This window comes from Lagopus leucura, unplaced genomic scaffold (genome assembly GCF_019238085.1).
Source record: "Lagopus leucura isolate 7727_CA_CO unplaced genomic scaffold, USGS_WTPT01 Super-Scaffold_54, whole genome shotgun sequence".
NCBI lineage: Eukaryota > Metazoa > Chordata > Aves > Galliformes > Phasianidae > Lagopus > Lagopus leucura.
In genome coordinates, this window is record NW_024962251.1 from 1,387,296 (window position 1) to 1,521,507 (window position 134,212).

At 38.1% G+C, this 134,212-nt stretch overlaps 2 protein-coding genes across 3 annotated transcripts in view; one reads left to right on the forward strand and one right to left on the reverse strand.

Moving 5' to 3' along the window:
• Positions 1-62,187: 62,187 nt before the first annotated feature.
• On the forward strand, positions 62,188-121,677 carry SRFBP1 (serum response factor binding protein 1). Of its 2 annotated transcripts, XM_042873768.1 has the most exons (8): positions 62,188-62,352; positions 84,761-84,849; positions 85,787-85,859; positions 100,953-101,024; positions 117,974-118,055; positions 118,881-119,592; positions 120,022-120,059; positions 120,954-121,677. In XM_042873768.1, the coding sequence occupies exons 1-8, from the start codon at positions 62,323-62,325 to the stop codon at positions 121,139-121,141; spliced, it is 1,284 nt and encodes a 427-aa protein (XP_042729702.1). In that variant the 5' UTR covers positions 62,188-62,322; the 3' UTR covers positions 121,142-121,677. The 2 variants fall into 2 exon arrangements, with proteins under 2 accessions (XP_042729702.1, XP_042729709.1); XM_042873775.1 differs by lacking the exons at positions 84,761-84,849; positions 85,787-85,859.
• A 9,338-nt stretch (positions 121,678-131,015) lies between these two features.
• The window catches only part of LOX (lysyl oxidase), a 7,237-nt gene continuing 4,040 nt past the window's right edge, over positions 131,016-134,212 (reverse strand). The window contains 3 exon segments of the mRNA XM_042873788.1: positions 131,016-131,135; positions 131,302-131,397; positions 133,744-133,900. Of these exon segments, the coding sequence (XP_042729722.1) occupies positions 131,016-131,135; positions 131,302-131,397; positions 133,744-133,900 (373 nt within the window).

The window sequence follows — 134,212 nt, forward strand, 5'->3', positions numbered from 1 at the left end:
ATCAAGGGGAAAAAATTCTCCAGGAAAGGGCATTTCTCTCTCCCGAAGTATACGTCCTGTGTCAGCAAAGAACAAATACTGTAATGTCCTTTGTCCTGCCATTTCTCCTGCTATGATCAGCAGGCTTGCCTCAAGTTCCACTGCTCCAGGCTCAAGCCTGATCTGTTCAGCCCATAAGCTTATGTATTGCTTTGAGCTGTAAACACTATTTAAAAAAAGATTTGAATATTTAACAGAATCCAGAAATAAAGTAATTCTGAAAGACCAAAACAAACAAAACAAAACAAAAAATTTAAAAAAAATGTTTTTTGTCATATACAATTACAAGCTTTTTTGTTTGTTTTTTGTAGGTTTTGTTGTTGTTGTTGCTGTTGTTGTTGTTTTGTGTTTTTTTTTTTTTTATAAAGAACCCTTTAGCTTAAGAGAAACATGAAACAGAGCAATTCTCTGTGGATGAGAGCTCATATATGTTTCCTTCTGGAACAGATGACAATGAGAGAACATGGTTTTTCCATACAGCCACGAGATGAGTCCATCTGGTGAATGCTAATCTCTGTGTAATTTATGTCACCTATTAGCTGATATCTCTCAGGAGCTCAAGGCGACTGAAGCAGCTTGGCTTTCACTCACATCTTTGTAAAACAAAGCAGTGTTGGTAAGCTTACTGAACAGCAGATCAGGTTTTCTCTGTTCCTGTCCCTGAACAATTTACTACAGCGTTGACACAGGTAAATCTGGGCCGAAATCTGTGTTTGCACTCTCACCCACAGCTTATCCCAGCAGCTAGAGCCATCGTCCGGGGACTTGCACATCTCCTTGCACTATCCCAGAATCCCTCTTTCGGGGGCAGGAGTGGACAGCAAAACAGGGCAAGAGAGGCTGAGCACTCAGGAGATACAGATAGGTTTAGAGAGAAATCAAAGAGGTTAGCTCAAGTCACCAGGGGAGCAGAGCAGTGTGGAGAAGAAAGATGAGCGCCTCAGCTGCCTCCTTCAAGCTAAGAACAAAGTCCTAATTTTGAACACAACTGTGATGTCTCAGAGGACTTGCTGGGTTAAAAGCTTAGGGCTCTAGTCTTGATTACATTTTCAGATGTAGACGTGGTCTTGTCACAGTTCTTCTCTGGGGAGGTGGTTGGACTTCTATGATTGACGCCAAATATACACAACCAATCTATCCAACCTAAAGTAATTACTGAGATTTCCAGTACTCATACTGCATTAAAACATGTTCACTGAATCATTTACAACACTTTGGTGATCTCTTATTGAGGAAAAAAAATAAATTGAAAATACAAATCCTCAGTGAAGTTTGCTTACCAACATTTCTCTGCACAGTTTTAAAAATACTGTTTTCTGAAAATCAGCTAAGCTGTATCTTTCATAAAAAGAAAAGGAAAGCCTCACCCCCCTGAATTCACATTGTGTAAGATGTAAAGACCATAATGCTGCATGCACGTAAGAAACATTAGTGACAGTAGAAGGCTTACACAAGGATAAATTATTTAGTATCTGCATACGGAAAGGCAGCAGAGAAAGAGGCAGAAAGGTCTTTTTAAGCAATATTATCTTCTTATTACAGGCACAGACTGAAATTAATTATGTAGTTTCAACCAGCCTGTGAATATTTTGGACTCTGAAAGTAAAGTACAGGGAGGAAATTACTATGTGTTGATAGTGATTTCCTGAATGTCTTTTTTAGCCTTCCCCACCATGAATGCAACTGTCACAGCTTATTAGAGATACTGAATAAGTGCAATTAAGAAATAATTTCATCTAGTTTCTCCTTTCTTGGAGAGAGTTGCAAAGCAGAGAGAGAACAGAGCCCTTGTTGTTAGTTTTAGCATTTTTAATGAATACTTCAGTATCTGTCTGCACTCAATCTGAAAGCAAAAGTTTTCACTTATTATAAAGGCAGAATAAGTGTAAGTCTCATCTCATTAACTGTCATATTACCAGACTGTATGCTACACCATTCAGATTTCACTGAGCATTCAGAATTGCTTATGTACGATGAAAACAGTCTGCTGAGACTTTCCCTTTCAGATAAATATGGTGGCATAAAGACAGAGGTCATCTTTATTACTCACTCTTGCTTGGCAGTGCATTAACTCAAAATGACAAATGCCTTTTGTTAATAATAAAAGAAAATTAAAAAAAAAAAATCAACTGAAGGAGCATTTGAAAAATAAAATATTCACATCTAAGAATCACTTCTGATTTTGTAGACTAACAATACTTTCTCTCCTCCTGTTCTTTCTGTTTTGGTGTTAAATGGCACAGTACATTCTTTGTGTATTACACCACCTCATGATAATTATGGTGTGCTGACACTACTTGTCATTCCTAAACCTGCAACATTATTTGTGGGATGAGATTTCAATAGCTGATTGTTCCACAGAATATGGAAATTTGCACAAGTCAGCAAGACTGGTTATAGCTCACATCATTCTTTAAGCCTTCACATTTTGGCTGTGCTTAAACCAAATACTCATACAAATCTCAGACAATCAGCCTACATTCTGAACATGTCACCACATGTAGTAAAAACAGATAATCCTCATCGAAAGTCTATCACACATTTGTATCAGGATATGCTGAACTCAATTCCTAAACAATCTTTTAAAGATTTTAGACATCAAATACACACATTTAGACACAACACTAAATGTCATATACAGAGATGCCGACACACAAGACTGTACTATTTTTGTTGCTAGAGCTAGCCATTATGTCCCAACTAAAAGTGCTGTCTCTCTCTCTTTCCAGAGCTATATCCTACAAATGGAAGAAAAATGAGAAAAAAAGATTGCTCTATGTTCCAGTCAGCCTCATCCTCACCCCTGGAAAGGTGATGGAACAACTTGCTCTGGATGCCATCTCCAAGTAATTGATGAGAAGAAGGTAATCATGAGTAGTGAATATGGATTCACAAAGAGGAAATGGTGAATGTCTTGACAAACCTGATAGCCTTCTATGATGTCATCACTGTCTGGATAGATAGAGGGAGACCAGTGGATGTTGTGTACCTTGACTTCAGCAAGACTGATACTGTCTACTACATCTTTGTTATGAAACTTAAAAAGTGTGGAATAGATGAGTGGTTGGTGAGGTGGGTTGAGAACAGGCTGACTGACTGAGCTCAGAGGGTTCTCATCAGAGTCCGGTTGAAGGCCTGTGACTAGCAATGCTCCTCAGGGGTTGGTACTGAGTCCATTCTTGTTCAACATCTTCATTAATAACCTCAGTGAAGGGATAGATTGCACCCTCACAAAGTTTGCTGATGATACAAAAGTGGGAGGAGTGGACTCACCAGAAGGCTGTGCTACCATTCAACAAGACCTGGACAGGCTGGAGAGTTGAGCAGGAAGGAAGCTGATGAAGTTTAACAAGAGCAAAGATAGAGTCTTGCACCTGGGGAGGAATATCTGCAGGCATTTGTGCCCATCTCCCTCAATTTTTTTAATAGGAGATACGCTCCAGCCCTCCAACCATCTTAGTGGCCCTTCTTTGGGCCCATTCCAAACATTCTACATACTTCTTCTCATGGGGGACCCAGACCAAGATGCAGTACTCTAGATAGAGCCTCACAAGGCAGAGCAAAGGGGGACAATCCTCTTCCTGCCCTGCTGTCACCCTGTTTTGATGCAGACCAGGATACAGTTGGTTTTCCAGACTCCAAGCACTCACTGTTGGCTTACACCCAGCTTTTTGACCACCAGGACCACCAAGACTAACCTCCACCTGGAATACAGCCATAGACAGCACTTCTCTCGCTGGCACCATCCAAACAATTCTTTATCCACCAAACAGTCCACCGTTTGAGTTCATAGCTCTCCAGTGCAGAAATAAGGAGGTGGCGCAGGCCCATGTTCTGCACAAATCTAAGTAGATCACATGAGCTGCCCTTTATTTGTTGATGCCATCATTCTATCCTAGAAGGCCATCAGATTGATCAGGCACAATCTGCTTTTGATGAAGCCATGCAGACTGTCTCGGGTCACCTGCTCATCTTGCATGTGCCCTAACACTTCTTCCAAAAGGATCTGTTCTATGATCTCTACAGGCAGTCATGAGGCTCACCAGCTGTCATTCGCCAGGTCTTTCTTTTTCCCTTTCTTAAAATTAGGAGTGATGTTTCCCTTTCTCCAGTCACTGGGGACTTCATCTCGCAGCCACGACTTTTCAAATGTGTGTAGAGTGCATCACACATTTCCTTCAGAATCCTAGGCTGTACGTAGTTCAGCCCATAGACTTGTACACATTCAATTTCATGAGGTTGTCTCCAACTCGCTCTTCTTGTACAATGGGATGGGTTTTACTTCCCCAGCCCCTGCCTTGTAGTTCAGACACAAAAGGCATGTGAAGCCTGACCAGCATGAAGGATGAGGCAAAGAACTCACTGAGTACCTCAGACTTCTCCATGTCTGTCGTAGGCAATTCTCCTTTCCCATTTATCAGAAGCGGTACACCCTCCTTGGCTTTTCTCTCCTGAGAATGTATCTGTAGATTTTTTTTTTTTTTGTATCCCTTTTTATTTTTTGTATCCCTTGCCAAGTTCAGCTCCACCTCAGTTTTCTTAGCCTCATCTGCTTTTGCATTCTTGTATTCTTCCCACACCACATACATCTGCTTCCATCACATGTACGTTTCCTTCTCCTTCAGCTTGACCAGGAGGTTCTTATTCAGCCATGCCAGTTTTTCTGCCTCTTCTTCATTTCTTGTGCTAATGGAAAGCTCTTGGGCTCTCAGTAGAGTGTCCTTAGAGAGCTGCCAGCACTGCTCTATGCCTTTGTCCCTAAGGACAGTTTCCCAGGGTATTTCATCCTTTGTTTGGGATTAGCCCAATTTAGCTAAGAATATGACTTAGTAGTCTACATGGTAGACTACTCAGTAGACTACATAGTCTACTTACAGATTTGGCTCATTATCTACATGCTTATTTGACTTACAGCACATGATATTTCCCCTATTTATTATTTCTATTAAAAATGACAGGAATTTTAAGGTTTACGCGAGGAAAAAGTGCAAGTGGGCAGTAAAAATAGAAAGAGAAAATTCCAGAAAACTGACAGAAAGATTTCACAGCTTTCAACAGATTTCCTAGCTTAGTAGGTTCAGACTAAGGGGACAAGAGAATTTCTCTTAGACATAAGTTTAAGACAGTTAAAAACTAAGGAAATATAAAGAAAGAATGAATATTATTGGTCTGTAAAGTACAAAAAGAAGACTGTTAATCTAGCAGCACTATTTTACTATAGTAGCACCGTTTTATTACAACTGCACATGAAGCGGTAGCATGCCCACTGATTCATTTTTTGGATTGCATGAAAAGGCATCCAGGAGCTCTCCTCATGGCTAGACTCCTTCACTATTTACTCTGTCCCATCCTGTGAACTCTGCATGTTCCCTAGTCTTCTTTAGATCAAGATGGAACACTTCCTAATGGCTGAATAGACATTTTCTAACAAGGACCTGCCTGGACATGTGGAGTCTGGAGACAGGGTTCACTTAACAGATAAAGGAATATAAGCAGTTGCCATTTAAAATCATCAGCGTATAACAAGGCCTCTGGACGTATTTTATCTGAATACTTTGAAAGATGCAGTTATCATCCAACTGCTTTTATAGAAGAATTTGTGAAGAAATCCGGAGTTGGCAGCCAGAAAGGACACATGCATAAAGAAAAAAGAGACCACGAGTGTCTACAGCTTAAGAAAGTTAAGTAAGTGTAAGAGGAAATTCCCTCTGAAACAAGAGATGCAAATAAGACATTTTTGAATCAAGATCTGAGCAATTAGAGCAAACTGTGTGAATTGAACTTTTTACAATTTCCATGCAACTGAAAGTCTTTTTGTTCCATACTGGAAAGAATGAACTTTGAGGGTTTATGGAAACAAATGGACTGGTTCTGACTTTCTTTTAAAACAAACACAAAAAGAATGTTTGTTCAGATCATAGAAACAGCAAAACAAGAAGATTGTCATGCTGCAAAGAAGAACATTTAACTGCTCTTGGAAGTAAACAGGAGGATTTCAAATGCAACCCTGGAAGTAACAGCTACATTTGACACATAAATATAAGAGCTGCTCTGAAAGTAATGGCTCCTGCTTCATTATGTTGGCCCATGACATCAGAGGCAGATGTTGGTTGTATGGCAGCAGAGGCTGAACCGTCACAACAGTATTTCATTACATGTTGTTGTGTGACAGATGGCAGCAGAGGGGCAGTCTGATGAAACTGTGTCTGACATGGAAGTGCAGATGAAGCGGAAGTGTGAAACTGAACTCCTCCATGGGGAAAAAATTGGCACCCATTCATTGACACTTGCTGAACATTTATGGAGACAAAACAGTAGATGTGAGCACATAGAGGCAGTGGGTGCTGCATTTCAGCACTGGTGATGGCAACAGTGGTCACCTGTCTGCTGCAGATTTTTACAAGCGAGCCATGCAAGCTCTTGTTCATCACCAGCAAAAGTGCATAGCTATTGATGGTTACTGTGCTGAAAAATGGTGTTTCATAACTGCAAATTTGCTCTATCAATTAATGTTATTGTGCTCTTTGTATCTATGGCATTTTCCACAAAAATAAATATAAGGCTCTCCTGACTTAGGGGTTTTAGTTGATGAAAAACTGAACATCAACCACTAGTGTGCACTTGCACCCTGGAAAGCCAATGGCATCCTGTTTTGTTGTTTGTTTTTTTTTTTTTTTGCATGAATAGATAGTTACAGTACAAGGGGCAATGATTTTAATCTAAAGGAAGGGAGATTTAGAATAGAGATCAGGGGGAAGTTCTTTACTGAGCAAGTGATGAGGTGCTGGAACAGGCTGCAGAGGGAGATTGTGGATGTCCCATCCCTGGAGGTGTTTAAAGGCCAGGTTGGATGGGGACCTGTGCAATCTGATCTTAACACTTGACCTAGTGGCTGGTGGGCCTGCCAGTGGAAGAGGGGTTGGAAATGGTGATCACTGAAGTCTCTTCCAACCCAAAACATTCTGTGATTTAATTCTGTCACTCTATAAAAGCATACAAACAAGATTAATATCAGGAAAGAGCCTGTAATTAATGGACATTAGATCTTGATTTCAGCAGTTTAAAATTTCTAACTTTTTTTTCACATGTACATTTTTCATATTAATAAGAAAGCCAGCTGATGAATTTCAAAATAAGCTTTCATTTATACTCAGGCTTATTTCTAACACAAAACAATAATAAGTGCAGAAACGTGAGTAATTTTTATTTACTCTGAGATTATTTTTCTTTCCTGTAATTTTTTTTTAATTTCTACTGTATTTGTAGTGTTTTATTCTTATAATTCTTTAATTTTCTTTAATTTTCTTCTTAATCTAATCTGTCAAAAATTGATGTGTGCTTTAATAAATATACTCTGTCCTGATAAACATCTCAGCATCAACATTTCAAACCCCATCTCATAGAAATAACTTGATGAACAGAGATAATCCAATTCAATTACATGCAGTAAGATTTAAATAAAAAAAATAATGTCTGAAAATTATACTGTGTAACATAAACTAAATAAATATAATAATCTAAATAAATAATAAAGAAAGAAATAGTCTTTTTAAAAAACAATCAGGATTTTTCTCATATTAAAAGAAAATAAAAAGAATCTCGTCATAAAAATGAATTAACTAAACTGTCTGTTCCTTGAGGAAGGTCATTATATCACTTTTATTGCCTGGGAGAATACAGATGGTAATGTGAGGATGAAAGGCCAACGTATGAAAGTGGCAAGTTTCAGCTAACCCAAATGTTTTCATTCAGAATGAAGATACTGAGGGTGGGCAAGGTTAGGGCCATCTCAATAGCTGACTCACTCTTTTGTGCTAACAGAAGCTGGACAAATGGATGGCTGCAGGAAAACAAAGGTTGTCTGCATTCTTCAATCTATGCTGTGATGGTCTAGGATGTAAGTAATAAAAAAAGTTCACACATTAGAAATTTCTTTAGTGTTACCCTAAGTTGATTTGTACTTGCTCGTTGCTAATAAACTCCAATTTAACTTCCAGAATTTCTATTCATTTTTTATATAATGCTCTGTCAGTACTCTAGTAACGTACTGCTACTGTGCTTCCCATTCTATTTGAAGTATGATGCCAGTTTGAGAATTAAAGACTGCTAATATATGCATTCAAGTTGGACCATGCCATTTTAGGACCAGACAGACAGTACAGCATCCTTGTAGGTAAGTTTAGGGAGTGTGGGATAGTTGAGCAGACAGTGAGGTAGATTGAGAACTGGCTGACTGGCAGAGCTCAGAGGGTTGTCATCAGTGCTTGCAGTCTAGCAGAGCATGGTGAGCAGGTCAAGGGAGGTGATCCTTCCACAGGAACAGGCTGCTCACAGAGATTATGAAATCTCCTTCTCTGGAGATACATCCTGCCTGGACACTTTTCTGTACAACCTACTGCAGAGAACCTGCTTTAGCAGCAGGTCAGACTAGATGATCTCCAGAGGTCCCTTCCAACCTCTGTGATTCTGTGTGATTTTGTGATGCCTTTAGATTTAAGGATGAAGAAGGCAGTAGACTACTTAATATATTTCACAAATCTAAACAAGGTGCACCTCAGTATAGCCAAGCACATATATTAAAAATTAAATACATCAACATTTCACACCTTTGCCTTGGGCGTTTATAATAATAGCAAAAAGCTAAAATCTGAAATGAACCAAAAACTATAAGAAATTTCAGGCAATATCCTTTCTGATATCCACATTCTCAGAGATATTTAGGAATATATACTTTTTTCAATTTCTCTTTAAATTTTTTTTATTTCCTCTAGAATTGTGATTTCTACATAGTCTCTTTCCACCATACCTAATATGAAAAGAATTTTCAGATCAATTGTACTCTATTAGTGACCATATGAAATATTCTTATATTAATTGAGAAAATAAAGAAAAATAGTATGCCTTCAAAAAATATGTACAGCTACATTTTTTGTAGGGAAAGAGAAAAGACAACTATAAAAATTAATATTTCTTTGAAGCTACATACCCTTGTTTAAAGTGGGGGGATATAAATCATTTTGACAGCAGACATCCTGATTCTATATTTTTTATAATGACTATTTAGTAGAAAGATGTGATTTAGAAAAAGAAGATAAGATAAAACTTGAGATTCATCAATTTTTTTTCCCACTCAGAGCCTCCTGGCCCTGCCTTCCCATTCTGTAACTTCAGTACAAGTGAGAATTTAAACAGTGGATTCACTGTGATTCTGCAGAGCAGGTGTGGAGACAGAAAGAGAAGCCACAAGCTTTCACTGCCCTATCAGCATGTCATTTGAGTGCTGTCCCATAATTCAAAGTAATTGCTTAACAAACATGTTCTTCAGACGAGGCACTGTCCTTTAATAAAAACAAATATGATAATAGGGTCTTCATTCTCTCAGATGCATTTTATTTACAAAAGACAGGATGCCTGTAATGGAGAGGAAGCATCATGACTCTCAGTTCAGTACTAATGAGCAGAATAACAGAAGAATGAGGAGTAGAGCCACAAAAAAAATCTGGAGAATAACAATATGTAATATTCAATTTCTTTGACAGTATGAAATTTTAGGCTTCCAGCTTATTGATATTACAATGATAGTCAAAAAGATGCAAAATATTGTCCAGCAGTGTTTTCCTACTGTCACTGATTGGCATTGCATAAATGGATGTCTCTAGGAATACATTTGAAAATTCAAGTTCTGCAAAGTTTCTCAAAAAATGATTAATAATTTAATCTGAACACCATTTGCAGCTTAATGAAGACACAGTCAGAAGACATTCTCTGCAACTTCTTAGTAAATGCAAGTGTTTAATATGCATTAACTGCATCTTTTACAGAGCTCCAATTTTTGTGCATTAAATGTCAGATTACAGATACAGAATGGTTGAGGTTAAAGAATCTCTGGAGATTATCCTGTCCTCTGGCACTTCCTTACTCAGGGTTACCTTGAACATGTTGCACAGAATTTCATAGAGGTGAGTTTTGAATATCTCCAAGGATGGACACTCCACAACTTCTCCACACAACATATTTATTTGCCCTTTTACCTCACAGTAAAGTAGTTTTTCCTTGTATTCAGACGGAACTTCCAGCATTTCAGTTGTGTCTGTTGCCTCTCATCCTGTCAGTGGACACTGCTGAAGAGTCTGGCACATCCTCTTGATGTCCCTTCTTAAGACACATGATCTCTCTCAGACTTCTCCAGTCTGAAAGAGGACCCTCAGCCTTTCCTCACTAGGGAAATGCTCCAGGCCTCTGACCATCTTTGTGGCTCTCAACTGGACTACCTCTAGAAGATCCCTGTCTTTCGTGGACTGAGGAGCCCAGCAGCACTGGACACAGTATTCCAGATGTGGCCTCGCCAGAATGGAACAGAAAGGGAGGATCACCTCCCTTGACGTGATGGCCATGTTCTTCCTAATGCACTCCAGGCTTTATGATATGCAGTTTAATTCTTCTGTGAAATATCATAAACAATTGTAGAAGGCACATATATTTTAAGAAAGAATTATAGAGGCTGGGTCATTAACTGGAATAATTTGGATGTGAATTCTATATTGATTTTTACCGAGTAAAAATCCCAAAGCAAAAAGGAGAAGATGAGACAGAAAATGACTTATGTCCATTATTTTAGCTGAGGAAGAATAATTCAATAAATTTTTCTGGAAGCACTTTTCCATTAATAGCTCATCAGTTTGGTTTGCATGCATTTTCAGAACTGTACCAACAGAGATTATGAGCTCAAGTTAGAGCCCAGTTGCATAGAATCATTGAATCATTAAGGTTGGAAAAGACCTCTAAAATTGTTTAGTCCAACCATCCATCTACTGTACCTTCATGAGCTAATAGTGCCATCTTTAGTCAGTTTTCTTCATCAGATGTGTTAAACTGCATAAGTTATTAAATGTGTTTGGGAAGGCTTTCACTCACTTTCACAAAGGAAGTAGCCAAGACAGCTTAGGTACTCACACGTTCATACTGTATCCAACTACTGCCTTTTCGACAGAAGGTCTTGTTCTGCTTCTGTTCTGGGAATGTTAAATATGTGCAGTCACTCCAGCACAAATTGCAGCACACCAACACAAACTTTTCTTCAGTGCAGGTATAAACACTGGTTTCTTTTCGAATCTGCCACCAGTAATATCTAACAAAAAGACTTTTTTTTTAATGAATTAAACTACTCCTACAGGTTTCACATATCTGTAAAGTTTTATATTTCTTAAAATTCCCTCACTCCAACCCCCGTTACATTTTCATAACCCTATTGTGAAGGCATTCAAAGCATTTCAGGTCCTCTGGAATGGGCTCCAACACTGAAAAGGCTGAATGGTATGTGGCTGGCCAAGAGCAGTGCACCTGGCTTTGTTTCTATACGCTGCTAATTCCACTTATTGAATTTACCTTCAAAGTCTTCATGTTTCAGAGTGTTTGGATTCCCACAGAGGTTGTCACTAGGCCAGGAACTACTTATTTTCTAGCACTCATTCACATAATGCAACTTAACAACTGTTGTTTCCACCCTGACCCAACATCATGCTGACACAATTGCCAAATTTCTACAATTATCATAACAAACAAAGTAGTTTAACAAAGTAGTTTAGACTAGGATCAAACCAGTTTCAGATCTTTTAGATCTTATAAAATCATAGAGTCATAGAATCCTTAGAGTTGGAAGGGATCTTTAAAGCTCGTCTAGTCCAACTCCCCTGCAATGAACAGGAACGCCTACAGCAACTACTTAAAAATTCATTTTGGAAAATTTCCTATCAGATTTAAGATCTCTAGTAGGACCCATTAAAAATTCTCACAAAAATAAAACAAAGCACACACCTTGAAATCATTGCACTATGACCTAACAATGCATTTTCGCCCTGATCATTGATTCATTCCTTAACCTCCAGTAATGGTTGGCAAGGATCTGGCTTGTTAATATCCTAATTTTATTTCGATACTGAAAGTGAGTTTTGTCAGATTTGCTTTTGCTTAAGAATTATAAAATATAAATTAAGAGATAATAAAACACCTAGGAAAGAAAATTAAGCTCACCCACTGTCAGAAATAGCAACTGCCATTCTTTTTAGGTACAGTATTCATGTTCTACAGTATAACTCTACACACAATTACAGAACCACTAAAATACAGTGTTAGGTACAAGGTATCATGGGACATGGTATTTTTCTCCACACCACTGTTCAGAAATGTCTCTCCTTGCCTTGCAAGAGTTACTACCTGCCAGTGCCTATCTGAAAGCAAAGGTAGAATTTTACTTATATTTTTATTTCACTAATCATATAACTAGCTTGAACATGTTTTGTCACAATTCCTGATAAAGACAGAGTAGTTTAAGATACACTGTGAATACAAAACATAAGCTGAAGTCCTAGCACTGTAAGAAGGTATGGTATATAAACAGATAAGAGTATTAGTAAAGGTAAGTAAATCAACCTATCCTCCCCACTAAGAAGCATTATTAAAATAAACATGGTTATTCACGTATCTAAAACACTGTGGGTGTATTAAGCTGAGAAAGCAGGCTGAGTGATTCAATTCACTGGAAGGCAGTAAGAGTCCTCCTCCTCTTTCTGCCCACAGCTGTTCATGATATTCAGCCATCTCTGCTTATTAATATTAACATTAAATATATTCCTGTCCAATTAGGTTCACTCATGTTTCCAGTTTTTGAATCTGTTCTTTTCCCCTACGTTAAACAAATCTAATGATTTCTATCCATAGCAAATGTGGAGCTGATGAGCAAATGGATGATAAAAATTCCTTTGTGCTCATCTCTTGCACTTAAGATTCTTGTCATGCCCTGGGCATTCTAGCTGTCTGATACTGTTTTTCTATTTCCAATTCTAATGCTTCCTTTGCTGTCCAGAACATTTGGTACACTGCCTAGTACCAAGTAAAATCTGCTTGCAATGGAAGAACATGTGGAGAAATTATGTGTTTTTGTCACACCCTATTAAATGGTATTCAAAACACAATGCCCCAGAAACTAAATTGATTGTAGTTTTTATAACCCTTTTCAGGCTAAGGGAAACAATTTAGTACCATGAACAAAAACATAGCTAGTGCAGCTGTGAGTATCTTAAATTGCTCAGCTCAGCAGTTCTGTTCTGGCTTAAGTAGGATAAAGTAGTTAAAGTTCAGTTAGATTCCATTCTTCTAGATCTCTGACAGATCATTTCAGATTAAAGTCTTCAAAGATTTCAACATTCCTTGTAAAAGACTTACTGAGGAATTCATGATTTGTACTTTTAACCCGCAGGCAGCGGGAGGGAGGTGCAGGAGCTGGGAAGATAAGGGGAGTAGAGGCAGGAATAATGTAGGGAAGTTTTCAGTTGCATTGTAAAACATCTTCAACATCTTTCTCTTCGGCTTCTTTTTATTATTAACATATCAAGTGGGAAAAGAAGAAAATAGAAAAAACCTACTTCAAAACAGTATAAAGACTAGTAGCATTTCTACAGCATTAATGATTTAGCTAAAACCACAAATCCTAGAAACCCCAAACCAAGACTAAAGTCAGCCCTTAAGTCCATGTTAGGATCCTGACTTTTGCAGCCCCTTAAGGACTCCAAAAGAGATTTTCTTTCTTGTACCAAATCACATTTTTGTATTTAAATCTGAATACCATGATCAAAAGCTTGACAGGCAAGAGTGAACCTTGGCTGCTGAGGTCTGCACTGTACTTCTCAGAACAAATCCTTCACCAAGCCACATATGAGAGGGAATCGTCCACCATTCACATGGGTATTACTTACACTGTACTACCAGGAAAAAAAAAAAAAAAAAAAAGGGAAAAAAAAAAAAAAGAAAGAAAAAAAAATTATTTGACAAATTTCTCACTAAATTAGCTCACAGGGTTTTTGGATTGCCTTTAGGAAAGATGAGCGCTGTGTGGCACAAAGGCTTACAGATGCAATATACTGATTGGCCAAAAAAAAAAAATGTTCAAGAAGCAATGTAGTAATAAAACAAGCCCAGCATAAAAATGTACCCTCTCTAAAAAGTAAGCCATTTATGAGAAGCAATAGTAAAGCTGTTTAATTCTTCTGCGCCTCTAGGGAGAAATATAAGCCTTTTGAGAAGGGTTGGGGAGAAAAATGAAGCCAATGGTGTTTGTCGGTAAGAGAATGCTGTAGAAACAAAGTTGGTAATTTTACTATTTCTGCTTGCCAAGAGTTGACAGGTGTGCAGTTTCTTATTGTTCTGAAAGGCAGCCAGAAACCACAGCTTAATATGCATCCATGTCTTCATAGTAGGGAGAAAACAGCTGTCTCTCTGGCTCGTGATACTTGTACCACAATGATAGAAATATTGACACACACTCCTGTATAGTGCATTACCATCATTAGTATGGCTTTGTTTGATCTTCTAACAAAATACACAGCTGGAAGGAAAAAAAATTTTGCAGCCCTGATCAGATCAGACGTATCATGGCAACCTCTATTCCCACAGTTATTATTTCACAGGGCTTAATCACCTCAACAAATATTTTTCACATGAACAAGGGTGGAAATACTAGACCTATATTTTCAGCACAGCTGATTCAACGACTTCCTGCAAACAAGTCCACTAAATTTCTAAAGAAACAAGGGCAGGGAAAAACCAGGGCCAGGTTATTTCAGATAAACATGCGGTAATCATTTGCAACCGTTCCAAAAGAATGACTCCCATATATCCTTCAGTTTTCATACTGCTCAGAGATGTCTGTGACTAATAAAGCATTTGAACACAAAAGGTTCCCTTACACAAGAATGATGTGTGTTTTCCTTTAATACGTGGCAAAGCGATCTTTTAAATCCTAATTCCCAAGGGAAGATAAAAATACATACACACACACAGCGTACCAGATGCAATAAGTTGTAAGAAATGTCAGGCTCTGTGTATTAAATTTCCTTCCTGTGTATAAGTACACTGCAGTGTTAAAAGCTCATGATAACTGGCTGGCAGACTGTCAGCTGTTCACGCGTGAGATGTCTGTACTGCGTCCAGGTTTCTACGAACTGACAGTTTGACAAACATAATTTAAGCAATAAGATCTGCAAATTTTATATTTACTGGAGCATGAGAAGAGGTCATCTCATATAATTTTGGAAATTCTGAAATTCTCACAATAATACTGATCTCCAGAAAAAAAGAAAAGAAAGAAAGAAAGAAAGAGAGAGAGAGCGAAAGAGCGAAAGAGTGAAAGAGCGAGAAAGAGAGAAAGAGAGAAAGAGAGAAAGAGAGAAAGAAAGAGAGAAAGAAAGAGAGAAAGAGAGAAAGAAAGAGAGAAAGAAAGAGAGAAAGAAAGAAAGAAAGAAAGAAAGAAAGAAAGAAAGAAAGAAAGAAACCTAGACTTGAAAAGCAAGCTTTAAAAAGCTCTAAGCAATTCCTCCATATTACAGAAAGGGTGATAGCCAAAACAAATACTTAATTACATATTAAATGTTAACAAAGTAAGTCTCCACTGCCAGAAAAATTAGGCGATTAAGTGGTAAGCACAAAACAATGTCTAGACTTAGATAAAAGGAATAATTTTTTTCCACTTTGTTTTCTGTAGCTTTTGATTAAAAAGGAAATTATTTTGTTATAAGAAAATATATTTTTACACTAAGTTTTAATAGGAGCTAGAAATACAAAACTTTATATTGTTGAATAAAGAACATCACTGAATTAAGACTTAAAGGACACCACATGATGGAAACTTTCTATTCAGTTCTATCCAATAATAACTTACTACATTTCTGATAGTCATCAGTAAACCTCAGCATGCATGGTCATGTCCAAACTAAACAGATACCTGATCCTCTCCAGCTTGCAAAATCATCCCATTCACACTGTACCAAGAGGCCAATTAAACTGCAGTGACAGCATCTCAACTAATAGACTAAGGGCACCCTCAGAATTATTTTTCTTGCTGCAGTTTTATCTCTACTCCATTCTAAGGTCCCTGAGAATGCAGATACATATAAGACCAGACCTTTGTTATTTATGTTAATTAACTGACTGGAAGAAAAATTATGCTTCCAAAACACACATGTTAAAAAAAAGATGGTAAGACTTGTATCAAGCACCCTGCACAATGCACATTCCACTTTTCAGATATTTTTCCAAATTTAATGAGCTAATGAAAAAAAAGGGAGAAACTGCTTCTTCCAGTTTTCATTCTTGTGTTCCTCAGCACCTGTCAGCACAGCAGAACTGATAAAAATGCACCAGGCATAGTCATAGTCAGCTGTATCTTAGTGTGGTTTTGCAACGTGGTCAACATCAACACACGACCTAATGGTGTAACAGGATGTCTGATATATTTCTGTAATTGTATTTTGTAGTCTGGAAAACAAGCATAAGAAACAGAGAAGCACACATGCTCCTGACTTAGCCAACCAAGCCAACTGAAGATATAGTGTCTGAGTGCAACCCAAGGCACTACTTATCAAGTTACAACCAGCACTCCTTCAATTTTAGAAGAACAAGATCTTGGTTGTATTTTTAAGTTCCTTACCATTGTATTTAAGAATACATAATAAATAAGAGTCTCTGTTCCAATACACTGAGTAATGAGCACACTTTGGTACCCAGAGAAATGGAATGTAATCCATACTGCTCAGTTCCCTGAACTGTGAAGTAGCTGGTAATAGCTGGTAGCTTTTAGTAAAGGCACAACAGTGACTGATCAGACTGGTTCAGAATGAGGATGGTAAAAGCTATTAATAAGTTAATAGATGATTGGTGTTGAGAGGGACTAAATGTAGTCTTTGGAAGAATGCAACTCCCACAGAGACCTTCCAGACTCAAAGTCTGCTTCAGGAAAAATGATGTTGGAAAGACACTGAAGGTACAGAACTCTTCATTCATCCAGATCTACAGTATATTACACTCGATCAAATAAGTGTATTTTCTATAAATTATAATTCTCATTCTACCATTCCTGCTACAACAGATATCTTCTTATATAAGAAGTCCTCAAATCTGATTCTGCATTTGAAGGCAAACTTCCGTTTCAAGAAAAAAATCAGTCTTACTTGCAGTCAGAATTTTACATGTGATCTCTTCTTGACATGAAACCTATCAGTACAAAGATGAACATTCTGTGTTTGCATTTATAAGAACATGAGAACACATTCACAAACTGCTGAAGGGAAGGGTAAGGGGCAGGGAAGAGGAAGGAGAAAGGGAAGAAAGGAAGAGATGGTATTTCTTTAAAAGTAACTCTTTAAACTCTTTAAAAGTGCTATGTAAAATGAAAGTCTCCCATGGGCACATTTGTTTTTATAAAGTACTTTGCACTCTGAAAATTAGATGATGTAATGACTATTCCATGTTCTTAGTCTGGGGAAACATCAATCATTTCTTCCATAATTTAGAAAATGATAGAATGACCTGAGAATACATACACATACAATGGAGTAAATTCTGAATTCAGTATTCAGCAACTACTACCACCTGGCACATTCTCACTTGCACCTTTCCTGAGTCACTGCAGAACACATTATCATTCCAAAGAGGGTGCTTTTTTTTTAAAGTGTTGACTTACAGAGTTTCCAGTTTTATGATGAACAGAGAAAATACAGATACACACCATTCCCTCATTTTTGAATAGCCTCCTTAGACTTCAGTTTGTGACTGCTCATACTGTTTCTGAAAATGAGGGTAAATGTTTACTAGTAAATAAGTTTCTGAAATGAAATGAGATTATTCCTTATGGTAGACAAGCAGGAATTTATCCAGAGCAGTTAGATGCTAAATAGATATTAAAGGCATTTTTAGGCTTCAATTTCAGGCAAAAGAATTACAAAAAAATAGATCTGTTTTGGATGGCAGTTTAGTGATTGGAGATAGATAAAAATGGACTTGCTCCACTTCTGAGTCTAAACATTCACCTTATATTTAGGAATCAGAAAAAGAATCAGCAGGCAGGAAGAGTATAATGCACCTGAATCAGGAGTACCACAGTGAGCAGGGCTAAGGACTAAGCCCTAGATCATATGCAGAGTTTTCAAAGGTGCATCTCCACACAAGCAGATCCTGGGCAGATTCTACAGATCAGTCAGGCCAGAACTGCCTAGGTGACTTCACCAGAATGCTGTAGTGAAAAGAGGTACAGCACTGATGGCTTAACACTGATGGCACATACCTGCAGTGCACAGTTTACTGGTTAACTAAAAGAGCATTACCTTTAGGCAATGGTCCCCTATTGCTGTCCTAAAATCACTCCCACACTGAAGACAGAAACATGAATCAAGGCTGCTGAAAAAACAGAATAGCTCGGAGTATGTTATTGGACAGGTTTTTGGATATTTTTAATCAATGTATCAGCTTAATTTGCCACTACTACTGGGTCCATTCCCTTTCAGCGCTTCAGAGAAAATCTTTTCCAAGACGGACAATGACAGAGCATTTATTGTTATTATTTCTGGCTGTCTTGTTTTCTGTAATACAAAAACAGAAAATGATAATTACGGATAGCTAAATTTGTACTTCCCCATCACATTAGGAATGTAGTTTTGATTTTGCCTGCCAGAGTTCCCCCAGGAATTCCACTGGACACAATCACAAATAAAGGGTTGATGATTTATTGAAGCAACAGATATAAGAGGCTAAGATAGTCATTGATAAATGTAGTAATTGCAGTAACGTTAACATATGATAATAATGCCAGCAAAACACTTGTATCCTTGGTCTTTTTCACCAAGAGGTGAGGTGCAATGCTTGCCAAGAAAGGTGAAGGAAGAGGAGCATAACTTCTCATCTCATTTCTCTTCTCTCCTTCAGTCTCCTTTCCATGCTCCTCCCCATGTCTCTCTTGTCTCTGCTTTCCTCCCATCTTCTCCTCAAGATATTTCCCTTTGTACTCTAAACTTTGTTTCCCTGACTGGGGTGATGTTTAACATGGTTTGGATGGAGAGTTGAGTACTACAGTAATAAATGTTCAAGTTTTTTTTAAGAGTAAATTAGCACACTCAGCGGTGTTAACTATTACATTGTTTTCACAGTTAATAAAGCCAAAGGTATCACTCTGGTCCCTGCAGTTGACAAAATACTGTGCTGAAATGTTACCTGCTTGCTCATGCAACCTTAAAGCAAAACTGGACTGACGACTGGATGAAGAACATCCTACTTTCACTTTTTCAATAATGAAAATACACAGCTCTATATATTTGCCTGTCAGAAACTATGGCATCCCCGGCTACTAATCAGTGAAAAGAGAGATTGTTTCTATTGTTGGCTTTTTCAGACAAGTCTGAAAAGGTCACAGACCGTGCACTGTGGCCTTACCACAAGGAAGCCACTATGACTGCAAACATTCCAGTCTGGCACGTACACTGGATAATCAGAGATTCTCTTCCAGGCCTCTCGTAGAAAGTGGGCCACCTCAGCCAAGCAGATTTCACTGACTAATGGCTAAGCAGAAAATCAGGATAACTAAACATGTTTAGAAATTTAGAGGTGTTGACATGGAACATGTCACGAGTCACCTTTTCTGACTACTGAGAAGAAAATCTGGTTAGGAATGAGAACAACAACTATAATATTCAGATAACCACCAAATTTCAAACTAGGACTTTTTTCGTTTCCTTTCCCTTCCTTCACTTCAAGGATGAAGAGTTATGATGCAACTATACACAATGGCAGTCACTGTTTTCTTTCCATTTAGTGTAACTTGAGGAATTTATGACACATTCTGTCTGGGTCATTGTTCCAATACTAGCTGTAGTATCACAGCTGTAAACACTGTAGACTTCATATATTTATTTAGGTAATCCCAGCTATAAGTACGTTTGTTAGGAGCAACCATCTAAATCTTTTCTAGTATTACTAGTTGCCTATTTATATATTTTTACTATTTCACAAAAATTTTCCCTACACACATTACTCAGAAGGCTGTAAATTTGATTAAGTACTAGCAGTCCAAGAGTAGAAAAAGTACTCCAAAAGTAAAACTGCATTAGTCATAAATCTGTGAAACCCTATGGTCCATCTGTCCCAAATTTTTAACTCTGCTGTTACCCAACAACCACATTACTTCATTCAATCACTGCAAATCAACCTAATGTCACTTAAATGTTCATCACATTATTTGTTACAGGTCATTCATACTGTTTGCTCTTCTGGTTTCATTTAAAAATGAATGATAGCAAAAGATTTCATTTTTTTTGAAATAAACAAAGATTCTGTATCACTAACCAGTTAGTTGAGGAGTTCAGCTCTAGTTTAAAGTCCCAACCGCAAGCCAATAGAAAAGTAGCACTGTGTTGTCAGTGTGCTTTCCTTTCATCTGAGTCTCATTTCTTAGACTCCCAAGAGTCCCAGACAGACAACCAAGGCGTTCACAATGCTGAAGGACTAGGCAGCTTTCTGGAGGTCATTTATTTCATCTCCCTAACCAAGGAACAACCATACATTTTCTGTACAAGCTCAACTAGACTGTGCAGAGCAGAAACACAGCATGTGACACACAGACACAGTCTCTGTGAACTGACAGATCTCTGAGATATGGGAGGTAAGCAGAGAACTGGGGGCTGCTATTCTACTGCCCTGCTAAATTCTGAAATGAATGCATGACACAATAGCACAACAGATAAATACAACAGGCAGATGAGAGCTGATTTCAGTTGGACTGTCAATGGTTTAAGAACAGTACAGGAAAACAGACACAGTTTCTACCCGGTGAGCAACAGATTCTATTTTCTGCTTTGTGTAAAAGACTACAACTGCAGAGTTATCTCTGGCAAAATAGATGAGCTTCTGTGAACTGAAGAAACAGAAGATACACAAAACTTTCCATTAAACAAATAATTTCTATTATGCACAATTTAGCTCTGCACTACACAGAGATAAATATGAAGTGTGAATGTGCAGCTCTAGCACCACAGAGATGTATGTAAGTCCTCTAACGCTGAGCAAAGCAGAGAATGAAATGTCTTCTCTCACCCAGAATGGGTTTCTATCTACCCTGCCGACTGCTTTGGTTCCTGTCCACCAAAAACTTCCTACACTCAACCATACCAGCCCTCAGCCCCTTCCTCTGATTTTGAAATATATGGATATGTTCAAGAGAACCTAAAACAAGGCAAAACTGAGTTACAACTCTGAAGCCAGCTGGCTGAATTTAAATAAATACAAATTCCGAGCACTTTAAAGTCATTTCTCCTTCACATTCCTTTGTTCTTCTTCAGTACAGTGCAGAATACTTGAAGTAGCCTTCACATAATCCAGCTTCATAAACCAAGAATAAACATTTACTTTAAATCCAGATTGAAAGAACAAGTGAAAGAGAAAGAAAACATCAAACCACTACAGCAACATTCAACAAATGGAATAAAGGATAACTTCTCATTCCTTCATAGAAGTGTAATTTAAATGTCAATGTGTCATATTAAGGAACATATAATCATAAATGTAGAAGTACAAGTTTTTACCAAAAAAATAGGAAAAGCAGCAAGTCCTTAAAGCTTCAGCTGAGGTATCCACATTCCATGACTTCTTGTCATGCTCCCCAAACAGACCAAGATTCTGATACTGAAAATGGCACACAATGCAACAATCTACTTACCTAGCCATGTTTTCTGCTGAGAGTAAATTACACTTATCACTGCCAATGTGTCTGCAGGTTAATTTTGAGTGCTGCTTTAACTATGCAGTCTGGAATGCTAATCAGCATCTCAGCACAAAATTCCTTCATGATTGCATTTTGCTATGGCTGAGAAATCTGGAGATTTATAATTCTTCATAAGAGCATTTGGTACAACTTCTTCTGGTTTTCTTTCTCTTTATAAAATCCTGTTGATTAACTTTCCAAAGGTAATTCAGGTCTGGTGTTTTCAACAAGTGCCAGTTTGTAAGTATGTTTGAAATAAATCTTGCTTCCCCTACCAAGAAGAAAATGGGATAAGACATCAAGTCACTGATGTACTTAAAAGGTAAAAAGGTACTTAGAAGGTCACTTTTTAGACCTTCAAGAAAACAAGTGACAATAAAATCATTATAAACCTCAACTTAGAAGTTTCCCATACATGAAGTGCTGAGATAATGCCATTTGTAAAAATTAAAAATAATAAAAAAGTTGTCTTAATAAGGTCTTCAAAAAAAAAAGTTGCATGCTCATTAAGGATATATACACAGGATATGGTGACCACAGGCTACTAATTCATATACCATCACAAGATCTTTCACATAATCAGAAGGACTTTTCTATGGAAATAAAATATCTACATTCAAGGCTCTCTGCCTCTGAGAAAAAAAATGCTCTGTAAGGAAAAATATTTATATCTGCAATCTTCCTCTTTTTTCCTCCCACAAATAGAAGGCCACCTGAAACAATCTGTCCAGTATTAAAAAAAAAAAAAAACAGTGAATCATATCCTAGGTTTCAGTCAAATGCATTTTTAAGTGGCTGAGTCATAAACCCCCAGAAATCAAGTTTTATAAATGGAAATGCTGATAGACTCTTAACTTTAATGGCTCTTCCAAGTACTCCTAGAGTAGGCATTACCTCCAATGTCAAAAATGACATTTAAAACACTATAGAATTTTCTCAAGACAGATAAGCAGGAGTTCAAGAGGGCAGTACTATTTAAACCTTGCTGATTTATACGACATGCTGCATGAAAGGTCAATGAGCTTTGTAGGAGCTCACAGCAGAAACTCTCATAGACAGTATCACCATTGTTTGAAGATCACCAATGCATATTAAATTCTGTGTGGTAATACCTGAACTCTTGCATTTTGAATTAACTTCACCTCATGGAGTAAAGCTCTTTTTTATTGATATATGTTTCACAATGTATTGCATGAAATAAAATCCATTGTGCAGTTACTTCATCACATGCTGTAATGAGTTACCTGGTACGTAAGATTTTTACTGCTATTTTTGAAACACTGTACTTCTGACCCTTTCCAACAAGTAGGAAAAGGACCCCTTCCCTCAGACTTCGAGCTGAACTATAAGTAAAAGATATGAAGCTTTAACTTCACCTACCATATCATCCAGTGATCAAAATCATTCTCCTGAAGGTAATTTCACTATCAGAAAAGCAACAACGAATCATCAGACCATGTTATAAAATCAGTTAGTGTTTTTTCCTTGTTAACACAGAGTCAATAATACGATGGCTACGGGATGTAGCCTTAATGATTTAGTGAGACTGCAATTTACTCTAGGCAAAAACAAATACAAAACAAAACAAAACAAAACAAACCCGAAATCTATAAAGTCTGAATAGCAAACTCCATTAAAGTGTAGCAAGAAAAGATTCTATCTGTTGAAGCTGAAGTTTGTGCTAAAGATCTAGATAATGTGTATAATTACTTCTCATTTCTCTCAAGCAACTGTTGCATTCTCCCCTTATTGTTACAGGTACAGAGTAAGGAAGAACAACATTGATTCCATGCTTTGCATAGAACTTTAAAGTTCAGAGGAAAAAAATAAAAAAGGTAGATTAAGGCCTTATACATATTCCTCTCAAAATAAATACAAGGATTTTTTAAAACCAATTTACCTCTGCACTTGTATAACTCCAAGAAACCTAGACAAAGTCATGGGAGAATGTAAAGGTTTGTGCATCAATATATTTCATATTTATACTACAAAGGAGTTACAATGAAGATTCCCAACCATTCTTCACTCCCTTTTGTCCGGTTACAGACTGACATTCTACACTAAACCAAACAAGTGGTTGTTCACACAGCAGTAATAACAGGAAAAAGTGAACAGTACATGCAGATGCAACAACTAAATCCTTCTTAATACTGTACCCAAGCCATTTTTTGCAGTTAAGGGACAGCAAATGAAAGTCCAGTCATCTGTCATATGCCTAATATTTTTCACTGAGCAATATTTAATGTAAACATGGAAGTAGGAAACATAGAAAATTGGAACACTTACTCAACCAAGTACTATTTAATCAACTGCTGTATAACAAAGATGGAAGTGTATCAGAAAACTCTGATTATGGCCTCGGCATTGCTTATTTTTTCCTATGCTAAAGCATAAATCTAAGATCATTACTTTACTATATACAATGAAAGCAAAAAGGCAGTGTTGAGAATAATTATCATAAGATACTGGGCTGAACCTTTTTTCCCATAGAATTGATCTCCTTCCTTGTCTCCTGCATCAACTCAGTAGCCATAAAGAAAGATGTGAAATTCCTCTGTTCTCCAAGAACCATCTGCTGCTCCTGAAGATTATAAGGAGAAATATTTTCATTTTCTGTGCAAGGATGAGTCCTAAGGATATAAAAGATCAAGCCAAATAAATTGGCAAGAGTTAAGAAGTGAGACTGTTGCCACAATGTTGTTTCTCTTCATGGCCCATTCTGGGGCTCATTCATGTGAATAAAACATTGTTTTGTTATTGTTTTTCTTTTTAACACGTGAAGAAATAAATGACAAGTCTAAAGTAGGGATTTAAAGGAGACTGGGTTAACAAAAACTGAGTTTAATACACTTTACTATAAGGAATAATTTGAGGCAAAACTGTTGTAACACTACAATCAAATCCATGTTTTTTGTTATGCCTCATCTTGTCTAGCTGAATGGTTAGATTACAAGCCAATCTTTTATCAAACGTGATATAAGATTTGACAGTCTGTAACATAATAGCAAGAAGCTATTTTAGATTTCACTGTAGAGTGAAATCTATATAGATATATAGATATAGATGATGATATAGATGATGATATAGATAGAGATATAGATAGAGATAGAATCACAGAATCACAGAATCACAGAATGATATACATATAGATAGATACAGATAGCTGATTTATTTTCTACTGAAGTTTTCATTATGTTTTTCCCTTTTATACCTCATTACCATCAGACCTGAAAGAAAAAAAAAAAAAGCATCACCTAATGATGGAAGGATATAGGAACAAGGTCAAAAGAGATTTTCAGCTGTTCTAGAAAATGGTCAAAAAGATTTTAAAGTTGTAGATCTCTGCAAAGGGCTCAAACAGTCCAGAAGTTTGATACTGTCCTGGCATATTGTACTGCTACTCTGCTTTTCTGTCCTATTCATGTCAGGAAATAGAATTCAGACAACAGTAGACCTCTGAAGACATCAGTAAGATATAGCTTTGTCCTCCTCAGCCTCCAGTTGATTCAAACAGTAGGAGACAACAGAGAGGACTGTTCAAAAATCTTATCAACAAATCCAGAATCCTTGAGGTGATTTTTATGTCACCTGCGCCGACAAGCTTAGTATAGTCTCATGGTCCTTCAGATTTTTCACATTCTCAGTAGAATTTAAGAAGAAGCTTTCTTTGTTTTCTCTCTGGCTGCAGCAGTGAAGGCAGAGAGAAGAGGAGAGTGTGGATAATCATAGAATCATAAAATGGCTTGGGTTGGAAGGGACATCAAGGATCAACAACTCCAACATCCCCACTGCTGGCAGGGCCACCAACCTCCATATCTAATACTAGCCTGGGCTGCCCAGGGCCCCATCCAGCCTGGTCTTGAACACCTCCAGGGACAGAGATATTTCTGGGTAGAGATAATCTTAGGGGTGTGTGAATCCATCTTTCTCTTTACTACTTGCTCCTCCTAAACTCTCATGACAACTTTACACAATGGGATTTATGAACAAAATCAGCCCCTACATTCAAGAGAAAATAATTTTGTCTACTTTATTGCTCCAAAAACAAACAAACAACAACAAAAAAAGCAGAAAGTATCGTTCCATCAACAAAGGCACAGCTACTCAGGACAACCTTCAATATCTCTTCTAACCCTTGATCTCTTTCTTAAGTCCTTATCGTCTACATTTATTAAACATTAATAATGAATGAACACATATTATTTCTCTGCAGACAAGCAAAGTCCTTAGCCCTCCCATCATCCCACTTCATTCACTTTACCAGTAACTCAGCTGCAGTATTTTGTTTATATCAGTTTTGTTAAGCCAACATGAGGGTGCATGAATTGCGTAGTATTTGGAAGAAACTGCATTAAGAACTCACTGGATAGATTTTCATCACAGTATTATTCTGCAAATGTGAGAATGTTCTGCCAATTTTCACAGTAGAACAGCACGAACCTCTTGAGGACAGGTGTTTCCAGAACTGGCTCTCATTAGGAAAAGATAGTGTTTAGCATCTTACGGCACATTTAAAGCCAAAAATATATCAAATTAATTAACTTTAATTAATTGAAAATGTTAATTTTATGAGGTTGAAAATATCTGCGTGTTTCTGGCACAGGTGCTTTGCAATAGATATGATAATTTGAAAATCAATGCAAATAATATTATGTAATCCTTTAACCTCCAAGGCATACTTGGTCTTGTTGATTCTTATTTATGGTACTCATATATTCAATTAGCTTTGTCTTTAAGCATGCCTTCTAATAATAATAATAATAATAATAAATTGAAATGTAAGGTGTGGAGCCATACTACAGTGGTAGGAAGTTACTTCTTGAAAAGCAGTATTTTAGAATTTCTTCTTATAGAATAGAAAAAGAATCTACCAGTTTTATTTAAGTCAGTTTAACAGATCATTTCCACTGACTTACTGCCAGTCCTAAAAGTAACCACAGCATTGCCTAATAACAGTGTTTGGCTTCTGGCATTTATTTATAGTATATTAAAACCAAAATCAGGCTGGGTGGCAAGAAGTTTAGACCACCTGAGACATCTTTAAATCTTCAGCACATGTGTAACTGCAGCAAGACTAGCAATAATCCCAAATAGGCAGTCATCACACTATTGGCTGATTCACTCTTTAAAGTTATAGATTCATTTCAGGGAATTACTTTTCCCAAAAGTACTTTAGAAGAATGAAAATGCCTTGTTGTAAATCTTTTTATCAGCAAAGTGGCAGAGAAATACCTGGAAGGACAAGTGATCTTTTTTTTATTTTAAAACAAGGCCACGTGTGTACAGTAAATTGATGGATTATTCTGGATTTAATATTCCTCCCCCATCTTTGCCTTATAAAGTAAGGACTCCATGTTTAGTGTGAGAAAGCATCAATCACTCATTTAGTTTAAAAAAAATGTTAGTTGTAAACTAAAGATATATGTTATGCAGCAACTGTTTTAGAAAAAAATATATATATGTTTTATGTTAGATTTAAAGGAGTACTTCCTAAGTTTCTGAATGGTATTTGGCACCTGGTAATAAGGTGACAGCAGAAGCAACACCATTTCCAGTAACCAACCACGAAACAGGTCAGTCCCATCTTCTTCCATCAGTGTAGCCATGTGAAAGGAAGCACACTTTTTGTCCTCTGTCCTGCAAAGCGCTTAAGCACATGTAGTCTCTTTGACTTCAATAGGATTATTCATGGGTCCAAAGTGAAACATGTGCTTTAGTGATTTGGTGGATCAGAGTGCTTCTAAGCAAGGGCAGCAGAGCAGAACCTTATACAGATCTTTTACTGCTGGAAAAGCTGCAACAGTAATAGTATAGTATTTCAGGAATGATGGCCTTTGAAATTCTACCAATAAATCTGAATGCATGGGGAATTGTGAAATACACTAATATGCTTTGACACACAAAGCTATCTGAGCCAGATTCACATTTGGTGGGAGCTGGAATAGGCTCAAAGTACTGGAAATTTCCTGACATGCTGAGCCTCCAATTTCCAAAAGTTTCTTTCTAGTATTAAAATATTTTTAATTTAACTTGCGATGTCCTTCAATTATAAGTGCTTTTCTACACCATCAGTAAATAAAGCTGCTGTGTAAAATAAGTAGTCTTAATGAATCAAATGCACTTCTACATTACCACCTTACATATATCTACTCCTAGTGATAATAATACCACACTACTACAATAAATAGCTGATGCTTAGGGTAAACTAACTTTGATATCTAGAACCTTTAATCTGATGATAGACTGAATATTTTAAGCAGTTACTTTGTCAAACAAGTTTTCATGCCACAGACATGATCCTGCTGAGGATTTCAAGATACAAGTATTTCCTTTTGTGCACAATATCACAGCTCTAATGGAAAAAGTAAAACAGGACTTGTTTGTCTTTGTCAGGGAGAAGAAAAGAAAGAAAAGCATACCTATGACTAAGGATGGTAGTTCAAAAACATCTGTAGGGTTTTTATTTTTTTTATTTTTTTTTTAATTTTCCATAGCTTCAGAAATGTAATCACAGGAAACATTAATGAAGGCCAAATCAGTGTAACTTCTAATGAGAAGGACTCCTTAAACTCATGTTTTATAAACCTCACAGTTACAGCCACTTCTGTTATCAGAGAAACATGAAAAATAAACACATTCTGTAAGAACTGCTGTGAACAAAACAAACAACACAACACCTTTTCCTATAAGAACCATATTTTTAATCAAATTCACTTTCTACTCTTTGAGCAGGAAACTGATTTACTATTGCAAATGTTTTTGCTAAGTGATGGAGTATGCAGTCATTCATCAGCGACTGAATCCTGAAACTTGCGTTGTCCATGCTAGGCAAGAAAAAGCTTTTGGGTTCAGGCATGCACTCTATTACAAAGGGAGGCACTTAAATACATGAAGAAGAAGTCAAGCATTTTATTTCAGAAGACTGAAATACATCTTGCAGTAGGGGCCTTTGATGTTATTCATATGCTAACAATATACCATTTCCTCCAAGTTCTCAATACACTGGAATAAAAAGACAATTTGCTGACATTGTGCTGAATACAGCCTGTCCAGAATACTGATCAATTGTTATTCAGCTTCCAAGGCTAATCTACCCAAAATAACCCACAACATAACCTTTAAAATATTTCTTTAACACTGTAAAATTCAAGTTAAAATAATTTACTATTTTACAAATTAAAATGATGAAACAAAGACCATAACTGTATTTTTCACTCTGCCTCTAAAATGCAGTTCTAGTGCCCCAGGGACTTCTTTCATCTAGTGTAAATGCTGGCATATGATGTGATTGTTAACATAGCTGGCCACCAGATGAAGTGAATTATCTAAACTGCCAAGGTTCCTACTTTCATTCCAATTTAAACATCAATTTAACACAGAAACTGAATGGGTATTATGAAAGCTTTAATATGAACCATTTCAGATGAAAAAGAAATAGAAGGATTTTTCAAACCACCGAAACAAACAAAGCTGTAATTTATTGAAATTGAAGGTGAGCTGGAAAAAGATCAGCCCACAAAGACATAATAGAACATAACTGTCCACTCCACAGTTCTTGTAAATTAATGTGGCATATCCTGAGCACCTTGCAAAAAAGGTGTTGTATGCCTGTATTGCCTGTATGAATCCACAAGGTCAATCCACATCCTATCATCAGATGCAACTGTTAAATACCACGTGGTTAAAAGGGGAGACTGTAGCTATTAAGTCATAGAATGATCTAGGTTAGAAAAGACCTTCAGGATGATAAAATACATCCATGAACTTGACCTACCAAGTTCCATCACTAGATCATGTACCTAAGCACAACATACACATCTCCTCCATACCTCCAGGGACAGTGATTTCTGTGGGCAGTATGTTCCAATGCCTGACCATTCTCTCAATCAATGAATTCCTGATACCCAGTCTAAACTTCCCCTGTTGAACAGGCCCAATTTACTGAGCCTCATACAGGAGATGCTTCAGGCATCTTTGGCCCTCTGCTGAGTTCCTTATGAGATATCCTTGTCTTTTTTCTAGAATCTCTATTCAGACACACTGCTCTTCTAATCAAACATATTTTGAGCTCATTCCAGTCTAAGATTACCATGTTCAAGAAGGATTTTCTCCACTGAGCTGCTTCCTTCTATATATAATATTTCTCTTAACTCCACTTACACTCAGAAGGATGTGAGCTCTTTAATGCAGTAGATCCCTTTGCACAGCACAATGTAGTTGCACCTTATCTGAGGTATTGCATCAGAAAAAAACACAAGCAGTATCCATCAACTTTATATAAACCAAGATGTTCAAGTTTCAGATAAAACTCTCTGAAGAAAACATTTGAGGGCAAATTCCATTTTTATAGAAAAAATGCCCACCTCCTCTTCAAGGATTTATGCGACTACTGCTTTAAAAAGGAATGGCTAGTGTTAAGATGTGGTGGTTTGTAGGCATTTTGTCTTAAGAAAAAAGAATAAAGCTAAAAAGATAAGTTTCAATCTAGTGGCACTTCTTCCAGGCAGAGTATAGAGAATACCTGAAACGTACTAAGATATAAAGGAAAAAAACTGTTTCTAATGAGGATCATCGCAAAACATCCATTTATGAACATGCACAGATTTTTGTAAAATTCAGGTTTATTACCTACCAGCATAAGTCACCTTCGCCTCTTTAGTAGAAAGAAATGTTCTTTCTGTATACTTCAATAGAGAAAGCTTTATCAGCAAACAAGACTAATAAAGAAAATGATAGACTCTGAGGAAAATTCAAATACCGTTTGTGTGTCCTGGAATTAATGAGATTGCAATTTTAAACATTTTGGTCAATATATTACAAAAAGAACAATGACAACTGCAAGCAGGTCTTGAAATTATTCAATACTTTGAGGATACAAATTTTCTTTTAAAACTAAGGGGAAAACGAGAAATAAGGCAGGCCTATAAAATAGATCAAATCACTAATTAAGCAAAAATAGCCGACTGGAATTTAAATAGAAAAAACAAAGCTCTGCCACATCAACAGCAGCTAGAGGTGGAACAGAGTACCACTGCACAGAGGTAGGGAAAATCAATTTAAAGGGCATTTGACAAGTTTGATGAGAATAAATAGGTTAACATGACAAAAAGCAGTCATTTTGGAGCAAGAGTTGAGATATACATTACCAAAACGCTGTATAGACGGGGCCTTAATGCACTTTTCTGCACTAGTACTACCTCTTTATCATGTAGAATCCACAACAGCGTTTTTCAGAGAGAGTAACAAAGAGCACACAAGTGTGAGGACACAGGAGAGACTAAAAGGCCACTAGTGTTAACTTCACAGTATCTTCTGGGGCTCTCACAGGCGAATTCATTGCAATGAAGGAAAATCCAGGTTTTTGACATCATGAACAACATGCTGTCCAACTGACCAAAATGAGTGTATGTTTAAATGACTTCAAAATAGCATTATTTGAATTATTGTTTTCTGTTCTCTTTAAAAAAAAAAACAAACACATGTTAGTATTTGGTAGAGGTTTCATCTCAGCTCTTATTATTGATCTCACTTTTGAAAATAGGGTGGAAAAATCTTTCTCTTTCAAACATTAAAAATTCATTTAGGAATTATTTTATTCAAAATCAAGAATAAGGGTGCTTTCATTGGGTACTGATGCATCATAAGCTTTAACTATCATAGAGAAAGCAAACACCTGTAGCAAATAAACTAATCATACAATTCTGACCTAAAGTTCCTTTTCAGCAGCAATTCCTTTTGTTGTTGTTGTTGTTTTGTTTTGGGATTCCTTTCTCTTTGAAATGAGACATCCAGACTCTTTGTTTTAGATTTGAGAGAATTTGGTGTTGCTTGTACTTTGGCAGTTCCATATTGGTCACAGCCAACTTGGAATGAAAAGCTCAACTCCACAACAATAGCAACAACAAAAGAAATAGAAAATTCATATGCCAGCAGAATGGACACTCTAGTCAATCAGACAACAGCAATATAGCTATATGATCTTTAGACACCGCTTCAAAGTAGACTTAAACACAGACCTGCAAAATATAAAATGCAGACACTCTGGCCACCGCATGTGAAAAACTGCAATTACCTAAAATGAAATAGAGATTTAAAATGCTAGTAGCATTTACACATAACACCAAAAATTTGGGACTGGACCTTAATGCCATTCTCCCATTCTCCAAATAGGTCAGTACTCAGAGGCAAACAAAACTGTAAGCAGTGAACTTTGAAGTTAGACAAAACTGTTTTCTAATGACCTTCCACTCTCCTGACATTCGTGCACAATAATTAGATAAGAAATCAAGTCAACAGTTTCAACCAATTTATCTGCTTTACTTAAAGATATCCAGCTGAAAAGAAACAGACATACTGTATAACTAACATTCTGTAATGCCCCTTAAAATCACCTGAGAAATGTGCTGAGTATATGCCAACTTCTCAGTGATAAAACAAGAACTGTAAGTGGAAGGTGTGCCAGCTGGAGGGAAGAAAAGTCCTGTTAATGTCAGCAAGCTGTCAAATAATTATCCTAGTTGGCAAAACTACTACTTTTCTCTGGCAAATGAGGGGCCATAGACAGCACTACCTCCTGGAGGAATGTGGGACTGGTGAAGGTGTAGAGGGATGGGATGTAAACTAAATGCTTGTACAGTTTAATACCATCCTGTTATCTACCAAGAAAAAAAAAGTCAAAAATAAAATGCAGTTTTGGTTGTGCTGAATATACATAACAGTAATTGCCACTGTTAAAGGAGTAAATAACATGTTTTGGTTTGAGAATAGTTTTATAAAAGCTTGAATGGATATTATAAACAATACTACAAAGGTCTTACAAGTTCATCTTTTTATGATACTTTAACAACAAACAGAAGACCTCAATTAGAGCCTTAGACAGAAGGAGCAGGGCAAAGTGTAGAGAATGGAAGGTCAAAACCTTTGGCCTTCTCAGAAAAATACAGTAGGGATGAAGTTGGGGCAAGGTGGACACAGAATTCCAGTACTAGAATGTTCATTTTACCTAAATATATCACCTCCCCTTGCTCCCACCACAGATGCAATCACATCTTTAGGATAACTCATAGACATTCCATAGAATCAAGGAATCACTTGGGTTGGAAGGGACTTCAAGGATCACCAAGTTCTAACCACCCTGCCATAGGCAGAGCTGCTATCTGTAGGTGAAGCAGTAGATCAGATTACCCAGGGCCCCTTCCAATCAGGCCTTAAACACCTCCAGGGACAGGACATATACAACCTTTCTGGGCCACCTGTTCCAGGACCTCACCACTCTCTCAGTAAAAAAACTTGCCTCCTAACACCTAAATCTAAATCTCCTTTCCTTTGGACAATCCCCTCCCTTGCCCTGCTGGCTACCTCTTTTGTGATGGAACCCACAATACCGTTGACCTTCCAGGCTGCAAACACACACTTCTGGCTCATGTTAAGTTTTATATCAACGAAGACCTGTAAGTCCTCAGCAGGGCTTTTCTTAAGGAGTTCTTCTTCTAATTTGTAGACACATCTGAATTCTAATTCTAATACATTGTGGACACATGGATTCTAATTTCTGTCTGAGATTGGAAAAATCCTTAATATTTCTTCTGTGCTGATGATTGGCCCAACGTAAATATTGCAGTTCTATACTGAATGCAGTCCTAATCCCTGCTTTTATCCAGGGGCATGGGATTTTGTTTCCCCCTTATAAAACTACATTTACTGCGATTTGGTTTCCTACTCTTTTTCTGTGGTGCTAATATGTGGAGGTACCTCGACATAAGTGCAAAATCTGTCCTTTGCTTTGATGAACCTCATTGTGTTCACAAGGGCTCACCTTTTCAGTTTATCAAGATCCCTATAGATGGTATCCCTTCATTCTGCTGTATTAACTGCACTACTCAGCAAACTTGCTGAGGATGCATTCAATCCCACCATCTATGTCACTGATAAAGATGCTAAAGAGCACCAGCCCCAAGATGGACCACCAGTGGACATTGCTCATTACCAGCCTCCCCCTAGACATAGAGCCATTGACCACAACCTTATGGCTGTGATGTCCCAACCAATTCCTTATCCACCAAGTAGGTCACCCTTCAAATCCATATCTCTCCAATTTAGTGGTAAGGATGTGGTGGAGGGACCACATCAAAGGCTTTGTACAAGTCCAGATAAGTGTCATCAGCTGCCTTCCCTGTGTCCACCAATGCAATCGCTGCACCAAGGAAGGCTACTAGACCGGACAGGCACGACCTTCCCTTGGTGAAGCCCTGCTGGCTGTCTTGAATCATCCACATGTCCCTCATGTGCCTTAACATGTCTTCCAGGACAATCTGTTCCATGATCTTCCCAGGCACAGACATGAGACTTACCAGCCTGCAGTTCCTCACATTCTTCTTTCTTCTTTTCTTACAAATAGGAGTGATGTTTCCCTTTTACCAGTCCCTGGTAGCTGCAGCTGACAGTCACGACTTTTCAAATATGATGGAAAGTGACTTGTCAACCACCTCAGCCAGCTCCCTTGGGACCCTGGGATGCATGCCATCTGGCCCTATAGACTTGTACATATTGAGTCTCATGAGTCAGTCTTGGACTTGCTCTGTCCTTTCAGTGAGGAGTGTTTGCTTCCCCAGTTCCCACCTAGAGGTTCAGGGATGTAAGAATTCTGGCTGGCAGTGAAGACAGAGGCAAAGAACTCATTAAGTACAGCAGCCATCTCCATATCTGTTTTTTGCCAGTTCTCCTATCTCATCTCCTACCTCATTTAGCAGAGGACATACGCTCTCTTGGGCCTTTCTCTTTTGACCTATATGCCTGTAGAATCCCTTCTTCTTGTTAAAATCTGTTCAGTTGAACTCTGTCTTGGCTTTTCTAACACCATCTCCGCAAATCCAGACAGCATCCCCGTATTCTTCCCAGGTTATACATCCTTCTTTCCACTGTTTATACTTGCTTTTCTTTTCCCTCAGCTTGACGAGCGGATCCTTGCCAAACCATGCCTGTTTCCTGCCTCTCCTGCTGGTTTTCCTATACGTGGAGACAGGGAACTCTTGTGCCCTCAGAAAGGCACACTTAAGCAGCAGCCTGCTTTGCTCCAACCCCTTCTTCACCCCTTCTTTCTGAGAGATTTCGTTCAATAATTCCTTAAACAACCTGAAGTTCAGGGTCCTGACTCCATTCTTTGCCAGGCCTATGTTCATCAATCTCATGAACTCAAACAGTGCATAGTCACTGAAGCCTAGATTGCCTCTGATCTTAGTATCCTTAACAGACTCCTCTATGTTGGAGAGCACTAGGTCCAACAATGCTTCACCTGCAGTCAGACTGTCCGATAATTGAACCAAAAAAGTTATCATCAATGGGCCCCAGGAGGGTCCTGGATCACTTACAGCTAACTGTGTTGTCTTGACAGCAGATATTAGGGTGGTTGAAATCCCCCATCAAGATGAGAGCCTGTGAATATGAAACTTCTTGTAGCTGACACAGGAAGGCCTCATCCACAGGCTTCTCTTTATCAGGTGACCTATAGTAGACCCCAACCATCAACTGTCATTTATTGGTCCCATCCCTAATCTTAACCCAAAGGTGATCCACCTGTTTCTGGCTGTTTCTCAGAGGGAGCTCCTTACAGTTTATCCACTTTTTAACATAGAAGGCAACTCCCCCACCCCTCATACCTTGCTTATCCCTTTTGAAAAGTTTATAGCCCTCAATGGTGGTGTTCGAGTTAGCATAGAATCATAGAATGGTTTGTATTGGAAGGGACTTTCATGATCACCTCGAGCACAGTGTGAAGTATTGGGCACCACAGTGTAAGGAGGACATAAAACTATTACATGGTGAAGAGTCTGTAGCAAATCTTGAGTGGATGAATTCCCATGGTTTGTTCAGCCCAGAGAAGAGGCTGAGGGGAGGCCCCTATGGCAGCCTACAGCCTCCTTACAAAGGGAGCAGAGAGGCTGGTGCTGATATCTATTCTCTGATGGCAGTGACAGGACCTGAGGGAATGGCATCAGGACCACCCTTCTCCAGAGGGTGGTCAGGCACTGTAGCACACTCCCCATGTCATGACATAAGCCTGCTGGAGTTCAAGGAGTGTTTGGACAGTGCTCTCAGAAACATGGTTTAAACTATGTATGATGTTGTGTGGAATGAGGAGTTGGTCTTGATGATCCTTGTGGGTCCCTTCCAAATTGGGATGACCTAGTTCCAACCCCCCTGCTATAGGCAGGGATGTCTCCCACTAGACCAGGTTGCTCAAAGCCCTATCCAGCTTGTACGTGCATCATCCCACCATTTTTCTGTGATGGCAATAAGATCTCAGTTTCCTGAGAGCACAACAGTTTCCTACTCCCCTTGCTTATTCCCCATGCTGCACACATCGGCATAGAGGCACTTCAAATGCACAGCTTTCCTTGAGGAGCTCTTCCACAGTCCTCTGTGGAGTTTTCCCTCAGATTTCTTTTTTTCTCTTTTTCCTCTGAGTTGATGTATGCCCACCAGACATCTTGCTCCAGGGATAGTGTATGTAATGTACTGTAACACTCTCTGTATGTGTATCTATTTCTACTATTTATTTTAAAAGGTGTAGAAAAATTCAACATGGTATGTTAATACTGATGCCATAAAATACAAAAAATAGTGCAAAGTTTTACATACATACATACATATAGTTATATATTCTTCCCTCTATACTTCTAATGAAGCAGGATTTTACTGCCATATTAGACACACATGAAATTCTACTATATGGAATTAAAACTCTGATGTTCTACATACAGTCCTCATTCTTTGTTCATTTTCTTCTGCTTCTTCTAGATCTTAAGCTTTCATATGTATGTATGCTTGTGCATACACATGCACTTATTCATAGCTCTACTGTAACTTTTTTGTTGTTTTTAAGGAAAATCACTCATTGAAAGGCACACAAATGAAGCATACATTGGAGGATGCCCTCCTTTTCAACTTCTTGATCTTAGTTGTTATGCTCGAAAACATTTACAGTAGTGGAAAATGGTAACTTCGTTAATGCACAGACCTCAGCAGGACAAGGAGTGCTGAGGATGACTGATTAAAATTCAGAACACCTTACAAAATGATTTGTTTGATATACCCAGTAGGGAACTCTTGTTTGTTGAACTTATTATTCATTCATGTATTCATGAAAAAAATACAATAAAAGCATAATCCCTCCATAGTGCCTGAAAGATCACATGGAAATGAATCCAGAGCTTTGCAATGCTAAGGTCTGTACTTTGCAACAGAACAGCTTTATATTGCAATATAAAAAAACCTGAGTCTAGAGTTTACATTACGCTCATAAATCAGCAAGGCAAATTTAACCTGCATTGTAATCTAAGGTTATTGTGAGAATCAGGTATTATAAATACCCATGCATAATAACAGCTGCTTATGTGACTTTTTGATTTTCTTCCTCCTAAATGATTTAGCAATTACTGTGTTGAAATGTAAGTAAGCTTATGAATGTGTTTGCATTCTGACAAGTAAGATGCAGCTGAAAAAAATAACAAATACGCTTTGATGATTTGAAAGAATTTCCAAATAGAGCACTAACATAGAAAAAAACAAACATAATTTGAAAAAATAACTCATAAGGTTTAAATCAAACACCCCTATGTTAAAATTAGTGAGAAAATCAAGAACAACACTTTATGGGCAAAATGCTATATCATAAGCTCTAGCACTGAAAAGCACTTACATTTATAAATGTGAATGGGATATGTATAATCTTGTTCTACAGTATGATACAAACAAACATACAAACAAACAAACAAACGAAAACCAATAGTAAAAACTGTGCTTGATTTTCCATTCCTTAACATTTTTCTGCAATGTCCCTCTAAACCTTTGGATATTTCAATGTGGGACGTGCTAGCTGCTCATCCATAGAGCAGTGGGTGATCATGGATGATAGGTTAGGCTGAAGGATTTAGAGCTAATGGGGTTACATCAAGCTGCAGCCAGTCACTAGCAGAGTTCCACTGGACTCCTTTTTAGGGCCAGTTCTCTTTCATGCAGGGAACAGAATTACTGAGGATAAGGAAAAGGCTGAGGTTCTCAATGCCTTCTTTACATCAGTCTTACAAGTCAGGCTAATTATCCTCAGGGTACTCTACCCCTGACCTGGAAAACTGGGATGGGGAGCAGAATAAACTCCACATGATTTAGGTGGAAACAGAGACCTACTACTCTATTTTGACTGCCACAAGTCCATGGGCTGGATGGGATCCACCCAAATGTGCTGAGGGAGCAAGTAGAAGTCGCTTTCCAGCATCTATCAACATTGCTGGTAAACTGGAGAGGTCCCAGAGGACTGAAGGCTTGCCAGTGTGACTCCCATCTACAAGAAGGGTCCCAAGGAGGATCTGGGGAACTACAGGTCTGTCAACCTGATCTTGGTGCCAGGAAAGGTTGTGGAGCAGATCATCTCAGATGATATCACACACCCTGTGCAAGACAACTGGGGGATCAAGTCCAGCCAGCATTAATTTATGAAAGGCAGGTAATTCCTGACCAATCTCATCTCATTGTACAGTCAAGTGACCCGCCAGGCAGAAAAGCTGCTGATTTAGTCTACCTATACTTCAGCAAAGCCTTTTCCAGTGTCTCACAGAGAAGCTGTCAGCCCATGGCTTGGACAGGTATGCTCATTGGTGGGTAAAGGACTAGCTGCACAGCCAGGCATAGAGAGTGGTGGTGAATGGAGATAAATCCTGCTAACAACTGGTCAGGAGTGGTGATCTCCAGGAGTCAGAATTGGGGCTTATCCTGTTTAATATTTTTATTGGTGATTGGGATGATGGGATGGAGTGCACACCACTCTCACTAACTTTGCAGATGACATCAAGTTGAGGGGAAGTGTTACTCTGCCTGGGGGTAGGAAGAGCCTTCAGAGGGATGTGGAGAGCTGGATTGATGGGCTGAGGCCAAAGGGATGAAGTTCAGCAAGACCGAGCGTTGGGTCCTACACTCTGGTCACAACAACTCCTGGCAGTGCAACAGTCTTGGGACAGAGAGTTGGAAGACTGTGTGAAAGAAATGGATCTGGGAGTGTTGGTCAATACTCAGCTGAATATGAGCCAGTAGTGTGTCCAGGTGGCTAATAAGAGCAACAACGTCCTAGTTTGAATCAAAAACAGTACAGCCAGCAGGAATAGGGAGACGATCCTCCTCATTCCATTCAGAGGCCACACCTAGAGTACTGGGTTCAGTTTGGTCATCTCACCAAAAGAAAGGCATCAAGGCCTTGGAGCACTTCCAGAGAAGGGCAACAAAGTTGGTGGGGGGTCAGGAGTACAAGTCTTAACGAGGAGAGAACTGGGATTGGTTCATCTGGAGAAAAGGAGGCTCAGGGGAGCTATTATCACCCTCTACAACTCTTTGAAAGGAGGTTTGGTGAGGTAGGGGTCAGCCTCTTCTCCTATGAAGCTAAAGGTAGGACAGAATGGCCTAAGTTGGGCCAGAGGAGGTTCAGGTTGGATATTTAGGAAGAATGTATTCTCCAAAAGAACAGTTAAGCATTGGAACTGGTTTACCTGCGAAGCGGTGAAGTCATCATCCCTGGAGGTGTTGAGGACAGGGTAGATGTAGTACTTAGTGATATGGTTTAATATGGTTAACAACAGTCCTACTTCCTAGATAGTGATAAGAGCTTTTATAAAAAAGTATTTTCATCAGTTGCAATATACTGCCAATTCGTTATCAGCTTGTCATCAATTCATTAACTACTTCTAAAACAACTTAGAATACTCAAATTCATGAACTATTCCAGTACCCTCACTGTAAAAGATTTTTCCTTATATCTAACCTAAATGTGCCTTCCCTGAGCTTAAAGCCATTTCCCCTTGTTCTATCACCACAGATCCTACTAAGGAGTCTGTTCCCTTCTTTTCTATAGCTCTCCTTTAGGGAGAAGTTGGAAGAAGTTCAGCTTCCAGAAGTGTTGTTTATCCACACTGAGAAGCAGTATTAACTAGTATTAACTAGTTCAGTAGCATATTTACTGGGAAGAACCAGGAATCCGGGGAGAGCTGCTCAAGAATGATCTTCAACAGCAGTGAAGGCCTAATCAAACGTCAGCTGACATCATTTGGACTTAGTGGATTTCAGTGATCTTGCTCATATGAATTAGGGGAAAATACTTGTTCTATTAATCACACAGTCATTCATTATTACACTTACAACAAACACTCATCCACTAGCCATTCCTTCTTCAATAACTACTCTATTTCTAAATGCTAGAAAATTCTTCAGCTCTCTTTATTGCAGAAAGATTAACTTCAAGGTGTTTGGCAGCAGCAGACATTCCTGATCACACTCCAGTGCTTTGCCAGATCATTTGAACAGGCTCAGAAAATGCCAGTGGTTTACATAAGTGTAAGCCCTTGCTCTTATGTGCGTTAGTCACTGTAGCCATAGCAATACCAATTTTGTTGTAATACATTAATATGCAAACTATTATCATGGAGCTCAGTGACAAAGGTTCAAACAAGCAGTTCCAAATACTATAGTTTAATTTTCATGTCTTAAATTCTAGAAGCAGCAAACTTCATATGCATATTTGGATAAAAATTTGTTTATTGAGAAAAGAAGTTGTTCTCAGCATTATAATACCAACATATGTCAGTCAGGATATAATTTTCCATGGCATTCAGAATACATGATTTTTTGTTTTGTTGGTTTTTTGCTTTGTTTAGTTTGGTTTCGTTTGGTTTTTGAGAGGGGAGGAGTGTTGTGGGAGGATGATAAGTTGGTTGGTTGATTTTTTAACCTATGCCCAAGTGGCATTCAAAAAGGCCAGCTCCTGCTGTCTTTGAGATCAAAGAAAATCATGGAAATTACTTCCAATCTGATCCTGAGCAGTTAAATGTTCAGATGTCCAATACTGCAAAAAGCAAACACAATGGCACAGTCAGAAGTATCCTTTGCAAGGCAATTTTTAATTCAATATCCGAATAATAGTAGAATTATTGTTCCACGTGAGTTGAATGGGGAATTACAGAATCATAGAATCATAGAATTACTCAGGTTGGAATGGACCTCAAGGATCATCAAGTCCAACTGCAGCCTAGCTGTAGTACCCTAACTCTAACACCCCTGTGCTAAATCATATCTCCGAGCACCACATCCAAACAGCTCTTAAACACATCCAGGGGTGGTGACTCAACCACCTCCCTGGGGAGCCTATTCCAATGTTTAACCATCCTTTCTGTAATACAGCAGAATAAAGCAGAATAAACAGAATAAAGGAATAAAGCAGAAGAAACAATAAGAATGGAGCAGGATGATCCAGAGACATTTCAAGACGTTGATTTGGTTAATACTTTAGGGAAAAAAAGTGAACAAAATGTACTTTTGATTTTTTCCTGACTGGGGGGAAAATCAAGATGGAAGAGAATAGAGTAAAGGAAGAGACTAAGCAAAATATCTCCCTGTAATAGACAGCATTAAGAGCTTTAGCAGCATACACTCAAATATACTGCGTAGTGATCAAGCAGAGAACCAAACACCACAGCAATGCTAGTTGTTTCATGGATTCTGACAGAAAAACAAGCAAGCAGAATAACCCCTTCAGCAGAACAAGTACACCCTCTTCTACCCACAAGACACTTTGGGGCCCAAACAAAAGCTACATATATTACTCATTTGGACACATGATGTAAAAATCAAAATAGTATTTTGTGCATTTTGTGCCATCTACTAGAAACATGACAGACTCAGCATAAACCATTAATATTTGTAGAACAACAGCATGAAGGTGTTTACTGGGAGCAAGTGTTTTGCTAAGCAAGAGGGTTTATTTTGCAGTTTTTCATAAGGATTCCAACCTGCATACATAATTTATTGAAAGAATGCTGTATCAGTTGATTGCTTGTAGTACTATTCGCCTAGAAAATCTAAACTACAATAAAAAAAAAAAAAGAAAAAAACAAGAAAAATAGCACGACCATTATGCCTCTGAAAAGCAAAAAAATGCCTACAGTAAAAAACACCACGCTGATTTAAGCACTGCTGTCAACATTTGCTTCTTTTAGGCCCCAAGGACCAATAGACTCTTACAGGGAAGCAAATCTGGATCTTACAGCCAGGCAAAGCTCCTAGTACTGATTATTCACAGTCAGGTCCCCAGGAACTCTTACCACATTTCATAGTTTTCAATTTGAAAGAATGCACTACTTATTTTGAAACCTCCTTTTTCCCAGAAAAGTAATCCATCAATAAAATGCAACATCAACACGCACACATACACAGAACACCAAGAAAGGCAACAAAACAGCATAGAACCTAAAGAACTAACATTTGATTTTCTCTTGTGTTTGATAAATTAATAAAAATTATAAATTAATATAACCACCAACCTCAAAAGGTAATTATCCCACAATATTGTCCATAGCCATAGAATAATATTTCACTGATGTGAACCTAAGTTAGAAGTCTCTATAAATAGTCACACGGTGTCACAGCCTCCTTTCCCTGATTGCACATGTACTTTAGCTCATGGATTAAGAAAGCGACACAAAGAAAGTCTGACACCTAAATAACGATTTCAGTAGTTAACCATTCATTTCTTCTAGTTGCTTTTTCATCTCTATGAACTGTAAAATGAAAAGGTTATGCTGTGGTGAGAAAAAAAAATAATTACAGGGATAGAAAAGAAATAGCATTGGCCCAAAACACAGAGATCCGGTTCAGAAACACCTGCAAACACTGACACACTCCTAATCTGTGCTACCAGGAAGCATTAGTTTTCTTCCCCTTCCTTTAGAAGATGATTGACATTGATGTTTACAATACCTAAGAGCAACAAACTTTGAAAAGCTACTCAGACAATAGGTAAGCACAGGCACATATTTACAAAAATGGAATTTCAACAAGGAATATCATCAGCTTTTCTGATCTGTACAGAATAAAAAAAAAAACTATTAAAAATTTACTGCATTTCCCTTCATATTACAGCATGTCAAATTTTACACCCTACCTAATCTCTTCTGTTACCTTTTTATAAAATATTCAGAAGCAACTTTTACTTAAACATTCAGAAGTTCATGACTGTGCACCAAGCCAGTAAGCTATATGGATATACCTTGGTTTCTGTTCTGGACAGGAGCTATTTCTAGCTCTGAATTTCTATCTGCTGACTCTTGTTTTCCTGTTCAGCAAGAACACAGCCCATACATAAGCTTCTGTCTCTAGAAATATGAGACAGGTGAGGCTTTTTATAAACATACATCAGGGCATATCAGGTAGGCTGTCAGAAGCCTTCAAACATAATAGAGCTTAGAACCTTCAGATTAGACCATGTCCTTTCTCGACTGCAATGCAAACATTGCAAGAGATGGCTACAGACTGATTATATTGATACCATAGAAATGAATGCAAATGCCACTGATATCACAGCTCCAAATACTACATCAAATGAACGAGAGAAGGAGTAAAGGGGAGATACATAAATGGTCATTGGCTAGACTTAAGCTGAAAAACTACGAGTAGTTCTACAGGAATTGATCAGAATTCTAGAGACTTTGGTTCCTATCATTTTCTATGACCCTTTTTTACCAATAGACTTGATCTTCCTTTCTTCCAGTACCTATCTCCAGCAGTGAGGAATGTGTGCTTGTTGAGGCTGGTGCTAACTGAAAGGCTAATGGTTGAATTCTACCTGCTGTTCCTGCCACTGCTTGTGCTGATTTTCATGAATCTCAAAAGAATGTAGTATTATTTAAGAAATTCAGTTTTCTCTCAAAATTAAATTGAAACTGCCTTATTTTGGGAGGGAATGAAGTGAACTAACAGATGATTCCCTTCAGAGCCTAGGTCACCCTCATTCAGAAGTATAGAATGATGAAGTACAGGCACTACTTTTTGCTTTTGTGTCCTTGATTTATCTGTTTGTTACAGTGCTCACATTAACAAAGTTAACATTTACAGAATGATACAACTCTTATTACCATTACTCAAAGGACTGAAGTTAATTTTGTAGAGACTTTAAACTTTTGATTCAAAATCATTCAATTTCATGTATTTATTCACAGAAACAGCAGCACTATGATTGCATGGAGATTCACAAGGAACATGTACAGACATATTAAAAAATCTATTTTGTACAATAGCATTCAGCTCATGTTTGTAAGTATTTAAAAAAAAAAAAAAAAAAGTGTCATACTAAGCTTTCATAGCTTCTTGTATGCTTGATAAACTCAAAGAATATATTTTGGAGGAAAAGAAAATCTCAATAGTAAAACTATCTGAAGAATAGTTACCAGGCAGAGGTCATAGATTAAATCTGGAAATGAAGAAGGATGATAAAAAAAAGAAAAAAAAAAAGACTATAATAAATGTATCTCAGTTCAACCTCCCCAGCTAGCAAAACTGAGAAGCACTCAAAGAAAACTGTTCTTTTACTATGATAGTTCAGATACATGCCTGGGCCCAATCAAGATGACTGATCAGAGAAGCTCTCCTGTACACAAGGTCATTAAAAATACCCAATATTCAACAGATGTCACACACTCCTTAGCTTTTTAGACCACAGACCTCTGTCAGCTCTCAGAATTGCTCATAAAAATTTCACATGAAATCACTATAAAAACAAGATTTTTCCTGAGTTGAACAGAGGCCTGCCTTGAAGAGCAGCTGAAATGATCAGGACCTTGAAGATCACTAGCTTCTCTTGTATTACCAAGGAAAGAAAACATAGTTTAAGAACATAGTAACCATACTCACAGAATACAGACCACAGTTTGAAGTTGAATCAAAAACATGCTCACGTTTGGATTTGATAATACTGAAATCATAAGACTGTAGGTGAAAACCGCAGCACTATTTTCAAATTTCAAGAGCTTCGTTATCATTGTTTTTCACTTTGAGGTTTAATAACATAAGAATATTTATGCTACTCTGGTAATCTTGACAACTGATGTGGAAATAAAGGAGATAAACACCTAATATAAACATGTAACGTATATATAACAAACAACAAATACAGGGAATTTAGTTAGGACTTTAAAATCAACATTTACCCAGGAAAAATGTTCAGTGCTCCCAAACTCAAGTGTTTGTGCTATTTCAGCAGCACAAAAGTATCATTTCAGTTCACAAAGGCAACTACTGCATAGTAAGTTCACTTTGTAAAAAAATGCCTGGCCTAAATCGAGATTTTCATTGGAATTATTTGTACCTCAGAATAACAAAGATCGTAGCAATATATTTCAGTCAGACCTTCCAAATCTCACTACACTAAATTGTTGCAATTCAACCACATTTTAAATGCAATAAAATTCAGCAACTAATCTATATCATACACTTACCAGTCTTTTTCCCATAAGCCTTGAAGCCTAAAAGTTACCATGGAAACAAATTCTACATTTCCACAAATTGGAACTGTCAGTTCGAAACAAAAGAAAATATAAAAAAAAAGATTAACTCATTGCTAACTGCACTTCATCAAAGTTAGTAATGCCTAAGCAGCTTGTAGGTTGTCAGACATAGTAGGTGTTACAGTAAAATTAATCAGGGATCCAAAGTAGTATGGCTCTCCTAAGGATTTCTTAAAATAATAATGCTAATAATAAAAAACAAAGCAACACTTTCTTCCAGAAAAAGCATTTCACAATGTATTTACAATGTGCTATTGCAACAGTTAATGTGTGATAAGAGTACCACAAAACCACAAATTATCCTATTACCTAAGTTGAGGCAGAAATACTGGTAGAAGCATTGGACTCAAGCAGCATATACCCAGTTCTGCCTATCTCAGAGATCTAACAGAGAGATTTAATCTCTCACAGCTTTGGTTTCTTATCTGTAATATGGTGGTGACAGTGCTTTTAATAGCAGATAATGCTTTGAGAATGATGCAGCATGTGTTATCTGCACAGCTTCCTAATCATGCAACATCATATAATTATATGATGTATAACATTGTACAAGTGTCATATTGTGCTTTATTTATGTTCTGTGATGGTTATCTGCAACACTTGAAAAACACAAAGAAACTGCAATTCCCAAATTTGTTTCTTACATCTCTAGAAGTAACCAAATGGATCTCCTGCTATGCATTTTAGATCAAAGTCTGATACATATCATATTATACATGGCCTAAGAACATACATGTGAAAATTCAATTAAGAGTGCTAAGGTCAAAAACACGCACCACTGGGGATCAGATGCTCTCCTTTGGTCCATAGAATTTCTCCTGTAGTTAGAAGGCATCACTCTCCAGTTTAATTTGATATCTAATTTATTATTCAAATGCTCATTATTTATTTTTATTCTTTTATCACTGCAGTGATTTTGTATATTATCTTCTGAAAACGCTAATGAATGTTCCAGTCTTGGTGATGGCTCAGGTAGTGTGAATTCCTGCCAGTTATAAACCAGTTTCAAAGTATTATGTCACTGAAGTATGTGAAATAGACATTATTCTTAACCTAAGTGAGACTTAAAAACACATTGTAGAACAAAAGTGGTAAGGTTTTTCACCTCTGTTTCAGCAGGTACTTCAAAGAGGTGCTTGAAAGGTAACAAGCCATTCATCAGGAGTTTCAAATTTGTAAAGGAAGCTCATAAATTGGAAAAGTTCAAAATCAGGAGTTAATCAAGACAACAGATCCATGGAATAAGCTACATTCCAATCCTGACAGAATCAGAAAAAAATGCACAAAATGTTCGTTGACAGTGATCATGTTATGTTTTAGGACTTGGCTGTACAAACATATAGAAAATGAATAAGTCTCCAAAAAGGTTAAACATAACCTCAGTGTGTAGCCTAAAACTTAAGCCATTTCCGCTTTTCTTTTTTTTTTTTCTTTACTATTCCTTAATTTTTTCTCATATTAGAATTATTCTTATAAAAATATTGTTTTCCTCAGCCTCAGCTGCAAAACAATAAGGATACAAAAAAGACAGCAAATACCTGAATCTCTACATTTCTTTGCTCTGCTTACATACTGCATATTCTTCCTTACTCAATTTACTAATGCATTTCTTCTGCACATCCCTCAGAAATCTGTAGCACACAGGTGATATGAGTATTGTTTCATTTCATTACACTCTGTAACACAGAAAATTAAAATGCATTTTTAAGTTTAATCCAAGATGTTCAAACATCTCACTAGTGCAAAATACTGCACAAATCTGTCATTCCACTCTCAACTGTTGAGAATGGGAGAAATCATGGCTTTCATGCTTCATGGCACTTTTCTCTCCCTCAGAGTTTTGAACATAAGAGATCTTTTCTGGGGTCCCATTTGCTCATTTTAAAACACATTCCCTCAAATGGGCTGCCAGGTATTTGCATTTTCTGAAAACCACTTTTGCAGTCAGGCTGAACTCAGAACAACAAACTTCCAGTCCTAGCATTGCTTTAACTAGATCTAATTAACATTTACCAACACATGTAAAATGCTATAACATCTTTCATTCTCTTGAAAATCAGACAACAGTTAAAGGAGACATTAGCATTGGTTTCTCAGATAAAAAGAAACTGAGATGCTGTGTTTCTGAGAACTGCTAACAGCTTGCTCTTATTTTAAAATGCCTCCCAACAATAGACCCAGCTCCATTCCACTTCTTTTCTTCAGCTGTGTGAAGGGCACAGAGTGCATACTCAGTTGGCTTAACATTTCTGAGATTGTCAGTCAGTACACAAAAGTCAACTACGGTAGGTTTGGCATTGACATTCTCTCCCCCTTCATACCTTTAAATTGGTGCAAAATATGTTTAAATTGTATCTTTAGAGAAAATTGAAAAAGTATGTCTTTTCTGAATCTACTCTCTACTGTCAGAATACCTACGTTAAAACTGTCCTCAAAGAAAAGCCTTCCAAAATTTAGTACTTCCTTCCTTAAGAAAATCAGCTGCATTAAGAGCATGCATATTTAATTACTGAAAATACAAAGTACTGTGATTAGAAACTGACTACAAAAAAAAGTTCTGTAGGAACAAATGGAAAAATAAATATGGCCCCACAATTACAGGCAGCACTGACTTGTTTGTTCCTGTGAAATGCGTAGCCTTTGCTTTTCTAATAGTCTTATCTGCATTGTCGTGTTCCCAGGTTTCTACAATCACTGATAGTAAATAAGCTCTCTCTGGTTACCTATCACAACATAAACCATTTTCCGTGAACCAAACAAAATCACATCTTCCAAAAACTGTAAGCCCTGGGGAAAAGGGCAACTGGACATTCTGCCAGAATTGGCTATCTACACTTGACATCTATAGTCCCATCAAATTTTCAAGTAAGGAAACAATATTTAATGTGATCTAATTTTAAATCTTATGCTGCCAGTGACCTTTGAACTCTGGAAGTATTGCTGCTGTCCACATGGCAAATGTAATTATGGAATTTGATTGTAAGCAATGAAACTACTTTAACTGACACCTATGTATATTTGTTATAATTTCTGTGTAAATTAAAAATCAATGCCAATTTTAGCTCCCTGGACAAAACTTTTTATTAAACTGGTTATTTCTTTTGAACTGGAGATATACAGAAGCAAATATTTTGCAGAACATACAGATTTAGTTTTAAAGCATATTGTAGTTTGCATGCATGACATTTTTCTTAAAATGTCTGGAGTTGGAGATATGCAGAAACATATTGCAGAATACACCTTTTTTAAAAAAAACATATTGTAGTTTGGAGGCATGACATTTTTCTTAAGGTTTGTGTATCTCACACTTCTGCACACACACAAAGACAAACCCCATCAATTCTAGGCTGCCTTCAGGAGATTTTACATCTAGCTGATTTTTTGATTGATTGCCAAGCATGCTTCATAATGATTAAGTGGGATATCATTCTATTATCTGATTCCAATTCTGCAGTGTATTATAGGTGTCCAATACAGCATTATAACAAAATCTAAAATAAGGGTAACACGTGATTTTTTGCATTATTACTATTCCTTTTCATAGAAGAGTCCAGATTTAGCTAATATTTCAACCTTGTTGCACTTTCAAAGAAATGCTTGGCAAACGTTGGTGACTTGTTTCTTTCTTATTATATTATTTCTTTGTCTCCATCCTCACTGATTAAATACTGGAAAGCTCAGTGTAAACACAGATATCTTATTGTAAAACTACAACTTCATTCTACAGCAGACAATATCTTAAGTAGGATCTATCAAAATATTTTGCCATCTGCTATCTGGCTCTGCATAAATTCAGTTAAATTTCAGGATAGGCTTTGAAATAGCCATAAAATCTGCTGTGGGGGATGGAAGGTGATAGCTGTGGTTTCAGACCCACAAACAGCATGCCGCTTTGTGTGAGATATTTGTATGCTGCCATAAGAATCTGTAAGCTGTACTTTTCCCTAGAAAGAAAAAGGACAGAAATATATTTTGAAATGACCTTTTGTGTTGAAACGGTGTTAACCATATAAGCTACATACTAAATAAAGATTGATTGAGGAACAATGAAGAGAATAAGAAAACTTACAGCTCAAAGGTCTTGCTCTCACATACAACACAGGGCCACATCTGATCTCGCTGTGTTTTATCCCTCTGTGACCACATAGACCTCATTAAGCTTCATCCTTTATACAAACACAAACGAATATATAAGTGGAAAGCAAAGAGTTGCACAGATTTTACACAAGGAAAAGGTGGAAAAAACTCTTAATCAGGAATCAGCAGGCTGCAGTGCCAATTTTGTTTTCAAAGGCTTTTGTTTGTTCACACTGTACTATCTTTATCAATAGAGCTAATTTACATCACAGGTGCAAAGCACATCAAAAACAGTGTGATACAGAGCACCACAGAAATTTTGCCTTTCAAACAAATAGCATTTCTTACCTGCAATGGGATATCAGTGGTATCTAAATTGTGTCTGTCTTTAAACTATAAGCAGTGCCGGCCCTTAACAATCATTTCTTCTTTGCTTCCTGTCAATTGGAGAACTCTTTTCTTTCTTCAATCGTCTCCTTGCAGCATTAGTCAGACATCACAAAATATCTAGGCTCTGCAGTGAGGACTGTTACCACCCCTCCTCATTCCAGGCTCTTTTCAGTAAAATGGGTTTAGGAAGAACAGAAATGAGATAAAATCCAAACATTAATAAAACTTTAAATATAAATGACTTATTCTGCTTTGAAAAAATTGATTTTTTTTAAATTAATGATTTCATTATATGCAACAACTCATGAATTAATTCCTTCTGCAAATAAAACAACGAGAAGAAAATAAGTTACAAACTCAATATTGTAAATGCTACAGAGGCCCAGCGTAATCCATCATACCTGTAGTTACATTTTGCTCTGCAAACAAATTGTCAACATGTAATTTGCTTTTGATGTAGGCTAAGAGCACTTTATCATGTTAAAGCTTATTGATGCCTGTAAGGCCCTTTTACCTACAGATGTTTCAAATGTAGTAAAATAATGAAACACTAATCTCTAAGACTTTTATTCTATAATAGATGTTGGTTTTTTTCCTCACTAAATCAATTCAAAGGCTAATTGGGGTGGAAGGTGACTATCTCTAGCGGTTATAAATACATTTGCATTGCTATCAATCTTTTACACGACTGATGTTTAACGAGGCTGAAGAGCTCGGAATAGCCGTAGAGGCGCCACGCTGCGAACTTGTAGTCAATGCTGCCATCAAGTGGCAGAACTGGGAGTTGCAGCACCCCTCGTTGTCCTGCTTTATTGCACATATTCCCCAGTAAACGCACGTAATAAAGGTTAGGCGGCTCTTCCAGCATGCAGACTCTTTTGCCCAACTCCGTTGGCCACATGAAGCTCCATCCATTACGGTCTACCTAGACAGTTATGAGAGGAGGATGAAAAAACCCATGGAGATTTCAGACAGATAACCTCAAGGTTCAAGCAGTCCACAGTGTGTCATTGATCCCTTCATCCCTTTATGTGTTGAACCATAGCCCACGCAATTTTTTAATCACCCAGAACAAATGCAAGTACATTCCCTTCTCTTGGCAAGTGAAGAACCTTATCATTTTCTGAAATAAACTTGCTTACACATACATCCAGGAAAAAAAAGAAAGGAAAAGTCAGATGCTTTGCAGCTGTATTAGACACAAACTTAAAACTCCACAATTTCCAAGTGTCAGAGGAAGAGACAAGGACCTTTGTATCTTGAACGCTGATGCAGTGCTTATCATCTGACTACCTCCAAAATACTTGTAGTCAAGGCTGTTTACAATATTGCAGTAGTCAATGAAGAACAGGATACCCAACATTCAGAAGTCCAGCTTACATTCAATAAAATATAGAACTTGTCAGAAAGGTAAGATCTCTTCAATAAATATCTTTGATCATGCTTAAAAACTTTTTTTTTTCCCCCTTATGAATACAATACAGAGGTAGGAGATTAAAGTTGTTTCCCTATCAGAAAGGTTACTTGGCAATAGAGATACTTATTTTACTTATTTTTTCCCATGGACTTGGTTTGTCTGTGGAACTTGAGTGGCTCTTTGCTCCATGCCTCATTTCTGCATGGACAGCTTGCAGTGAAGTGTATCTTCTTCTCAAGGAAAGAATAATCTAAAGCATTTCTTTTGTATACACCTGCAACTTTCACCCATCTCGAACTAGACAACCATTACCCATGTAAGTGTCATAATAAAGAATAGCAAATACAAAACAAGCAAGGAACCAGCACAACCTTTATGACATTACAGCACTACTCTGTGCTCTCCAGACCCTTACAGACAGAAATTTAAAGTAGGCAATTGCTGATATGATGGAAGACTGTGTTTACCGAAATCAGCTACTATGACTGCAGAATTTTCCTTTCATGTGCCTAATGTTGCAGTAAACAGTTCATTAACCATAACTAACAGTATTAAAGTAGCAGGCAAGAAACTTGTATTGTCCTTTATGACCGAATGTTTTAAAGAATGCTGTCACAAAGCAATATATTCCATGTAAACATTAATGCCGTATCAGGGTACATCCCTGTGTAAGCAAAGACAAGCTTTTGTGTCAGTGAACAGGCTAATAGGAGAACTCAAAAAGAACTGTAGAATGGCCTGGGTTGAAAAGGACCTCAAAGTGAAAGGCCAGGGGGAAATGCCATCGTGAGGATAGAGCATGCTCAGAACAGGTTACAATTGCTTACAAGAAGGAATGCACAATCTTACTTAGCCAAACAAAACACAGTGTAAATCTGAATTTTGTTTAAAAGTAACTAGAGGCTTTGCTTGTCCTGTTATGAGAATAAAAAGCCACAACCAGGTCTTGAGAAAATGTTTTAAACATGAAACAAAAGAAAAGCACCATGAAAAAGAGTACTGTACATTAGAGGAAGTTAACATGCCATTGCAACCAACATATATATAAAGAATTGACCAAAAACAAAAAAGAGAGAGAGAGAGAGAGAGAATGAGGTTTTGGATAAACATAATTGAACTAATCTGAACTAATCTGGGAAGCTTACCAGCAAGCTCTTCCAAGCATCTAGTGCCTAAAGTGGTACACTATAGAATACAGTATCCTCAAAGATGCTGCATATACATATAGGTGCTTGAGTTCAGAAAGCAATCAGGCAAAGCAACGGGGAAAAAAATTAATCAAGGCTATTAAACAACTAAATATGATTTCTGAAGGTGCAATCATACTTAATGCTGAAAAAGGTGACTACTGAGGGACGCATTAGTACGTTCTTAGGCGTCTGACGGCAATCACTGCTAGAGAGAGAATACTCCACCAGATGTACATTCAGTCACTACAGCCATGTTGCAGCAGATTTTTCAAACCCATAGCTGTTACACTCTCAATTTGATCCAAGCCTTTTTGGAAAAAATTATGTTCGAAAACAGTCACAGAAGTTCTTTAGAGAGCTCCCTGTCATCACCCATCTAAGCCTTCCAGAGGTTTAAATGTACTTTACTAAAGGTTCAGATTCACTGGGTTGGCAGCACTGTACATTCACGTGGAATACCTGCCAAATTTCCATGCAAATTGATTTTGTGCCTTTAGCTTTGCACCTTATTTCTTAGGTTTTGATGTTTCACTGCTGACTTGCTCAAACACCAGTGCATGAGCAATTAGTACAGTAGTTGCTGAAGGCAAGTTGCAAACAAGCATAATGTCAAGAATGATCATAAACTAACATTTCACTTATCCTAACATGAGACGCTTGAATTTTAATCACCCTTGCTCTTCAGCAGCCATAAAGAAAGAGAGAGTGAATAGTTTTAAGCTGAAAGTTGTAACAGATAGTTATTTATCTATGCTTTCTTATTGTTTTGTTTGGATCCAAGAGCAGCATATTTTAAAAAGACAGCTTTTCTTGCATAGAAAGACCATCCACATGGAAGCTGATGCAGCTTTTCTGCAGAATCTGGCCCTAATGTATGTCACATATTTCAGTTGTACTATGTTACCGTCTATTAAAACAAAATTGGAATTTTTCAGTCCAACAGCTTGCCTTGAAAGACTCTTATAGGCAGATTTGACCTTTACATTATGAATTTCATTTCATTATAAGCTCTTACATTTAGATTACTGCTTAACATGAACTCTCACTGAAACGTGACCTGACAATTACTATCTATATTTATTCATGCTAAGCTTTCTGCTTAACAACGATCGGGCTAAAAGTGGTGTATAGTTACTAGAGAAATAATATTTCCTGCTATTTCAGACAATGAAGGTCATACCAGCAAAAATTGTCGTTTTTTTTTTTTTTCCTAACTCCCTTTTCATGTAGAAATCAGGCGTATAGTTCATCATCATTAGCAGTCCTCCATCTATGAGTACAAAACAGATTCGAAACTTACTGAACAATACAGTTGGGGAAAAAAAAAAGGCTTAGATTTTACTGTGTCTGAGTTTTATTCTATTATATATATTATATTACCTTGATTTTATATATATACTTCTTAGTATTTATATACTTATCCTCTTGGCAAAATAATTTTACCTTTCTTAATCCTGCATTCAAAAAAAGGATCCCAAGTATATCTATAAGCTGTTTGCTTGGTATTCTTATAATCCAGACCAAGAATAACTGCACAGGTGTAGTTCCATGATGAAAGACATGATCAATCCCTAAATCAGTTCTGTCTGAACACCAATGTCTGAGTTTCCATCTGGTCACCAGTTCACAGTAATTATAGCTACTGTGTCAATTTATATCTAACACATATCTACATTAGACTTCCACAGCCATTTGGAAAGCTCAGGAAAGTACATGTTATTGACATGAAAAGGTGTCTATGAAAGTTGAACTCATTTTTTTTTTTTTCTCATTAGGAACACCAGTTGTTATTTCTTTAAGCAGATAAACTTATTTAGAAAAATGCAGATACATTCGGTTGTGCTACAGTTCCATGAGAAACACTCACAGAAAATGCACTACTGCTAATTTAAAGCAGTGCAATTTCTATAGTTTGTACAACATGCAAATATTTATAGCTTCTTAAAGTACGATTTTTCCCATCTCTTCTGTAGACTGGTTACATGAAACACATATTGAACCTTCATATGGTGTCAACATTTGCAGCAGTTGCATATATTGAAAACAAGTCCAGTTTTGCTTTGTTCTTAAAACAATGCATTTTAGCCATAAAATGGAGCATTCCACTCCTAGTTATAATTCCTAATAATATAAATTATATCAGGAGATAGCTTTAACAATTACAGTTACATGCACACATTACGAGAACTTTCAACAGACACCCAATTTTGCCACCAACTCATTTACTATGCAGACAAGATGCACTTCTTAATCAGGTAAAACTTTTACATATCATTTTGTGTGTGTGTGTCTATGACGAATAAAAGTTTTAAACAGTCAGATTTACTAACATGAACTAAATAAATCGTAAAAATTCTCATGCTAAAATTAAGACTATGATTTCAACTGTAACTCTCTGCAGTGCATGCATTATGCAATACAGAGCACATGTGGTAAGTACTAGTTCAAGAATATTGCTTTCTCACAGACATCCCACTCTTCTCCAGATGACAACCTGAGTAGGGAACAATCTTCAGATTAATCTATGCAACTTATGTTGTTTTTTCTAAATTTTTAAAGTAATAATCTTCATGACAATTAAGGATCATATATATATTGCTATCAGGAGAACGAGTCTGGTGATCTTTGATGCCATTGGATGGCATCCCCTCCTTCTGATGTATCAGCTGCACCACTCAATTTAGTGCTGCCTGCTGACTTTCTAAGAATGCACTCAATTTCACTGTTTAGGTCGCCTGTAGCCAAGAAAGTGATTTTATATCATACATACTGTCGTGGTTTAACCTGGTTCAGCAACACAAAGGCATTCACTCATCCCACCACTTTCCAGTGAGGTGGGGGAGAGAATGAGATAAGAATAAATCCTGTAGGTTAAGATAAAATCATTTACTAAGACAGAAAAAAGGAAAATAGTTATGACAGTTATATATACATATATATAAATGTGTATTACAAGTGATGCACAAGCAATTGCTCACCACCCCCCAAACAATGCCCAGTTAGTTCTCAAGCAGCTGAAGAGAGCAAGATGAACTCCCACCTCCTTCAAATCTCCTTCCACATGAAGTCATGGCACAAAATGTGTAAGTCAGCTATCCTAATGTCTCTGCTTCTTGGGCCCTTTGCTGAGAATAGCCTTGGCTCTGTACAGCACTGCTTAGCAGCAGCTATAAACATCAGAGTGTTGTCAACATTGTTTTTCTCTTAGAACCAAAACATAGCACCATACCAGACACTCTGAAGAAAAATTCATCCCAGCTGAAACTAGGTCAATACACTAAGTCAATACACACTCCAAAAGTAATGTCTTCTGTTTTATTATGTTGGCCCACAGCATCAGAGGCAGATGTTGGTGGTATGGCAGTAGAGGCTAAACCTTCCCACGAACATTCCATTATATTTTGCTATCATGTGACAGATAGCAGCAGAAGGGCAGCCTGATGAAATGGTATCTGACTGAAATGCAGATGAAGCAAAAGTGTGTTGATGATATTCTCCATGTAGAAAAAAAAAACTGCAAACATTGACATTCATTGATGCTTGTTGAACACTTGTGCAGAATAAACAGTGGATGTGAGCACAGTGATGGTTGGATGAAGCGTTTCAGCAGTGGAGACTGCAATAACTGTTACCTCCACTGGTGCAGATTTGTATGAAAGCAGCATGCAAGCACTTGCTCATCACTGGCAAAAGCACACAGCTAACAATGGTGACAGTGCTGAGAATTTAGCTGAGAATTTCCTCTATTAAACTGTATTATTATATTCTTCGTATCAGCTGTGACTCACCTGTTTACCTTGAACTTTGAATACTACTAAAAACGCCCAGAGTCACCATGTACAAAACTTAGGCTGCAGTAGGCAAGCATGCAGCCCCTAAACCTTTAATGGTAAGCAACAAGAAGGAATCAGATACTTTTCATAAAAATAAACCAAAGTAGATCCAAGACAAAGGACAATGAATCCTCCCCCAATTCATCACACTACTCACAGAGAGGACCTCAGAAAGCCAACAGCCCACCACAAATTTTCCCTCTTTTTTCTGGAAGACGACAAACTGTCAGCTTTAGGATCCACAGGGACATTGCAAGTGGAAGCATTTATACCAAATAAAAGGTGTATATATTAAGTTTTTGAACAGCAATTCAAAATGAGAGTGAACTAATTCAATCACTGAGGAGTTTCTGTATTAATTAGACAATCTGCACTATTAGCCACTTACAGCACTACCTGGACTGTCAACAATCTGTAGCTATACATATATATGATCCATCTCTTTCTGTCCCCAAGATTTTTTGTATAAATATAGGTTAACTGTTTTCTTCACAGTACCTTTCTGTCCTTGTATTTTCACATTACATCTTTCTCACTATGAGACATCATTTCTCCCAGATGCACAAACAAATCTTTACTTCCATCTTCAGCCTAATTTTCATTATTTTAGACTACCCAAGTTGAAGAATTCATAGCTCTCTATAAACTTGACTGGAGCTCATCAAGCAGTAATTTCTGTCCATCATCCTTCTGTCAAAAGCCATCTAGTGTTTTCGTATCACAGAGTATCTAAGGTATGAGAATTTAAAAACCTCTTTTTCTTCCTGAATTAGAGAATTGGTGTCTCAGTGGAATCTGATACAGTATACTTGTATCCTTCACACGCTCAGCTGAACCCAATAACTTGTTCCTTTGTACAAATTTCCAGTCATCTATTCAGTTTTTTACTATTTTCCAGACTGCAAATGGAAAGGAAAGATTTCGGAGATTTTTCCACCTATTTCCCAGGTAAAGTCATTCTTGTGTAGCATACCTTCCACCACTTGTTAGCATAAAAAAATCTCAGAAATACCCTCACGTGGCTGTTGCATCTCATCCAAAATCAAACATACACTACAACTCTTCAAGATATGTACCCTCATATTAGTAGCTATACTTCCTCACCGCTTTCACACAGGAGCAATAGCACTCATTTTACATATCACAGAACACACTACTATCTCTTGGATGAAGTAATTTAAACAGTTAATACTTCAAAATGAGCTTTTGAACTATTTATAAATGCATTAGAAAATACCACACAAAGTAAAAGTTCAGTTATGCATGTTCAGTTAAAATGTCTGCAAAATTTACTGTTTCTAGTAAAAAGTCTGTTCACAGAGTAGCTTCAGGTTAGATATTAGCAAAATCTCCTTCTCAAATAGAGTGGTGAAGCCCATGGAAGTGGTGGAGTCCTCATCCCTGGAGGAATTAAGGAAATACGGAGATGTGGCACCAATAGACCTGTCTAGAATGCATGGAGGGGTTGTGCTGATGGCTGGACTGGGTGATCTTAGTGGTCTTTTCCAACCTCAGTTCTGTGATTCTGTGATCCTATCCTTCAGTTAGCTTTGCTCATTTTCATGCATGAAACACAGATGGCTACTGAACTACCAGAACCACTTTCTGAGGCAACCAAAATTGCTCTTGAAAACTCTGCTTTGAAGGACTACCCTGACCATTTGCAGGTAAGACTTGATTAAGACTTGATTACGACTTCATCAGTCGTAGGACTGAAAGTGCTTTAGCTTCAGCTCATTCATTCACAGAATTGCCTGAAGTCAGTCAGAAATCAGGTACTGAAACACAGCAAAACCTGAATATTGGAACCTGGAGACAAAATGCATCACAGAGACAGCTGACAAGCTGAATTTTGTATATTCAGGCAGGAACTGTGGGCAGGCAGGAAATGGTAAGTGGTAGCAGCAGCATGGGACCAGGAGCACTGTGGGTCCTCAGGGCCCGGCTCACCAAGCTTTCCCCGAGCCACTGCTTTCCTCCGTTGTCCCTGGGCCAAGCACAAAGAGACGGAAAGAGCTCCAGCTCTGGAGCTGAGGGGAAGCAAGGTGGCTCATCTCAGAAGCGCTGCTTGCCCTCTGCCTGTTTTCCAGAAGGAGCACTGGGGCAGAAAAGCCTTGCTGCGGGCTGGGCGGCAGACGCAGACCTGCCACCTGCTGAGGCCTTCCTTCTTAGCCCAATGAGGGCCGCTGCAGGGCGTGCGTAGTGTGACCCGGGCCAGGGCTGTAAGGGTGCAGAGGCCACAGTCAGCCTCCCCAGTGACTGGCCTACAGCTGGCCCTCAGGACTCTTTCTCGTCCTGTAAGTGGAAAGCTTGGTCTTCTCCAGGAAGCACTTGGAGATGGGAGTCCTGCTTTCCTCTGCAGAAAGAACCAGGCGCCTCACCCATCGAGCACTGCTGTCTGGGCGGGCTTGAGCTACCAGGAGGCAATTCTGGATCTCAGTGCCTTCCGCTCTTGCACCGCAGGGTCATCACTATGGAACTGACAGAGGACAACATGAAGCAGCCATGACCAGGTTAAGAGCTTATGGGTGAAAATCAGAGATCAAACCAGTAAAGGGCATGTAGTGGTTAGGGCCTGCTACAGGCCACCTGATCAGGGGGAGCCTGTTGATGAGGCCTTCTTGCTCCAGCTGCAGGAGGTGTCGTGCTCGCAGGCTCTTGTTCTGATGGGGGATTTCAACCACCCAATATCTGCTGGGATAGCGGCATGGCACGTGGCAGACAATGCGAGAGATTCCTGGAGTCTATCGAGGACAACTTCCTTGTCCAGACAGACCGACCCAAGGTGAAGCCTTACTGGACCTGGTGCTCACCAGAGTGGAGGAGAGCATTAGAGAGGTTAAGAGTGCAGGCAGCCTGAGCTGTAATGACCATGCCCTGGTGTAGTTTGTGATCTGGAGGAATGCAGGCCTGGCAAAAATAGAGTCAGGGCCCTGAGCTTCAGGAGAGCAAGCTTCTTGCTGATCAAGGAATTGCTGGGTGGGATCTCCTGGGAAAGCGTCCTTAAGGGCATGGGCACAGAACAGAGCTGGCAGCTCTTTAAGGACACCCTTCTGAGAGCACAAGAGCTCTCAATCCCCCAGCAGAAGAAACCGAGCAGAGGAGGCAGCTGACTGGCATGGCTGAGCACATACTTGCAGTTTGAACTGAGGGAAAATAGGGAAATGTACAGAAAGTGGAAGCCTGGGAAGAATACAGGGACATTGTCCGCATGTGTAGAAATAAGATTAGGAAAGCCAAGGCACAAGTAGAGCTAAACTTGGTGGTGGATGTGAAAAATAACAAGAAGGGGTTCTACAGGTACATACACAGGAGACAGATCAAGGACAGTGTTCCCGCTCTGATAAATAAGAACGGAAAGATGGCTTCTTCAGACAAGGAAAAAGCTGATCTGCTCAAAGAGCGTGTTGCCTTAGTCTTCACTGGTGGTCTGGCTCCTCCCCATGTCTGCCAGGACCCTGAAGATCTAGACGTGGGTGAGAGAAGCCCATGTCTCACTGTAACATTGTTAGCTGCCTCATGTCTGCAATGCAAGACAGCTGGCTGGAACAGTAAACCACAAATTAATGAAGAACCAACGGATTGATGGACAGAACCATAACCAATAAGATGAAGGGCCAAAGCCAGTCACAGAATACACAGTGAAGAAGATAGCCTTCATCAGAAAGACTACCAAATGACCCCTGAGATACCATGCATGCATAAAAGAACTGAGATTCAAGGCTGGGGGGGAAGAACGTCAGTCATTCGGGGGACTCATTGTAATAACCCAGCCTTTTCATGGGCATGTAATGCATATGTAAGCAGCTTGTTCTTGAAGTACGTGCCCTTCCTGACCTCTGGTATGCAGGCTTGGAGGGATTACCCCCCTGCATCCAGCATGTACGCAGCACTGAGTAAACATACCTGCTTTATGGTTATGGAATGTGATTCTGCATGCCAATTTGGTGAGCCAGTCAGGAGGCTCTTTGCTGGGCCATGGGGCTGGTCGGCCTAGGGGATGCTTCTGGTGCACCCCGAGAGACTCTTGGAGAAGACTCCCTGGGCCAACACATCCACTACAGAACAGGGAGAGAACCCCAGCCGCGGACCAGGTATGTTGAGAACAGGGAAGCCATAAGTTGTAAGGAGATGTCCCATGCAAGGTATGAAGGAGCGTATGCTCCTCCCCGAGGAATGTGAGCTCACAAGCAAGGTTGTTGGCTAGGGTAGGAAGGCCCTGTGGGCCCACAGGTTTGAGGAATCCTACGGGAACCGATCAATCAGTAATTCAGACTCTCCCGAGTCTAGGAGGGCGTTTGCAGCGAATGTCTGAACAGTTTTGATTTTCTTCTTTTTCTTCTTCTTTTTCTTCTTCTTTTTTTCCCTGACCAGTTATAGGAACTATGGTAGTAATTGCTACAATCTCTCAATGCTTGTGCCGCAAAAAGCCTTCTTGCAGGATCTAGTCCCTTGTATAGATAACTGTGCTAGTCATTGTCATTCTCTGTCTTTGTAATTGTTAAATGTTTGTGATGTAAAAACATCACTTGTGGAATTCCATTCCCTGTTTAAAATACTCTTGTCTTGCTGGAGGATGTTGGTTATGACTCTTGCCCAGGAAATTTGGTGTTCCCGTGCCCTGGGGAAGCAGGTGGACACCATTACCCAGCAATACACAAGGGATTTTCACCCAGTATCCAAGATGGTCGGCATAAGCAGCTGGTATGGGACAAAGCATGTCGAAAGAAATGCCAAAAAAGACTATTCTGGGTTGTATTTTGGCTCACTGGAGAAACGTCACTGATCAGCCAGGGGGAATGTGGGAATGGAATGTTTTGCAGTTAGAACCAACAAGATGAGTTTTCATGGTCTCTGCTGACATCTGCTGTCCTTTATCAATACCAGTAATTCTTTTGATCGTTCTCTTTATTTTCCAACAAAATGGGGTCTTCATTAGTCCTCATCATTTCTCCTTTAGATAAACTTTCCATATTGATGCACGCTTAGTAGGTAGATGAAGTAATTAACAAGTACAAAGGCTGCAGCTTTTCTATTATAGGCTAAAAAGCATACTCAAAGGCTATTTTGTTTTGCCAAGAGGCCCTTAGCCTAAGGATAACAGACTTATCAAGCATCAAAGAAGCCAGGGCCTCTACACGAGGTCCAACTGTCTCACTCTTGGATCGAAAGGGATGCAGCAGATACTCCCCTCCATCCTCCTTCCAAACTTATCTTTGTCCAAGTATGAACAGGTGTCCAGGAAGCAAGTGTTAGAAGTCAATTAATTAGCAACATATTATATTATATATAATAATATGATATATATATATTTGTTATATTTGTTATATATTATAGATAATATATACATGCATATATTTATTTTATGTTATATATTATATTTATATTATATAGATTATATACTATGTCACTACATATTTATATTATATATGTATTTATATAATATATCATTTTATATATTATATTACTTGATACTATAAGATAAGATAAATAATATAAAATATAAATTAACTATTTATGTTTAGCCAGTATCTGTATGTTCAGTTGAGTGTCGGGACGACTGTGAACCTGAAATACTCAGCCAATGATGAACCAGGGGAGCAGGAGAGAAGCATCAGGTAATGGGACATAAACGATGTAATCTTTTTTTCTGTGTGCCATTGCAATTGTGACTAAAATCTGTTTTATCAGACATACTGTGCTGATTTATTCTTTGGATGTTTCCACCAGGAGCACTAAACAAGAAACCGGGAACATAAATGAAGTAACAGGACCAGTTTTTATACAACTGAGAGTTCTAATCATAGACTCTTTTAGTTTATGTTCATTGTTCCATAAACACGGTGTTTGTGGAAACTGAAGAACTGTATTGGGATGTAATGGAACATCTGTGGAGAAATCGTACCAAGGGTGTACTATCTCCCCTCTGAGTGGGAGAGAACCATCTCTGATGAGTTTCTTTTAGGATCAACTAAACAGAGGCTGGGAAAACAAGCAGAAATACATAAATTCTTGTATGTGAAGGAAGGCCCTGAGACACAGCACTGTTCTGTGCACTGATGAGGACTAGCTTTACTGCTGCAGATTACGTATTAAGACAGGAATAGATTCAGAGGGTCTGAACAAAGGACAGGCCGTATGCACTATCTCAGCCGTTTGGAAATAAGACCCAGCGCTGCAAGGGGCGCTCAATGCCGCAGCACGAAGCACACCACCCACCCTCCGCACCCCCACGATCGGAAGTTGCCAGCCGGAAACGGAAACCACGCGCCTAAGCGGGGCGGGAGGACCGCGGCCTGCAAGATGCCGCCTAGAGCGGCTGCAACCATAGAGCTTCATCCTGGAGCGGCCCCGCCGCGGAGCGAACGGCGCATGCGCTTAGTTTTGCTTCGCTGTGGCGGTGAGGAGGCGTGGGGTCTGCAGCATGGCTCCGGTGCTGAATCTCAACAACGAGGTGAGCGGGGTACGGAACGGGTGGGGACGGACAGGGTGGAGATGGGCTGTGGAGGAAAGGGAAAGGAAGGGAAGGTCCGGCCCGGCCTGGCCTGGCCTGGCCCGGCCCGGCTGCGAGGCGCTGCCGCAGTGCCTGTTCCGCCACGCCTTGCGACGGCTCAGCCGGGCCGGGCACGTTTCCCTGCAGGTAGAGAAGCCGAGCGTGGCGAATCAACGCCTCAGAGCCTCTCCTGTCCTCTCTTTCAGCGGGCTTAATATTGTTTTTACGCTTTACAGAATGAATAGAATGCTGTAGTGTGGTGTGTTTCAGTTGTGGTCGGGGTTTTGTTAATCAGTCATTGCATGTGAAGAGCCTGGCACAGCCAGAGTTACCTGCTGTGCGCCTTTAAACATGGTAATTCTGCTGCACCTGTTGTACCAGCTCCAGCACTGTGCCTGGGTAACTCGTTACAGTCGCTATTCATCATCTGCAAGAGAACTAGAATTGGTGCTTATCTAATTATTCCCTAATTTGTTAAAAGCAAGTCTTATGTTCCAAGCACATAACAGCTCCGAGGGGGTGATCTGCATGCAACTCAGGAGGGGGAAGTAACCTGTTCATCAGAAAATGTGTAGCTTAATGTTATATCACATGCAGCTGTCGAGCTGATTATTAGCCTTTGGTTCTTGTGACTGCCAAATTAGGTCACATGTAAGCAGCTTCACACTGAAGCATGCTAAAGAAATTCCAAATAAGAACTTTTCATTCCTTACAGAAGGGAGATGCTCTTATGGGAAGAATTGGAGTAAGAAACAGTACTTGAATGAGGAATGGCCAAACCATTCTTCAGGAAAACAATTTTAGTAGTTTGTGTAGAGAACATGGACAGGTTTCAGTAAAGACACTGGTGATGGCTTTATTTCTCACAGCTCAGCTATCACCCTGTAGCAAGAAGAAACCAGAGGTTAGTTCTCTGAGAGATTCCTGAAGTGGTGAACTTGCATCAGAACGTTCCAGAGACAAAAAGTTAGGCACTGTATAAAGCACATCAGTTTAAGACATTCTGTAGTGCCGACTGAAACCTTTGCTATCTACCCATTAAGAGAGACAACAGATCAAGCTGGTGAAGAGTTAAGAGCCACATCTTTCTGATGGAGACCTGCTGTCTATAGATCTAACGTTTTTTTTCCCATTTATGCAACTTATCATAAAGCATCTCTAGTGTATTGTCTACTGCAGAAAGTGGTCATAAAATTTTCTTCACCAGGATAATGCTCTGTGTATTTAACTTCCTGGGAAGCTTTTTTGAGAGTTTGTCTTATTGTTAAGAAATATTTCTCTTTCTCTGATAAAGGTGGGATGATAGTGAGTGAGAATTAATCAAGTAATTGTATTAGAACTAAATTTCTCTTGCATGCGCTTCCAGTTTGGTAATGGGTGATATTAATGTGTAAAAATCAGTTTCATACAGTGCATTCGTTAGAGTGTGTCAAATAGACATAATGGCAATTATTGCAGTAAGAAATTTAAGTTTGTTTGTTACGTATGTTTGTTACTGGTTTTTAAAGGAGCAAATAGTTATTAATCTCCAGAAACAACTTCTGCAGTGTAAATGGATTAAGCTGTTTTGGAATAGTTAAAAGCTGTATGAGTAAGATATATTTGCTTGTTTCTATATGAGAGGAATGAGCAATCACTGTTGGAATAGGGTCAGTTTATTCAGTGACAGGAGATCTTTATTACTGTCATGTTGAAAACACCACAAAAGAGAAAAAAACAAGTGTGTGCTCCTAATGGACAACGCAGGCATTTGTTGCCAATATTATCAAGAAGTAAGATGTGAAAGTGTCTTGGTATGACAGCAATGCAGGTATTTGATGGGGTGATTATTTCCCTTATCACTAGAGAATCTTGAAGGAAACAATATTATGAAAATCTTATGCAGGGAAATGAAACAAAAGACTGCAGTGTGTCTCCTTTCTTTTTTGACAGTCTTCGAGTTAATTTGGTCATTTCACAGAATCGTAGGGGCTGGAAGGGACCCCCAGAGATCCTCAAGTCCAACCCCCCTGCCAAAGCAGGTTCCCTACACCAGGTCGCACAGGTTCCCCTTGTCCTGTCTTCACACACTACTGAAAAGAGTCCGGCCTCGCCACTCTGCCCCCCACACCTTAGATATTTATAGACCTGGATCAGGTCCCCTCTCAGCCTTCTTTTCTCAAGGCTGAACAGACCCAGTTCACTCAGCCTTTCCTCATAGGGGAGATGCTCCAGGCCCTTCACCATCTTCGTGGCCCTCCGCTGGACTCTTTCCAAGAGATCCCTGTCTTTTTTGTACTGGGGAGCCCAGAACTGGACGCAGTACTCCAGATGAGGTCTTACCAGGGCAGAGTAGAGCGGGAGGATCACCTCCCTCGACCTGCTGGCCACGCTCTTTTTAATGCACCCCAGGATGCCATTGGCCCTCTTGGCCACAAGGGCACACTGCTGGCTCGTGGCCAACCTGTAGTCCACCAGGACAACCAGGTCCCTCTCCGAAGAGCTCCTCCCAACCTGTGCCAGTGCATGCAATTATTCCTCCCTAGATGCAAGACTCTACACTTGCTTTTGTTAAACCTCAGCTCGTTAATTTGGAGAGGAGATCTTGGAAGTCTTTTAAAAGGTATCATTTAGATAGAAAATAGCGCACCCATGGAACAGCAAATTCTCCCAGCTCTTCCAATCTAATGGTGAATGAAAATGGAAAAAAAAAAAATTAAATGTGATTACTGTATAATTGCAGTGTGATTTCATGTGAGAAAAGGTTTTTTGTTGTTGTTTTTTTTTTTTTTGTTTTTGTGTGTGTGTGATTCAGACATCCCATTTCTGTTTTTCTATTGAGTTTTGACATCTGTGCCCAAGGCAGAGTAGGAGGTAGAGAATTATAGGGAGACTAAAGGTTGCAAAAAGTTAAAGGGAATTAAAAATGTGAAAATTAGAGTTCTTGGGAAAGAAGAGGAAAATAGTGTTGTTTTTACTGCTTTTCACTTTCTTTTTCTTTGTTTAGAGAAAAAAAAAAAACAAACATTAATTGAACAAAGATAAAAAGATGAATTACTTTTATGTGTCAAACGTATATGGCTGTTTTTCTGCCATGCTTGTCTACATTTGACTATAATTGTATTCTCATCTTTATAGGCATACACACTGAAGGAATCCTTAAAAACATTGCTGTGTGATGATTTTCTGGTATCACAGAATAGTTTGCTGTACTACGAGATGTGTATGAATTAAACTTTCTGGAAGCATGTGCTAGGTGGCAGCACATCATCAACAGCCATGGACAGGGCAAGCCTAAAGGGAGATAACCACATTTCATGTGAAGAATTATTTTTGTTGATCAGAAGTATGCGGGAGTATGAAGCAGAAGCTTGTGAATGAAAACCAAGCCAGGTGTACCTTTTGTCATTTCTTCACCATCACATTCTGCAGATGCAGTTATTGCTCTGCTCTCTTTTTTGATCTTGGTATTCACTGTTGGTTACAACTACTTCGCAGAAGTGAGCCTCAGAAATCGCATGAGCTTGTGTAAATGATCTCTGTGTGAATACATTTAAAATGTATAGTTGTAATATACATGAGCGCTGTAAGGGCCAAAGCGGTATGTTAATAAGTCATTGTATTTTGTGAAGTGTCTTTAAATCTTACCAGAATTCAGAGTTGTTCCTATGAGTCACATAAATTGACTTTTAAAGCTATGTTGTTTTAAATAGTGAGAGCTGATGCCTAGGTAAATGCTTATCCTCCGTTTGAAGTGTTCCTTTTTTTCTTAAAGGCAGGTTTAGTATAGAAGTCCGTCTTGACAGTAATGTGCATGCATACAAATCTTTCGGTCTACTAACTGAAGTGCAGATTGAAACGATTCTGCATGGAGAAACCCAGCATTCAGACTCAAAGTGGTGAATTCCATTCAGCAGTTTTTTGGGTCCCAGAACTTTGAGGTGCTATGTTCTGTATGGCAGCACTCAGGTTCTCATCCTTCTTTGGTTTACAGCTGTCAACTTCTGGGTTATCTACGCTGGAAGGTAATCTGGGCATATGGCTTGGCCTTCAGGCTGGTGTTCAGCAGAGTAGAGTCTTGCAGTGTAGCTGCAGGAAATAACTGTAGCAGGTGAAGAAAGACTGAAGTATTCTTTGTGAAGCATTCGTGAAATCTGTGAAATTTTGTGAAATCTGAAGATTTGTGCTAAATCAGTAGCTCTATGAAACTTGCATCATTTATCACAGCACAACTGGAAGGAAGCACAATCCAGATATGGGTTCTTTTTTTTAGGTGTATAAAGTGTAAAATATTTATCCATGCTTGTCCTTAACACATAAGATATTTGTTATTAATGCAGTAGGTTTAGCACGCTGATACATAATCACAGAACCATGGGTTCTGGAATGGACCTCTAGAGATGATCAAGTCCAAGCCTCTGATAACACAGGTTTCCTACAAAAGGTCACCCAGGTCAGCGTCCAGCCAGGTCTTGAATATCTGCTTAGAAGGAGACTCCACACCTCTCTGGCAGCCTGTTCCAGTGCTCCATCACTGACAGGAAAGTTCTTCCACATGTTTGTGTGGATCTTCCTACGTTCCACCTCCTTGGCCTATCTCTGAAGAGAGTCTGGCCTCATTGAATTGCCACCTGCACTTTAGGTATTTATAATCATTAATCAGATCTTCTCTCAATCTTGCTTCCCCAAGCCGAGCAGCCCCAGGTCTCTCAGCCTTTCCTTGGACAGGAGATGCGCCAGGCCAGTGATCATCTTCGTTATACATAAATGTCAATTTAAAATGTGCCTCAAGTGAAAATGAAGTTCTGTCATTCAATAGTCGCCATTTCTGCAGAGACATTCCAGATAAAATGTAGTTTGAGACTACTCCAGGGTATTTATTAAAGCTGTTACTTAAGCTCTTCCTTACTTTCAGTCTTCAGTGTTCGACTGCCGCACCACTCAGATGTTATTTGCCTCTGCAAATGTTTCCATTGACATTAGATGACATTTGAGACAAGTAATTCAGTATTTCACTGTTGTTTTTTTTCCACATTTTCAACAATAGTAACTGGGACAGCTCTTAACACTGAGAAGTCTTTAACTTGAGGCTCCTTGTGAAGAATTACTTTGCTGTTCAGTGTGACATGTTTGACATTGTGCCCCAAGAGTGCAATTCTCAGACGGATGTCAGGGCTGCTGGACTCCCTGCTTCAGGACTGGAAGCTGCTCTCTCTCTTTGCTCCTCTCTTCCAGCTGCATGTCCTGCCTGCCCCTGCCTCTGAGCAGAGCATACTTCTTGCTGAGGTAGTTTGCTGCTGCTGGGTGAAGTTAGCAGAGAGCTGCAGCGTGGGTCTGGGGCTGGATGGCTGAGAGGGGAGCAGTGGGTGGGAGGAGATGGGCTGTGCCCCTTCCACCGCAGCGGGCCGCTCCTGTCAGTGGAGTGGCTTTGTTTAGGCTGTGGCATTTCTGTGAAATAAACAAATGGGAGAGCATTCGACCAGCAAACCAAAATGGGATGATTGTATGATGTGCAGTTGCGTTGTCTGACAGCTGTCTATTTTACAGAAAGTAACTACTGACCAGCATTATAGGAGCATGACCACTAAGGGGTACCAAGAGCCCTAAAGGCCAATCTTGGTAACGAGTACATTAAGAGTAGTTACAAACCAGCGTGAAAGAATCTTATCAATTTACTATTATGCTTTTTTAAAATCTGTATTTATCTTTGGAAAATGTGAACAGGAGTGTCTTAAGGGGGCTAAAAAATTCCGTCTCTTACCCACAGGAAAAGAACTCTTAAAACCAGTTTCAGCCCTCTAATCAATAAAGCAAAGTGTGATTTTTCAGGAGTTGTATTTCCTGCAGCTTTTTTTTCTGGTTTTTTTTTTTTTTTTTTTTTTTTTTTTTTTTTCCTGGTTTTTTTTTTTTTTAAGTCAGTTTTCACTGTCAAACAAACTGATGTGAGCATTCAGTTTTTTAGTTTATTTTGTCCAAATAGCTAATGTTACCCAAGGAATGTTGTGATACTTTAAAGTACATTCCTGGACCTTCTTGCTAGTGATAAAAAAGAATTCTAGACTGAAACTTTCAAAATAACAATGACTGAGTGCTGTTAGGCACTACGGTATTTAAAACAGTCCAAAATACTGGGCAGCCAGCCCAATGCGGTTATCCAAGCTTCTCTTTGAAATAAAATAGCTGCCCTCAAAGATCCATTTTGTGTGCTGTCCTCTGGGCTACGTGGTGAATCTAGGAGCTCCTTTAGTGCAACTTAATATTCCGGAGTGCTGACTTAGTAGCTGACTAAAGGGGAGGTGAGGCATGAGCTGCGGTATCTGACTAGTTCTCTGGTATTGGACTGTGCTATGAGATGGCTTGTTGCTGGAAATTCAAAATACCGTGCTCTTTTTCAAGGCATGTATCTGTCTGATGAAGAAAATGCTGCATTTTTGTGTAGCAGCTTAGTTGTCAGAAAGACGTTATGGTAGTTGAGAAAACTGCTCTGTGGTATCCTATTCCTCAGTCTGAGTTGAGTCCTGTGATCTCAATCACCAGCAGAGTGCACTAATCACAAATACTAACAGATGCTAGGCTTCTGCCTAGGAAAGAAGGGCGACTGTATGTGTTAAGTGGAGTTTGGCCATAAGGTTAGCCAGTGGGAGTACTGCCTTAGAAAAGTTCTTGGCTGTGCTCCAGAGGCTTCTTATCCAACAATTAACATAGAATACATGAGCTCCCTCAGAGGAAATAGTGGAACTTGGGAGTATTTACTCTGAAGAAATTCTTCTTGCAGCTCTACAGATGAGTTCCATTTTAATATTTTGTCTCTGGCTCATGAGTCTTGTTTGTTCCGGCACCATCTTAGTCTAGCATGCAGGTCAAGCCACTCTCTTTAAGCAGGAGCAGTTGTCTTGGACTCCTTCACAGTGAACACATTCTGTAATTTTTGGTTTTTCAGTGCCAGTAAGAGCTGCAAAGCCCAATCTGTTCTTCAGATGGTAGACACCAGTTCTGGGAGAGTTTTGAGCTACCTGCTGATATGGTCAGGTTATATCAGACAGACCATCCCTCTTGGACAATGAGAGTTAGCTTTAGTTTGATCACTTCAAAATTAATCTTGCTCTAAGTGCAAACACTTATTATTCTCTGGGGAAAAGTGCAGGTGCCTGGAATGTTCTGTTGCTGAAACTGAAGCTGTTGGCAGAGTTCTGTCATGGTAAATTCCAGGTTTATGCATATTTTTAAATGTGTAATTGAAGATGATCATACTGTCACTGAAATGCCACTGAAATGAATCTAATGTGATTATTGGAAAGATATATAAAAAAGCTGCAGGAGTTAAAAAAAAAAAAAAAAAAAAAAAAGACAAAAAAAATTACCCAATTCAAAACCAAATAGCTAATCTATTCCATCACTTTTTTTCTCAATATGCTGGCAAATTACTACTTCTGCTGTAAGTTTTAAGTGTCTGCAAAGTTAGAAGGCTAACATTGCTTTCTCTTTAAACTCCGGAGTGCTTGACAGCAGTCATATTTTAGCTCTATGGAAATGCATGTAAAATTCTTGCATTCCTTCTGTTACTAATAAATAATTCTAAGTGCAACGGTTCCTTGAAGGAGAAAAAACTGTGCTAGATTGGGCTTGAATTCTGTTTAAAACAGTTCAAGTGTTAAATTACTGACATTCTTTTACAGACCATGTAAATGTCCTAAGGAAAAGGTCTTTTGAAAGCTTATGAAATTTCCAAACTTATACTCTGTGAGATAGAATTCTGAGGAGTTGTGGCTTTATTTTTTCTAGGAACAGTTCCAGCAGCTGTTTCTAAAGTTTCTAGAGTTGCCACATCATCAGTTACACTAATAAAAACAGCAAATTCTGATCAACCATTGACACAGAGTTTCTTTCAGCAGATTACGGAAGTGATTAAACATGGCAAACTGTGCTTTTTGGCAATATTGTGTATAACCCTTATCAAACTATCGTACTTCAGAAGAGAAAGGAAAACTTTTTCGTAGCACAAGTGGTTTATATAAAGTGTGTGTGGTAGGCCACGTAGGCTAGCAAGATGCTCTCATAAAACATCTGTGGTTGCTTGGTGTGGTGGTGTACAATAATGAAAAAAACATGCAAACACAGTCATGGGAAACTTTAACTTGTATTTGAAAGGAGCTGAGATACTTGCAGTGCACAGTATGCTATCAGATTTAATGTATAGGTGTATATGCATACTTAAAATGTTGTGTTTTTTTAGAAATGCTTTTAATTATAGTATACGTGCCTAATTACTTGGTGCTGTCATTGCAAATGTCTTCTTAGAATCTCTGTATTACCAGGCATGAAACTTGCTGTTAACTGAAAAAGAAGAAAGGCTGAAATGGGGTAAAAGAAAGGTGAATATTATGGTGTTGGGTTTTTTGGAGCAGGGGGGAGTGTGCTAGAAGAATAGTAATGAGTTGTAAATTCATTGTGAATAGGTGGTTGGTGTAACAGTGATGCAATTCCTTTCAGTTTGTCTTGTGCTAATGGAGGTTAGTAGTGCAGTTAAAAGAAAAGTGTTTCAGTTAGGGTTTTTTACACAGAAACGATGAGCTGCTAAGTTGACTCTTTGAGTGCCCTTTAAATTGTATTTTAAAAAAGGATTTTAAAATGTGCTTATGCTTTGATAAAAAATTACCAGTACATTACTTATTCTCTTACAAAGGTAGGTCACAGTGGTGAATGTTTACCCATGGTGCATTTAACACCAAATAAAATGTGTGTATGTGTATTCAAAATTTACTTAGAATTTAAATTGGTTACCATGTCTTTACAGTGCAGACATTCTGTTCGTCTTTATTCTGTAATGAGCATGGAGACCAGAACTGAGTCCAGCAGAGCATTTCTGTAATGGCTCATACCAGAACTTCCATTTAAATCATCAGTAAGCTTGATACTGACCAGAAATAAACTAGGGCCACTAATTCACTAATTAGAGTATGACATCTGGAAGTCTGGTTGGAGTCTTTCACTTGTGTTGAAAGCTAGTTTCTCACAGGCTGGAAGACTTGTTTATAGTCTAGCAAACATCAGATATAAAGTGGATCTCAGCAGTTGAATTGGGCAACTGCCAGGTTATGACTGGATAGCAGTTTGGTAGGATGAGGAGTTGGGTTGGAAGGTCTTTAAAATTGAACAAAATCTCAACAGTGTTTGGGAGCAGAAGTGAGGAGTATGCCAACAGGAGCCAGAAGCTCAGGGCAAGGGATGTCATGTTAGAGACTTCGTATTTCTCATGTTCAGGCTACTGTGTATTAAAGTGCAGGTAAGGGTAAAGCTGTTTAAGAAACACAGTGCCATTTTTTGGTTTGGCTCTCTCAATTTCTGACTCAAAAATGAGAATAATACAGTTTCCAATAAAAGCCTCCCGTTATTTTTTCAAAATAATGCTATACATTTCTCTTCATTGTTTCTCTTTTTGTTCTTATGAGTTCATAGCTCGCTTCTCTAGTTTCTGACCTTGATGCTTTGAATGGAGAGTGAAAACTAGCCAGCAGTATAAAGCGGACTGGTGGAAAACAAAACTTCCAGTGTCTATAGCTCTTATAGATTTTCAGACTAAAAATATTGAAATAACATTTATTTGGTCTTGAATGAGAGTGTTCAAAGAAAATCCACCCCTTTCAAAAAGTTACTTGAAGCTAATGAGCAGACGAGAAATGAGATTTAACTTAGGCAATACCTGCAGTGTATAACTGGCATAAAGTTACCATTAAATGCTGGATGTGTATATCCAAATCCTTAAGCATCTACAGGAACAGTTTCCATTATATTTTTACCCACCAAAATGCATGACGTATTCAGCTTACCAGAAATTTTTGCTGTGGTGATATGTTCGTGTTTTCTGGAAAGCGCTATGGCTCTTTGCAGTGATATGAAAAGATCTCTGAAAAAGTCTGAAGTCTTGCACAGATATGCTGATGCACTAATGGATGTACTGGTTGCATGAGAAGCTAGCTGGTAGAAACTGTTTTGAGTAGCAGCTGGTTCAAAGGAATGAATAAGGGATTTCATCCAGAGGCAAAAATCTCTAGAGGACTGCTGCAAAGGAAATAAGTAACATAGGAGCAGGATAGCATAACTTAAATTTAGTTGCATGATAAAATAGGAATTCCAGACGATATAAAGCAGAGGGCAGTTAAGGTGATTGCTCACTCTTGAAGTGATTTGGAAATAACCAGGATGGTGGAAGGGGAGATGCAACAGCCTTTGCAGTGAACATTACAGAGACAGCACTACAGGTATTCCAGCTCTCAGAACTGGTGGCTAGGTAACATGTGCCAGAGGAAGAAATAGCGTGAGGGGCAAGAGAGCTCATGAAGGGAAATGTGTGTATTTGGTGTGGAAAAGCTGGAGACTGAAGAAGTAAGCAGCAAGCTTCAATAAATAAAAATGCCTCAAAGGAGCCAGCACTGGATGTTGGAGAGACTTGGCGCGTACCATGCCTAAAATAGGTGGATAGTGGGAATGGCTGTCATGTCAGAGCAAAGATTTTGCAAGAGCTTTACGGTGCAGTTAGAAATTGTGACTTACACTAGGATGGTTACAGTAGCTCTTAAATCTGGCAGCTACCTGATGAAGAACTAATTGCTTAAAGGTGAATCAAGATTTGTAACTAGCGATACATACTCACGATGAAGATTTGGTTTACCTGCTACAAGATTTGACTTGAACTGTAGCTTACTTCTATCCAAAGCTAACTTAAATGCAATATTTTGAGTTTTATTTTACTAGTATGAGTTGGTAGTTGAGGCCTTTTCTTTTTTCTGATGGGATTTTTTACATATCAAAAGAAACTTTCTATCTTTGGTTTCCCAGTCTTTTATTCCTCTTCTTACACATATGGATGAGCCACCAGAAAAGTAGTTGTTTTAATTTCATTTCTTATCTTCCATAGGTACAGAGAAATGGAAAAGTGACCCAATATGTATTAATAGGTACTTGTCCAACGCAGTTGTTACTCTGCTGGTATTTGCATTCAAACAATAACGTGGTTTGATTTTACGTTATCAACTTGAAAGCATTTTTCTTGTATGATTTCTTTGTGTTTGCATAACAACTGTATGGTGACAGTGAAAAGAAAGTTTTAAGTGGGTGAGTCTTACTAGGAGATGAGTGATTGTGTTGAATGACATCTTCACAAAAATACTTCGTGCCTTTTCGGTTATTATTAAGAAGTGGATGTTTGCCAGATGTTGCTCAATGATAATCTTTCGCAGGCATCCCTCTCATTCCCTGGCTTCCCTGCATGTGGGACTAATCTGAGCTGCATATAAAAATGTCTCCTTTTTATTTGTGACATCCCTAACACAGAAGAGCCTCTCCTACTTCTGTCCACTTCAGCAAGCAGTGAAATTTCACTTGTCAGATTAAAAACATCAGCCAAAATAATATAAGTATAAAATATTTTGTGTGCTTATACTGCAGATCCTCTGAAGCCTAGCATCTCACAGCTTTGCAGCTCATGGTCCTTAAAACTTCATGCCAGTATCTTCATTCTTCCTTTGACTCTACAGCTTTTTACTTACCCTTGGAGGCCCCCTCTGAGCACTCAGCAGTAGCTGTAGCTTCCCACACGTTGCCTAAGCTTGCTGGTAAATGAGTATGCATGTATTAATTGGCAGCCAAAATCACAAAGGTCTGAATTCTACTTATGTATCTCTTCCATGGTTGGCCTGTGAATTGTGGTTCTTATCTCTTCTTCAGCTACCAGTTTTCACAGAATGTGTAGGAGCTCTGGCTTTTGCTGATCTATCAGGTTTGGTGTCTGTTTACTAATTGAAGTTATTGGGTGAGGATGCTAAGTGGCAAACAATGTGATGACAAATCTCATTTCCTTAGAAAACAGGTTAAAAAGTTTAATTCCAGAACACACAAAGTCTTACTGCTCATCAGGATAGGTGAGGAAAATAGTACTGCATTGGCTGTGAGAACTCTGAGGTTTCCTTTGGTGAGTTAGGAGGCCAGTACCATTATCTCAGTGCAGAAATGACCATTAGTTGGAAAAACTGTAGTCTGAGTGAGACAGTATGGAAGTTGACATGCAATTGTTATGTCTGTAGGATACTGAAGGCCTGTCAATGTGTGATGGATGACGTCTGAAAGCCCAGGTCATGCGCTTCTCTGAAGGTGACTTAAGGCATGCAAAAACCAACTGGTTGGCCAGATGAAGAATGCTATGATGATGCTTGAATTACCCATTTACTGAGTGCAATTCACAACAATCAATGCTGTGTGGAAATAAAGGAGCAAGTTAATGACCAGAACCAGAAAGGACTAGAATAAGAGTGTACCAGAATTTACTCACTTTTACCATTCTCCTCTTGTAAACATTGATACCGTGCTCTTTTTCAAATGTCTTACAGACACTTGGAGTGGCTTATAGACAGTGAAACTGAGAGTTATGGAAATGATCACATGCACCAGCTTGTCCTGCCAACTGAGGGTGTGATCTAGTGTGCTGCTTTGCTTGCAAGGATTGATGCCTATTCAGGTGCTTTAGTTTCAAGTTCTGCTGCAGAGGAGTTGGTAACCAATAGACCTCTTATTGACTTACACAGCTTGAAGTCAGAGTCTCCTTTTGAACTTTGAAAACTTTTTAAAAAATAGCACCTCTCAGGTTAATATAGAATAACTTCAGAATATGGGTGTCAGTTCATCTCTCTCTCTGTCTCACTGTTTTAACAACTTGTGCAGGTTGTTCAGAGAGGGGCCTATATTTCCCAAAATGAAAGAAAAGAGAGTAAGAACACTGAAATGTACCTTGTAATCTTGTAATCCCTTCCTCCCCTCTAATCAGGGAGAAAGACAAAACAACAAAGCAGCACCCCTCTCCCTCCTCAGCTATTAATACTGGGAATGCTCTTACTGTGTTTCTGACTTTTTTTGTATAATAGACCTTGTACCCAGTTCTGCGCAATCTTCTTGAATTCTGGGTTTGGATAATGTTCACAAATTGTATAATTACTGAAAAAATGTTTTGTAGATTTTGTTAGCATGTTTCAGGTTATTTAGAACCTAGGGTTTCATGGTGTTTCATCTGCTTTTGAAAGCTCCAATAACTGAAGAGTAAAAGGATATGGATCTGTTCTTCTTTATTTGTTCTTGTGTGTTTATGTTGATAATTCCTGTGTCGTAGTTGCAGCTTCTTCTATTGCTGTCTTCCTGTGAAATCAAAACATAAGGAGATGTGAAAGTCCCATATGGTTTCTAGCCAGCTCTCTGGTCTGATTAAGAAATCCTGACTATAGAAATGCTATGATTTGAGCTTAGTGTGTTGACTGCCTTGGTCCCATCCCCTTGCAGCATTCCATGGAGATACTTTTAGCACAGTGCTTGTTGTGGGTTTTCAAACTTGTGTCCAGCTGATCATTTAAATGCAGGGTTACAAATCACCTTCTCATAGTCCTCAGATTTGTAAGACTTATCAGTTGTCCCCACCCCCGCTCCCTTGCCCTGTGTGGTAATTAATGTAGCATCTTTGGATGGTTAGTTCTTATCTGGCCATTTGCTACTGCTGTTTATTTAGGGTGTAGAAAGCCTCTAGCCAGCTAGGCGCACTGAGAGCTCACATACTTTCTGAAGTGCTATATTCAGTCCAATTCTTTACAATGAGACAGTGAGTTTCAAGCAGTAAATCCGTTAAATTTTGGTCTTTGGCAGCAAGCAAGTAACTCTAGACTAGTCTTACTCCCTCTCAACTATCTGAGATATTTTGAATCACTTTTCAAAACCTTTAGATGAAAACACTAGCAGTCTGAGTAGTCGTTTTGGTTTCCATATGGAGAAATTATGGTAGAATTACAACTATTTTACATGCAGAAGGAAAAGTGTTCGTGTATTAATATTTTTTTAATATTTAAAGATAGTATACTGAAAGACTCATTTCAGTGCTTCAGTTGATAATGTATGAGGGAAACAGCATAGGCAGGCTGCGGAGGAAGGGTTTGATGGTAATTCACAGGGAGTATGTGCATAGCTTAGCCAGTGAGAAAGGTGGAAACCTGCCTAGGTACGCAGAGTCTGCTTGTTCTCATTGTAAGCCCTCCTTGGGATCCCAGTGGCTGGATCCTGAAATGCTGCAGGCAGGTGCAGCTTTAGGGTGCCATGTTTCAATCCAGAGGAAGTTGTCACAGCTTCCCTTATCTACATTTGCTTATACATATTGCAGTACTATCCAGTCCACTTGCTGCAAATGTGTTCATCTGCGTCAAAAGATGATAAAGGCAAGACTAACACTGGGAAGAAATTAAGCAAATAGGAACAAAAAGAAACAGTGTGTTCCTTAGCTCTCACCCTGCTGGGATCTGATCCTGGTATTAAATAAGAGAATAGTTTACTGATCAAAGTCTGGTTTGTGGTCTCCTAGCTCACTCTGTCTCCATCTGTATGTTCCCACCTTGTTCTTTTGCCCTGGAACTAACAAGCATTCATGTGACCATGACGGGAACCAGTACAGGAAACTGATCTGACTGGAGATTGAACTTGCTTTTCTTTCATAAGGTTAGAATCTATTTTGTGGGTATATATTTGCATAAAACAATCTTGGAACCAAGCAGATCAGCCCTGTAGAAGCATATAGATTACTCTTCATGCTTTTACCTCCCTATTTACACATGCTTTTATAATGCAAATGTGTGAAGCTACAATAAGTCTAGTAGTGGCTATTTCCAGGTATTTTGACATGCATAAAGTTTGCACTGTAATACAGTGAATCTTTTTTATTAAAAGAAAAAAAAGAAAGTAAATTTGGGAATTGATAACTTCTCCTAAGAATCTGCAAAATCGTTAGCTTTTTCAAGCTGACATTCCAGATAATAGAGGGAAATATTTGTAGTGAAGTTCCAAAAACATTTTTTCACTTATTCACTCAAAAGATTATATACTGTTGTTCATTCTGGCTAATACGTGATCCAGCTGCAGGTGTTTTGAATTTGAGAAATCACTGTTGCCAAAGAGCACCAAAATTTAACATTCAGAATACTACATTGCCATGGTAATTTCTTGGTTAGAAAGACTGCCAAGTAACAAAAATGAAACCAATGCTTTTGGTGTGCCCTTTCCTAGGAAAATAAAGCCCTGTGAAAACTGAAACATTACTTAGTTTCATGTTTTTCTTCTAAGTACTGGAGAGATGTTGAATACTGAGTTTAAATACATGGTTTTTTTGTGTTTGTTTTTTTTTTTTTTTAAGCTGGATTTCTTCTTGGGACTTTTGCTCATGCATAACTTAAGCAATGTTCACAAAAGTTTTCCTTGTGTTTCTAATGAATTTTTTTCTTTTGTATACATAAGCAGGTCTACTTAAACTTCAGAGATTTCAGTCATAATGCAATACAGTCGGGAAGCTATTGTATTCCTTTGAGCATATTTAAAGATATTTTTTTTTTCCTGTTTTCTTGAGTCATTCTGGTCTTAATGGAGCAAAACCCAATTTCAGTCTGCTATGATTCCTTTGTCATGAAAGGTCTCAGCCAGGACTGTGGTGCAGCTTGTACCTATTTCATTTATAACAGCTCATTCACTAGACACAGTTTTTGTAGGTCTATAAAAATTTCTTGAAAGCTATACGTAGCATATATAAAATAGGCTTTCTGAGACAGAGTTTACTAGTAGATCACTGAATTTTTGTTGTTGCCATTCCACTCTCAGATACAGTTTTTATAATAGAGCCTGTTAGCCTTGCAAGCACATGAAAATTCTCAAGAACGGGAGCAAACTCAACAATACCCTCTGTTTTTCAGGCATCATGTGATGTCGGAGGACTTCAGGCTTCTACCAGGAGATTATTTCCAGCACACTTATCTGGTTTTGCTGAAACAAAAGTTATGATGAAGAGACATAGTGGACCTTGTATTCCAAACTGAATTCAGATGTTTATGTATAGAAATACAGAACATTGCATTGGAATAATATCTGCAAACTATGAATGAAAATTTCTTGTAATTGTGCCTGGACATTAAGTCTGATCTTGATACAGAAGGGACATCGCTGTTTTAGGAAGGAGGAAGAAGGTCTTGGTTCAATGTTTGTGTGTTTGTATAGCATTACAGGTATTCGCTGATCAGAATAGAGTGTTCTTCAGACAGCTCCGAGGGAGAAAACATGGCCATCAGTTTATTGGCTGTTAAGCATTTTGGATAGCTGGGGCCAACTGCAAAGTAACTTTGAGTTCTAGATCTTTGGTGCAGCTCTGGTAGTATTCTATTATTTTTCAGTAGTTTATATTAAAGAAGGTTTGGGCATAAAAATATTACTGATTATTTTTTCTCTTAATCTGTTGATTTTTTTTTTTTTTTTTTAAAAGAATGTTGTGGATTTTGTTGGTGTTTGTTGTTGTTGTGTGAGGCATAGTTGGTACTACAGTTTGGAACAGATGCATACCTTTCTCAGTGCATCCACAAACCTTTAGTCACACTTTTATTTTTTCCTAATTGATGGAAAACTCGCTTCATTTGGAGGCATGTTGCCTATCAAGGCCTCAAAACAAGTTTTGGAAGTGACCAAATATAACATTTTATTCTAATGTAGAGTTTCTTTGAGAACTTTGCTGGTATTGTTTTAGAAATGTGAATGCACATATCTTTGACTAATCATGTGAATTTGAATGTGAGATGTGCCTGTACTGTCATTTTGTCTGCACTGCTTGATGGCGATTTTGTTGCCATCATGGATCTTAAGGACCTTTCCATAGTTATTTAGGGTTTTGGAACCTACAACAAACTTTTATTATTACTGTTATTATTAATAATTACAAATTGCCTCATTTTCTTTTCAGGAAACATGACAATTTTCTTAAAAGGCTTTTTTATAGTTAATTGTGTGGAAGACTCTTAAATAACTTGCTTAAAATAACAAGAATGATGGTTTGTATTGTATTATGTGCACTAACTGTATCCCGTTAATTTAAAAAGGATACTGTGTGTGATCAAAAGCTCCTGACAGTATATCCAGCACAGATTCATTCCTTCTGAGACTTCTGTTAGTTGTAATTAAGTGATTTGTAACAGTGGTTCAAATATCATCATGCAAACAAATCTATTTTTTTGCATAAAATAATAGAAGGAATTTTTTATACCAAAGATATGATTAAATAGTCTTTTGTAAATGTTTTTTATTGGTTAGATTTTCAGGCTGCGGTTGTTTGCTGCCAGCTTATATCAAGCTTTTAATTCACCAACACCCTCATGTTCTTCTCCACAGAGCTGCTCTCAATCCGTACATTGCCCAACCTGTACATCTGTATGTTTGGGATCACCCAGACTCAGGTGCAGCGTCTTGCATTTGGCCTTGTTGAATCTCATTAGTTTCTCATGGACTCACTTCTTGAGCTTGTCCAGGTCTCCCTTCAATGCATCCCTTCCATTGTATAACTTGCACCAGCCAGCTTAGTGTTGTTAGCAGGCTTGCTGAGGGTGCACTCAATCCCACTGTCTATCATTGTAAATATGCTGAAGAGCACCGGTCCCAAGATGGACACCATTGTCACTAGCTTCCACCTGCCCATAGGTCCACTGACCACAGATCTCTGGATATGGCCATCCAGCCAGTTTCTTCTCCATCAGGTAGTTGTGTAAGTCAAGGTAGATGTTACTTTCCCTTTGTCTACCAATGCTGTTGCTCCATTGTAGAAACCCACCCGATTGGTCAGGCACAGTCTGCCCTCGGTGAAGCCATACTGGCTGTCTTGAATCACATCTCTGCTTTCCAGATTCTTTAACACAGCCTCCACAAGAATCCATGCTCTTCCCAGTAATTGTCATTACAAGTACTGGGAGCTCCTGCCTCGTGGCCAAGTATCCTTTTAATCTATGTTATACTGAAAAGAACAATTCATGTTATAATCCACCACAGTAAATTGCACTAATTTGGCAAAGGTAAAATGATAGGAGAGGATTTTGAGTGGGGAGTCACTGGCACAGGCTGTCTGGAGCTGTGGGTACCCCATACCTAGAGGTGTTGAAGAACAGGTTGGATGAGCCCTGGGAAGCCTGACCTTGTGGGTGGCAACCCTGCATGGCAGGGGGAGTTGGAACTGAATATCTTCAACATCTATTCCAACTCAAGATATTTTATGATTCTAAGATTACACAGTTCTTGTCAGGCTAGTAATTTCCTGATGATCCTATCTCCCTTAATCTCTTTAAAGAGAAGAAACTGGTTTCATCGTATGGCAGGAAAATGCTTATATGAACCTGGCAGGTGTACAAGGGCTGCACCAGAGGTAATGCCTTCATTATGTGTGTCATTGTACTCCTTGTGTCTGTTGTAGTTTCCATGGAAATAAATAGAAGGCATTACTTTCAGAGCAACCTACATACATCCTGTTTTGGTGAACACTTGCTTTATATTGCAAACTTTTGGGGCAGTGGAAGTCTATTCTGTGAAACAGCTACACACATGGTATTTTTTTTTTTTGCATTTCATCTTTGTTTAGGATTTAGTAATAGAAATTCCCCTTATAGCATCTAAGAAAGGCATAGCATAGAATGGATGTAATTTTTGGTGTGGTTCCTAAGCTAAGGTTTTTACTTCTGAAACATTCTTGTATTCTTTCTGGCTAGTGTGCTTCACTATATTGGCTTGTTTTTGAAAGTGAATTAGTTTCCACTATTATTTCTTATAGATCTAAAAATTTGTAAATTATCTATAATACAGTTGTGGAATATTTCTTGGTAACTATGACCAGTACTTCTTACTATTTAATAATTAGAGTGCAGTTGCTTCTTAGGTAATGTTTTTCTGCAAAACCAAGTGTCTTCCAAAACAAAAGGCATCCCATGTACTTTATTGCAAAGAATCCTTGAAGTGGTTACCTCCTTTTACAACAGCATGCTTCCTGAATTTCTAGGAATCCTGGAATGTATTGCTATTGATAGGTCTGCTTTGAGATTTGCCTGAGGCTATAATTATTCTTTTGAGCTTACTGTTGCCTTTAAGTATATTACAAATTCTTGTCTGTGTGCCCTAAAGCATTGGTAAGTCTGACCCTGTCTGATAGCTTAGCTGTTGCAAGTTTCAATGCCAAGACTCATCCTTTTTTGTTGTCTTTTATTATTTATTTACAAAAAAAAACCATTATTTTTTATGAGTAAATGTTTATTACAATTTTTTAAAAGCCACCACAGTTGTGGCGTTTTTTTTTTTTTGTTTACCTGTTTCTGTTTGAGGATCGTAGGAGGTTCTTTGACTTTTTATTTTCTTTTTCATTGTTTAGTTGTTTGCCTGCCTCGCTTTTTGATGCAAGAAGCTGACAGTTCATTGAGTCCTGGTAGCCACAATGGTAGTTTAAGGCCCGTTGTTTCAGGCACACTGTATATCTGAAGCAAAGCCTTTTTCGTTTCTCTTCCAAATAACTGACTGCTTTCTTGAGAACTTCATGAGTACTTCCAAGAACAGAGTTGATGCATACTGTCCCGTGTGAAAGAAGTGACTGTGGATTACATAAATTGATGTGCCTAGCCTGCCAAGGAGTGAATACCTTCCCTCATTCCTGCTGTCATATGTCTACAGAGATTTTATTGGCTGGCAGCTGGAGAGGTTGGGTCTTGGCTCATTTGTGCCCCAGAAACATGCTGTGTCTGCATTAAGATTTCTATAAAAATACATTACAAAACATTTTGGAGAGAAAGTTAAATATACTTAGTATTTGGGTATGCAGAAACTACCATGTTAAGTCACTGTATGAATTCTTCGAATTCAAATGAGTTTGTAGCTTGGAGATACATCAAAAAGCAAACAAAAAGCAACCACCTTCATTCTGAAATGGTGTACCCAGTTTACATGTTTTTGAACATATGTAGAATAGAAGAGGTATTCAACTAGAATGCGCTTTATTTTCTTTCCTCTATTTATAGGAAGTTTTATTACAGGGAACTATTTAAAAAGATAATTCCCCTCAATATCAAATGTTAAAAAATTGGTTACACCCTAAGATGGCAAATGTTAAGCATTTCTTTGTCAGTGCATGGAGACTTACAAAGTGCAGCTATCAAGCATAGATTTGGCAGAGTTCCTGTGACTCACCGCTCACTAACTTAAGAGTTTCCTCCTAACATCTAATGTAAATATTCCTTCTTAATAGTTTAAAACCATGACCACTCGTCCTTTCACTGCTCGCCCTAGCAGTAAGGCTCATCCCCATCTTTCTTCAGTTTTTCCTTTAGGTATTGAAACACTACAGTCATGTCTCCACTGGAGCTATCTCTTCTCAAGGCTAAATGACTCCAACTCTTTCAGTACCTTTTAGCAGCAGGAGTTTCCAGTTCATGTTTTTATGGCCCTCCTCTAATAGGAGGACTTTCTGTTACGGTGAGGGCCCCTGGGTGGAATACTGCAGATAGAGCCTCACAAGAGGGAATTACCTCCTCTGACCAGTTGGCCACACTTTTTAAATGCAGCAGAGGATATGGTTGTCCTTCCAGGCTTCAAGTATTCACTACCTGCGCATTTCTAGCTTCTCAACCACCTTTCCTTCTGTTGTATGGAATGGACCACTCAGCTTGATTCATCCACAAACTCACTGAGGGTGCACTCAATCCTACTGTGTGTGTCACTGATAAAGATATTGAACAGCAGCAGTCCCAAGGCAGTTCCCTCAGGGACACTGCTCATCACCAGCCTCCACCTGGACTCCTAGAGCCATTGACCAAACTCAGCCAATATGCTAATCCTACGGTCAGTGTCATTGTCTTGTGGGGGACCATACAACAGGCTTTGCACAAGTGAAGGTAAATGGCATCAGTTATCTCGCCTTGTCCTCCAATGCTGTCACTGTATTAGAAGACCACAAGTTTGGCCCAGTTTGCCCTTTTTGATGTTATCTTGCCTATTACCAAACAACATATTTTCCCTTTTCTCTCTGTGCAATTTCAAATAACTACCACATGACAGTTGCCCTCCTACTTTCAGCAGAAGCATTGCTTTTTTTCCTTCAGTGTGACAAGAGGAGGGACCTTTAATTTAAGGGTCCTGTTCCTAGAAATTATTTCAACAGATTAGTCCTTAGAATTAGTAGAATTGCTACTAAGCACAATATGAAGCTTAAATGCTTACTTATACAAGTAACCTAGCTACAAATGTAATAAGGTGTGTGCAAAATATGTCATTTTTTCAAACAAGTAATGACTTCTTGCATTTTTGGTCTCAGATTTTCCATCATAGTGTCATGTGAAATGTTCCTCAATGAGCTTTGAAGATTTTTTTTGTTGCTTTGTTTTGTGGTTGAACTTGATTTTGGTTTCTAATGGTAATATTCCCTGGGAGAACTGGTTGGATGATAGCTCAAATATTTGGGCAAGATGCAGTCATTTGCATGTTGTTTCTAAGAAATTATAAGCCAGTGTAGAAATTTGAGGTCAAGAACTTACTTGAGAAAGAGGTGCCAGCTTCTTACCCACATTGCATGAACTTAAGATAAATTTGACTTTTTGGCAGGAACAATAATGTTTTTGTTTAAATATTTCATATTTTGTAAATTTAAATATGAAATCCTAATGTATTTTAATAGATAATATTTGAGAGTTAATTTAGCAATACTGTAAGTAGTTGTTGAATCTGTCTCTCTGAAATGTGCTTCATTGTGAAGACTGTGTTTTGTCTTAAGGTTTCCCATGATGGAATTTTAAACCAAAAGATTCCAAGGATTTTTCTGTTAGTACCACCTTTTTACTAACAATTGTAATTACTTTCCTCTTACTTTTGGGAGAGAAGTAAGACCAGAACATCCCTGTCAGGTTTTCTTTAATGTTAAAATACATTCTGGGAGGTAGAGGGAACTGTGTAGAGTAGGAAGTTGAAATTGAGTGTAGCGCATTGAGTATCTGCATAGAGATTTTGAAGATCTATTTGAATATCTCTTTATGTATTTATATTTAACAAAAATCTGATACATAAAAAGATTTGCATATCTTGTTGGGTTTTTTTTTCATAATAATAAATAGTGTTTAGTTTGAGAATCTTTCCTTAGATCTTTTAAAACGTTTCACAATGAAAATAAGATGCACTAATGGAAAAGTACCCTTTTACCGGGACAAAAACAAACAAACTGAAGGCAAAAGATGAGTCTTTACAAATCTGTAGCTCAGTCTGGCTCTAAGGATAATATTAAAATATGGCTAGTTAGGAATGCCTTGTCTCCTGTTTAGGCAGTTTTAGACTGTTGATTGTTCTTCCTCAGATGTTTGTGAAAGCAGCTTGATTTTAAATGAAATCTGAATTTGTTTCAACTGGAATTTGGGTAGCAGAAGAATGCATTCCGTTTTCAAGAATGGCTTTTGTTGATTCTAAAATGTAACTTAATGTAACAGATGTGTTTTATATGGAAGTTCATCAAGAGAGAGGAGCTTCATACTGTCTTCCTTCTTTCTGACAGGTTGTGAAGATGAGAAAAGATGTGAAGAAAGCCAGAGTCCTGACCATTCGCAGACTGACCAGACACATCGGGAAACTGAAGTTGAAAAAGTCAGTTTTAAACATTGTTGTTCTTGTTTGTGTTTTAATAAATGAGACAGTAACTGGATTGTCTTCTTAGTAACAGGGGCAAGAGGTAAACATGCATTACATTGAAAACTTAAGGCACACTGATACATTTATTCTATTATTTGTATTTTTACTTTATTTTAGATAGATCCAAAATACTAACTGTGAAGTAGTTTCATGAAGTAGAACAGAGCTAACATGTTTTAAAAGGATTTAGTATTTGGAAGTTAACCAACTCAAAGGACCTTTTGCAGCACCTCCAAAGCCATCAGACTTGATCTTTTATGCTCTTCTGGTCTTGATCACAAATTGTCCATTATTTTCTCACTGCAGTTCTCTGCAAATTTGTATAACAAAAAATATTATTTAGTGTGTATATTTATACAAATTATGCTTTTTTAATAATTAGGGTTAATATTCTTAAAGCAACATTTTCAAGATTGTACTTCCAAAGACAACGGGCCCAAAGTGGCTTCTATTATCTCACTGGAGATTAAAAAAAAAGAGTCTGTTACAGTGTTTGAAGTGTAAATTGAATGTACTATTCTTTCATAAACTTAGCAAATTATATGGGCCTATTAAACATTCATATTTAAATGTTGCAGATCTTAGATGCAGTTGTATTTGAAGTAGCAGTTTCTCCTATGTGTTAGTGATAGGAATTGTCGTCATTCCCTTCTAATCAAGTAGTGCTTGTCTTTTTGATTATTTTGCTAAATCTTCAGTGTTGGTTTTTTTCTGTTCAAAACAGGAGAAACACTGTACTACTGAACCACTCTTCACCACAGTGTTCATCACATCAAGGGGATGTGATTGTGCTCATTCTTATGATCGCTTGATAGATACTTAGTATGACCATTCTCTAATAAGAAAGTGAACAAAACTCACGGTTTTTTTTTAATAAGGACTTCATTTACAGGGGTTCAGAGGACTTGAAGCTAAAGAACCAAAAACGAGCTGAGAGATTAATAGAAGAAATCCACGCTATGAAGGTATTACCATATTTGTGTATTTACATATTAAATAGAGTTAAGCTTAGCAATAAAAAGCTTTGGTTTTTAGGACTGCATTACTGAATCCTCCCTGAAATATCTTCTAGGTCAGCTTTGCTGTTACCATAACACATCTGGAAAATCAAGAGTGTTTCCATATTTCCATCTTTGCTTGCTGCATCTGTCAAGGTGCTAAACAGTTTGAGTCTTAAACTTGCCAAACTAAACTTGAATTTATCTGGTCTGAATGGCGCTCGAAGTTTGTACTTTGACAGTTTAAGTGCAGGAATTAATTTCTTTGTGCCAATTAAGAGGGTAAGAAATGCTTTGTATAACTGATTATGGTATTGTCAAAATCAGTTCTCAGCTTTAAATGACATACTACTGGAATATTTCTTTCAGCTTTAAAGTTCTGTTGTAGTTTTTGAAACTTTACCTTCAGGAGGCAGGTAGCATGGGATTCAGTTTTTTCTCTTCTGCTGTCAATTGATACAGTTTTTGTATTTTTTGCATTGTGATGTATGAGCAAATGCTTCAGAGATTTTATAACTTCATAGTGTTCTCTACTTGTATCTTGATTTTAGTAGACAATGTTACAACTGTGTGTTTTGGAATGGGTGCAGACTCCAGATTTCAGCGCAAGCATTCCCTATTGTATGAGAGAACTACTTTGACGTTAAATGACTGTTTTTTTCCTCGATAACTACAGTGGTTGAGTGACCTTTATCTGTTTGTTTATTTATCTACCAATTAAGCATAGTCTTCAAAAGAAGGTGCTTAATAGAAAGGCTTTGTTAATCCATTTTCATGACATGCTTTTTGCCAGATTCATCAGATGGCATCTCATGGATTTTTAGCATATTATTTGTAAAACAACTGAGCTTCTACAGTTCAGTAAAGGGGAAAAGGAAATGTTCATCAGATAATTGCAGGGATTGGAAGGAACCTCAAGAGACCTTTGAGTCCAACCACCCTGCTAAAGTAGGTTGTCCACAATAGGTCACTGTCGCTGTTGCTCTGTAAAACAGCAGTCAAACAACATAAGTGTTGTCCACATGGTGCTTTTACTTTCATGACTGGCTCACGCAGACATCCTAGTGCCTGCTAGCACTTAAGTCTGTATTGGTCACATTAGTTCAAGTAGTTTTATAAGTTGGTAGAAGGTTTCTTTCAGTCTACTTTTTTCTCTGTGCTCCCTGCAGTTAACAACAGTGGTTGGACTTGGTTTACCCCGCCTAATTCTAGGTAACTTACAGTGTCAGTTAAAAAAAACACCTCCATGTCTTCTAGTTTGTGTATACACTGGGTGTAGAAATGTCTCTGGAAGGAAACAGACATGGAATGCCCTTAGCAGCCTTCCTGGGCTACCTGTTTCTGTGAAGATGGAATCTAGAATAACGAGGTATCTGGAGATAAGTGGCTGATTCTGGTATTCATGCTGTTACATACTTCTTTGGAAAAAATAACAAAACAAAAACAACCCTCTAATAATGAGGCTGTCATTTGGCCAAGCAGAGAATGAGCTGTGTGGAATTAAAGAAACACCTTGGTTGTCAGTAGTGACAACTGCTGACACTGATGCTACTTGAGTTTTATAACTGCAGGACCTGTAAGTGTTGACTGTAAGTCTGATTGTTGAGAGAGGACAGATTTGTAATTTGGAGAGTGGTAAATAAAGTTTGCTTTGAAATTGTTTGAATAGGAGGAGTGAGCAGCAGAGGAGGAGGAAAAACTCCAACTTCCTGGGCAAATAGCTGTTAAATCAGTAGTCCTTTTTGTTTAAAGAAAAAAAAAAAAAGTGCACCAATATTATATTCATAAAATTTTAATAGTAAAAATTGCTCTTCCTGGTTGTTTTTGTTAGTTTTTTTTTTTTTTATCTTTTAAAATGAACAAATAGATGCTTTCTGACTATACAGTGTATTTGTTTCTTAAATAAAAGTGCCTGTTCTTTTTCTTATGAATCACAGTTCTGAAAGGCACTATTTGTTCACATATTTTTTTAGCATTGTTGGGTTTTAGACTAAGAGACCTTTACAGACTTGGCATAGAAATATTCCTGATTCATCATGGAGGAGAAACAAGACAGCTTTCACATAAATCATTCAAATTCCCTGACACAGCAGAGTTAATACTGGTAAAATGTCACACTCAGAAACCTTTTCTTAAGTTAGTGATCAATGTTACTGAGTTATTGAGCAGTGACTTCATAAAGAACTCTTCACATAACATGATAATGTATTTTCATTTAGTTTATTTGATAGAGCAAGTTCTCAGCTACAAAATGCTGTATTTCAACATAGTCACCAACATTAGCTATGCTGTCACCAGCTCTGAAGAGGAGCCTGCATGCTTGGCTGTCAACGGTTTACGGGCTGGTTCGGCCCGGTTCCGTGACGAGCGGGGCGGAGGGATCTGCAGATCCGCGCCTCCGGGAAAAAAAGGAAACAGGGGACCCCAAAATAATTAAAACAGCGGCACCGATCTGAGGAGAAACAAACTAATTTACTAAGTATATTATCGGAATGCAAGATAACACACTATAATACAATATAATCAGAACTGAAGCTAATAAATCAAATATAATGAGAGAGAGAATGTCCGAAAGGGTGGATAGGCCTCACCACAACGCTGAGGTGAGATGCGCAGTGCAGTTGAGCAGCAGGGAGACGGGAGCAGCGCCCACGACGAAGGGCAGGTGAGAAAGAGAACATCAGGTGATCTTGCAGGAGTTAAACCTCCTCTCCCTGACCGCAAGGTCCCCTGGGGAATGTAGTTGTTCTTCTCTTCAGGGCAGGTACCCAGGACTTGAGCATTGAGAGTTAAAGTCCCAGTGCCCCACATGATGTTATGATGTGGAATACCGAAAGCCAAAAATCACAAAACCATGACATTGGCTCATAAAAATTTGTACCAGTGGAGCTGACCCACCATTTCACAGCATCTAGCAATGACAGCATCATTGCTAGAAGAATGTTGTCCATGCAGTCCGTTTTTCATTGGCCTAAACAGATGGAATTCAGAAGGCACCAAATACAGACTACATAGTGGGCATGGAAAGCCAGTCCAGATTGATAATGTACTCCATGGTCGTCAAACTGATATGAGACCTGGTATTTTCATTTTGCAAGAGAAATTAAGTCTTCCCCTGCCTGATTCTGGAAGCTTGAGCCTTCAGCTTAATCAGCATCAAGGCGTATTAATCTGTGTTGATGGTTTATCCAGGCTGCAGGAAACATAAGAATCACCCCTTTCCTATCACAAAGGGCAGTGCACATCCACTTTATTCTCTGAGGTCTGCATCTTGAACTTTAATGGTAAATTCATGTCACCGCTCCATAGACTGCTGTTTTGACTCTGGCTTGTGATGGCACCACATCTCATACAAGGTAATAATGTGATAATAACGTGTCACTTTCAGCCTTATATTGGTTCAGTAGATCCTTACAGACTTGCAAATAGTGTTCTTTCTGAGCACACTATTTGATGAAAACTTTGTGATATTTTAGCATTGCCACCATCATTTCCAATGAATTGTGACCAATCTTTAGCTCCATATACAGATCCTTAGTTGTAATCTGCCAGTTTGTGCCGACACTCTTCATTCTGTAGTATGACAAAAAGAATGACCATGTGGAACGTGGCTTGTCTTTCACATCACTGTCAGCACTGCTGAAATGCACCACCCACCACCTCACTGAGTCAGCACCCACTGTTTGGTCTCCATAAACATTCAGCAAGTGTTTACGAATATCAGTTGGTGCAGTTTTTCCACAAGGAGGAGTTCGTTTCCACACCTTTGCTTCATCTGTTCTTCCGTGCCAGATGCCATTTTGTCCCGTTGCTCCTCTGCTGCCATCTGTCACATGGCAACAACATGTAATTAATATTGGTGGGAAGGTTCAACCTTTGCTGCCATACCACCAACATCCACCTCTTACGCTGGGGGCCAGTGTCATAAAAAAGGAGGTATCAGTTCTGTCCCATTTTTAATCTTTATAGTGCTTCATGTTTTCACTTGTTCATTGCTTCCAATCATGTTGATGCCAAAATCTCATGTTTAATAGAACTGCTAGTCTACTAATATCTGTTCTTTCCCCCTTCTTAGATATTTTAACTAAGCAAACTTAACAACCTTTATATTGGAAAGCTGGTGGTTTTTTGTTGTTTTTCCTAGATTGCAAGTGTAAAATAGTATGTTGAGTTTTTAAAAAGAAAATTGAGAGAAGAATGTGGGGAAGAAGCTTATACTATACAATTTCAAGCTGGGATGTAAAAGCAACTGACAGCCATTCCTACTTTTGTATTTTACTATGATAACAGAATTAATGATTTTTTAACATCAAATACTGCTTTAGGTTTAGCTTCTTAAATATGTAGACAGTAAATATAACACAAGCTTCATTTTAAGGCTCCATCATTGACAAAATACTGAAATAGAAACGGTTATCATGTGCACCTTTTCTTGTTCACATTAGATTCTTAGTTACAAAGTGAAAACAGATTACAAAGGCAGCATTTTGTTGGATTTGAGACAACTTGAGGAAAATATTAAAGGAGGTTCTAAATAAAGGCTGTCAACTATCTTAAAAACATGGCTTGCAGATGAGGCTTTTTCCTATTGAGTCTTGCATAAGAATTTTACTACTTTGTTGTTGAGATTTTTTTTTTTTTTTGTAAGGATGCAAAATAAGCTATTTTCACTTTTTTAGCAATATGGCTCACAGATGAGACTCCATCTCCTTTCTGAGTCCTACATAAGTATTTTTATTGCTTGCTTTAATAAAGATGAAACCTTTGCAGTAGTACCGAAAACAAATTAATGAAACCCATATGCCTTAATTTATTTGAAAATTGAGCAGTGACAGCAAACCAAAACACTTCTTGTTACTATTATTCAAAATAACCGGAGAAGTGTCAGCATGTTCTTGTGCTCATTTTGAAAACATGTATCTATATTCCAAATATACACTTCTTTTGTTGTTAAGTTTTTCCATAATTCATGTAAATTTGAGGTAGAAAAGAGTATGTCTGTAAGCACTATGTAAGTTTACTTTCTAGTTTGGCCATCTCATGCTGTGGTGTAAGTACTTCTATAGCAGTTCCAGTCAATCTCTTGCTGTATACCACCCTGTCTTTGTAGTTTCATGTTTTTCTAGAGCAGCTAAGAAGAGTATCTCCAGTAGACAGTAAGTCTGTTTAGTCACTGTGGTGGATCTGTGCTAAACTCAGTCCTGCACTAGTCTCAGCCCCCTTAATCAGCTGTCCTTTCTGGGACTCTGTCTTCTGAAGAAATTTTCACACAGAAATTACATCTCTTATTTTTCACAGCTGTAAAAGAAATTCTTTTTAAATAATGTGGTAAAGGTTTTATTCTTATTCCCTCTAGAGGGAAATTTCTTATTTCTGTTGAGGGAAGCAGGAGGCCTACCGTAAATCTCTTTATGGTCACACAGAAACTAATTAATTCTGAATGGTGACTGCAGCTGCTACGATTTTTTTTATTCTAATTGATTGCTTTTGTGTGTAATTTCCCTCATGGTTGTCTCCTGCTTGCGAGGAATATGTATAAAGTCTGTTCTGGGAATGTAATACTAATGTAAACATGACTTCAGTGCTGGACAGTCTCATTGGCACTTCTGTTAAGGGAAAGATTCAGCAAGCGTGTGGGTGAACAGGGTAAGGCAGAATAATTGTATGCTTAGGAAATGAAAGTAATGTTCTGCAAATGAATGGGAGTTCTAAGATATCAATAGATGCAGTAAATATTGCCCACTGAATCAGTATCTAGTCTTAACTTTCTAAATAGTCTTTGGCCATCTTTCACTAAAGCCTCTGTTTAAAAAGAAAAAAAAACATATATCTTGTTTTCCTAATCAAGAGTTGGACATAGTAAGTGGAAGACAGACGTGTATAACTAGCTATCACAGTGTTGGAAAGACAGCAGTGCTGTTCTGTGGGGATCTATGAGAATGAATGTTGCAGAGCTTAATGATCTAGAATCCCAAGATAGTGAAAATATGAGCACCAAAGCACTGTAGAACAGAATCAGAAATGGAACAACCAGGCAATGAAATGACTAAAGAAATTCTATAATAATGCATGCAAAATAATACGTATGGTAGTGAACTAATGCTTTGTTTTCACTGGATCTGAATTGGCTGTTATCAGTAAGAAGGTGGATTTTGGAGTTACCATAGCTGTGTGAAATTGCTGTATTGTTATCCCATGTCTTCAGGCAGAAGACGGTGTGTTCCTGTTTGAATCCATTATTTACCCATACACTGTATAAGTCTTCATACTGTAATTTGAGGGGGGAAAAAAAAAAGCTAAACTAAAAAAGTGGCAAGGATTATAAGAAAGATTGTAGAGGTGTGACTTGGCATCCTTGATTTCTGGGTTTATCCTAGCTTCTTCTGTTACGCTGTTTTTCTTTTTTTTTCTTTTTTTCTCATCTCAGGCACATGAAATAGGAGGTTTACCTTTACAGGTTTTAGGATCTCTAGAAAAGGTCAAAGGTAATTTATTTTCTTTACTATACACTTTAAGAAGATTGAAGGAGTATTTCTGAGAGGAAGGGATTGGAAAAAGGAAGTTTTTTCTTGCTCTACTGTATCTGTTCTCAGTTTTTTCATGCTCTCTGGAAGTGGATGAGAAAGGGCTATGTATATGGTTCTCTGTATTTGTGCTCTTCCATCTCTGTTCACACCTCTTTGGTTTCTTCTACCTTCATTAATAATTTCCATTTCTGTGAAAGCAGATTCTAGCAGGTAGAGCTTATCGCCTGAATGGCATCCATCTGTCTGTCACTGTCTTCGGCGGGAACTTTGCAGTGTATCCTTTTCATGGCTGCTTTGTGCTCTTACAGGCAGGCATAGAAAAGAGGTGTAGCTAGCTGTACGTAGCGTCCCCTTCTGGCAGGCGCTGCTGTTTTTCTTCAGTTTTAAGAAAAACAGTTCATCTGGCAACAAATGCTGTTGGCAACAATTGTGAATACCAGGGATAGTAATTCAAAACTGAAGATAGTTCCAGCCAACACGAGGCTGCTTGGAAGTATGTTAACCCTGAAATTGCATGTGGTTGCTATTTTAATAATAGAAAAGCAGTGTGGAACAAGTTGACAATACAGAGTGAAGCTACAGGTTGTACCACTCCAAGTGAACACTGACATTCAGAATCAAAAGATGTTGAAGGAGAAAGTATTTAAATAACAATCAGTTTGGCATCATCATGTTTGCTTGTTTTTTCCTTTTTGTATAGCTTTTTTAATCCTTCTCATCATAGTTTTTTTTTGTAATACCTGCCTCTTTTGAAATTGTCACAAGATTACAGACTTTCTGATTTTTTTTTTTTTTGTGCTATGGTGAACAAAGTGACTGTTGCTCCTTGAATGTGGCTACTGAATCAAATGGGAACCTCCAAAATTAAACACTTCATTTAATCTAATTTACTAAGTAAAAAAAGTTCACAGTGTTCATCTCTGTAGACTGATGTAATTGCTGGCATTTGACTTGCATGCCTCTTGAAATATTAAATTAGTTTATAAACGTGGCAGAAAAGAGCAGCTTATATTTGCCAAATAAATTTGGGTATTTTACAACAGCTTAAACAAGCTAGCTATGTTAACTCTTGTTTTGGGGAATTGATTTTAAGGTTTCTTTTGTTATTAAACTGTATAGCTAAGTATTGCTCCCTCAAGTTCACAGTTTGCTTTTAAGAGAGATAGTATAAAACAGCAGAATTTAGCATAGCAGAATATTTACAAAGAGGAAATTATTAATTTATACAAAATTCTATTTACAATAAAAATGAGTTCGGTTTGATGAAAATTTTAATAGCATTGTTTTTCTAGATTGCACTAAAAACAGAAAACATGAGAGAATTTTAGAGTGAAACCTAGATAAAAACACACAGGTTGACATTGAATTTCACTTGGATCTAAACTGAGACAGCAATACTGTAGACATTTAGTAATGTTCAAACTTGGTGCCAGCAAAAACCTGACACTAGTATAGATTACAAAAAGAACAATTGCTAGGCTAGTTCCACTTGAAATACATTCTTACATTCCCAGTGATTAACTGTAGTTTTGGAGTGCATTTTTTAACAGGTTAGTGAGAATTAATTCTCATCAAAATTGAATGCCATGTATTAACCTATAATGAGACTGCAGTAGCTGTTGCTCTTTTGTTCTATTTCACTCTGATCACTTCCTCTGATTATTTCTTTCACTTGTTACTTTAAAAGGCAAAATAACTTACAGTATTTTTTTCTTAATCTGTAGTCTAGTATTCCTGCCTAAGTTGTTTTCAGTACAACAAAGCTGAAAATTAATGATTTTAAACAAGACACTTTTTTAATTTTGAGATGCAGTATATTGAGATAAGAAACAAGTTAGAATAACATTAGATTCTAAAAAAATTTTAGAAATGTAAGGCAACTGATGAAGAATGCAAAGTCATATTGAAAGATGTGGTATTTCCTTGAGTATGTACTTACAAAAATTAGCAACTGTAAAACCCTTTCTTTTTATATCTTTTTTTCTTTCATTGAAATACAGGATGTAGATGTTTGAGAAGTGAAAAATACTGAAATTACTGTAGGATGTAATAACAATCTTCAATCATAATGGCACAGGAGAACATATTTAAATTATAATTCATTTAATTTGTCTGCAGTTAGAGATGAAATGCATTCATTTTTACTGGATGAAACCTCTGGTTTCAGTACGTGATGATATAGCATCAAGTCACCCATCAGATTGTGGGGGGAGGCTGTGCTGATTGTACTGGTGGAACAGAACTATGAGATTGTATGAGATCTCTTTTTGTTGTGGTTTTGCTTTCTGGTAGCTGTCTGCTCTTCAAGAGTTGAGTATTTACAATAAGATTTTATTTCTGTGGAAAACTGAATCTGTGTATCCACTTACTTACAGCCTGCATCAGTCCACGTTGCCTGTAAGTTGAGCAGAAGTTTAATTTGGTGGAATGTTTTATTGAAATGCTGCATCCTTCTTGAAGCATGCAAACTTCTGAAACGGCATTTATTCAAACAATTTTGGTACATATTCTTAATGCAATTCAGTAGTGAGGAGTCTGTGCAATATGCGGGCATTGCTACTTCACTGTAAATTCCTACTCTGTATCTCTCAGTGTAATGTGACCTGTAATTTTAATTTACAAAAAAGAACACATTATAATTGTGCTGGTTTATTTACCTTGTCTATATGAGCTTTGAGTGCACGCATACCTCAAACATTCAGTCTTGACTTTGTTGGTGTATTATGTTATGCTAAAATGGTTGGGAATTCATTCTCTTGAAGACAGTCACCCTGTAATCTTTTGTTATTGTCCTTTATAGTTTCTCCTAATAACCAGTAGGGTAATGTGTATTTTTATAAGCCCTGAAAGCTTGCATCACATCTCATCTCCATCTGTAATTTTAAAAGCAAGGTTTGATGCCAGGGAGATAGCAAACACAGAATGGCAGGGGCAAGTGAGTAGACTCCCTCATTTGCTCTCAGTGCAGGGTGCAGGCTGTAGAGTAAACATGCACAAACATTAGAAGTCCTGAATGTTGTCTTGTCAGGGAAGTAAGTGGGCAGGCAGAGAGATCTTGAAACATAGCATGAGTAGAGCATATCGTGTCTTTTTTTTCTTTACCGAATCATTTTATAAATTTGTAGTTGGCATAGTTTTGTCTACAGGTAAATGTTTTTAATTGCATTTTACTTAAACCAAGCATTAACTGAGCATAGCCTGGAAGACATAACAAGGCCTTTCTAGGGGAAACATGGAGGAAGTTATTCTGTAAACTGCGTAAGTGCTGGAGTTTCCCTGCCCCAAAGTGTGGTAGTGTGAGTCACACCTTCAGGGCTGCAGACTGTGAAACTGACACATTGGACATGTTTTTTGTACTTTTTTTTTTCCCCGAAAGACTGCTTTAAAATATAGATGTATTTTACCTCACAGAGATATTTAGACATTTTTGAAGGGCAGTTACTCTGAACAAGTGACTTACAAGTCAGTATACCTTCTTAACTTTCTGAATATCATTCAGATTTGGGCCCGTGATGGGTGTGACAGTGACAGTACTATTCTGGACTCCATGTGTATCCACCTACCTCCAATCAGACTGTTAGAAGCCCTTATAGGATTCTCACTTGCGGATTGAAAACCTCATAGCTCCTCAACAGTTCTTGGTACTTCCAGCATAATATTTTTTCTTCCACATGTATGAAGAAGTGAGGAAAGTGTCTTTTAGCAGTCTGCTGCAATAGAGGATGATGGCAGGTCCTTTTAGAATGGAAAGAGCAAAATTCTAGGTTGAATTCCTGATGGAAAAATTCCATTTATTATTTGCCATCATTTCAAACTGTGCTGTATTTTTAATAGAAACACCTGGATATTAGGACTGGATATTTTTCACAGCTGCTAGTAATAGAATTTTTAGTACTAGGATATTGCTACTATATTGATTCACCTAGTGGAAATCAACCTATTTTTTTGTCAGTTTTGGACAGGAAAATTTTAATGATTGTCTAGTCTGTTTCTCAGCATCAGGTAAAGCAAGTGGTGTGGTTACATCATTCAAGCATTCTAGTGTCCTTCAGCCGGAGAAGGCAAGTGGGTGTTCTGAGTTATATGTTGCAGTGAACAAAGCAGAAAACTCAGTAAAACTAAGAGTGGGTTTTCAACTGTCAAAAGCTTCACTCCAGAAGTTGTAGTCATGAACATGCAGCAGATAACATGCTCTGAGTTTACCTAACATCAAGTTACAGCTACTGATTTGTTGCAAATTTCCGTAGACTTCTCTGGAAGGATTTTATGTAATTTAAATGTGATGGGTAAAGATGTGTGTAACCTGGATTGCCAGGATTCCACTGAGGAAAAAACTAAAGCCAAGTGAAAGCTTGAATTTCCAGGAGTCAGGAAGGCTACGGGTTCTTTGTCCAGAATGAGAGTCCCCTTCTTTAATATGACATTACCAAGAGAGAAACTGGCCCATTTTACCCCTTAAATCTGTAGTGGAAAATGAGAGCAAATATAAAAAATATATGTACACATATATACATAGTCAACACGTGGACAAATTTTCATCCCTCAGTAGAAACGTTTAACAACTTTGTAGTTGTTTTGTAACTACTGTCAGAAAGGTGCTTTTGTTCTTGTCTGCTGGAAAATTATTCAGAGATATTGTAGATATTTCAGTGTGTATATATGCTTGGATCATTGTTACTGCCCAGGTATTTTTTTTCTAAAGTCTCAAGGATAAAGCTAGTGTTACTTTTTCTTCACAGTCAATCTACTATAACCAATGATAGTATTGCAGTTCTTTACAGTAGGCCTTCACAGTTCAAGCAAACTCATACTCTGATCATGGATTTGGTGTATTTTTAAAATCATATAATCTTTTTAGGGAGCCACAGTGGATTCCTTTCACTCTTCGGAAGATATTCCGTTGAGCATTATCTGTTTTTGAAGCAAAAACATGCTTCACAACAGTAGTATTTTACAGTGAGTCAAAGAATATTTATGCTCTGAATAATAAGTAAAATACTGAACTTCTAGAGGCTTTGAAAAGAGAAAAAATTGCTTAGGACTGGAAGCCATATAGTCATTAAATTACACACACACACAAGAAAAGGATCTTCAGATCTGTCCTGAAATGAATGTATTTTCTACATTGCTAAAGAACCTAGAAAAATTACAGAAAATAACAAAATGAGGCTGAAGGCTAAAGAAATACATATGAAACTTGTCCATGAGAAGGTAGCCTCAAACACTCATTCAAGGGTAAGAAAGATTATAATGTCTCAGAAGATCTAAGTTCAGTGTTGAATAACAAACTATAGTTGAAATTTCACCAGAAATATTTTATTTTAGGTATGGCTGCTGTGTTAGCAATTTGTGTATGTCCTGACTCAGTTAGTTATTATTTTTAGAGAAATTCTTTAAGTGTAAGAAGAACAAAATCATCATGTAGAGAAGGTAGATACTGCATCATTTCATAAGGAAAGGCTTAACACTTGCATTAGGTAAGAAAATTTGAAAAAATTCTGAGGAAAATGATAGAACTGATAAAGGAAAAAGGAAAATACTGGCCAAAACAAAGTTGTCTGTGGATGATAGGTAAAATTTTTAATAGTGTGGGACTGGTACTCCTAAATTGTTTCCACAGGCCACCACTGGCAAACTGTTCTTCTGAGTCATCTGAAATTGCCTTAGTCAGCATAGCTGAGAGTGCATTTGATGTGAATAATGTTGCATTTCTCAGTTGTGTCAAAACCTCATATGACAAGGTTGGAGTTTTTTCTGTCCTCCCTGGCTATTCTGTAAACCACATTTCCATTTGCTTTAGGATAAAGCATGTATGTTTTCACTATCACTTTATAAGTAAGAGATAAAGAGTAATCTGAGCCACCATTATCAGTGTTGGTATGACATTGTATTTTCAGATGCCATTTGTGTTTGACATACTTCTGTACAATATGGTCTTGTTTTCATGTATAAGACAGTTCCAGTTTAAATAACCACATCATTGAAAACAAAAACAAAACAAAAACAACCCAAAACCAGAAGAATAGCCTTTGTTACATTTCCATAGGCAACAGGGTGAAATTGCTGCCTGCAGTGCTTGACATGCAGCAGCAGGGCTGCCCCACAGCAGTGCTCAGCTGTCTGGCTGCATGCTGTGTTGTCCCATTTCACAGTCCAGCCTTTCCTTGCCTCTGGCTATCCCTTATTCCGTCCCAGTCTAGTGTTTGCCCACCCATAATTTGTTATTCCCATTGTTGCCAGTTTTGTTGTACCACACCCAAATTTGGTTATTTTGATGTGACTTTGTAGATAGATGTGACTGTATGTGCTGTTACTGGTAGGTCTACGTATGTACCATTGAAATTGTAAGATTTCCTCCCCATGAGACTTCTAGAACTCCTCTAGCTTTCTCTGAAGCTTGTCTGTACTTCACACAGCCCTCAGAGATCTGTAACTGTATTGCCAACTACTTGCATTATCTGTCACATCCGGCAGTTTTCTTATTTCCAGTGGTTTTCCACATCCTCTTCATTCAGCTTACTCTCAGCTCAAGGCCTCGTCATCTTCTGCAGCCGTAACGAGGCCCAGCTGACTGACAGACCCCTGTTGTTGCTGCCCCTGTGGAGCCTGTTATCTTGGCTAGAGCACCAGAGAGGTGAGAGTACCACTGTGCTTCATGTTGTGTGCACCAGCCCGCAGATCTCTCCCCTGCACATGTCCTTGTCTCTTAAGGGGCTTCATGATAGATGGTGAGATGGAACACGGTCTCGAATCAGCCCATTGTCTCTTGCCTACCCATCATCCTCTTGAGGGATGATGAAAAAACAGCCACTGAAAGGTCCACCTCCACTGCCTGCTGAGTGCCTTTCCTCCTTTAGAAAAGAGATGAATCCCTGCATTTACAATAGAATCTGCTATCTGGCTGTGGCCAGCACCAATTACACAAGTGCTATAGCTGGCAGACACTGTTGTGGAAGTGGATAGTGGGTCTCAATGCGCAACACGAAGCACAGAAGTAACAGCTACTGCTGGGACAACCATGAGTAAATACAGGGTCAGCAAATGGAGTCAGACCAGGATGTAGGAGCCCAAGCCTGTGCCAGGGGTGCAGGGAGCTGCTGAAGGTTTCTGCTTCAGCCTCTAGAGCAAGGGACAGCTTCTGTTCCAGCAGCCAGCTGCAGTGAGAGTGGGGTTAGCACATGTCCTGTGCACAGCTGCTGGTGGGTCTGGGGTGAAGGACTGCAGGTATGGCTGAAGCTTATCTTGCTTCCCTTTAAAAGAGAACGCTGCATTTAAATCCTTAAGAAACAAAAAATAGGCACATTTTTCCTGTGTGGGGGGAGGAGGTAGAATGAAGATCATATAAATTATTATATAGATTCTTTTTAATATAAAGAAACACCTAGATTTAATGAACAGTATTGGGTTCCAGCTCTTCATTCATAACTTCTCGCCAACTCTGACTATTAGCATGTCACTTAACCACCGTGTCCTAGTTTCACCATCTGTAAAACGCTTTTGAAAGTCATGGAAAACTGAATCATAGGTCTTTTCCATCTCTAGATTCTATTAGGTCATCCAGTCTGTCTATCTGCCAGTGTAAGTTTCCTACATTCACCAGTGTTTTTCCAGTCTGGGTTCTGTGTGCCAAGTGGTTGGGCTTCCACCAGTACCTATGGGAGATGAATTTGCAGACCTTTAGATCTCAGCATGAGGAAGCTCTTCTGACACTAACAAATATTGACACAAATATCTCAATTGGCACAGGTGTTGCAGTTTACTGTATTTGACTTAGGGCATATGCTTTTGTGGAGTTTCAGAAATTCAGAATAATTTTCTTTAAGTTGAAACCTGCAGTATAGTGATATGAACAATATCTACACAATAACTATCAGAATAACTAGCTGTCTTTGTACAAAGTTTTCAAACTATGAATACATGGAAGTTATTTGGGCTCCGTATTATCAGAAGTTAAACTGCTTTTAAAGTCACCATCTGGCAAACAACTGGTGTTTTGCATGATTTTTTAGATGCAGTGACCTAGGAAGAAAAGGCCAATACTTAGTGTATTTTACTGATCAAGTTAACAGATTGTTTGTTTTGTAATGCAAGTTGTATATAATATGTGTGTTAATGAAAAATCTGTCAGAGGTGTGGGTTTCATGAAATGTCCAACTTCTAACCAACTCTACTTGCACAGGATTTTCATTCCTAATGGCATGCTAATTCTATTCTAATGGAAATTCTTAAGGCTGGAAATGGAAATTGCATCTTCATTATATCCACAAGAGGGAGAAGGGAGAGCTCTTTGTTGTTTTCTTGGGTGGTTGTTTTAATTTCAAATTCAATTTCATGGCTTAACCCTATATATTTGTGTATGTCAATAAAATATATTATTTGCATAAACAACATCAAAAATTTCTGTACATAACAGATGATCTTCTTCCTTTACGAAATCAGAGGATACCGTGAAATAATAGTACTTGTAAGGAAGATAAGCCTTAGAATAGTAAAGTCTGATCATAAAAGGCATAAATATGTCTTTCATCCACAGGAAATAAAGCCGGACCAAGTTACCAGACTTGCACTTAGGAAAGAAGTTAATTTTGAAAGTATCTGCAGAAAGGTAAGGTTTGCTGATTTTGTTGCTCCTTATCTGTGAGTGTGAGAAAATGTCTGAGCCCCTAATGATGATGTATTTAAGTTATGCGTGTGTATGAGTGGGATTATCTGCATTTGCATAGTGTGTGATGTACGTTATATTGGATCTTAACTATAAATCTTTCTTTTGTTTCTGAAGTCATCACTCCAATAGGGCACGTCTGCAAAAAACTGTATAGTTATTTTAGCACGAGTGGCTTTTCATTAAGGCTGGTGGGCTAACATCAAGCAACAGGAATTGCATACCAGGAAGCACAGTTTTTATAAATAGGCTTGTCATGTTTTCTAGTACATTTACATGAGTTAATTAATGTAAATAATTACACTTTCAACAACAGATGAAAATAAGCTTTATGTACTTGAGAGGAAGAGAGAAGTTTATCCATGTGAAAAGGACATTAGCCTGAAATAAAGGTGGAACTTTAATGCAGCCATTTCAACACAGTGTTTCTCCACTGTCCACTGACTAAATATTAACTAACTAGTAATAACTGGAGGGGATAAAATGAAGACACTGTAAAGAGCAGAAAAAGGTAGCCTTGTAAGTGATTTGTTGCAGAAACAATCTTGCAAAGTGACTTCGAATCAAAAATATCAGTAAAACAAACAGTAGGTTTTCCTCCAAATCCTCCTAAATTCTTTTGGATGGGCAGCTGAGGGCTGTGGAGCATCTGAGATCTGAAAAACACATCATGCACAGTCAAAGTTTTAATGCAGTATTTGATCATTTCCTCCTACAGTGATGTAATTACACTCTATCAAAGCATGGCCATATGTGGTGCAGCTCAGTTATCAGCATAGAATGCAACAGGATATCATTGAAGCAAAATGAAATTAGTATACTAGAGAGTATACTAGAGTATACTAGAGAGGTCACAAGTTGGATCTTATTGATGTATGGTAACTGTTCCAAAAGTAATACATCTTATTTTATTCTGTTGGCCCGTGACATCAGGAGCAGATATGGTGGACACAATTCTGCCCCTCTGCTGCTGTCTATCATATGTTCAGTGCATCAGCTTTGTTCTGACTGCTTTCTCAAGAATAGAAGTCCCAGAATGAAATACTTGATTCAGTTGTTTTGAAGGAGTTTATGAGTTTATATATTTGGAATTGCCTAAGAGGACAGTTTTTCAGTTGTCAAGAATACGAAAGGGAGTATTGGTAATCTTACCAGTTCATTTTATCTATCCATTTCTTTTCCTAGAAGTTCTTCAGATATAAGTGGATTATGGTAAAGGATAGGAGGTGGCTATGAAATTTTCCTAGCCCAGGATATTTCTCTTAGGTAATAGAATTCTTGTTTTCATAGTCATGGCTAACTGTATATTTTCCAAATTTAATTAAAATTGACTTTTATTTTGCCACAATCCTTGAAAACATATAATGCAGGTGTCTTGATGGACTTGTTTTGTTTTTTAAAATTCTTATTTGTGTCACTTTCTGCTGCTAGTAGGGTTTTACAGCAGTATGAAAGACTTAATCTCACCTATTATAATGAATGAGTCTCATTTTAAAATAAACAAGTGTTTGGGTGAGTTCTGATGCTGTTTTAAACCAACAGTTTAACCTCACCGTTGTAGTTCTCCTAACAAGTGGTAGCTGAGCCACTGGCTGACCATAGCATTCCCACTGCTGAAGGGAGTATTTTTTGCGTGCTTTAATAAAAGTTAATATGTCAGTGTATTATTTCATTTTTTCCCACAGTTAGTTATTAGTAATAACATTTGGGAAAAAAAATCTATCTCTAGCAGTATTCTTTAGATCCTGTGAAATGTCGACCATACTGTTTACCTTTTCATTAACTTCAGTTTTGAAATATTTGAAGCAAAACATCCTGTGGCTGTTTTCATTTTCCAAATAGGTTTGTTTTCACTGATAAAAGGCAATCTGCTTTTAATTCACTGTGGAATGCTGAATATTAGTTTTGCATAGTGGATGTGTAGTCAAGATATTTGTTTAATTCCTTCTGCCCACTGAGAGTTTATGTTCTATTACTATTTTTCCGCATATTTTTTTCAGAATAAGATAGACATACTTTTCTATTTAAAAAGATGTTTTCTGGGTTTCATTTATAAAATCTATAGAAAACATCACAGGGCTAACACATTAATATAAGAGAAGAAGCAGTGGGTGAGCTGTCCTTCGTGCACCTCTGCTGAAACTCTTTACATCCATTTTGAGTATTGTTGCAGCTGGCTCAATTGCTATTAACAGATGGTAAACTCTGCTGTAAAGACGGTATTAAATGTTGCCATGTGACTGCAGCTGGACTTCATTGTTGGTGCTTAGTCACAGCTGTTGAAAATGGAACCTTTATTCTCTAGATTCTCACTGAGCTTTTCTACAGGTTCTGAACACAGTTCTGTGCTGTCTGCAACAAACACATTTGCCAGTTGTTAGTATTGACGAACACGTGGCAGACCTGCTGTCTAATTTTTTAAACAGATTTCCATCTGTGTAGCATTTTAATGTGGTTACTGTAGCATGTGTCCCTGAGCTGTTCTGGGAGCCTTGGTTCATCATTATTGTGCTCCAGAAGCTAATGCTGAAAAAGTTGTTCATTGCAAGATTGAGAGCAGACAAAGGCCAAGCACCTTTGTTTCATCAAAGCCATTCTATCAGACTGCCTCTCTGCTGCCATTTGTCACACAGCAACAACATGGAATGGAATACTGGGGAGGAGGATCGACCTATACTGCTGTACCACCAACATTTGCTTCTGTTGTAGTGGACCAAAATCTTAAAACAGCAGGCATTTCTTTCAGAGCAGCCCTCATAGAATGGACATCTTATGCATGGCCATAGGCAGATATGCCAGAATTCAACTGAGCAGCATGGTATGATTTTGGTCTGTCCTAGACTGAAAGTCTAGGTTGCCTGATGAGAATGGCTGTACTTACGATGATTATGCAGGAATGTCTTGGTGTACATATTTTAATGGTTATTCCAAGGTTATAATGCTACAGTTAAAGTTTGGGATGTTATTTTGAAGCTGAGTGAATTTTACATCTGTTGCCTGTATGAGTTTGTGTCCCACCCCTCAACATGTTTCTCATCTGGAACCAAAAAAGAGTAAGGGTAGGGTAGTCACAGTGCTCGTAAAATTACCATGACAATGCAGTCTGTTGGAAGCGTTTTATGAAAGGCTGTGATATTAGAGGTATTAATCAATGTACAGCATTACAATTGCTAAATGGCTATTTGGAGCACGAGGTTCCTCAGATTGTATCAGTAAATGGTAGTCTTGGATTACGAGACATGAGTAGGACATGGTTACACAACAATAATAATTATTCTAAAAAATACTCTTACCTTTAAAAACATAAATTTCCTTAGCAGGAAATTTTAAAGATAATTCAAGTACTTTTTAGCTTTGTGACATAGAAAGAAGGGAAGATGGCGTTTCTAAATCAAGCAGAATTTCAACCAAATAGCTGCATCCAAGGAGGGACAGTCACATCTGTATTTTCTATCTCTGAAAAATAGAAAGGTTTCTATTTGAGTTGATGTTAATGAATGTACTTCTTTGATCTTGGCTTTAATTTATTAAAAAAAAAAAAAAAAAAAAAAAAAACGTACTTTTTAATGAAAAATATATTTTAAAATGTCACTATTCTCTTGAATTTAATCTGAGGCAATGCATTAAATCATGAAAGGGGCCTGATGCATAGTCCTGTGCAGTTTAATTGAAGACTTTCTGTTAACTTCAAAGGCTTTGGATCGAGCACAAAATAGTTGCTGTCTTTCATTTGGGCTCTGGGGGATTTTTCCACAGTCCCCTCCCTTCTCTCTTTTCCACCCTTCGCCTTTATCCCCCTTCCTTTCTTCCCCCTACCCCCCTAAATGTTCTACTAGCCACAAAACAGTCTGATTAGGATAGATTCATTTATTGATACAAAACTTCTGTTGCTGGTGCTAGTGCCTTTAACAGCATAACTGGATAATTACTTATGTGGATTTTTAACATTCTTTGCTTATGAAAATATTTTGCTTGCAATCCATAAACCATAGAGAAAGGACTACTGTATGAATCAGTCTTTTGTGTAATACTGATGTGATGGTTCATTGGCTTTCTGTAATATACTTATCATTAATTTTGCACTTAGCTGTTTTGTGGTTTGATTTTGGCAATCTTGCAGGAAAACAGCTGGTGTTGTTGAGGGAACCATGAATATGTTCCCTTTAAAAAAAAAACAAAAAAAAAAAAAAACAACTGAATTCTGGTTGTTAGCACTCTTGTAATTAGAAATTGTGTGTAGACAATCAATGTGTAATTATAATAGGAATAAATTAATGATTATTTAATCTGTTTCGGAAGACTTAATGATCATCTGATAATACCTCTCCTTTTCTTCATTGCTTTTAAGTAACAATATGATCAACTTCAAAACAGTTTTAGGAACCCAGAATAGTTGTTAACCATTTTTTCTTTGGGATGAACACGCATTACCTCGTGTATATGAAGATGGTTCCATTCCTCAGCACTGTTTATGCTGAGGAGTATAAACAATACTTCTCCACCTTAGGCATTATGTCGCAGGTCCTTTCTTATTTTGGTATGGAAAGACAGTGATTTGCATAGCTGTTACCAATTTCTTTATGCAACAGTTACATTTGTCAACATCATTTGTTTTTTGGCAATGTGTTCCATTGATTTTAACACTGCTCAATGGGACTGGATTGATGCTGGGAATCAGTGTTGCAGTGCTGGATTCCTTCTGTCTCCAGCATTTTAATTCCATTTGAATGGAAGTTGCACTGAATGTATGAAACCACTGTTTCCTGAGAGTTTTCCATGTCAAACACCAGATATTAACTCTAACAGGAATGTCTGTGGTCTTTCTAACAATACTGATGTAGAATTTTGCATTCAGTGATGAATATCACATTCGGTTGTAAATACTTTCTCTGTGTGAGTGATTATTGGTTGTTGATGTTTTGTTCTTTGTTTTTCTCCTGAGGCTTCTCATCTTCCAAATTCAATTTCTTGAACTATGAGCTGTTCAGCATAACTTATGTATGTATAGAGAGACGTGTATATGTATATATATATATCATTATACAGATAATTATTATTCATATAAATGTATTTATTGTATATAAATGTCCTTTCTGATGTAAATGAAATGCTTAGCATTGTGTAATCTTCTCTGTTTTGGAGTCTAGAACCCACTGATACGGCTGCAGTCAAAGTTTTGTCAGTACAAAACTGTCTGTTTTCTTAACAAATCTTTCTCCAGTCTTTCCCACTGACTTCTCCACTAATTTTCCTTCTGTCTGTTTGCCCAACCAGTGCCAATCTCTTCCCAGAAGCCCAGTGGGAGAACTTAGTCTGCTGTTTATGTCACACTCTGTCCATTTCCTTCCCTGGTTAGCCATTCTTTTGCCTGCTAGGTCCTTACCATACTTAATCTGTGTTAATTTCTGTCTTCTCCATTAGCCCCTTTTCATTCAAACTAGGCTGCTACCTGCTTGCCACACTAGAGTCACCATTTGAGAGTAAGGAGATAGACTGGACAAAGTTGGCACTATATTCAACACCAGCACATGCAGTGATCTGTTTAGTGACAGCCTGGATTTTGTCTTCTCTCAGAACAATATTTTTAATGTTCTGTATTGAAACGAAACAACAGCAGCTTTGGCAGTTTCTCATTGTGAGGCATTATACTCCTGACATGAAAAAGCTGCCTTCTGTCAAATTTTACTTTACGAAGCCAAGGATCTATTAAGATGTGATCTTTAGGAAAGACTCAGTCCCGAAAATGATTGCTTTTGATTGGAATTAGTTCGTTTCAACCATTTGGCATTTCAGAGCAGAATGTGGATAGGCATATTGCTATCAACAGAAATCAGAGAGCAGTCAGTTTGCGTTGTTCTAATCAGTGTTTGGCTTTTATCATCCAGGTAGCTTAGTCACAGTGAATGCACTTACAAGAGCATAAATGGACAGAAACATACGTGGGGAAGCACAGTGTTTTCCAGCTCAGATATTCCTGTTACAGTGATGATTCGATGCATACAGCTTTGTATACACATAGCTGTATTTTTTCATTGCCAGAATATGACACAGTATATGTAAAAGCACATGCACCTCTGAACTTTTGTTCTTATTTTAAATGAATATTTAAGTTATATGCATAATTTTTTATGGGGCATGAGTAATGGGAAGAATTGAGTAAAGTGTTCAAACAAATCTTGTTTTTATGTTTTCCTTGAAGAAAATGAAAGAAAGTATTATAACAACAGATTCTCAAAGCGTGGTAGGCTTGATACTGAATAAAAGAATGTCAAATCAGTGATGTCAGAATTTCCATAATGTAATTTTCAGAAATACTTTTTAGGCATGCATGGAATGCGCAAGTGGCAGGCAGAGATCCAGAACCTCAAAGCGTGCATGAGATAGTGGTATAGAAAGGAGAGATTTAGGTGTCAGAGGAACTGAGGAACCTTCAGACGTGAGAGAAGACAGGATGAGAAAGATGAGCTGACTTACTAATCAAAATTGAACCTGGTTGCTGGCACTGAAAGTCTTCGTAAAGGAATGAAGAAGAAGAAAAAAAAAAAAGCAGGAGGAAGACTGCATTCCTAGAAGAGCATCTGATTCACAGTCATGTTATCAGTAGGGAGTATTCACAATTTTTCAGAATCTCTCTTGAAGGCCGAAGAGGGAACAGCTCAATGCAATGAATAACAAAGGCAAATCAGGCTGCCTACAGTACCAGTTGGTTACTATCTTCAGTACTAAACTACAGAGAGAGAGTATGCATTATAAATGCTTCTATACCAGTCTCTGAAGCCTGAGAAAATAGTGGGTGATCATGGAATACCTGACATCCAACATCATCACAGATACAGTTGGTATTTTTTTAACCAGATTAACCAGTCTTCAAAATAATTAATGAAAGGTACCACCTTTAAAAGGGTAACAGACAGATTTGTGTGCGTGAGAATGTCACTGTGTTGTGAACAACTGTGTTTTCAGTATAACTGCATAAAAATGTGACAGGAACAGGGAAACTCTCACACGTTGCATGATTGATAGTCACCCCTGTAATAAAAGTTTGGTGCTGATAGTGTCCTGCAACTTGTAGTTAGAATTATGACAGCAGAAAGTGATGTCAGAATATAGAAGCTACAAGTCTACAGCTGGTAATCGTGAGAGATTTCAGTTACCCTTAACTAATTTGATTACTAAAGGCAGTCTCTGAATTGCATTCCTTATGGATTCATAGGGAAAGTAATCAATTCCTAAGTTAACCCACACAAAGGGGTACAGAAGACGATGGGCTTAACCAAATGAGGAAGCCCTACCTTGCCATTAATCTGCTAATTCTCTAGATACTGGGACCCAACTTCAGACAATGTTGATGGAGATGGCCTTAGGAGTGTACAGTTCTATTTGTATGACAGCTCTCATCTGAGTAGCAGAAATCCAAATCAGTGTTGCTATCAGTGAGGGAAATGTTCCTAATGATGGAAAAAATTCAGTGCCTTTCAGTCTTGTTTTAAGAAACACCATGGCACAGAAGGTAAGTGAGAGGATGTAAGGTACAGCACACATGAGCTGGAGTCTTTCATTATTCCTGGTGCTTATAGAATTCACTGTGTTAAAATGTGTTTAGTGTTGTGTAAATAATTGTAATTACCTATGTTAAAGACTAACATAGCTAATCATATTTACAAACAGAAATGCTCTTTCTGTGTACGTGCTTTGAAGAGTAACTCAGAATTGCATGGCAAAATTAGAATAAAATGACATTTCTGATATTTCTAAAAATGAAACAGCTGTTTTGCTTTACTGTTTTTACTTTTAGAAATGCAAAAATCTTTTTCTAATTGTATATCGTAGAGAAGTAAAATATAAAATCATCACTTCTTCACTCTTTCTTATGCAGATCATTTTTCAAGTGCTGCATCTCAGAACTAAGGAATTGATAGTTATAAAAATTTGAGAAATAGAGAAATTACAGAATTAGGAGTATTCTTGTAGCACAATGTGAGTCTGCAGCACTGGAAAATTCTGTGAAAAGTGCTGAAGGCACTATTTCTTGAAATTTTTGAACTTAAACAGTAGAAATGGAAAAAGAAAATTGTCTTGAGCTATTGGAATTCTCTTTAAAGAAACTACTCATTTATTAATAGTATGTAGTAAATAGCTACATTTAAATGTTTCAGTGAGGTAAAATGAAAACATAGGTTTGCAGTGTATTGCTCCTCAATGGCAAGATTATGAGTGTGTGTGGGAAATGTGATGTAACTAGTAGTTTACTGAAAGTATAATAGCATTGCCTTTAAGGGCTGTTGGCCTAGTCTTTCTTTGTTTTGGAACATAAATAATTGTATGCTGATTGAAAGGGCTGAGTGATTACACAGCCAGAAAGTACTTTTTTGTCAGAGTAGCAATAATGTAATGACCTTGAAGGCAGTGGAGCCTCCAAGCACGAAACTGATTTTTCTGCATGCTATACGGTGAAATGCCTTCTAGGAAAAAAGGAGCGTTCAGGATTTGCGTTTGTTCTGCATTCATCATCTGCTGATATTCTCAAATAGTATCAGGGCTTCCTGTGTATCCAATATGTGATTATGAGTAGAGTAAATTCTGAATGCATATACTCCCTCAGTAGACTTAATGACAGAAAATCTACGTTTTGATACTAAAGAATCAGTATGTTTATCTCAGATGTTTAATCATTTTTTGGTGAACTGAGTTTGTGCATCCACTTTTTTTTTTTTTTTTTTTTTCTCCAGAAAGTGGCTGAAAAACATTTAGATTGAAAGATAGCTGTTTTCAGTTGTGCACAAAAATTTTCATGTGAGACACCAAGAGACTCTATCTTGTTTTAAATAGCATATGGCCTACCAACTGATACGGCCTACTCCTGGTCAATATGTGAAGTTTTTATGAAGTCTTCATGTCTCCTGTACCTCCAAATCCCTAGCTCTCAGTAGTCCACATCCTCAGTGATGGCTATAGACATAAATACATATCTCCTTCAAGTCTTATCTGAGGACTCTGAACTGACAATTTTCAGTTAGGTAATTCTGAGTTCCCCAGTGGTAATGCTTCTATATGTGATAGTCTGAGCAAGATGAAGATTTTCAACAGGAATAATTCTTTTACATCATCATCAGAAGTTATCTGAAGTGCAAACAACAAATTTAGGGCTTGGTTTCAACTTTTAGTTTTGTGTGCTTTAAAATAGGAAGTTCTCAGCAGTGTCTGCTTTCTCCAGAGATTCTTTGTTATAAACTCTCCTAGGTAATGCTTACATATATGCTGCTTTTTCAGCCTGCAGCTGACAGGAGATACTTTGAGGTTTGAGCTTCTATCTTGCTATGGAATATTGTAAGGGTGTCTTAGGATTATATCTCTGTAAGTTCTGTGCAGATTTCAACTCCAGACTGACTTTGTAAGGATACCAGTGGATATCTGGACTCTGAAAGCTAAGTGTCATCCAGGGCTGAATACTGTGATCTTCTTGGCCCATTAAGTGGTTCCAATAATGTATAGCTCACACCTGTATCTTGCCAATGTGTTTGCTGCCACCTGCTCTGTGCATCTTTGGACTTGCTGTATATATACACATATATATATGTGCATATATATATGTGTGTGTGCGTCTGTATATATATGTCACTTGTTTAACATTCCATTTTCAGATGATTGGCCAACTTAATTCTTTGTTGAGGATTAGTTAACTGTCTGCTTTAAGCTTCTGGACTCTCATTCTAGAAGCTCAGCGACAAGTAAATGATTTCTCAGTTTTTCAGTATACTTCACTTTTCTGAAAATGTCATTTATGGCTTCAGATCTGCAAATGTATCTTGGGCTCCATCAACAGAGGGGTGGCCAGCAGGAACAGGGAGGTGATTGTCCCCTTCTACTCTGCTCTTCTGAGGCCCCATCTGCAGTACTGTATCCAGGTCTGGAGCCCGAGTACAAGAAGGACAGAGAGCTGTTGGAGAGGGCCCAAAGCAGGCCACAAAGATGATCAGAGACGCAGCACCTCCCCTACAAAGACAGGCTGAGGGAGCTGGGTTTGTTCAGCCTGGAGAAAAGAAGGCTGTGACCTGATTGCAGGGTGACCTGATTGCAGCCTTTCAGTACCTAAAGGAAGCCTACAAACAGGACAGGAGTCAACTCTTTGAAAGGGTAGATAACAGCAGGACAAGGGGAAATGGTTTTAAGTTGAGGGAGGAAAGATATAAGTTGGATGTCAGGGGGAAGTTCTTTATAGAGAGAGTGGTGAGGTGCTGGAACAGCTGCCCAGAGAGGCTGTGGATGCCCCTTTCCTGGAGATGTTCAAGGCCAGGTTGGATGGGGCCCTGGGCAGCCTGGTCTGGTATTAAATGGGGAGGTTGGTGGCTCTGCCTGTGGCAGGGGGTTGGAGATTCATGATCCTTGAGGTCCCTTCCAACCCTGGCCATTCTGTGATTCTGTATGAATTTTGTAGCAGTGACCTTTCCCTTTGTATTGTTCAACAGCTACTGCCTCTTATCCACAGCTCATTCCATTTCTGTTCCCCATGAAAAGTACATCTTTTGCTTCAAGTTATTTCATGTTTTACTTTCCGCTTTAATTCCTCATCGTTGTTGATTCTTTTTCTTCTCCTTTGGCATCTATTACTGCACCATGTGCCCAACAGTGAATTGCACTGCCATAAATGGAGGATGTGGGGAAAGGCATTGACACAGTACTAGCTTTGTGACCTCTTTCATTATCTTTAGAAATTGACTTCTTTTCCTTCAAAAACTTGTTTATTGTTTGTGTGGTAGGCCAGATTTATAGGATTATACACACATTCTTCTCAGCCTTGCATCAGAGCTAGCAGTATTTGAGTTATCCTACAGTCTTGCCGTTTCATCCTACATCTAGAGTCTACACCTGTTCAGCAGGAGAAGATAATTAAGAGTCCTTGCCTGTTTTATTCTGGATTTCTTGTTCTGACTTCTCTTTATTGAAGCAATCATAGAAGAAGGGAAGAATTAGTTGTAGATTAAATACATGATTTGTACTTTGGCACATCTGGGGTTTATTCCAAGCTCTGCTGTAAATTACAGCAGAGATTAAATACTATTTCTTTTTTACCATTTCCCAGTGTGAAAAAATATGTGGTTACCTCACAGTTGTACAGTTAGCTAAATTAGTTGTGACAGCTTAATCCAGAGGAATGCTATTGAATCTTCTGAACTCCAGCTAAATTTGATCTTGAAACACATGCAAAATGCTGTATTGGGCTTCTTAAAGGGCCTTTAGACTTTGCTCAGCGCTTGGACTGTAGTTCTAATACACATATCAAAGAATCACAGAATTGTAGGCTTCCAGAGATCATCGAGTCCAACGCCCCTGCCAAAGCAGGCAAAGAACTACTTTTGTTTGTTTCTTCCATGTCTTATTCATATTTTACAGAGTGTGATGATGTTACAGAAAAGTTTATGCTACTCCTTTTAGTAGGAAGGAAAAAACAAGATGAATTGGATATCGGTAAATCTAAATGAGCAGATTATGGGAAAAATAATAACTTTGATTCGGAAATACAGAAGTAGCTAGGGCAGCATCAACAGCTCAGCACTAGTTAGGGGATCTTGATGCTTCTCCCCAAAGCTGGACTCAAAAGTTTGTAGATATCAGTGATGAGCTAACAGTCAATTCACCTGGCATCAGTGCAAGTTCAGCTGAATTCTCCACACCTCTCACTTTTACTGTGCGTAGTTTGCAGATAAGCGAGTATTATCCAGGGTACCATGTGTTGTCATGAGTATTCATGTCTATTGGTGCCTGCAAGAAAAATAAATCTCCTAATATTTTTATGGTTAAATTACAGCAATAACAAAAAATGCTAGCCAATATAAACTGTGACAAGTGGTGAAAACAATAACAAGACATGAAGGGATGTTTTAAGAGAAGTTGTTCGATTTTTGTCCTGTTGTTCCGCTACAAAACATTACTTTACTCTGGTTTTTGCAAAGGCTTTAGATCTGTTAGCGTTTACACTTTATCTTCAGGTGGAAATTTTTCATCAGGCAATCTATAAATAGTCCAATCTTTAAAAAAAAAAAAAAAAAAAAAAAAAAAACTTTGAAATTTGTGTGATTTTGTGAGATTTGTATAGAATTAATTGCCATAAGAATTTCCCACCTATCTTGTTGTTCAGCTTGTGTATCTACTTCAGAAGAGCTGTACCATCATTTTGATGTTACTTGAAAGATTGGATTGAGTAGAAGCTGGTTAAAAATTGGATAAAATCTGACAATTTCTGATTATCTTTTTCCAGCACAGTATTTAGTGGTGACGTTTCTGTCCTGTGCATAGTACGTGATTATTCCCTGCTATTTCTTTATTTAGGAGGGTCACTCTCTTTTGAACTCTTGCCTTGCCTACTGAAGATGTGTTTCCTGCCTTCCCTAGCTGATACAGGCTGCTATCAGTGAAGTGGGGACACAGCCATAAATTCATGCTGTCAGGAGCTGTGAGCCAGCATGGCCACAACAATTGGTATCCCGTTGCTTCTCTTGCCAAAATCTTCAGTTTTTTTGATGGCCACAAGTCACATATCAAATTTCTTACAGACATAAAGGAAGAGGGAGAACTAACAGCATTTCAGTCAGAAGATAATTTTGCTCAGTGATCTTATTCCAAAGCAGCAATGGGATGGACTTGGATGGCAGCCATGATCTAACACCTTCAGCCACCCTGTGACTCTACATTAACCACACTCTTCCTGCTGTTGTGAAAGACAGCTGTGACTTGTTAGAGCTCTGAGAGCAGTATGTGGAGTAATAGGTTTTCTGTTGCTCTTGGGAGGGAGAAAGTTCTTGTTTAAGCTGCTATAAGGGTATTTCAGTTACATCTTCTTTTGGCCCAGAACATTGGATTTTTTTTATGTTTAACCTAGTTAGCATTATCTTTTCCTTTCGTTCTTTTTCCTGAGATCAGGCTGCTGTTATGCTTTAGACTGCACTTCTAGTTAATTTAGAAACCTCAGTCAGACATGCTTCAAGTTTATTTTTTGTGTCATAGGTTTAGCAATGTACTGTATACTGTACGCTCATCCAGAGGGTTTCTGGCTGTCTCCATCTAAATATCATAGCAAATCATTTACAGGGACTGATATAAGCCCACCAGGCACTACCTGTCTGTCAGCACTGTCCTTTGACCTAGTAGAAATTCTAGTTAGTAGTCTTCTAGTATTAATCTTGTTTTAAGCTACCTGTAGTTTCTCATACAGAAATCAATTAAAAGATAAAACTATGGCCTCTTCTCTATTTTTTTATTATAATTGTAGCACAAGGTAAAACCAAAAGGAATTTTGAACATGATGAATGATAACAATGAAGCAATAATCAGAAGTCAGCATATCATGTCCCCAAGTTGATCCTACATTCCTGCTGCTTAATTCTTCTTGAAGAAAGAAGAAAAGAAGAAGAAAAGAAAAAAGCATGCTAGCAAGGTGTTGCCTTTAACAGCAGCAAATCCCATCTCTAGCAAGAGACTCTCTTTCTCACTTTATTTCCTGCATTGTACGAGGCAGGTGCTAGCCACACAAATTCTGCCTGACATTCTCATCCAGCTGCTTCTTTTGACCCAGTGTTGCCAGCACTCAGAGTCATTCCTTACTTTTCCTGACCTCTGTGCAGCACATTTCAAAACCTGTAGTGTAAATCTGTTTTTCATTTTAACATATATAATGTATAACATATATAATATAATATGATTATTCAGTACTCAGTTGCTTTGTTTATTTTGCTGTGCCTCAGTTGGAAATTGAATGAGGCAGAACATTCTTGTGGAAATTCTTACCTGAAAAAACTGAAGTAGCACAAGATAATACAAGAATAGCAGGAACCAGTGAAAGCAAGTATTTACAAAAGCAAACGTAGTGCGGGGAGGTGAGGAGTGGGAATATGTATGTACATTATATATACATAGTTCTTGCTATAGATACAGTAGGTACTTTTTTTTTCTCTGCGAAGGCTTTATATACTGGAAAATAGTTGAGGAAAAAAAAAATTGAGCATTGGATGTGCCAAAAAATAGAAAAATGGGAATTTTTTAAGAATGTGAATGTCATATTATATGTTTGTTGGCTGCTGTCTCACAGTGTGAGTAGCATTTGTGAAGTATTTTGCTATAAGGAAAAAATGTGGTTATCCCATATGCATTGGCATGTATATGCTTAAACCCTTTGTATAAATATTTGAATTAAAAGACACCAGATGTTGCACAGAAGCTGCTGCTGCTTTATGAACTTCATGGTATATTCTTTCAAAACCCACAGGAAGTAGCTGAGGGGAAAAGTGTATTAATTAAGTTCTGAAATACATTTTCCAGCTAGACAAAAATCTCCAAAGAAAATACTCTTTGATCTCCAGAAATGTGAGCTTGCTGTCCCAGGAATCTGGTGGCAGCATGCTGCACTGTCACAGGGGAATCAAAACTCAGACTCAGAGTTCTCTGAGCTCTTCTAGCTCTGAGAGTAAGTCTAGGAGCAACACCGTCTTTGACCCTTGGTAGTGGACTCATCTTTTTACTCAAATTCTCTGGCCGGTTGTCATAACACTGTGGACAGTCAACAGGAAAGATATTTTTTCATTTTATCTTTATCTGAATCAATAATACTGTATTAGCAGGGACTTGGTGAGGAAGATATATTGGGATTCGCCGATGCTCTGCACTTCAAATTAAAATCTGAACAGACAAAACAAGAATGTGTTTTTTAAGCTACAGAACTGCAGCAAGTTAGATTTGCTTGGAATTGGTTGAGGAACAAGCTTTACATTTTGCATACCAATTGCATGTTTCCATATTTGGGAGTAGTAGATCTGCTGTAGCTGTAATGCCTTAGTTATATTAAGAAACTTAGCAGGAAGATGTAAGATTCCAAATTTCAGGATCTGCTCTGTTTTCTTCAGACCTAAAGCACTGAAAATGACTCTCCAGCTGTAGTGGTTGGCAAGTCATGTCTCTCTGTCTCTACTCAATGAATACATGGCTATCCATATCAAGCGGCATAAGTGCTGGAAGAAGAGGTGCATACAAGGCTAGTAAGATTCTCTGATGAAGATTCGTATATCAAACAGTGTACTGGGTAGTGTCTGTACGTGTGATGATTGGACCCCAGCCAGCAGCCAGGCACTCACCAGCTTGCTTACTCTTCCACTCCTCCTACCTAGCAGGATGAGAGAGATTCAGAAGAACTAAAGGGGTAAAACTCACGAGTTGAGATAAAGGAAGCTTATAAATGAAGCAAAACTGTGCATTAGCAAAGGAAAATATGGAATTTATTCACTACTCCCAAGCAGCATGCAGAACCTCAGTCACATCCCAGAAAACAAGCCTTCTACACTCTTAAAGTTGCTTGGGGGAAACTGATGCAATAACAACGAATGTCCTCCTGCCTCCTTTCCTTGAGTGTATGTTGGTGAAAATGACTTAATACAGCATAGAATATCCTTTTAGTGAATTTGTTGTCAGCTGTCCCTACTGTCTTTCCCTTCCAACCTTTTCTGCCTTTCTCTTGAGAGAGAAATGAAGAAGGCCTTGAGTAACAAAATCATTGGTGTGTTATCAACTTTGATTTAGTTGCAAATCAAAGTACAGAACCATAATGGCAGAAATAGAGAAAGCTGACTTCATCCCAGGACAGACCCATTACAATCTCCCATTGCCTATTCCATACTTTTACATCACACTCATATGCTACATTAATTATTCAGTACATCCTTATCAGCTACCCCCAGCCTGCTGCCCTCTGACTGTATGCAGAGGTATTATTTATTCCCTTGAGCTGTGAACCACCTCCATCAACTGTCCCATGAATTCATTCAGCCGTTGGCTGGGCTCCATCTCTAGTGGTGGCTCAGGCCAGGAAAGGCATCACATTGTGCTGAAATGCCACAGCCTGCTCAGGCAGGATCACTGGGCACTTGCCCAGTTCTTTGTAAGCCTCATCGTCCGTTGGTTGAGGTGGCTTTTGCCATGAGTACATTCTGTGACACACAGCTCAAATCATGGGTTACAACAGTTTATAAATATATCCATACAGTACCACTAGGAAGAAGGTGTTTTTTTTTTTTTCTTTTCTCACAAGTTCTGCTGCAGCTGTAAATAAATCTTCATAGTGAGCTTGCCTGCACACCACAGTTCTTCCCTCTCAGGTAAAACCAAGACAAGGCTGTCCTTTAAAAAGTCTCAGATATCTCTTGTTTTGTTCTTGAAGCACAGTCATGACAAGAGCCTGAAAATGCAATAGCTAGTACCAGTGAATTCTAGATGAATTCAACAGTGAAAGCAATTCCTGCTTCTCTCCTTTTTCTTCACATTGAAGCATTGAGATCATATTTGGTCTTTGAGCCAGTCTGTGTAATTCTATTGTTCTACCACATCACATTTGAGGGAGTTTGTCCTTGCCTCTACATCACATTTAATGTATAATGCTTCGATACCTGTTATGAGATTTTCCCACACTAATGGTACTTCTTACAAGCTGCTCTATTCTGTCATGCCAAACAGCTTCTACCAATACAGTGCTAATTTCTTCTTTCATCAAAATCAAGGGATTCATCAACTTACTTTACACCTATAAGAAACAGAATGTAAAATATTCCAGAATATATATGGCAGAAACAGAATATAGAATGTGATTAGTTCTTTTAAAGTAAAAATTGTATTATGCCTCTTCAGTACATGATAAATTGCAGAATTACATCTGTTGTGTTTCTGACAGGTTTTTGCAATCAGATTTTTCCTCAGAATTACGATAATACAGGAAAGCTAAGAAATACTCAAATATTACATTGTTATAACCTTTTCTTCTTGTTCATTTAGTATTCCAGAATCACATTAATATGCATAGTAGCATGACCTATCCTGTATTATTCTGCTTATTTTATGTATTTTATTTTTTATAGCCAAAGTCCACTGCAAATGAGCGAGCTCTTGCAAGACTTGCAACACACCCCCTTCTGAAACCCAAAATTGCTGAACTTAAAGGTATGAAACAATGTATTAAGTTGTTTTGACTTAGTAACTTGTCCATGTGCCACTTTGCTCATGTTAACTCCTGTTACGAACAACCACTGTTGAAGGAAAAGTATACCAGCCCCTGTAACCAATTTGACAAGCTACAGTACCACAAGTTGCCATCATGGGTTTATGTGTGACAGTACACCATATGGCATACTAAATAAGACTGAACTGGCAACGAGCAGATACTAAGGAAAAAGAAGCATTATAACTTTTCAAGGTAACTAAAAGAGCCATGGAGTCATATCACAGAATCACAGAATGGCTTGGGTTGGAAAGGACCTTAAAGCCTTAAAGTCCCCAGCCTCTGCCATGGGCAGATTGCCACCCACCAGATCAGGTTGCCCAGGGCCCCACTGAATCTGCCTTGGGCACCTCCAAGGATGGAGCATCCATAGCTTCTCTGAATAGTTCCAGTGCCTCACCACCCTCTGAATAAAGAATTAATACCTAACATGTAACCTGAATCTCCCCTCTCCTAGTTTAAAACTGTTCCCCCTTGTTGTACCAGGTCTACAAGTCACTTTTTTAAGCTTCCCTAGTTCAACCCAGTTTCAAAAACAGCATGTCTAGGTGGTAATGATTTCAGATTGTTTTCCTCACTTGTTGAAGCTGTACTGCAAGGCGTTATTTGCTCCTCCTATTCAGTGAAAGGTTGATCAAAGCATTCAAAATATGTTCACTCAGTGCAATAAATTTAACTTAGAAAAATGTTTTATTTCATTAAAATAGCTTGTGTACTTAATTCAAGTGTAGCAGTAACAAATGACTTTTCTTCTACCCCTCTTGTAGCTGCTGTAAAAGCTTTTAAGGATGCAAGACAAAACCCAGGTAAAGCCAATCCTTCAGAAAAGAAGCCAGAAGCTCAGCCTAAATCAGCACAAAACTTGAATGAACATGTTCTTAAACTAGTTCAAAATTGGCAAGGATTTGAAGACAAAACAAAAATGAGTGTGAAAATGGGAACTGTAGGAGGAGCTGATAAACTCAGTGAGAGTGAACCTGAACAGGAAATTATGGAAATGGAGAGAATTCCAAAAGAGTTTTCGTCTCAGACAGTAGAAATGCAAGCAGTCACTCAGACAGGAAAGAAACTTGTCTGTAAAAAAAGGAAAGAAAATGTGAGCATGAACAAATTAACTGCAATGAAACAAATAATTAGGGATGATAGTGACCTGGAACAACATAGTGAAGAGGAATACTTTGATGATAGTACTGAAGAGAGGTTTTATAATCAGACATCAAATTCTGATAGTGATAGCAATGATGATTTCTTCATTGGCAAAGCAAAAAGAAAGAAGAAAACAGCAGCAGTTAATGATGTTTCTTCAGTAAAAGAAAAGAATACACTTCAGAAAAACATATTGAAGGAAGAAAAGAGTACAGTATCTGGAACAGTGCAGAATTGGATCATGGAAGGAAAACCACATGATAAAGCTGGGAAGCTGGAATCAGTGTTCTGTACTTCTTTGTCTACCTGCAATCAGAAATCCCAAAACAGAAGGTAAACCTTTTCCTCTTGTTTTATTCTTCACTATCTCCCTCCTTTCCAGCAGTGACTGTATTTACAGTTTTTTGTAGCAGTTACCAAACAAGGAGAATTTCAGTCAATTACAGCTCAGAATGCTTTCATGTAAACTACTCTGCAGTCTCCTTGTGCTTTTGTGATGTTTAGAGATTTTTCACATTATAATAGAGATACTCACATCAGCACTGGCATACATTTAGGATTCCTAAAACTGTATACGAATCTAATCAGTATTGAAGTACTTCTTTTTTAATTCCTTGATTAACAAAGAATAAAAACAATACGTGATTTTTACCTATGATGCTTGAAAGGTCATTCCACAAGTGTTTTAGTGAAGTCAGTTCTCCATTTGTGTATCATCTTAGAAATTTCTTGAGTAATGCTGAATTGTATTTTTATTTTCAGAAACACAAAAGACCAACCTGTCAAAAACAGACAAACAGGTATGTATTACTTAACCTGGTACGGTTGTGGGAACGAAGATAACTTGAGATTTTCTTTCCTCTGGTATATAATATTGCTAGGCTCTTTTTTGTTTGTTTGTTTCAATTTTCTGGCATGTATTTTGACAAATGTTGTTAAAATTATCAGGTTTTCTAGCTTTCACTTTGATTTGTGGATTTTGCTTGCTATTTCTTATTTTTGCATATTAACGGATAAAGACAGATGCATACAGGAAAATGCTTTTCTGTTTGTGTTTACCTTGAGCAGTTAATGTTATCTGTGCACAGGTAAGCGTAAACAGATTGCTGTATTTAACACATAGTATATCTTGTGAGTAGTATTTTTTTTTTTTGTATGTATGTTGCTCTGGAAGTCATGTCTCTTATTTATTTCCATGGAAATTACCATTGAATTATGGTATTTATTCCATGGAAATTATAGAAAAAGCATAATGCGACTATTTAATAGAGCAAATTCTCAGCTACAAAAACTCTTTCAACATAGTCACCACCATCAGCTGTGGTAGTATATGGTATCTGATTCCACACAGGAATTTGTTAAGTCCCGGGGGTCTTTTCAATCATAGTGAATTAAGTTGCATAGTTTCTGACTGACTTACTGTGAAGAAAAAAGTTAAGACTATGGTGAATATTTGTCTGCATATATTTTCAAAATGATCAATCATAATAAATCTTAAACTGTACTGTAGCTTACCAAGTGACAACTGATGGGGCTGGAAGGTGAGAAAATCTTACTGTGAACATTCAAATGAATATGTACCCTATGGCTAATTAATAGGTTACTGAAAATGTCTACAAATTTGAGGTTGTTTTAGCTAATTTTAATGAAGGTTCATGATGTATTTAAAGTTTCATGCTATGCTTCTTACGCAGCTCTTCTTAAAAAGGAACCACAGCCCAAAAAGCAATCATTTGCAAAAACCTCCATTCTTAAACATGACGGTAAGAATCCACGTTTGGAGCAGCCTCTTCATCCTTCATGGGAAGCAAGCAGGAGACGTCGGGAACAAATGTCACAAATTACAGCATTCCAGGGCAAAAAGATTAAATTTGAAGACTAGATTGTATATAAATTGAGATTTTAAAATATGATTATTATAAATTTGCATCTTACAGTGTTTTTGTCAGTGGTGAAAACTGGAATTTGAGCAACTCTTGGTAGTGTGGACAGAAAACAATGTAGAAATCTTCACTTAAATAATATTTTACATTTCTCAAGAATTTATGCCCATTAATCCATTTTTGGGTGTCTTGATAATTCCAATTCCATAATGCCACTGTTTGTGGAATACGCCCCACCATGACTGAATGGATTTTAAGAGCATCATCTGTGCCATGTAGGAGTAATACAGATTCTGTGAAGTTTTATTTTTGTAAAAATGTACTTTTAAGTACTTAAGGACTGGATCTAAAGTTATAGGTAAGAACACCACTACTGAAGTGATAATCCTAGGTCTGTATTATCAAATAACATCTTTGATGAGGAAATCTCTTAAACTTGAACAGACTTTACAAATTCATGGATGTGTCAGTTAGCTATGAAAGCCAATTAGTAATGCACATGTTCTGGGTAGCAATAAAATACTGGCCTGTTAAATTGTGGTCTTTGTTGTTCTTGGGTTATACTGCTGCTTTGAGATACTGAGTGTCTTTAGTACTCCTGCCCTGGAGATTGTATCTGTGTGGTCTGCGTTTCTTGCACTTGTACAGTTAGAAGTCATCTTTCTTATTAGATATTGTTGATAGTTAAACAAATATAATGTATATAAAAAGATACTGTTGGACAAAAATCTTTAGTTATTTAGTATGTTTCTTCAGGGATGTTTTCTGCAGCTTAATTGAAACAAGTCAAAAAGAGGGATGCTATATGTATAGGTTTAGTGGAAGCAGGCAATGGTACATCATTCTAAGATTCTCCTGTCTTCTGGTGTTGTAGCTCAGGGACTTACTGTGATATGGTAGTTTACTGTGTTTAATAATCCTCAATAGAAATCTCTTCCGCAGATTTGTCTACTGTAAAATCCATGACAACTTGTGTACCCTCTCATCTCTTGAAGAAGTGTGTCCTATGTATTGAACTCTGTGAAAAAACAATCTGTTTTCCTATGTGTTAAGCTGCAACCTGATAGGTTTATTAACTGCTTATAATGGTGAGAAAAGAATTTTTTTAACCCTTTGAATGTCACTTTGGATAGGGAAGGAGATGTTGGGAAGAGCAGTGGATGTTGTTTATCTCAACTTTAATAAGGCTTTTGTTGTTCTTTCCCATGATATCCTTATAGACAAACTGCATTAATATGGACTACATAAATTGATAATGAGGTGAACCAGAAACTTGCTGACCTGCTGAGCTCCAAAGGTTTTGAATAGCACATAGCCAACATAACTGAAGAGAGGTAACTAGTGGTTCAGTACTGAGTTTAGTAGTATTTAACATCTCCATTAATGAACTGGATCACAGGACAGAGTGCACATACACAACTGGCAGGAATGGCTTACAATCCAGATGGTTGTGCTGCCATTCAGACGGACATGGACAGGCTAGAGAAGTGGTCAGAGGGAAAGTTTAAACTTTGTGAAGCTTAGTTAAGGAAAATGGAAAGCACTGCCTCTGGAGAGCAGTAACACTGTACAGTAGTCTGTGCTGGATGCAAATGGGATGGAAAGCTGCTTGCAGGAAAGGACTTGGGTTTGTGGTGAATACCAGCAGACCACAAGCCAGCAATTCATCCTAATAGTAGAGATGTCCAACTCCTTATTAGAGGAGCAGCGAGTTTGGAGAAGTGATCTTTCTTCTCTGTTCAGCACAGGTGAGCCTGTATCTATCCCAGTCCCTGGAAGTTGTGGACTTTGCAGTACAAAAGATGTGGGCACAATGGAGAAAGTCCAGCAAAGGGTCTCCAAGAAGATAAAAGAAATAGAGTATCTGATGTACAGGGAGTGGTTGAGAGCTGGGACAGTTCAGTCTGTAGAAGGCTTGAGGATCTTACCAGTGTTTGTAATTACTGGGAGGGGAAGAAGATCAAGACAGACTTTTCTCAGTACAAAAGAAACAACTTTGTCACTGTAAGAGGTCCGGTGCTGGCACAAGTTGTCCAGAGAAGATGTGGAGTCTCCATCCTCAGAGGTACTTAGAAGCCATCTGGACATGGTCCTGTGCAAGCAGCTCTAGGTGACCCTGCTTGAATAGAAGGGTTGAGCCTGATGACCTCTAGAGGACCATGCCAACCTCATCAATTCCTTGTGATTTTGTAATACTCAGAGGAATGAGTCAAGCAGAGACTTAGTGACTACCATCTGTTGGTTAAAGCAGTTACTGGAAGCATGTAAAAATGCAGTCGCTGTGTAATTCCTCAGTATATTCTATTTACCATGATGTTACAGCCAAATGGGAGGAACAAGGTTAGGGTTTTTTTTTTAACAGTGTGACCACCACTCTGTCTCCCTCCCTCCCTCCCTCACTCTGGTAGACTTTGTATCTTAATACTTATATCCCAGTATTTCTGCCCATCCTCTTACTGTGTTCAGTTGTTGTAAGCTAAATATTACAGTGGTTCCTTGGATTATTATTATCCACATATGACTTTGCCCCTCAGGCCAAATGTCTGTAAGTGTGGTATTATCTTACTGAATTGCACTGATGCTGAGAAGAACAGGAAATTGATATATCCTTCCATCTCCCAGTGCTTTTTGTTGCTGTTATTTTTAATGTACCATCTTGAATGACATCAAATCTAAAGCCAGAAGCATCACAATAAAACATGAAAATGAGAAAGCATTTTTATTGTTCTTTTGTAGGGAAGGATAATCTTTTGTAGAAAAAGTCATGCCACATGCAAACTCCTCCAGTTTTCCAGATGGAAATGCTGATCCTTAATGCCTAAGATAAATAAATGAATAAATAATCCTAGTCAAATGCTATTCCAAACAAATGTTTGACATGTGACTTCTCTGGTTCCAGTGAAGGGCCAGAAGAATTTCTTTTGTTTGCTGTCATTGGTTCTAATATACTTTTTAATGGATGGTTGATCTTTCCTTGAGTAGATGAGCATCATATTTTAAGAGTTGATTCACTCTAAAGACTGAAAAGTTAAGGAATGCAAATAGTTTGAAACAAAATGTCTTTTTGCGTGTGTTCTGAAGTGCTTTTCTGCATGTGCTAGGAGATCTAAGAGCATTAGTTTGTCTTGGCATTTGAGCAAATTTCTTACTACATTCTTGGAGCTGTAATGTGTGCCCATAGAATTCTTCCTGAAGGAAACCTAGTTTATCAAAACATCTTTTTTTCCTCTTCAGAAACATGACTGAACTTCTGAGCTCCTATTTAAAAAAAAAAAATAATGAAAAAAGATAAGTTGAACATGAATGAGAGGAGGGAGATTAGGTTGTTGGCATTGCTTCAGATTTTAATAGGCCATTACTACTTGTAGCTGGTGCTTGGTGACTCACCTGGATCACAGCCTTAATGTGCTGAGCAGTGTACAAATGAGTGCTGATGGCTGAGACTTGATAATATTTTTTATATGCAGCTGGGTGATTTTTTGTGAGCTGATAAACTCAACTGGAACTTGTTGATAAAAGTTCAAAACATTTTTTCTTCATGGTGGCAATATTTTCCACATGTACATGATGTTAACCTGGTTTGTGACATCATTTAGGCAGCGACCTCTCTCAAAGTATGACTGATTTATTTTTCTAGTGATATGGGAAGATAATTCACTCTGTGATTGTAAGATTAAGAATCCTGGAGAATCAAGCTTTCCACTCCATTACTGTACTACAGCAGAGATGTTCTCACCCTGTGTCAAACACTCGCAGAGTGCTTTTAGGTGCACGGTGTTTTCACTTCAAACAAGCTCAGATTTGTATTTTTTTAAAAGACTGCCACAACAATTGGACGTGTCGTTGCTCTGACTGCCTTTTCACATGGAGTCAGATACACTGAGTTCTACACTCCATGGGTAGTGCTTGCAGGAATTCCTAGTTTGAAGCTCTTAGCTCTAACTGTAATCATTTCGTTAAATTTTAGAAACACCACCACGTGTCTATCTCAAATAATTCTACATTTACTTTATGAACTGCATAGGGTATGACATCATTTTTGTCTGCATTTGCCCAAAGTCAAGAAAGTTAGAACATTTCAACATTTTTAACCATATTCTGCATTAATCCCTCAGTGAAGGGAGCAGAGATGTTTCATAATTCAGCATATTTCACCAGTTTAGCACACAGATTGCAGAGGCAGCAGGATGTTGATCTGTATTCAAAAATGTAAATAAGGGATTAAATGTTTTTGGAGTAAGTGAGTGTTCAGTGCGTTAATTGTTTTGCATTGCATTGACCATCTACTACAGACTGCTCAAACATTTTTTTCATATGAGTAAAGTTTTTAATGCAGAAATTCTTACAGTGGTTTCTGAGCTGCTGTTCCTACAGAGACAGCTGATTTGGTAAAGGGAAACTTGATCGACGAGGGCTGTGTCCAAACAAGCCATATCTTATGCTGTTATGCCTTCACTTATTAAGCTTTTGTGTAGTACAAGAGGTAGTCATCATCATTGCATCTTTTCTTTTCTTGTGTTTTCCAGGCAACAGCACCTTCCCCATTTTCTTTTTCATGCATACACACACACCTTTGACTGAGGCTTTCTTGTTAGATATGGCCTATGATGGTTTCCTGCATTAAGTTCTCAGACAAGTAGAACGCTTGAAAAACTTTATTCAAGTCATTTTCACATAAACTTGCAACCATAATACGGGCATGTAACACAAGAATATGAAAGTGCAATAAGGAATACAAAGCTAGTGTCTGAATATTATAAATAAGAACTCATCAGATAAAGATGCAAAGTTTTTCTGAAGTCAAGACTCTTGGAAGAAAAGTGAAGGAAATAATGAAAACTTCAAAAAAGTTGCAAAAACAAGTGGCATTTCACTGAATCTGTAGCAGTTAGTTGCATAATAGTAACCTCCCCATAGCATACTCTTTGGTTTTAATTCAAGTTAAAACCTTTCAGCACCTTCTAGGATTTGGAGAAAATGAAAAATGCCATGTCAGCATAAATGTGAGACACAGGATAAACCACCTTTAGTTGTCTCATTTATGAAATTCACCCTGCTGGTTTGAATGAGTACAGTACAAACAACGCATAAGTGACTAAGGTACATTTGATGTTTGCACCCATTCAACACTGCATAGTAAACTTTGGAGCAGAGAGAAAATGAGTAGACTTTCACCAACGCAAAAACATCTACACAATATGCTGGTTCAGATGGTGACCAATCTGTCGTTTTCGTCATGTTTCTGTCTAGAAGTATTCAAATAGTGAATATATTTCAGGATTAAAAAAATATTTAATGAACCCCTTCTGCAGAGTCTGGTACACAGTATGTTCCCTATGCGCAGTTTTCATCTGAAGACCCGAAATGTGGGAGGCAATTGCTTCACACATATCTTTAATGTTCGCACATTTCAAAGAAAATATGGGACTACACAGCAGTGATTTTGTACTGCCATTTGTCTGATACTGCTCCCAAAGACTCCTTTTAAAACACCTGGTAGAAAGGGTTCCAAAACAGAATTCGCTTTATAAAATAAGATGTTATCAAAACTGTTCTTTATAAATGGTTTTCAACAAAAATGCATGTAATTTCTTAAATATATTCCCATATGAAAATAGTTAAGATATCGGGGGCACAACTGCAAAGCCAAGATATTGAAGATAGTGGCTGGCACTCCCCTATTGAGAAATGCTTCTACACTTGCTATACAATCAACTCTTCTACTGCATTGTGATTAACTATAGTTAAACAGGGTAAGTTAAAGTCACATTTCTTCATTTTTTTTAATCCTAAAATCTCTTGCTTTTCTAGATAGATTGTTCATGTTATCTTAGGCAGCGTTTGTGCTAATGTACATTATGTCATGTTCCTTAACATACACTTTAAAACAAATAAAACATTTTGCTACTGAAAAGAGCTACATCTCTGTAACCACAATATCCCCAATACTCAGTTGTGGTGTTCAGCACCTTTCTGAACCAGGCCATTCCCACTGAAAGGTCCAAGTCCAGTACTACAACACGCTCCACCTACACAGGATGCTTAAGCTCCTCTGGCTTCTTGCTGACCTCAATGGAGTTCCGCAAGTAGTTTGGATATAGATACGAAAGCAGGGTACTGCCTTGAAAACTGAGGGAGAAACTCCTCAGCTTCTCTGTGTCCAGTTAGCACTCTCTTATCCCACATTCAGTGTCAAGCACCATGAAGTAAGAGCACACCACCTCTTACCAGGAAGCAGTCTGTGCCCACCACAGCTCAGCTTCCATTACAGTAGTAGCTTGTGTGTCTATTGCACAAGCTGCTGTCAGGACTTTCACCCCAATTCTGACCTAAGTTTCTAGAAAGGTGAATGCATTTGCATCTCTTTATCTTAAAAGCTCTTTGAGCTGAGATTTCAGAAGCCTAAACTTGAATCAGGCCCTTGCTTTGCAGATGCATGGCTTCCTAAAAAATCTGCTTTCCAAATTTTGCTCCTGTTTGGGGCCCACAGTGGTAGCTGATTGCTGAAATGGATCTCTGAACAAACAAAAAAGGGACCTGCAGTCTTTAATTGCATTCAGGACACACTTCAAACATTGGGTAGTAAAAACGGGGTTATTGGTTCTTAGATGCTTCTTCAGCATACCAACTAGCTGTACAAGCATAACCTAATCATGATTAAGGTGGAAGTACTTTGTAGTCCCGAAATAAATACATGCAATAAAGAACACACTGATTCTTAACAGCTATCATAACAATTGATAAAACTTCCAAAATGGAGTTCATAGGGTTCAGCTGCATAATATACTTCCAAATACTGCCTGAAGTATTCTCAGCAGTGATCAAAAACCATACATATTCCTCAGATTTTTCCCTTCTTCAACTATTCTGAATAACACACTATTTAATATATATATATGTCATATATATATTATATATATATATATATGTCATATATATATATATATATATATATATATGTATATGATACTGAGATTTCACGTTTCGTTAGGTATTTGGAACTGCTACTTAAACATCACCAACACCAATCAGTACTTCCACGTCATTGTTTCAAAAGTAGATCCTTCATTTTACGTGATCTGAAATCTTCCGAAAGAAAGCATGAGATCCCCTTGTGATATGTTATTTCACAGTTTAAAAACAGAATCACAGCTACTGTAGCTTACAGCAGGGTGCACTGCAAATGCAAAATAATTTGGGGATGGGAGGAGGGGTGGTGTACCCAGCACCAGTAAGAAGATCAGTGAAAAAATTTGATGTGGGCTGGAAGTTTTTCCCCTTAACAATGCTTGGGTCCTGAACAGCCTAAGTTAGGATTCTTAATGTATTTACTTTCGTTCTCCCTCTGTATTTTCATTTTCCATCAACTGAATTCCAAGATACAAATTTCAACAGCCAAATGCAGTACTTAAGGGGGAAGTAGGCATTAGGCTTTCTCACAGTGAAAATACCATGCTAGAGATTCTGACCTGCTTTTATTTTGTGGTGCCATCCGAGTTAACAGCCTGTGCTGATGGCTAACCTGTTCAAATGGGCTGTTTCTCACAGATGACTACACCAGGGACTCTTCATCATCTCTGCGAGCCCTCTTCTTGACAGGTAGTCATTTCTATCCACATTATGTGTGCAGAAGTCTTTCAAAAGCCCCACCTTGAAAAATCTCTTTGACATAGAAAGGTGGATAAGTTCTTTAATTCGTTTCTGTGGATGAAAGGTTTCTTTCAAAACCCCCATCTGCTTTTGACTTAAGAAAATGGTAAAACTTCTAATGTATTAAAAATGTAAACGTAACTTTTCTTGTAGGGGTATAACTGATAGATAGATATAGATATATGTATTTCTCTGCTATATGTTAATATCCCTCAAACTGAACATACTTTTCTCATTCGTATCAACAATGTACAAGCAAGTTTTGTTTGAATGGTTACAATGGGATTACTCTCAAGCAGTTTTTCCTTCTGGTGCTTTCTGAGATAGCTGGCGTTAGTGCTTTCTATTGCATTTTACCTAATTCATTTTACAGAAAGATTTGCTACCTTTTAGAATATGCTCAACTCATTCACCAGTAATATTCTGACTGAAGTCTATCTATCATCACCTGAACTCCAAATATGCAGGAGTTAAAAAATGCTCATATTTTGGGTTGTTTTTTTTTGTTTTGTTTTGTTTTTGTTTTTTGGTTTTTTTTTTTTTTTTGTGAATTAGTTAATATTTCAAAATTTAAGAATATCTGTGCATGAGTCACCAGATCCACACATTTCAATAGTTAGAAACATAATGCCAATTCAAATGCCTAAAATCCAGTTTCAGATATTGATAAGAAGCAGCCAATGTGCTTCAGAATCACAATGTGTGTGGGTGTGCATGTGTATGTTCTGTAGTTTTGCTTCTATACTGTTTACATCCTATGGAAATTTATATAATGATACTTCAGTTCAAAACATTTGGCACCGTCTCATCCATTTTCTTGTATCTCTCTCAGTACCTGTTAAAGGAAAAGAAACAGTGTCATGCAAATGGCAAAAAAAAAAAAAAAGTCTGGTAAATATGCTTTCATCAGCTTGAAGGTGCAGCTCAAAACCGGCAGAAGAAATTTTGTCTTCTCACCAGCATCTATATGATTACATTTACTAATAAGACAAGGAAACCATGAAGTTAAGGAATAAAGCATAAATTTCTCTTCCATTGGAATGTGAGTGAATAGAAAGAAGCTATCTTTGCTGAAGTTAACAGTCACCTCTGCTACACATAAATGCTTTTAAAACTCCTTCTACTGGCCCATCATTAATTACTCTGTCCTGTAGGGCACCTGCTCTGCCAGTTTCCTGCAAGCCTTACAACCATACAGTGAGAACAAAGAAAGAATTAGGCTGATGCCATTTAACTTACTGCATTCATGACCTGAGTGTGATTATAAATACACACCTCCCTGCTGGACTGAGAAGAAAGTTTCTCATTTTAGCCTCCATTAATCACCTGTTTCCTAATACCTTTGTAAGGCTAACTGATCAGTATCCACACTATGTTTATTTCACTGATGCTGTTAGAGTAGACCACGCTGTCATTTAGCGTTCATTATTGCTCTGGAATTTCATGGAATAAATGTTGTATATGTGAAACTAACGCAGCACCTGGGAACTGCTCATTACTGTGTTACAGAACAATTGTTTTTTTGTGTGCATCTTCCACAGCTACTAAGCTACAGCAGATCTACAAGTAAGAACACTAATTAAATGTGAATTCGCCTTCTCAGAGAAAAAAAAAAAAATAAAAAAAAAAATGAGACCAGCATAGTTGCAGCACTGTTTAAACTTTTGAAGAGCTGTCAACACAGTACGTGGAATGGCTGTTATAGGAAACACAGCCGTTGCACACACAGCAGCAAAGTTCACACACAAGCGTGGGATTTTACAAAATGCTTTGAGAGCTATTTAACTGCTCAACAGTTCTGTCTGAATGCACTAAGTGGGCACTGAATGAGAACAAAGATTTTAGTGCAAATACAAAGAAGGACTTGAACCAGGCATAGTGACTGCTCAGGCAGTAGTAGCTACTGTCAAATGTCACATATCCCAATAAGAAGACTTCAGAAGCAAAGTTCTCACTCAAGATTGTTTTCAAAAATATTATTTAATATTTTTTAAAAATTAATGCTAAGTAATGCAAACATTTATTTACGACAGGTCAGTATTCTCAAGTTATGTAGTTATCAACAGCAACGTAATGATTCCCAACTTTCTTGCCAAAAAAGATCTTTGAAATGCACCATCTGAACTTCGAATTAGATCCTTAAAGCTACAAAATTTCTAATCTCCATAAATCTGAATGTCAACTTCAGTACTGTGAACACAAAACAGTCAAAAAGAAATATACTTACGGTGAAATTGTACAGCCGGAGGCGTATGCATGGTGGCCAGTGTAGCGTATATCACAGCGTACTATGTTGTTGGAGTAATCAGATTCAGGTACCAAATAACTGGGGTTTACACTGACCTTAAGGGAAGAAAGCAGTGTGTCGTATCTTGGTTGGTAACTTTACATTCAAAAGGACATACAAGCATGATTTGTATTTTGGAGGGCGGGGGGAAAGGGAGGAAGGAAGGAAGGAAGGGAAAAAACAAAACAAAACAAAACAACTTGCCTTTCCCTAAGTCCTTACCTTCAGAATGTAGTTTCCAGGTTTCACATCTGTGATATCAATCCACTGGCAATCTATGTCAGCATTGTAAGTGTCATAACAGCCAGGACTCAATCCCTTAAAAATGGAGCGAGAGAGGTGTCAAAATCTCTTTAAGGAAGACTAACCTTCCATACATTAGCAACATTGAGAGCAAAGTACACTTAAGCATCACAGTGTCTCAGTAAGAAAAATTAAAATTACTAGAGGGAATGAGTTTAATCTCTTTTGGGCGTTTTATTTGAATACCTGACCTAGCACACAGAGGTTTAACGTGCCACTTGTACAGAAAACACTGTACTACTGCTCTTGTGTAAGAAACTGCTATACTGTTGCTAGGCATTGATCTGTGAACAGATAAAACCTGTGTTTTATCTGTTGTTTAAATTCAACAATTATGTGGAAGTATTAATTTTGGAAAGCACTCTTGCTTAGCCACGTCTAATTTCCATTTTCCTCTAGCTGTGCTTCTGATGACCACTGTGGTGCAGGGATGGTCAGTCAGCAAGGCATCCTGAGCAGAAGGCACTGGGCTGCAAGGCAGGAGCACTGCCCACCTCTGCAAGACAGAATGCTGGCATTGCCTCCTTACCCTTCCCTAACAGTCACACCTGCCCAAATACAAATGAGCCAGAAGAAACCTCACAGAAAACAGCACATTTTACAGCACAACATCACGTTTCACAGGAAAACGTAGGGTTGAATATTTAAAAGCCTGTATCTTATCTGTATTTCATTATTTTTTATGTTACATTACTGTTACAATGTTAAACAATGTTGATGGAACTACTCAGTCATATTTACAAAGTAAGAATAAAATCAATCTTGACCAAAGCCTGGGCCTAAATATCTGCAAATTTCAAGTAGGTCACTGCTGATGTTCTTGAGGATGAGTTTGCTCACCTGTGCTGGAAATCATCACTGCCCTTAGGAACAATGCACCTTTTTGCTAGATACAGTGTGCCTAAATGCTGCCTCTGGGTACAGAAAAGGCTATTTTCACATCTAGTTTTGCAGGGAAGTGGCCCAGAGGGGCTCTTCTTCAGGCTGACACAGAGATGTAAGAATTCTTGTAGAACTAAAAATGCTGTCTTTCTTCCTGACACATCTGAAAAATTCTTTGTTGTCGAGGATCTTTAATAGCAATCCCCATACATGAATTTATCAGTAATTCAACCTTGGCACCTTTCACCATGGCTCATACAGATTGCTTTAGGGAAAGCTGATACATCCTAGTAACACACAGACTACACAAAATCCAAGTCTTGCAAGAATTCCCTCTTGACCCAGCTGGTGATCAGCTCAGACTCTCATCTATGTGCCAAGTCTGAGGCTGGAGGAAAATTGCAAATCTCTGAAATATAGGCTTCCAGTGGAAATGCTGACACAGGCATTATTCTAGTGACACAAATACTCCAGCTGTAAAATACACACATTGCTTAGTTAGATGTCATAGTCTACAAAACGAGAAAATATGTTTTAAAAACCTCTTCAAAGCCTCTGTGTAGTGTAGATCATTCATTATATTTAAAATTCAAATGTGTACTTGTCAGCCAGTCAAGTATGGCTGTCATTTCTTTGTAATAACATAACCTCCTAAATTAAAAACTGCAGAATAAGGGATTCTGCTCACAATAAGGGATAAGCTCACAATATGGCCACACTAAATTAAACCACTGGTCAGTCCAGCTTAATGTCACGTCTATGACAGCAGCAGCACAGGATTGAGGAAAAAACAGTGTAAGAAACAGGAGCTGTGAGGTCCTTTACCCAGGCAAAGTCCCTCCACCAGGCATTTAACAATATCTGAGACACAGATTATCATGTTTAACACCCTCCATTTTGCCTAAATCTTTTTTTTAACTCATATAGATACTTTTGGTCCCTGCAACACCCTACGCCAAGGAGTTCTGTAATTTATTCCCATGTTAAAAGAGCACCTCTCCCTATTTGAAGCTGTTGTCCAGACGTTCTTCTGGATATCCTCAATTATTATACTGTGAAAATCAGCCACCATCAACCATTTCCTCATGCCACATGGGACTACTCATCACTTGATACTGTTTCTGGCTTCCCAAGTGGAACAGTGTGGTTGCCATGCTACACTCCTGATGATCCTCACTGTCCTGGTGTTGGCTAGTCTGCCCACTTAACTCTAACAGTCTATTTGTCATGAACTCATATAACATGTGTTTTAACCTTCATTTACCACACTACAAGGGTAATGAGTGTCTCTGCACTTTAATGACACCCACATTTGGCAGCAACTGGGTAGACTGTAAGAGTCCAAGTTGCCATCATGCTCCCTGCGGTGGAGAATTTCCAAGCCAGTTATCACATCAGATGATACAGCCCGCAGTGGCAGAGGAAAAAAGAAAAAAATTAGTTGGGACGACTCTTGGTCATCTCTGAACCAACTCTTACCTGTGTGTGTGCTGTACAGGCGTATCGTCTGTAATACCCGTAATCACAGGAGGTATCTTCAAGGCAGAAACTTGCTTTGTGTCCTTCAGCAACTTTTCTATGCGAGCTTGCATCTAGCAAGTCATAGTGACTGAATTCATCCATGCTGTGATAATGCCTGTTAGACCATGGGTAAGTTATTAAAGATGGATCAGATCAGACTTAGTCAATATTGCATCAACTTCTGTTAAGTCTGGGTAATTGTTTTCCATTACATAGAACTCATGTGTTAGTACATTTTCCTACTACAAGCTGCTCAGTTAAGTATTATTTTTATTATTCCAGTTATCAGTGATTATAACAATGCCATATCCTTTAAGTCAGGTCTGAACTTTTTAAGTGAAAAATGGTCTAACAGCACTGTTTTTCCAAGAATTCCAGTTTTATCAGGAAAAAAACGTTATTATCAGAATAACAATAGCAAGTATTA

Excerpts from the sequence above, each read along its gene's own strand:
- SRFBP1 (XM_042873768.1), top strand. The coding sequence starts at position 62,323 with ATGGCTCCGGTGCTGAATCTCAACAACGAG. Across the intron at positions 84,850-85,786 it reads GGGAAACTGAAGTTGAAAAA|GGGTTCAGAGGACTTGAAGC; the intron begins GTCAGTTTTAAA and ends CTTCATTTACAG. Across the intron at positions 119,593-120,021 it reads CAGAAATCCCAAAACAGAAG|AAACACAAAAGACCAACCTG; the intron begins GTAAACCTTTTC and ends TTTTATTTTCAG.